Source organism: Mus musculus, chromosome 3 (assembly GCF_000001635.26).
Source record: "Mus musculus strain C57BL/6J chromosome 3, GRCm38.p6 C57BL/6J".
Taxonomy (NCBI): domain Eukaryota; kingdom Metazoa; phylum Chordata; class Mammalia; order Rodentia; family Muridae; genus Mus; species Mus musculus.
In genome coordinates, this window is record NC_000069.6 from 18,341,185 (window position 1) to 18,485,363 (window position 144,179).

The window sequence follows — 144,179 nt, forward strand, 5'->3', positions numbered from 1 at the left end:
TATGGTGCTACTTCCAGCTCCGGTACATACCACAAAATGTGTTTTAACTGTTCTGCAAACAAACTTTCTCCCAATTAATAATTAAACAGAGGAACAGCTTGTAGTGTATGCTTGGAACCAATTTTACTGTATAGAGTAGGAAATGACAAACACATATGAAGATGCCACTGAAGCCGGGTAACATTTAAATATTCAGTTTTTCCTCTGTTACCTTGACTAGAGCAAAGTTGGTTCCCAAGGTAAAAACTAAGTGGTCTGCTGGCATATGGTCGGACGTCCATTTGAGTGCTAAAAGCTGGATACTGTTTTTGTGAAACAGATGTTGTTGAGTGCAGCAATGCACAACTGACTCTAGCTAACAGCTGGGAATCCTTCGTGACCCATATAGCGAGAAATAAACATGGTCCTATGCTTGGCAAAAGTGTAAGAAAGCAAATTTCCATTTGTTAAGAGCTTATCAAAATGAAGAATAAATGTTTTTAGCCATAAACTGATTTTATTCACTAGAGTAATCTTTCCAGCTTATGTGATGGCCTCATAATATTACAGGGTCCCTTTGCCAGATGAAGACTGCAGTCACACTGACATATAGTACAGATGGAAAATAAACATCTGCCTCAATCAGAAGAGAAGACCAAGGACAAGGTTGACGAATATTGTTTGGCACGACTCTCTTTGTGGGGAAGCATATAAATGCTGCAGAACCAAACCACTGGCATCGTCTGGTGTTGTCCTTATGTGGTTACTGACCATGAAGAGAGATGATTACTATGCGCTCTCTGAGGAGAAGTGCTGCAGATGCTCGAGATGCGGTGATTCCAGCTTGCTAGGCTCTGCCATACTCGAGCCACACCATGTGCAGTTCTGAGTGATTCCATTCGATTTTATTTTATTTTTTCATGGTTCAGCTGCATTTATTATCCTCAAAGTTTCCCTTCTTGCAATTGGATGTGACAAACCAGGGGAGAAAAGAAAAAAGAAATGAAGCTAATTTGGAGAGGACAAAAACAACAGCAAGGGCAAGTCCAAGTTAAAGTAAATACCTTCCACTTAGAACCAGCCCCCAACATTTCAATGGTGAAGCATGGCACTTTAGAACATGCCCAACTTCACTCCTGGCACAGCTGAGTGGAGTACATGTTCTGTAAGCAGGACACACACATATACATAGACACACAAACAGACACAGTCACAAACACATACATACATACATACATACATACGTACATACATACATACATATATACATACATACACAGTCACAAACACATACACACAGACATAGTCACAAACACACACACACAAACACATACACACATACGACAGTCTTAGCACTAAGTTCCTTTGTCCCCACTTCAACCAAATGATTCATGTGGCACAAATAATATGACAGATGTAGTTTTTAAAATTCAGCTTTATGGCAAGTATCATTTGGATTGAACCTTCTTCCATTTCTGGTGTCTCTTGTGACCATATGGAGTTTAGATGGCAGTGAATTCCCTTCCACTAACCCAAACCCTTTCTGCACCTGGGCACAATTTTGGATAAGGAAGTAAAGAAAACAGAAAACAAAAGACTCAGGCTTAATATAGAGGACTGTGTAAAGAGAACTCAACTATATTGTGAGCAAAAGAGCATTCATTTCTTTCTTTAAAACAAAGCAGCACAAACAAAACAACAACAACAAAACCCTAACCAAGCTTTGTTAGAGTTTTATAATAGCAGAGATGAGATAGAAAATTCTTGTGTGGATTTGTGAATATGTCTAATCCTGGAAAGGTAAAGAAAGAAAAGGAGTCTGTGTAGATATTTAGATTATCATAATTTAGCTGAAACCACTGGAATCATAATATTTTTGACACTTCAGAGTTTAGAAGGAGTTGAATGATCAGACTTCAGTGCTAACACCAACTTCTTGTCTATCAGGTGCTGTACATTACTCTCTGCGAATTTTGCTGTTCTTACAATCTTTTTTCCCCTACTTCTCCTCCTACCCCTCACATCTGCCTACTCCCACCCTCCATTTGCCTTCTTGCTGCCTCATTCATTAGTCTACCTTCAAATTCTGACCTCAGCCTGAAGATGCTGGGACTAGAAGTGCGCATTGGCACATTTTACAGCAGCTGATATCCGAGAACAGAGAGGATCAATAGTTTAGGTAAACGGAATGAGCTGGTCCAAGAGTTTGTGCACTTAACCAGAATGCTAAAAATAGCTCAGGAAATTCACGCTTGCATGATACCAAGTATCAAGATAATTTGGTTTTGGTTTTTTCATTAACATGTTGGTCACAGATCTCCAAATGGGATCATGATTTATAGATTATTCTATAGTTTAAAAGTCACAATATTACACTGTATGTGTAATTCACTTAAGTAATCCATTATAATTTCTAACTAATGTTTGATATTTTGGTGACTTTGATAATATAAACAATACTGGAAATACTGAAAAAGAATATATCTCAATGGGTGAATATCTGATATGTTGCCATATGGAAGGTCCTTAGATGTGACAGTGGTAGTCAGGAGATATGTAAATGATTTATGACATTAATTCTAAAATTTTGATTTATAGATATTTTCTCCATATTTTTATTTTTAGCTATTCTGTTTTTTTTTCAGGGTTGCTGAAATACATTATATACATAGCAATGATACCATTTTATAGAATGGGATTTTATTATATTTCAATATTACCTGAAAGCATGTCTAGGATCTTTTCTATAGGTACACACCTGTGTCTATGTGTCTGTGTGTCTGAGTGTAGGTGCCCATAGAGGATAAAGGTGTCAAATATCCCTGGAGCTAGGATTATAAAAATTTATAGCCACATGATATGAATACTACCTGATTCTAGTTCTCTGGAAGAATAATATGTTCTTCAACACTGAGCCATCTTGACAATCACTTAACATGCTATCATCCTCATCCTATCATCATCATCATTTTGAGATAGCGTCTCATCTTATAGCCCAGGCAAGTAGGCTAGCCTGGAGCTTGCTATCTAGATCAAGACAATCTTGAACCATTTTTTTTCTTTTTTTATTAGATATTTTCTTTATTTACATTTCAAATGTTATCACCTTTCCTAGTTCCCCCCCCCCCCCGCCCAAAAATCCACTATCCCCTCCCCCTGCCCTGCTCCCCAACCCACCCACTCCCTTTCCTGGTCCTGGAATTCCCCTATATAGGGACATAGAGCCTTCACAGGACCAAGGACCTCTCCTCCCATTAATAACCCACTAGGCCATCCTCAGCTACAAATATAGCTAGAGCCACAAGTTCCACTATGTGTTTTCTTTGATTGGTGGTATAGTTCCAAGGAACTCTGGGGGTACTGGTTAGTTCATATTGATGTTCCTTCTATGGGGCTTCAGTCCCCTTCAGCTCCCTGTGTATTTCTCTGGCTCCTTCATTGGGGACCTTGTGCTCTGTCCAATGGATGACTGTGAGCATCCACTTCTGTATTTGCCAGGCAGTGGCAGAGTCTCTCAGGAGACAGCTATATCAGGCTCCTGTCAGTAGGCTCTTGTTGGCATCTGCCTAGTGTCTGGGCTTGGTGGTTGTTTAGGGGGTGGATCCTCAAGTGGGGCAGTATCTGGATGGTCATTCCTTCAGCGTCTGCTCTGAATTTTATCTCTGTAAGTCGTTCCATGGATATTTTGTTCCCCATTCTAAGAAGGATCAAAGTATCCACACTTTGGTCTTCATTCTTCTTGAGATTCATGTGTTGTGCAAATTGTATCTTAGGTATTCGAAATTTCTGGGCTAACATCCACATATCAGTGAGTGCATATCATTTGTGTTCTTTTGTAATTGTGTTACCTCACTCAGGATGATATCCTCCAGATACATCAATTGGCCTAAGATTTTCATAAATTCATTGTTTTTAATAGCTGAGTCATACTCCATTGTGTAAATGTACCACATTTTCTGTATCCATTCCTCTGTTGAGGGACATCTGGGTTCTTTCCAGCTTCTGGCTATTATAAATAAGGCTGCTATGAACATAGTGGAGCATGTGTTCTTGTGACAAGTTGGAACATCTTCTGGGTATATGCCCAGGAGAGGTATTACTGGATCTTCTGGTAGTACTATGTCCAGTTCTCTGAGCAACCACCAGACTGATTTCCAGAGTGGTTGTACAAGCTTGCAATTCCACCAAGAATGAAGGAGTGTTTTTCTTTCTCCACATCCTTGCCAGCATCTGCAGTCAACTGAGTTTTTTATTTTAGCCATTCTGACTGGATTGAGGTGGAATCTCAGTGTTGTTTTGATGTGCATTTCCCTGATGATTAAGGATGTTGAACATTTTTTCAGGTGCTTCTCAGTCATTCAGTATTCCTCAGTTGAGAATTCATTGTTTAGCTCTGTACCCCATTTTTAATAGGGCTATTTGAATTTCTGGAGTCCAGCTTCTTGAGTCCTTTGTACATATTAGATATTAGTTCCCTATCAGATTTACGATTGATAAAAATTCTTTCCCAATTTGTTGGTGGCCTTTTTGTCTTATTGAGAGTATGTTTTGACTTACAAAAGCTTTGCAATTTTATGAGGTACCAATTGTCGATTCACAATCTTACAACACAAGCCATGGCTATTCTGTTCAGGAATTTTTCCTCTGTGCCCATATTTCCGAGGCTTTTCCCCATTTTCTCCTCTATAAGTTTCAGAGTCTCTGGTTTTATGTGGAGTTCTCTGATCGACTTAGACTTGAGCTTTGTACAGGAAGAATGGATCAATTCACAATCTTCTACATGATAAGCGCCATTTGTACCAGTACCATTTGTTGAAAACGCTGTCTTTTTTCCACTGGATGGTTTTAGCTCCCTTGTCAAAGATGGAATAAACATAGGTGTGTGGAATCATTTCTGGGTCTTCAATTCAATTCCATTGATCCAGCTGTCTGTCGCTGTACCATGCAGTTATCACAATTGCTCTGTAGTACAACTTGAGGTCAGGAATTGTTGATTCCACCAGAGGTCCTTGTATTGTTGAGAATAGTTTTTGCTATCCTAGGTTATTTGTTATTCCAGATGAATTTGGAAATTGCCTTTTCTAACTCACTGAAGAATTGAGTTGGAATTTTGATGGGGATTGCATTGAATCTGTAGAATGCTTTTGGCAAGATGGCCATTTTTACTATATTAATCCTACCAATCCATGAGCATGGGGCATCTTTCTGTCTTCTGAGATCTTCTTCGATTTCTTTCTTAAAAGACTCGAAGTTTTTATCATATAGATCTTTAACTTCCTTGGTTAGAGTCAAATCTCAGGTATTTTATATTATTTCTGACTATTGTGAAGGGTGCTGTTTCCCTAATTTCTTTCTCTGCCTGTTTATCCTTTGTGTAAAGAAAGGCCATTGATTTGTTTGAATTAAATTATATCCAGCTACTCAGGTTTAGGAGTTCTCTGGTGGAATTTTTAGGGTCACTTATATATAATATCATATCATCTGCAAATAGTGATATTTTTATGTCTTCTTTTCAAATTTGTATCCTTTTGATATCCTTTTGTTGTCTAATTGCTCTGCCTAGGATTTCAAGTACTATATTCAATGGGTAGGAAGAAAGTGGGCAGCCTCTTCTAGTCACTGATTTTAGTGGGATTGCATCAAGTTTCTCTCCATTTAGTTTTATGTTGGCTAGTAGTTTGCAGTAAATTGCTTTTATTATGTTTATGTATGAGCCTTGAATTCCTGATCTTTCCAAGACTATCATGAATGTGTGTTGGATTTGTCAAATGTTTTTTTTAGCACTTAACAAGATGATCCTGTGGTTCTTGTCTTTGAGTTTGTTTATATAGTGGATTACATTCATGGATTTCCATATATTAAACCATCCCTGCATCCCTGGGATGAAGCTTACATGATCATGATGAATTATCATTTTGATGTGTTCTTGGATCTGTTTTCAAGAATTTTATTGAGTATTTTTGCATTGACACTATAAAGGAAATTGATCTGAAGTTCTCTTTCTTTGTTGGGTCTTTGTGTGGTTTAGGTATCAGAATAATTGTGTTTTCATAGAATGAATTGGGGAGAGTTCCTTCTACTTCTATTTTGTGGAATAGTTTGAGGATTATTGGAATTAGGTCTTCTCTGAAGGTCTCATAGAATTCTGTACTGAACCCATCTGGTCCTGGGCTTTTTTTGGTTGGGAAACTATTAAATGACTGCTTCTGTTCCTTTAGGAGATATGGGGCTATTCAGATCATTAACCTGATCCTGATTTAACTTTGGTACCTGGTATCTGTCTAGAAAGTTGTCCATTTCATCCAGGTTTTCCAGTTTTGTTTAGCATTGCCTTTTGTAGTAGGCTCTGATGATGTTTTGGATTTCCTCACGTTCTATTGTCCTGTCTCCCTTTTCATTCCTGATTTTCTTAATTAAGATACTGTCCCTGTGCCCTCTAGTTAGTCTGGCTTGTTGATTTTCTCAAAGAACCAGCTCCTGGTTTGGTTGATTCTTTGAATAGTTCTTTTTGTTTCCACTTGGTTGAATTAAGCCCTGAGTTTGATTATTTCCTGCTGTTTACTCCTCTTGGGGGAATTTGCTTCCTTTAGTTCTAGAGCTTTCAGGTGTACTGTCAAGCTGCTAGTGTGTGCTCTCTCTAGTTTCTTTTTGGCAGCACTCAGAGCTATGAGTTTTCTTCTTAGGACTGCTTTCATTGTATCCCATAAGTTTGGGTATTTTGTGGCTTCATATTCATTAATCTTTAAAAAGTCTTTAATTTATTTCTTCCTTGACCAAGGTATCATTGAGTAGAGTGTTGTTCAGCTTCCACGTGAATGTTAGCTATCATTTATGTTGTTTTTGAAAATCAACCTTAATCCGTGGAGATCTGATAGGATGCATTGGATAGTTTCAATATTTTTGTATCTGTTGAGGCCTGTTTTGTGTCCAATTATATGGTCAATTTTGAAGAAGGTACCATGAGGTACAGAGAAGCAGGTTATATCCTTTTGTTTTAGAATAAAATGTTCTGTAGGACCAGAGGACAGGTGTCAGCCTGGCTCGGGAGGCGGCCTCAGCCTCAGGAGCAGCGGGCGCCATCTTGGTTCCTGGACTCCCTGGAACTTAGGAATTTAGTCTGCACAGGTGAGAGTCTGCACCACAGAAGCTGACAGCTTCTGGGAACTGCCAAAGCAACACAGCTGCTGAGAAAGGCCCTGTTTTGGGCCTTCTTCTTTGACCAGGAGGAATTCTAAAAACAAGATATCTGCTCACCTTCCCTGTAAGAGAGCTTGCCAGCAGAGAGTGCTCTGAGCACTGAAACTCAGAGGAGAGAATCTGTCTCCCAGGTCTGCTAATAGACGGTAACAGAATCACCAGAAGAACAATCTCTAAACAGAGTCAACTATAACTACTAACTCCAGAGATTACCAGATGGCGAAAAGTAAACGTAGGAATCCTACTAACAGGAACCAAGACCACTCACCATCATCAGAACCCAGCACTCCCACTTCGCCCAGTCCAGGGCACCCCAACACACCCGAAAACCTAGACCTAGATTTAAAAGCATATCTCATGATGATGGTAGAGGACATCAAGGACTTTAATAAATCACTTAAAGAAATACAGGAGAACACTGCTAAAGAGTTACAAGTCCTTAAAGAAAAACAGGAAAACACAATCAAACAGGTAGAAGTCCTTACAGAAAAAGAGGAAAAAACTTACAAACAGGTGATGGAAATGAACAAAACAATACTAGACCTAAAAAGGGAAGTAGACACAATAAAGAAAACTCAAAGTGAGGAAACACTGGAGATAGAAACCCTAGGAAAGAAATCTGGAACCATAGATTTGAGCATCAGCAACAGAATACAAGAGATGGAAGAGAGAATCTCAGGTGCAGAAGATTCCATAGAGAACATCGGCACAACAATCAAAGAAAATGGAAAATGCAAAAAGATCCTAACTCAAAATATCCAGGAAATCCAGGACACAATGAGAAGACCAAACCTACGGATAATAGGAGTGGATGAGAATGAAGATTTTCAACTCAAAGGACCAGCAAACATCTTCAACAAAATTATTGAAGAAAACTTCCCAAATCTAAAGAAAGAGATGCCTATGAACATACAAGAAGCCTACAGAACTCCAAATAGACTGGACCAGAAAAGAAATTCCTCCTGACACATAATAATCAGAACAACAAATGCACTAAATAAAGATAGAATACTAAAAGCAGTAAGGGAAAAAGGTCAAGTAACATATAAAGGCAAGCCTATCAGAATTACACCAGATTTTTCACCAGAGACTATGAAAGCCAGAAGAGCCTGGACAGATGTTATACAGACACTAAGAGAACACAAATTCCAGCCCAGGCTACTATACCCAGCCAAACTCTCAATTACCATAGATGGAGAAACCAAAGTATTCCACGACAAAACCAAATTCACACATTATCTCTCCACAAATCCAGCCCTTCAAATGATAATAGCAGAAAAAAACCAATACAAGAATGGGAACAACGCCCTAGAAAAAACAAGAAGGTAATTCCTCAACACCTAAAAGAAGACAGCCACAAGAACAGAATGCCAACTTTAACAAGAAAAATAACAGGAAGCAACAATTACTTTTCCTTAATATCTCTTAACATCAATGGTCTCAACTCCCCAATAAAAAGACATAGACTAACAAACTGGCTACACAAATAAGACCCAACATTTTGCTACTTACAGGAGACACATCTCAGAGAAAAAGATAGACACTACCTCAGAATAAAAGGCTGGAAAACAATTTTCCAAGCAAATGGTATGAAGAAACAAGCTGGAGTAGCCATCCTAATATCTGATAAGATTGACTTCCAACTCAAAGTCATCAAAAAAGACAAGGAGGGGCACTTCGTTCTCATCAAAGGTAAAATCCTCCAAGAGGAACTCTCAATTCTAAATATCTATGCTCCAAATACAAGGGCAGCCACATTCATTAAAGAAACTTTAGTAAAGCTCAAAGCACACATTGCACCTCACACAATAATAGTGGGAGACTTCAACACACCACTTTCACCAATGGACAGATCATGGAAACAGAAACTAAACAGGGACACACTGAAACTAACAGAAGTGATGAAACAAATGGATCTGACAGATATCTACAGAACATTTTATCCTAAAACAAAAGGATATACCTTCTTCTCAGCACCTCATGGTACCTTCTCCAAAATTGACCACATAATAGGTCAAAAACAGGCCTCAACAGATGCAAAAATATTGAAATTGTCCCATGTATCCTATCAGATCACCATGCACAAAGGCTGATCTTCAATAACAAAAAAAATAACAGAAAGCCAACACTCACGTGGAAACTGAACAACACTCTTCTCAATGATACCTTGGTCAAGGAAGGAATAAAGAAAGAAATTAAAGACTTTTTAGAGTTTAATGAAAATGAAGCCACAACATACCCAAACCTTTGGGACACAATGAATGCATTTCTAAGAGGGAAACTCATAGCTCTGAGTGCCTCCAAGAAGAAACGGGAGACAGCACATACTAGCAGCTTGACAACACATCTAAAAGCTCTAGAAAAAAAGGAAGCAAATTCACCCCAGAGGAGTAGACGGCAGGAAATAATCAAACTCAGGGGTGAAATCAACCAAGTGGAAACAAGAAGAACTATTCAAAGAATTAACCAAACGAGGAGTTGGTTCTGTGAGAAAATCAACAAGATAGATAAACCCTTACCTAGACTCACTAGAGGGCACAGAGACAAAATCCTAATTAACAAAATCAGAACTGAAAAGGGAGACATAACACCAGATCCTGAAGAAATCCAAATCACCATCAGATCCTTCTACAAAAGGCTATACTCAACAAAACTGGAAAACCTGGACGAAATGGACAAATTTCTGGACAGATACCAGGTACCAAAGTTGAATCAGGATCAAGTTGACCTTCTAAACAGTCCCATATCCCCTAAAGAAATAGAAGCAGTTATAAATAGTCTCCCAGCCAAAAAGAGCCCAGGACCAGACGGGTTTAGTGCACAGTTCTATCAGACCTTCAAAGAAGATCTAATTCCAGTTCTGCACAAACATTTTCACAAGATAGAAGTAGAAGGTACTCTACCCAACTCATTTTATGAAGCCACTATTACTCTGATACCTAAACCACAGAAAGATCCAACAAAAATAGAGAACTTCAGACCAATTTCTCTTATGAATATCGATGCAAAAATCCTCAATAAAATTCTCGCTAACCGAATCCAAGAACACATTAAAGCAATCATCCATCCTGACCAAGTAGGTTTTATTCCAGGGATGCAGGGATGGTTTAATATACGAAAATCCATTAATGTAATCCATGATATAAACAAACTCAAAGACAAAAAACACATGATCATCTCATTAGATGCAGAAAAAGCATTTGACAAGATCCAACACCCATTCATGATAAAAGTTCTGGAAAGATCAGGAATTCAAGGCCCATACCTAAACGTGATAAAAGCAATCTACAGCAAACCAGTAGCCAACATCAAAGTAAATGGAGAGAAGCTGGAAGCAATCACACTTAAATCAGGGACTAGACAAGGCTGCCCACTTTCTCCCTACCTTTTCAACATAGTACTTGAAGTATTAGCCAGAGCAATTCGACAACAAAAGGAGATCAAGGGGATACAAATTGGAAAGGAGGAAGTCAAAATATCACTTTTTGCAGATGATATGATAGTATATATAAGTGACCCTAAAAATTCCACCAGAGAACTCCTAAACCTGATAAACAGCTTCGGTGAAGTAGCTGGATATAAAATTAACTCAAACAAGTCAATGGCCTTTCTCTACACAAAGAATAAACAGGCTGAGAAAGAAATTAGGGAAACAACACCCTTCTCAATAGTCACAAATAATATAAAATATCTCGGCGTAACTCTAACTAAGGAAGTGTAGATCTGTATGATAAAAACTTCAAGTCTCTGAAGAAAGAAATTAAAGAAGATCTCAGAAGATGGAAAGATCTCCCATGCTCATGGCAGGATCAACATTGTAAAAATGGCTATCTTGCCAAAAGCAATCTACAGATTCAATGCAATCCCCATCAAAATTCCAACTCAATTCTTCAATGAATTAGAAGGAGCAATTTGCAAATTCATCTGGAATAACAAAAAACCTAGGATAGCAAAAATTCTTCTCAAGGATAAAAAACCTCTGGTGGAATCACCATGCCTGACCTAAAGCTTTACTACAGAGCAATTGTGGTAAAAACTGCATGGTACTGGTATAGAGACAGACAAGTAGACCAATGGAATAGAATTGAAGACCCAGCAATGAACCCACACACCTATGGTCACTTGATCTTCGACAAGGGAGCTAAAACCATCCAGTGGAAGAAAGACAGCATTTTCAACAATTGGTGCTGGCACAACTGGTTGTTATCATGTAGAAGAATGCGAATCGATCCATACTTATCTCCTTGTACTAAGGTCAAATCTAAGTGGATCAAGGAACTTCACTTAAAACCAGAGACACTGAAACTTATAGAGGAGAAAGTGGGGAAAAGCCTTGAAGATATGGGCACAGGGGAAAAATTCCTGAACAGAACAGCAATGGCTTGTGCTGTAAGATTGAGAATTGACAAATGGGACCTAATGAAACTCCAAAGTTTCTGTAAGGCAAAAGACACTGGTCAATAAGACAAAAAGACCACCAACAGATTGGGAAAGGATCTTTACCTATCCTAAATCAGATAGGGGACTAATATCCAACATATATAAAGAACTCAAGAAGGTGGACTTCAGAAAATCAAATAACCCCATTAAAAAATTGGGCTCAGACCTGAACAAAGAATTCTCACCTGAGGTATAACGAATGGCAGAGAAGCACCTGAAAAAATGTTCAACATCCTTAATCATCAGGGAAATGCAAATCAAAACAACCCTGAGATTCCACCTCACACCAGTCAGAATGGCTAAGATCAAAAATTCAGGTGACAGCAGATGCTGGCGAGGATGTGGAGAAAGAGGAACACTCCTCCATTGTTGGTGGGATTGCAGGCTTGTACAACCACTCTGGAAATCCGTCTGGCGGTTCCTCAGAAAATTGGACACAGTACTACCGGAGGATCCAGCAATACCTCTCCTGGGCATATATCCAGAAGATGCCCCAACTGGTAAGAAGGACACATGCTCTACTATGTTCATAGCAGCCTTATTTATAATAGCCAGAAGCTGGAAAGAACCCAGATGCCCCTCAACAGAGGAATGGATACAGAAAATGTGGTACATCTACACAATGGAGTACTACTCAGCTATTAAAAAGAATGAATTTATGAAATTCCTAGCCAAATGGATGGACCTGGAGGGCATCATCCTGAGTGAGGTAACACATTCACAAAGGAACTCACACAATATGTACTCACTGATAAGTGGATATTATCCCCAAACCTAGGATACCCAAGATATAAGATACAATTTCCTAAACACATGAAACTCAAGAAAAATGAAGACTGAAGTGTGGACACTATGCCCCTCCTTAGAAGTGGGAACAAAACACCCTTGGAAGGAGTTACAGAGACAAAGTTTGGAGCTGAGATGAAAGGATGGACCATGTAGAGACTGCCATATCCAGGGATCCACCCCATAATCAGCATCCAAACGCTGACACCATTGCATACACTAGCAAGATTTTATCGAAAGGACCCAGATGTAGCTGTCTCTTGTGAGACTGTGCCGGGGCCTAGCAAACACAGAAGTGGATGCTCACAGTCAGCTAATGGATGGATCACAGGGCTCCCAATGGAGGAGCTAGAGAAAGTACCCAAGGAGCTAAAGGGATCTGCAACCCTATAGGTGGATCAACATTATGAACTAACCAGTACCCCGGAGCTCTTGACTCTAGCTGCATATATATCAAAAGATGGCCTAGTTGGCCATCACTGGAAAGAGAGGCCCATTGGACACGCAAACTTTATATGCCCCAGTACAGGGGAACGCCAGGGCCAAAAAGGGGGAGTGGGCGGGTAGGGGAGTGGGGGTGGGTGGGTATGGGGGACTTTGGTATAGCATTGGAAATGTAAATGAGCTAAATACCTAATAAAAAATGGAAAAAAAAAAGAAAAGGCAATCTGCAAATTCATCTGGAATAACAAAAAACCTAGAATAGCAAAAACTCTTCTCAATGATAAAGGAACCTCTGGTGGAATCACCATGCATGGCCTCAAGCTGTACTGCAGAGCAATTCTGATTAAAAAAAAAACAAAAACAAAAAAAACAAAAAACAAAAAACTTCATGGTACTGGTATAGCAACAGACAAGTATACCAATGGAATAGAATTGAAGACCCAGTAATGAACCCATACACCTATGGTCACTTGATCTTTGACAAGGGAGCTCAAACCATCCAGTGTTAAAAAGTCAGCATTTTCAACAAATGGTGCTGGCACAACTGGCGGTTATCATGTAGAAGAATGTGAATTGATCCATGCCTATCTCCTTGTTCTAAGGTCAAATGTAAGTGGATTAAGGAACTCTACATAAAACCAGAGACACTGAAACTTATAGAAGAGAAAGTGCGGAAAAGCCTCGAAGACATGGACACAGGGGAAAAATTCCTGAATAGAACAGCAATGGCTTGTGCTATAAGATCGACAAATGGGACCTCATAAAAGTACAAAGCTTCTGTAAGGCAAAAGACATCATCAATAAGACAAAAAGCCCACCAACAGATTGAAAAAGGATCTTTACCTATCCTAAATCAGATAGGGGACTAATATCCAATATATACAAAAAGCTCAAGAAGCTGGACCCCAGATAATCAAATAACCCCATTAAAAAATTGGGCTCAGAGCTAAACAAAGGATTCTCACCTGAGGAATACCGAATGGCTGAGAAGCACCTGAAAAAATGTTCAGCGTCCTCAATCATCAGGGAAATGCAAATCAAAGCAACCCTGAGATTCCACCTCACACCAGTCAGAATGGCTAAGATCAAAAACTCAGGTGACAACAGATGCTGGCAAGGATGTGGAGAAAGAGGAACACTCCTCCATTGTTGGTGGGATTGCAAGCTTGTACAACCACTCTGGAAATCAGTCTGGTGGTTCCTCAGAAAATTGGACATAGTACTACCAGAGGATCCAGCAATACCTCTCCTGGGCATATATCCAGAAGATGTTCCAACTGGTAAGAAGGACACATGCTCCACTATGTTCATAGCAGCCTTATTTATAATAGCCAGAAGCTGGAAAGAACCCAGATGTCCCTCAACAGAAGAATGGATACAGAAAATGTGGTACATTTGCACAATGGAATGGTACACAGGTATTAAAAAGAATGAATGTATGAAATCCCTAGGGAAATGGATGGACCTGGAGGGCATCATCCTGAGTGAGGTAACCCAATCACAAAAGAACTCACATGATATGTACTCACTGATAAGTGGATATTAGCCCAGAAACTTAGAATACCCAAGATACAAGATACAATCTGTAAAACACATGAAACTCAAGAAGAACAAAGACCAAAATGTGGACACGTTGCCCCTTCTTAGAATTGGGAACAAAACACCCATGGAAGGAATTACAGAGACAAAGTTTTGAGCTGAGATGACCATCTAGAGACTGCCATACCTGGGCATCCATCCCATAATCAGCCTCCAAAATCTGACACCATTGCATATGCCAGCAAGATTTTGTTGAAAGGACCCAGATATGGCTGTCTCTTGTGAGACTATGCCAGGGTCTAGCAAACACAGAAGTGGATGCTCACAGTCAGCTATTGGATGGGTCACACGGCCCCCAATGGAAGAGCTAGAGAAAGTACACAAGGAGCTAAAGGGCTCTGCAACCCTATAGGTGGAACAACAATATGAACTAACCAGTACCCCTACACGCCCCCAGAGCTCGTGTTTCTAGCTGCATATGTATCAGAAAATGGCCTAGTTGGCCATCATTGGAAAGAGAGGCCCATCAGTCTTGCAAACTTTATATGCCTCAGTACAGCTGAACGCCAGGGCCAAGAAGTGTGTGTGTGTGTGGGGGGGGGGGGGGGGAGATGAGTGGGGGGGAGGGTATGTGGGAACTTTTGGTATAGCATTGGAAATGTAATGAAGAAAATACCTAATTAAATTAAAAATGTAAAAAAAAAAATACGTGATTTCTTGCAAATGATCTTTGCTGTACCTATTAAGTTCTTCATGAGATTTCTGACCTTGAGCCTCTTTATATGCTATATTGCACTTAATGCTTTGTTTATATTGATAGTTCTTTGTATATCGGCAGGGAAGCCAACTTGATTGTGGTCAATATCTTCTCTATTTTGAATTTAGTTCATAAGAATTTTATTGATGCTTTTAAAATGCCTGTTCATTGGAAAAATACTCTATAATTTTATTTAGAGTTGTGCCTTTATCTTATTTTCAATCATGGTAATATTGATATTGTAAAATGAGCATGATAGCTTACGTTTCAATTTTATGGGGTAGTTTGAGCAGCATTAATATTAGATCTTAACGAGCTGATGGAAATCAGTTGTGAATATATTAGGTCTGAACTTCATCTAAATAGCTTTAATTTCATTTACTGTAGACCAATTAAATTTGTTTACATTCTTTTTATTTAATTTTGGTAGAATATTCATGTCTAGAAATGTATCTATATCATAGATATTTAAAATTGTCAAAATCTACATTTTCTTTTTTTTTCAATTTTTATTAGATTTTTCTTCATTTACATTTCAAATGAAATCCCAAAAGTCCCCTATACCCTCCCCCAGCCCTGCTCCCCTACCCACTCCCACTTCTTGGCCCTGGTGTTCTGCCATGGCCCGGGCCTAATCAGTCCCCCTCAACCCGTGGGAATCAGTGTTTCAGACAGATGGACATAGAGTTGGCGGGAATTGACAGAACAAATGTCAAATCAAGCATCAAACTTTTTATACAGTAGAAAATAGGGATGTTGGGTGATACACTGGCAAGGTACAAAGAGGTTACTGTATTCTTACACAAAACAGAGGAATGCAAACACGGAAGGAGTGGGAGGAACCAACTGGGGTAAAACTCTATGTTATCAACTGGGATCAAAAACAGCTCCACCTAAGGTCCACTTAATCTTAGAAGCCAGGGGCAAGGGCTTCCTGCCCTTGCCATAGTTCCTACTCTAGTCTATTGTATAGTCCACCTTCCCCCTAGGCCATCGTAAATACTTGTGTATGGGTGTAACTCAGCTACCTATAGTTCTAAGTATCTACTCTGGTTCCTCTTTAGGTCACAAACTTCCTTCTTCCTAGATAATGGTAAATTTCAGTGTAGGGCAGTGACTTAGCTATCCATGCCCAAGGTCGGATCAAGGACTGCCTAGAATCTAACTTAGCTATATGTCAAAATATCAATCCTTAGGAGCACTTGTAGTAAAGCAATATTAAGGGAAAGCACACAGATCCGTTTACCAACTAAAGCAAGGACATTGGAACATTCTTTATACAGGATGCCACGATTCCAGGAGACTAAGTTTCCGTGAACTTTTCGCCTCGGGACAGTGCCTAGGTTTTGGGGGGGCGGGGAGGGAGGGCTGTCGCCTTGTCACTACTGGAGTGGATGTAGCAGTGTTCCCCTGTACTGGGGCATATAAAGTTTGCAAGACCAAGGGACCTTTCTTCCCACTGATGGCTGACAGCAATACTGGGATGGCTGAGTGGTTAAGGCATTTGGCTTAAGATCCAATGGGCAGAGATGCCTGTGTGGGTTCTAACTTCACTCCCAATATCAGCGGCTGTACTGCTTGTCTGACTATGAAATCTACATTTTAAATGCATGCCTTAATGATCCTTAAATTCACTGGGATCTAGTGTAATGTTTCCCTTTTTACCTATAACTATATTAATTTTGTTGCTCTCTTTTTTTTTCTTATTTTGACCAAATGTTTGTCAATATTGTTTCTCTTTAAAACAATCACCTATTTGTTTCATGATTCATTATAATGTTTTTACTTCATTATTTTATTAATTTTAACCTCAATACATTTTCATCTACTGATTAATGCTAGGCTTATTATTGCTAGTGTAGACCTTAAGGTATAATATTTATTTTGAGAGTTTTCTATGTTAAACCTCAGGAATTGATGACTGTAAGTCTCCCTCCTACACCTACTCTATCAAAATGCTACAAACATTCTGGTAGTCTGCATTTGCATATCCAATCAATTATAGGATTTTGTTTTTTAGTCTCCATCTGAATTTTTTAGTGCCCTACCTATTATTCAACAATGTATAGTTAAATCTTTATATGTTTCTATATTTTTTGTACTTTTTCTTACTTTTTTTTATATTTTTGTTCCATTATTATCAGGTAGAATACATGGTACTTAAAATTTGTAAAGGCTTTTCTTGTGTCCTCAGATATAATCTATTTTAGAATAGCAGCAAGGATTCTTATCAGTTGAGCCATCACTCCAGCCCTTCTTTATGGCTGTTTTGACTTTTCACTTAAGACTAAAGCATTAAGTTTTCTACAAGTGATTTTGAAAGGATACCCATCAAAAGGTATTGCCTTTTTTCTTAATTTTTTCCTTGTATTTGAAGTGATGTTCTTTTCAGTTTTTGACACACTACAAAGATGCTAGAAGCCTTGTCTTCATTTTGAATGTTACTTTTTCTGGGTATAGAATTCTTGTTTAAAAAAAAAACAGCTCACTAGTTTTTAAAATATATCTATTAATTGTCTGCAGCTATTGAAGTTTTATCATATAAATTCTGTTTCCTTCTTTTGTTACCTTGTAAATAATATGTCTTCTTCCCTCTACCCAAGAGGTCTCTGCCAGATTTTTTTTCATTATTGCTTTTATTTTATAATTTTAATAGGTATTTTGAGATAGTTTTGTCACTATTCATTTTTACCAGACCTTTATTAATGTAAAGATTCATAAAATTAATAATTTTTACGAAGTTAAGAAAATTTGAAACTAGCCGGGTGTGGTGGCGCACGCCTTTAGTCCCAGCACTTGGGAGGCAGAGGCAGGCGGATTTCTGAGTTCGAGGCCAACCTGGTCTACAGAGTGAGTTCCAGGACAGCCAGGGCTACACAGAGAAACCCTGTCTCGAAAAACCAAAAACCAAAAAAAAAAAAAAAAAAGAAAATTTGAAACTTATTTTTTATTCTTTCCCTTTTTCTCTTTTCCTTCTAAGGTTCTTTTAGCTACTGAGGTTCTCACAACTGTCTAGAATTTTCCATAGTTTTCTAACATTTAGTTTTGCTGTTGTTCACTTTATTCAATACTAGTTTCCTCTGATTCTTATTTTGAAATAGTTCTGTGTATATGGTGACTAGCTCCTCAGTCAATTTTTCTGTAACATCAGCTGTTCATCTGACTGAATTTTAAGTTTCACATTACCAGGATCATGATTTCTTCTCATTCTTAAAGCATAAGAAGTTTGTTTCTAATTTAATGTTATTTGAGAGTACAAAGATAATTCTCTCCATTTGCCATTTGTATCTCCTTACATTGCTTTTATGTGCCTCCTGGCTTGAGGTATGATTTTCCTGCAGTTTTGTTAAATAGAGTTTCATTTTCCAATACTAATAGTTATACATTATAATTTTTATTGCTTAAAATATTATCTATCTTTATTGGAATAGGACATATTATTTGAAATTCATTTTTTAGGTTGGTTTGTTTGTTTGGTTGGTTGGTTGGTTTTTCGAGACAGAGTTTCTCTGTATAACCCTGGCTGTCCTGGAACTCACTTTGTAGACCAGGCTGGCCTCGAACTCAGAAATCCGCCTGCCTCTGCCTCCCAAATGCTTGGATTAAAGGTGTGCGCCACCAACGCCTGGCTAGGTTCAATGAACTTCAATAATGTGAAGCCTATGTTCATATTTAGAGCCCAGTTTTCATACCCTTCCTATTTGGTTAGCTTTACATTTGCAGGTCTTTCTACTATAGCTTTGTAAAACATGAAATCTTTCCTCCTCTGTATGAATGGGAAAGGTTGTTGTAATTATTTTCTTTCTTTCTAGTTGCCATGACTTCTGGTATTTTCCTCCTTCCACATATCTGCCGATGAGTCCTTTGTCACATGCTCAGGTGAAATCATCTGCAGGCTTCAGCAGCTAGCTTAGTAGGGTTATTTCTGTCACCATAAGCTCTGGCTACTTTGGCCTTTCCGAAGTCCTAACTGCCATTATGCCTAGCCAAGCCTCCTGGATTGTGTTTACCCTTCCACCGAGATATAGGAACTTATGAAATGTTAGTTTGAGCAACTGGAGGTTTCTATCACTCAGGGGTCACTGTTTTAGTTCCTGGTGGCAAAGATTTAAATTTTATGTTTCATATATTTTGTCTACTTTTGTAATTACCTAAGTAATGAAAGATAGACTTTACCTTTGATTCTCTATCTCAGCCCAGGGTGTATTGATGCTGCACTGAGTTCAGAAACTTGGATTACTCTAAACATCTGCCCTTTCTACTCTGGTTTCTGAGATGCCAGGGGACGGCTAGAGGAAGTCACATAAATGTGAGCAATGGTGACACTATATTTTTATGGTCCTCAATTTCAGCTGCCTTCTCAGCTCCACTTCCCATTATAGCTATTTCAAATGTTTGCCAAACGCCTCAAGTCTCCGATTCCAACTCTAGAATCCTTCTCTAAGCAAATTAACCTTTTTATATGTTCCAGGGGAGATTAGGGCATCAGGATAGAAATCCCTAAACTCTAGCATCAGTATGAATAGAAACACATATCTTAGCAAGTCTGTCCGGTGTGCTCAGGGAAAATATCCTTCATCTCTTTCTGTGATGGTGATAATAGATTGCCTCATTTCTCTTTTTTCTATATTTGGCTGCCATTGAACTATTAATTTTTCTGATAATATGATTGTTGCAAACAAAGCTTTATGAAAGAGTGAGATCCATTCCTCATATACATAAAATTAATAGCTTAATTTTACAGGCAGCTACTGATGATACAGGCCACTATGCAGACAATTGCTATCTGAATAGCTAATTCCTTATTTAACCCCAGCCAAGGCTAGTTTTGCTCAAAATCCTCCAGTGACCCCCTTTTGTTCAAAAAAAGAGCCCAAATCTTAGAAGGGCATTGAAGGCCAGCATAGCCTGGCCCTTCACCATCTCTCATGTCTAATAACTCCTGGTAAACATACACTCTTTGGCATTTTCATGTCCCTTATAAAAAACATGTGTGTGGCTTGTCCCTCTTCCATGGAGTCACCTTTCCCTGGTGCCTTTCTGGCTTGTTTCTGACTTTGTTTAGATTCTTTTCAAATTCTAACTTATCAAGCCTTCCTTAACTGATTCTATATAAAGCACTAATATTCTGATTCCACCTAGCCTTCCCTAGCAATATTTTATTCTATAGTCTTGATATTAAATATTATATTTCTAGTATATAATATTTTGTTTCTTTTATTTTTTATTTTATTTTATTTTATTTTATTTTATTTTATTTTATTTTATTTTATTTTATTTTTTGCTCTACACTAGACTGGAAGTTCCATGAAGAGAAGTTTTGAAGGTTTGGTTCACTGCTCCTTTATAGAGCTGGAAAACAGCTCCCACCAACACAGTATTCATAAAACATAAATTGAATAAAGGATTTGAGTCCTTCTTTAGGTTATGTGCTCTGGTTTCCAAGCACATAGACTTTTGTGTCTGAACTTGTTTCCAGTTGTTCTGATAATAGTTCTACTGGAAAACCTATCTTCCCCAAACTCTAGGATTCCGATTTCAAGGCCTGGTTTTGAGTCTATCTTAACTGCTTTTTTGAAGTAGTCACATTATGGGTTTTCCCTGACATGGGTTTTGGTGAGACAGTTCTGATACATCGTACTGTCTTTAAGTTCCCACATATAAGGAAGCTGAAATTGATACCCTCCCATTCCCAGGAAATTGCTCATCTAGGACACAGACAGCTTTGCTCCTAGGAAATAACAATTTTAAGTGAATCATAGAATCTCCATATTTCCTAAGAGAAGCACTTAAGTAACCTTATAAGTAGAAGAACATTTTTTTTAATTAATAAAAAGGAACTATTGCCTGTTACACTCAACCTTTCAATATGCATGAACAAATTGTAATTTGTTCACTATTCTTTACATGGCCTACATTTCCCCCTAGTTATTGTGTTGTATTGAGGACTGGGAAAGGGTTCCTGGGTGGCCTGGAAAGGTGAAGCATATGCGCGGTACTTCTTTTAGACAGGATCCCATTGAGTCATCCCAGCACGTTTACCAGTTGTCCATCTTGCACTGAGTAGATGGCTGTCCAGGCAGAGCCCACCAGGCCCAACTGTGCCTTGCCTGCAGGACGCACTAACTGGAGAGAAACGGTTTCTTGCATCACAGCAGGAAGGTTTGGCTTATTCTCCTGTATATTTGTGAACCTGCCCTTTTACTTTCTTTTTTTTTTTTTTTTTTTTTTTTTTTTTTTTTTTTTTTGGTTTTTCGAGACAGGGTTTCTCTGTATAGCCCTGGCTGTCCTGGAACTCACTTTGTAGACCAGGCTGGCCTCGAACTCAGAGATCCACCTGCCTCTGCCTCCCGAGTGCTGGGATTAAAGGCGTGCGCCACCACGCCCGGCTGCCCTTTTACTTTCAAATTCAAACACTGATTTTAATTTACACGTCTTTTGACATCACTACAGGGAGCATCCTTGTACAAGTAGTATTAAATTGCTATTTACTAAAGAAAGAATTAAAATTAGGATTTCTTAACCAAAACCCCTAGTTATTCAAAACTCATTGTTATTTCCAAACTATCGCCAATAACCTGTTCTAGTTTATATGCATATCAGTTATGAAATGGGTTCATAATTTTCCCTATATTCACAAGCATTGTGGATTTTCTTTATTTCCTACCCCCCTTGCTTACTTTGAAGACAGTCCTCCTACCCCAGTCTCCCAAAGGGAAGGAGTAGGGGTAAGAGATCTGGTCCACTGTGTTTGGCTTTGTGTACTTTTTTATTTTCTACTTGATCTAATATTGAAAATTGTGGTATGTTTCTTAGATTGATAGTAACAATTCACAGCTTTGAAAGAGTGTTTTTAATATAAATATCTTTAGAAATCACTTCATTATATTGATTTACATTATCCATATGTAATTCTCCAATTAAATTCTCTTTGATTATTCTCTCATCTTTCTGACATACTGATTCACTTCTTACTATATGATTCCTCTCAAAAACACTTTCTAGAGGTAATCAAGCCAGTTATTCAAGCCTTATTATTTTATTTCAAAATTCATAACAGTTTTATGTTATCACTGTGGCTTTGTTGAGTTCTTATTGCATATCTATTTTATTAGTAGTAGTGTATATACATGCCTGTGGTATGGAGTATGAGTATAAGTAAGAGGACACCTTTGTGACTTGGTTCTCTCCTTCCACTTTTATCTAGGTTTTAAGAATTAAACTCAGATGATCAGGATTGTGTACTGGAGATTTACAAGTCATCTCACTGGCTATCTATCTGTCTGTCTATCTATCTATCTATCTATCTATCTATCTATCTATCTATCTATCTATCTATCGTATGTATGTATATATATATGTATATACTGGTAGTAGATTTTTAATATTTTTATTTTTGAGAATTTTATGTATTGTTACAATGTGTTTTGATCAAATCTAATCCCCATTCCTTCCCCCTCTAACTCCATCCCAGCCTCCTCTATTTTTCAATTCCAACTTTATGTGCTTTAAAAAAAACAAACAAACTGAATTCACTTAATGCTGCCAATTTAGACATGGGCATAGGACCATCTACTGGAGCATGTGTAGCCTCTCAGGATGCATTTCTGAAGAAAGCTGATTCTCCTCTAGCAGTTATCAGTTGCCAATAGTGCCTCAGCTATGGGTAAGATTACATGAGCCTCTTTCCCATACATGATGGAATTTTATCTGGCTTGATTCTATGCATGTTTTATGTATGCAGTCAATAGTCACTGTGAGTTTGTGTGTGCAATGACTCCATCATATCCAGCAATACTGTTTGGCTACTGACAACAAAGTCCTCTTATTCTCATTCAATCCCTTTTAAGGAAGCAATCCACAAGGCTTGGGAGAGAGAGGGTTTAATATAGGTCTCCTGATCTGGGATGATCATTTTACTGTCTGTTATTTTGTGTACATTGACCAGTTATGGGCATCTCTGTTTATTGCATCTACTGCAAATAGAAGTTCCTCTGATGAAGGATGAGAAGAAAATTAGTCTAGAGGTATAACAGTAAGTCATTACTGTTGGCAATGTTGTGTGCTGGGGTTGGTGGCACACAACATTAATTCTAGCAGTCCTGAAGTAGAGGCAAGCAGAACTTTGTGATTTTGAGGCTAGCCTGGTCTACATTGTGAGTTCCAGGACAACCAGGGCTATGTAGAGAAACACTGTTTCAAAGCAAACAAACAAATGAAAAACCCTAACTAAACCAAAGCCCTAGTCTCGTTGTCTGTGCTTGATCCAGATTTCTAAAGGGAACACATACAAATGGTAAGGTTAACATAATGCTGAAGGGCTATGAGTATTTTATTTTTGTATTTTACTGATTCCTTTCTACCATATCAGTGTGTCTCAAATGGAAGGATGGGAGATTTAAGAGTCATACTTTCTCATATCTTTATGGTTATACCTCCAGACTGAAACACATTCCTGCAATGTCTTCCCTTTATGATGAATATTAATCTAGAGAATTAATGCTTTAAGATTATAAGTCCTTGAGAACAGTCCTTAAGTGTTATGAGAACTTGATCAAATGGAAGGAAAAAGTCATCAACATTTGACATAGATCATCTTAATTCTAAGCCATAGGACACTAATTTTTTTCACAGAAATTTTGAAAATTTTATGATAAGTTTATATTTCAATTGGAAGAAAATCTTAAAACTTAAGATGTGTATGGTTATAGTTCTTTGTAATTTTGTTTTGTAGAGCAATCATATAAATTGGCATTGTTATCTTGTATATTTGTCTAGTTTATTATTGGCATGCAAAATCATTCACCTTACATTGTAGAAACAATCAAAATTTGTCTAAGAATTCTAAGCTACCAGGTGGAATGTATTGTCAAGACTAAAAGCTTGGAGTGTGGCTTTATGGAAGAGCACATATCTAGCATATATAATGCCTGAAGTTCAATTTTCACAAAAGCCCTAACAGCTGAATATTAAAGTAGAACCAGATTATGTTTTCAGCACAGATAGCAAATTTTTTATTGCCTGCAAAATTCATGATGTTCTTATATTGAATAGCTGAGTAATATTCCAATGTGTAAATGAAGGAGAGGGGAAGAGAGGTGGAAAGGGGGCAGGATCTGGTATGAGGGGAGACAGGAGAGAGATCCAGAAGACCAAGAAAAAGAATGGAAATATGCACCTTCCAGAGGTGGGGTTTGGGGGAGAACCTCTAGAAAGTCCTAGAGGTCTATGATGGGGGAGGCTTCCAGGATTCAATGTGGGTGACCTTAGGTGAAATGCCCAACAGTCGAATATGGATTCTAAAGAGACCACCTCCAGTAGTTAAAGAGGACTCCAAACCCACCTACAAAACTTTGATTCAAATTTGATCCTGTCTAAAAGAAATTCAGGGACAAAACTGGAGCAGAGTCTGAAGGAATGGCCAACCAGTGACTGGACCATTTTGAGAACTATTCCATGGACTGACACCTATCCTTTAAAATATTACTGATGGTATGTTGTGCTTTCAGAAAAAAGCATGCCATGGCTGTCCTCTGAGAGGGTCTACTAGCATCTGACCGAGACAGATTCAGATACTAATAGCCAATCATTGAACAGAGAGAGGGTAGCGACCCCTATCAAAGAGTTAGGGGAAGGATTGAAGGAACAGAAGGGGGTGGCAATGCCATAGGAAGACCAACAGTGTCAACTAACCTGGACTCCTGGGAGCTCCCAATGACTGAGCCACCAACCAATGATCATACACAGCCTGGTCTAAGGGCCCAGGCACATACATAGCAGAGGGTTGCCTTGTATGGCCTCAATAGAAGATGCACCTAGTCCTGTAGAGAGATGATGCCCAAGGGTGTAGGGGATACCAGGGTGGAGTACCCTCTCAGATTCAAAGGAGAGGTGGCAATGTGGGGAAGAACTGCGTGAGGAAGGACCAGGAGGAGGTACAATATTTCCGATGTAAAGAAATAAAATAAAATAAAGAAAAAGAAAAGAAAATTACAGTAGCTTGGGTAACTTAGCAAACGATTAGAAATCTCTAGATTTGTAGATGACAACAAGGGAGTGTGCTTGTGCTAATGTGAAGAAACTTGAAAGTCACTTGAAATGTGTTCTTGAATAGCATCAGGGTCCCTGGAATCTTCTCTCTTCATGTTTCAGCCATGGTGTGAGTGGTTTGACTCCACCATATGGTCCTTAGAAGCCTAAAAGCAAAAGGTTCCCCTGCATCAAAAAAGCATGTTTTTATGTATGTGATTTATTAGGTAGTTTCTACAGAAACAGCTGACTAACAAACAAACCATTTTCATGACCTCGTTAACCTTAAAATGTAGTTCTGAATTCTGATAACTTTATCAGTGTTGAGGATTACTACTATTAAATGGCCAACCACATAGGTGATAAAGGAACTGGGAAGAACTGAGCATGGAAAGAACAATGTCTGTCTCCCAACAAAACCCAGCTCTCCACACACATGTATAGCCACGAAGCGATTCAAGTGTTTTTAATCATATAGGCCTTGTCTGTCTTCAACAATGAGCATTTCTGTTTAACAACACTGTTCATACAATGGCACATGGGGTAAATATGAGTGAAAATATAATTTTGTTTATCGAGAGTTTGTCTGTATAGCTGTGGCTGTCCTGGTACTCACTCTGTAGACCAGGCTGACCTCAAACTCAAAGATTCACCTGCCTCTGCCTCCTGAGTGCTAGGATTAAAGGCGTGTGCCATCACTGCCTGGCTAAAGAATTTTCTATCCAATTCTTTCTTAAATTTCAAAAGTGTATTTGTTCACTGACATGATTTGTAATAATTCTTAATTATTTTGAAATAAAAATGACTAAGGTGAACAAAGTATGAAAACAAGTATGAGACTCGGTAGATAACTCAATAAAGTGCTTTCTAAGCAAACACGAGGAGCTGTGTTCAATCTCAAGCACCCACAAAAACAGCTGGATAGTGCAGTATGGTATTATATCTGAGTACTGGGGTGTGGCCACAGGAGGTCCACAGAGTTCAACAGGAAGGCAGCCTAGCCTAATCACTAAGCCAGTGAAATGTCCCGTTTTAGTTTAGTTTTTTTTTGTTTGTTTTTTGTTTTTTGTTTTTTGTTTTTTTGCTTACCCTAGCTACTGTAGGTTTTTTTTTTTAATTTTTTTTTATTAGGTATTTTCCTCGTTTACATTTTCAATGCTATCCCAAAGGTCCCCCATATCCACCCCCACCAATCCCCTACCCACCCACTACCCCTTTTTGGCCCTGGCGTTCCCCTGTACTGGGGCATCTAAAGTTGGCAAGTCCAATGGTCCTCTCTTTGCAGTGATGGCCGACTAGGCCATCTTTTGATGCATATGCAGCTAGAGACAAGAGCTCCAGGGTACTGGTTAGTTCATATTGTTGTTCCACCTATAGGGTTGCAGTTCCCTTTAGCTCCTTGGGTAATATCTCTAGCTCCTGCATTGGGGGCCGTGTGACCCATCCAATAGCTGACTGTGAGCATCCACTTCTGTATTTGCTAGGCCCCGGCATAGTCTCACAAGAGAGAGCTATATCTGGGTCCTTTCAGCAAAATTTTGCTAGTGTGTGCAATGGTGTCAGCGTTTGGAAGCTGATTATGGGATGGATCCCTGCATATGGCAATCACTAGATGGTCCATCTTTTTGTCACAGGTCCAAATTTTGTCTCTGTAACTCCTTCCATGGGTGTTTTGTTCCCATTTCTAGGAAGGGGTAAAGTGTCCACACTTTGGTCTTCCTTCTTCTTGAATTTCATGCGTTTAGCAAGTTGTATCTTATATCTTGGGTATCCTAAGTTTCTGGGCTAATATCCACTTATCAGTGAGTACATATTGTGTAAGTTCCTTTGTGATTGGGTTACCTCACTCAGGATGATGCCCTCCAGGTCCATCCATTTGCCTAGGAATTTCATAAATTCATTTTTTTAATAGCTGAGTAGTATTCCATTGTGTAAATGTACCACATTTTCTGTATCCATTCCTCTGTTGAGGGGCATCTGGGTTCTTTCCAGCTTCTGGCTATTATAAATAAGGCTGTTATGAACATAGTGGAGCATGCGTCCTTCTTACCGGTTGGGACATCTTCTGGATATATTGGTTTTGTTATTTTTAAATTGGATGGCTGCTGAGATTTTCTTCTTGACTCCACATGGACACACAAACGCATACACATGTACATATATACAGACATTACACAAAGAGAGAGAAAAACCACATATACCTGCACACATATAGGACCTTGCTTGAGAATCAAACACGTATTTGTAGCCCAACAAAACAAATAAGTAGTTATATGAATAAAGAAAGTGAAATGTTCCTTGAAGTACAGACAACAGTCAATTGATGTTTTTCTGCGGTATTATTGTTATCAATTATTCTCTTTTAAGCTGGAAACTATATTTTCTTATTTACTAATTAAAGGAGTAATTTTTTTCTTTCAAACATATTATAAAATTCTAAGATTTCCTGGATTTGATGCCTTCTTATTCCACTACAACACTCTCATTTGGTTACACAGGTTTGAAAGTCTTAGAGCTTCCCAGTATACCCTTGGGCAGCTGTATCTGACTTTGTCAGAAGTTTGAATAAGATTTTAATTCACAAGAAATAACATACAAGGAATGTTCTAGTGAAGCTCTGGTTCCCTAAACCTTCTTTAAATTGTCCTTTTTGTGGTCAAACTCCAAACTTCTGAACTTGAGGATATGTGTTCACACAACCCAGTGTTGGTCTCTTCCTTATTACATTTTAAAAATTATATGCTGGTATAATTAGTAATTCAGATCTGACTTCCTCTTTGAGGGCACGAGTCAGATCTTTCCTTTTTTCCCCATTAATCTAGTCTAGTACACAGCATCTAGCAGGTTTATTGAAAATAATTATCTAATGAGTAAATGCATAGCTATTATTTCTTGTACCACACGTTAAATGTGAAGGGAAAAGGTCTGTTCTAAATCTAAGGATTTTACTAGGTGCTTCTCAGTCCTAGGGAAGATACTGAAAGGGACTGCAGGTTTTCCTTTACTAGCTTCCATTCATTTCAATGATCAGTCCGCTCATCCATTGAATAGCACATCGAGATAGAGGAGTAGGGAATGAAAAACAAGAAGTTGTCTTTGTGAAACAATTTTTTTTCAAGTTCCTTTCTGTTGTCTCAATGAGGCTTCTTACCCAGTATAAACGTTTCTATCTTGCTACCCATTCAAGACCTAGACAGCTAGTCTTCTCTGCATGTCTCACCCTTTGCTGCATGGCTTCTCCTCTCTCCTGGTTAGAGCAGGCCTGTCGTGAGCAAGCCTCACTCTTCACACACATTGTAGGACTTGTGACTTAGAGTACAAAACCTGGAATAAGTACTTTTTCTGTAGACTTTTTTAGGAGTTCCTCAGACTTTGCTTCTGCTTGTTTATTCTATGCTACCTTCATACTGTACCTCAGGCTACTGGCAAGCATCAGCATCACTTTAAAAGTAATTTAGGAAATAAGTGTTCTTTCTCTAGGGTGCAAATAAAAGGAAAAGCTGTGGTAAATAGCTAATACAAGCAAAAGGTGCCTTGGGGAAACCCTAAGAGTCATTTCTTTCAAACCAGCAATAACTTCTGGTACTACTGGTCCTGAGGCAGCAGCCGTCAACATTGTTTAAAAAGGCTCCCTCTTGGTGTTCTCATTAATTAACTGCACTGTTTGTTGATTCTAGATTGATTCAGTTTGTTCTCTGGAGAGAATTTGTGGAAGCTCAGTAATGCTTGATGCAGAATTTCATCTCAGGCCCTAAATTCCCAGGATGAAGGTTTACTGGGACATATAGAAGACGAAGTGAAAACAAGAATTTGTTAGATAAAAATGGTAATCAAAATATTTTAAATTCAGATGTAATTTTTGAAGATTTTCCCTATAGAGCTAAAAAATTACCTGAAGCAAAGTTTGACTGACAGGCGGGCTTAACAAACACAACAAGACAAATGGTATGCAAAGCAGATAGGGAAGTATTTGTTGCTAATGACTTGAGAAAGCATTTTAATTAAGTTGTTTGCCAATTAATGCCTCACTTCTAACATTCCATAAATATTTAAACATTTCCTAAACTTACTTTCTTACAGAAACACTTGCAAATGTTACTGTGGACCTTCTTTGGGAATCTCACAAGGCAATAAGTAAATACATAAATAAATAAATAATTTTTTAAAAATGTACCATTTGTAAGAATCTATGTGCTAATCTCATCATGGGAGCCATTTAACTTTGAAGTGTCCAATATTCCTAAATACTTCTTTCATCCCATTCTACAAAGTGTGAATAATGATAGGTTGTTTGCTATTCTGAGCCCATCATAGAAATGGAAGATTTGGGGGCACAGAAAATAATATATTTAAATACAACTTATTAGAGCCAAGAAAACAATTTCGGTTGATGAACTAAAGTCTACCAAATGACTACTGTTAATAATTGAGTCATCCCACTTAGAAATCTCCAAATTGCTACCTCCCTAACTCCCGAGAAACATAGCACATCATATGAGTCTGATCATCTTCACTGGACCAGATTTGAATTTAACTTCCAGGATAGCTATCATTAACTCCAAATTAACAAATAGCCCCTCTCTTCTCCTGCTAATTCTTTCTTGGAATGAGCATCCTTATGGTTATTGTTTATTTTTCATAGTTTTCATGAAATGAAGGATGGGGACGGATCATGATTAGAATTCAGCCAGACTACTAAGGAGACTTGTCCCTTCATCAGTGCATGGCATTTTCTTGTATGACACAGTGACCATATCATCCATCACCAAGCTGAGCGGCCTGAACTTCCTGGCACAGAAGCCATCAGCTCATCTGCTACCTGACCTGCTGTGCAGTTGGTAGGTGGCAGCAGAGAAGGAATTCACATATCCTGAGTCATTTATATGGAAAATCAGAGGGGAGGGAAAGAAGACACAAGGGAGGTTTTCTGATAATGAAATGTTTGCTCCTTCAGAGACTATGGGAGCAAGTAGGGCTGGCAGTGCAAGATGGGTAGGAGGCATTACTGAGCACCCATGAGGAAACCCACATCTGTGCATGCTTGAGCACCCTCCAGAGACCCTTAACAAGTGTCTCCAGCCACTCCACCCTGTGAACAGATCACTGTCCCAATATCGGGAAAGCCAAATCATTTGTGTTCTGATGGGAGCATTGAACAGAAATAACAAATTAACTGTTACTGCAGGAACTTGCTATGCCATGACCTGACTTGATTCAGTGAGTTCTGAAAGCATGGTAACTTTTGCTTTTATGTAGATGACATCTACATAAAACATTGTAAAGACTGCCTCAAAGAGATCATCATTTGCAGAGAGATTTCCAATGTGAAGACACTTTGATTTTCAGAAAACATTATTTTATGGTATAAGAAAGGAGTAAGAAGGCCACTTTACCATGGTCTTGATTCCTGCAAATTGTCCATGTTCTCTGTTGGTGATCATGAAAGTCACTGGAGTCATATGCATGCCCAAACATCCTGTATTTACATGAAATGAGTTAGATGGCATTGTTTCCTAGGTCCATTCTGGTTTACCTTATAGTTTTAAATCCTTAAGTCATTTGGGGCTTATGATTTAACTGGTGATTAACAAATAAATCCCTATACGATAGTTAATTTTATAAACTTATATGTTGATTTTCCTGGACTATGGGATGCTCATATACCTGCATAAGCATCATTTCTGTGAGATAGTGTCTATGGAGGTAATTAACAATTGAATTGTTAGAGTGGTGTTTTTTGTGCACTGTGTGAAGACGTGTCTCTGTCCTTCCTTGTGTGCCTAAGGCACCTTCTGATTGGTTAAAATAAAATGCCTATAAAAAAAGGCAGAATAGTAACATAGGACCTCCTGCAGAGAGAGGAACTCTGGAAAAGAGTCAGGTGCAGGAGATTTGCCAGTAGAACTGGAAGGAAGTCAGACACATGAATCTGAGGAGAGCTAACCACCCGTGTGGCAGACATAGAATAGTATAAACACAATAATATAAGTTAAGAGCTAGTTGGAGAGCAAGCCTAGCTTAAGGCTTAGCAATAAATACATGTGCAAGTCTTTGTGTCCTTATTCAAGAGCTGGAATGGGCTTAGAAAAGCACTAATGTTGAATCTATAAACAAAACAAAACAAAACAGTCAAGATAATCCTCTTGTTCCAATGTAGATGAGCACCTCGATTCTTTTGGGGCTTGGATAGGACCAAAATGAGAAAGATATAGATTTCTATCTGGGTTTGACTGTTTTAATGGAGGCTTCAGTCTCCTACCATCAACACTCCTGGCTCTCAGACCTCTACATCTATACTAGTTTTGGCATCAGAACACAATTATGGTTCTCAAACCTTCACATCCTACCACCATTTTGTGTTAAGAGTTTGTGGGACCTCTCACCTTTTTAAATTTTTTAAAAAGTTTTATTTCATGTGCATTCATGTTTTGACTGCACCAGCACCTCTGGAACTGGGCAGTTGTGAGCTGCCATGTGGGTAACAGGAATTAACCCAAAAGAGCAGTCAGTGCTCTTAACCTCTAAGTCATCTTTCCAGCCTAGGACCTCTCATCTTTTATAATCACATAGCATTAATATAATTATTAAAATATTTATATATTACCAGAATAGCATTAAAATTTTTTTCTCTTGTTCGTTATGTTTCTCTGCAGATCACTGGTTAACCCAGCCTATACAGAGCACATTAAACATTCACAAAGCAGTTGGAGAAAGATGGCTAACATGAGATGGTCCACATTTTTTTCCTTGGCTGTGAGCCTTGCCTTCTTGTTATAACCTGGACAAAATCAGACCACATGCAAATGTTTTCAGATGTTGCCCGGCTATGCAAGACTCTGACCCTTTAGTATGGTGGTTCTCATCCTTCTCACGTTGCGGCCCTTTGATACAATTCTTCCTGTTATGGTGACCCACAATCATAAAATTATTTTTATTGCTACTTCATAACTGCAACTTTGCTGTTATGAATTATAATGTAAATATCTGTGTTTTCTGATAGTCTCAGGTGACCCACGAGTTGAGAACCATTGCTTTACGTTATCTTCCTTAGAGTGTACCTGAAGGCACTTTTCTCACCCTAGCCCTGGAAAGGATCCTGAGTTGAGAGGCTCAGGTAGCTGAAACTTGAAATGCAAACAATTAGAAGTGAGGAATACAGAGAAAGAGATCCAGATATCCCCAGCCTTCTGGAGTCTGTTGCAGAACAACACCAAGCTCATACAAGTGGAACTCCACGTGATTGGCAAATGACCACAAGTATAGCAAAGAGCATGATTTACAAAGCTTTTATAATAGAAGCCAGAGAGGAGCCCAGATAGATGCCAGGGACTAAGGTTGATCACAGAGGACCATAACAAACAAAAGCTCAAGAAAATTAAGGTGTCCTTGAAATCATTTGATTTTCATGTGATAGCCTGACAGATCTGAGTTTCTGAAAATTTCACTGTGATTTCTCACTCCCCCCCCCACCATTCCAGTTTTTAGACCAGCTTTAGTTTATAACAAGTAAGCTAAAAAATATATTTATTATAGATTTCATGATTTTAAATTTTGTTGCATCCTAGTCTCTGGAACCTAGTCTCTGATCCAATTTCTGTAACAAATTCCAGCCTGCATAGAAGGCTGGGATGGGGGGGGGTGCAGTTATCATAATTTATTATTTTTTTAGTAGTCTCTTTTGAAAACTGCCTTGGGAAAAAGTTGTTGTATGGGCTCTTCAAACCCATATCAATTCACGGTACCCCTATAATGTTAGATGTTTAGATTTTTCTTTTGATGATTTTTTTTTATGTAGACAAATCAAGCTTGCAATAAATATAGGTTCTGATTGTCATAGTTTCTTGATGAACCATCATGTCGGGGCTCAGTAAATAACACCTCAAAATATAGCACTTTGGCATGTGGGTATGTTAATCTTTGTTTTAATTGGCATGTGACATTTGTGCACATTTATGCAGTGCAGCATTTTTTTCAATGCATGTAGGTTATGTGTGATAACAAATTGATGCCTTCTAGGGTTGCAGGAATGAGTTCATTTTCTCCACCAATTAAAGAATTAAAGGGCAGGAAAGAAATCTTAGTAGAAATTTTAGTTCCCTGTGTCTGAATTCTACAGCAATGAGAAGCCTCGAAAACTAGCTGGAAGGAACCCACATTGAAACACATTTAGAGTGCTATGTTGCTTACTATTGTCCTCTGTTTCTTTAGGGCAATAAGAGGAAATTGTTGAGAAAAGAGCATGTTCTCCAAGCCAGCATGCTAACTATCATATTACCATATGTTTATCAATTATTAGAGCCATACCAGGCTACCACTTGTATTTTCAGAAGGAGTACTATTGTGTTACCCAGGGTCCTTTTAGACTCCTGCCTCAGTACTCTCAATGCTAGAACTATGGGCAGATGTCACCAAACCCAGTATTACCATCACTTAAAGATGCACTGACATTTAGAGACACATATTCCAAACAAACTCACCATTACTAGTCCATTTGGCCAGTGATGCCAGGGCTTTCCTTTCTTGTCTGGTAGAATGTGCAACTTAATATCTGTCCATATTTCTTTTTAGGGTGAACTAGATTATTTTCTTGAGAATGGTTTATTCTGAGAGAACAGGACCAATGCGGAGAGGAGACCAACATTTTTAAAAAAGAAGACAAATATTTGGTCTCTGTTGGGCCCAACTTCAGAGACCAGGAAAAGCTCAGACTCAATTGGGAGAAACAGATTTCCTGGGAGCAATGGGGTTGTCATATCCAACAGGATGGGCTTTGCCATACCTTTGTGGTAGCCTAGCTTTGGATACAGGTGTCAGAATGAGAAGGGCCACCTTCTTGCTCTTGTTCTTTCCTTGTCCTTTGTTCTTGTTCTTCTGGGTGTTTTTTTTTTTTTTTTTTTTTTTTTTGGGACAGGGTTTCTCTGTAGCCCTGGCTGTCCTGGAACTCACTTTGTAGACCAGGCTGGCCTTGAACTCAGAAATCCGCCTGCCTATGCCCTCCAAGTGCTGGAATTAAAGGTGTGCACCACCACACCCGGCTCCCCTCTCCTTCTGGATGTTCCTGTTCACGTTCATGTTCTTGTTTGTGTTCGTGTTCGTGTCATACTCGTGTTCATGTTCATGACCTTGTCCTTGTCCTTTGTTCTTGTTCTTCTGGTTGTTCATGTTCATGTTTGTGTTTGTGTTCATATTCTTGTTCTCATTCACATTCTACTTGCTCTTGTTTGTGCTCTTGTTCTTGTTCTTCTGGTTCTCCTTGTTCTCGCTCTTATGTGGGTTTGTTTAATTACATACTTTACTTATTTTTTGTGGATTCATACATCTACGTATATTTCAATCCAAAACTTCCAAAATGTGATTTTTACATTCTTTTCAACTCAAGCCCCTTCTGCCCTAACCATATGGCTCTTCATAAATTAGTGTGATATTCAGCAACTCACAATGTTTCTAAGCTTTAATTTCATACTACTTTTGAAGACTTCATCGAAAAGGCAATGAATACAAAGGGGGATTCTATGTAGTAAGTATAGCAGGCAGAACCCTAAAGCCCAGAACTTGTGAATCCTTGTGAAGGAGACTAGTTAAAGGGAGTAGAGTTATCCAGGCAAACCGAGTGACTAAATAGTAACTAAGTTTCATAAGTGATAAAGGAGAGAAGAAATGTCAGAGGTGGAGCTCAGCACCAACCCTACTGTTGGACATGCTTTCTGTAGAGTCCTGAGGACAGGAGGGAATCTGAGCTTCAGACCCATTAAAAACAAAACAAAACAAAACAAAAAACAAACAAACAAACAAAAAACCCCACAGACATCACGGTATGCCCCTGTAATTTCAACTGTTAGGATGACAGTGTGAATCACCACACCGTATTTACACGCATGAAAATTATATATACCATGGACACACAAGAAAGAAAAGCAGAGACTATTGTAACAGTGGATGAAGTACCATAAACAATAACGCAGGTCAGAAAAAGCAAAAGGTAAGTTCTGTGCTGGATCCTCCAAGAAGTCTGATCACTTCTGAAACTTACACTTTCAGGCCAATGAGGACAATTCTGAAATAGAACTGTAAACTGATAAATGTGTGTTGTTTTAAGCCACTAAGTTTGTGGTTACTTGTCTCAATAATAAAAGAAGTAAGAATTAGGAATTGCCCCTAATTAAGAGAGACAGAAGTCACTGCATAGAAATTTTGGTGTTTACTGTGAGTTCCTGTTTCAGGGAGAGACTCCAGGAACAGGCTCATTTGCATGGCTTCCCAAAGCCAACCTCTGCCAGCGTGTCTTCCAGAACATTGCTGCTTTTCTCTGTTGGCCGGAAGACACCCTCACACTCAGCAGTTTCCCTGAAAACTGACATCACCTTCATATTGTTCAGACCTGTTAGAACTCACCCCACTGAAATTTTCCATGCTGAGCCAGCATTAGCCACCAAACACCTGAGAACCAATTACAAGGAATGATTCTAGGGACTTGCAATCTCCCGGATGCATGGGGTGTTTGTGCTTGTAGGAGCGTGTTTGGAATTGTTAGTCACAGAACTGTGTTCCCAAAGTTGGCTTAGCTATGTGTCTCAGCAGTCATAAGAGATCAGTGACAGTAGCAACATTGTTGTTTCTTAGAGTGCTTGGTAAAAACGTTTGTTGTGCCCACTGTGTTGGAGTCCTAGAGCTCTTTGGCCTGGAAACCTTAAGCTCTTCAATGTCACCAAGGACATTTTAATTTATTTTAGCGATTTTAACATAATTATACCATTTCTCTTTTCCTTTTCCATTTTCCACCCCCTCCTCCCACTTATTGATGTCTTTCACATTTATGGCTTCTTTTATCATTAGTTGTTAATATATAGTTAATTAATATATATAATAATCACACACACACATATGTATATATTTTCAGGGCTAACCATTCAGTGTTGGATAACCAAATGGTATGCTCTTCCCTTGGGAAGATTATTTCTCCCACTGACTTTTGATGGCACTTTTGTCTCAAAAGAAGTGGAAATATACAGTCTGCGATACTATGAATATTATGAGAACTAGATTCAGGTATTGTTAGCCAACTGAGGACCAGCTGCAGGAGCCTTACATACATCATTACATAGTACAAAAGCACCGAGTGTTTGAGATGTTATTGTACCAAATGCCTCCTTTCTCCTGGAGTGATGAAAAGACAGAATGCTTGTGATCTCAAACCCTTAAGATCCAGTGGTAGCAAAAGAGCTAAAGAGTAGATTCTCCAATGTAGAGAACAAATTGAAGCCAAGCCTGTGATGAGTTGTGGCACTTGGGTTCTTTGGCAGCTACTCAGTGACCTTACATTGGTAAGCAGCTTATCAGATTGAAAATGATAAACTTTTTAGTCAAGGGAGGAAAGCTATCAGTTCTTCTCTGTGTGACCAAGTAGATGTGACTGGGTTGTTACAGATAACAAAGCAGGCCAGGCAGTGGTGGCACATGCCTTTATCCCAGCACCTGGGAGGCAGAGGCAGGCAGATTTCTGAATTCGAGGTCAGCCTGGTCTACAAAGTGAGTTCCAGGACAGCCAGAGCTACACAGAGAAACCCTGTCTTGAAAAAAACGAAAAAAATAAAAATAAAAATAAAAACATAAAGCAACTTTTCAGGAATCCTAAGCGTTCTAAGAATCATGGAGGACACAGACTTGTGGTGGAGAGACGAGATTGTATGTCACACTCATGCAAAGCAGTCAGTACTCATGAGACATCATAATATTTCATCTATTGAAAATTATAAGAGAGGAATATACTGACTTAACTGAAAAGAATAAATACAGAAATTAACTCCTGGCACATCCTTTGTTCCAGGCTGCTATACTCTGTATTACAATCACCTCTATTGAATGGCTTCTGAAAGAAATTCTTGCATAATGACATTTTAGTCATTACTGTAATGTCAACAAACAAGGCAGATTAATGCTCCCAGTCCCAAGCTGTCTTGCACTCTGCTTATTAGGATTGTAGTCAGATCTTCATTAGAATGAATGGCATCTGATTCCATAAGGCGGTCACAACAGAGGCACCTTCTTGCTATGGTGTCACCCTGTAGATGACAATGTAGGCCATTATGAATGACACTCCACAACTCGTTACTTCCTGCCTCAAATTGTAGTTAATCTTTCATCCAAACTGTACACATGTGCAGCTTTAAGTGGCCTATCACAGCAAGACCCAGCAAAGCTGCAAGCACATGGAGACTGACAGAAGGTAAATTGCTTGTCAGGAGGTCTGTATTTCAATTCACAGCATATTCCAAACACGTCGCGGTGAATGCATGCCACAACAGCTGCTTTCATTGCTAACTATTTTTGATGTAAATGTCAATAAAGCCCCAGGCCCTTTCATATTTTTGGCCAAGAATGTCCATCTTTCCCTATGCAGGCTGGCAGGTGGAGCTCCATTTATCTACTCTTAGGAGCATGTCCTATAATAAGGATTGTCTCTGGAGGCCGTTTAGAGTGATTGAGAGTAGTGATTGGGACAACAGGCTGCTGAATTTCATTGCTGGAGTGGGTTGACAGGTGACTGCTTTTATGCACTCTTGTCGGCTAGACATGAAATAAAACACACTCTCCCATCCAGGCCACAGGCTATTGCCTCCAGGTAGAAGATCTCCACCTATAGTTCACTTCATTCATAGGGAAAAATATACTCATGATTATTAAACAAACTTAAATTCCACAGCAGGTCTAGAGATGATTTTTTTCTATTTCTATTTTTTTCTCAGATTCTGAATCAGAGAATTAAGCAAAACAATTTGAAAGGGATGTGTAAACCGTGCAGACTTTCTTCTTTCCCCTGCAATTGTCTCTTTCAGTATACCAGATGTTTGTACCACATAATAAGCTCACATTTACCTACTGTTCTGAGGAAGATGAGTGCTGCTTAAATTTTTACACCTGAAAGCCAGCAGGCAAATTAAAACTCAACTGAAGGGCAACCCTTTGGATACATTTACATTCAGATATGTTATTGTTACAGACGTGGCCAAGGTTTCTGTTGAGCACATAATAAAGCCCCAGATATTTTTAAAGAAATAATAGTTTACTATAATTACTGCTATTATTACTATGCCTCTAGAAGTAATCCCTGTTATGTTAACAAATAACCTAAGGGACTGAAGAGATGACTCAGTGGTTAAGAGCACTGGCTGCTCTTTTTTTCTTTTTCACATAAAAGGAAATTGATATTTAACTTACTCAACTTGTAACAAAATTTTAGGACACAATAAACATGATTTTGAGTGTAAAAGCTTTATTACATGTGACATCAAAAGCATAAGACACAGAAGAAAAATAAATTATATTTCATCATAAATGTTGTAGTTTGTACTTTAAAGGATATCACATAAGATATAAAAAAAGATATTTTATATTATTTGTGACTATTGAGAAGGGTGTTGTTTCCCTAATTTCTTTCTCAGCCTGTTTATTCTTTGTATAGAGAAAGGCCATTGACTTGTTTGAGTTTATTTTATATCCAGCTACTTCACCGAAGCTGTTTATCAGGTTTAGGAGTTCTCTGGTAGAATTTTTAGGGTCACTTATATATACTATCATATCATCTGCAAAAAGTGATATTTTGACTTCCTCTTTTCCAATTTGTATCCCCTTGATCTCCTTTTGTTGTCGAATTGCTCTGGCTAATACTTCAAGTACTATGTTGAAAAGGTAGGGAGAAAGTGGGCAGCCTTGTCTAGTCCCTGATTTTAGTGGGATTGCTTCCAGCTTCTCTCCATTTACTTTGATGTTGGCTACTGGTTTGCTGTAGATTGCTTTTATCATGTTTAGGTATGGGCCTTGAATTCCTGATCTTTCCAAAACTTTTATCATGAATGGGTGTTGGATCTTGTCAAATGCTTTTTCTGCATCTAACGAGATGATCATGTGGTTTTTGTCTTTGAGTTTGTTTATATAATGGATTACATTGATGGATTTTCGTATATTAAACCATCCCTGCATCCCTGGAATAAAACCTACTTGGTCAGGATGGATGATTGCTTTAATGTGTTCTTGGATTCGGTTAGCGAGAATTTTATTGAGGATTTTTGCATCGATATTCATAAGAGAAATTGGTCTGAAGTTCTCTATCTTTGTTGGATCTTTCTGTGGTTTAGGTATCAGAGTAATAGTGGCTTCATAAAATGAGTTGGGTAGAGTACCTTCTACTTCTATTTTGTGAAATAGTTTGTGCAGAATTGGAATTAGATCTTCTTTGAAGGTCTGATAGAACTCTGCACTAAACCCATCTGGTCCTGGGCTTTTTTTGGTTGGGAGACTATTAATAACTGCTTCTATTTCTTTAGGTGATATGGGACTGTTTAGATGGTCAACTTGATCCTGATTCAACTTTGGTACCTGGTATCTGTCCAGAAATTTGTCCATTTCGTCCAGGTTTTCCAGTTTTGTTGAGTATAGCCTTTTGTAGAAGGATCTGATGGTGTTTTGGATTTCTTCAGGATATCTTGGCGTGACTCTAACTAAGGAGGTAAAAGATCTGTATGATAAAAACTTCAAATCTCTGAAGAAAGAAATTAAAGAAGATCTCAGAAGATGGAAAGATCTCCCATGCTCATGGATTGGCAGGATCAACATTGTAAAAATGGCTATCTTGCCAAAAGCAATCTACAGATTCAATGCAATCCCCATCAAAATTCCAACTCAATTCTTCAACGAATTGGAAGGAGCAATTTGCAAATTTGTCTGGAATAACAAAAAACCTAGGATAGCAAAAAGTCTTCTCAAGGATAAAAGAACTTCTGGCGGAATCACCATGCCAGACCTAAAGCTTTACTACAGAGCAATTGTGATAAAAACTGCATGGTACTGGTATAGAGACAGACAAGTAGACCAATGGAATAGAATTGAAGATCCAGAAATGAACCCACACACCTATGGTCACTTGATCTTCGACAAGGGAGCTAAAACCATCCAGTGGAAGAAAGACAGCATTTTCAACAATTGGCGCTGGCACAACTGGTTGTTATCGTGTAGAAGAATGCGAATCGATCCATACTTATCTCCTTGTACTAAGGTCAAATCTAAGTGGATCAAGGAACTTCACATAAAACCAGAGACACTGAAACTTATAGAGGAGAAAGTGGGGAAAAGCCTTGAAGATATGGGCACAGGGGAAAAATTCCTGAACAGAACAGCAATGGCTTTTGCTGTAAGATCGAGAATCGACAAATGGGACCTAATGAAACTCCAAAGTTTCTGCAAGGCAAAAGACACCGTCAATAAGACAAAAAGACCACCAACAGATTGGGAAAGGATCTTTACCTATCCTAAATCAGATAGGGGACTAATATCCAACATATATAAAGAATTCAAGAAGGTGGACTTCAGAAAATCAAATAACCCCATTAAAAAATGGGGCTCAGAACTGAACAAAGAATTCTCACCTGAGGAATACCGAATGGCAGAGAAGCACTTGAAAAAATGTTCAACATCCTTAATCATCAGGGAAATGCAAATCAAAACAACCCTGAGATTCCACCTCACACCAGTCAGAATGGCTAAGATCAAAAATTCAGGTGACAGCAGATGCTGGCGAGGATGTGGAGAAAGAGGAACACTCCTCCATTGTTGGTGGGAGTGCAGGCTTGTACAACCACTCTGGAAATCAGTCTGGCGGTTCCTCAGAAAACTGGACATAGTACTACCGGAGGATCCAGCAATACCTCTCCTGGGCATATATCCAGAAGATGCCCCAACTGGTAAGAAGGACACATGCTCCACTATGTTCATAGCAGCCTTATTTATAATAGCCAGAAGCTGGAAAGAACCTAGATGCCCCTCAACAGAGGAATGGATACAGAAAATGTGGTACATCTACACAATGGAGTACTACTCAGCTATTAAAAAGAATGAATTTATGAAATTCCTAGCCAAATGGATGGACCTGGAGGGCATCATCCTGAGTGAGGTAACACATTCACAAAGAAACTCACACAATATGTATTCACTGATAAGTGGATATTAGCCCCAAACCTAGGATACCCAAGATATAAGATATAATTTGCTAAACACATGAAACTCAAGGAGAATGAAGACTGAAGTGTGGACACTATGCCCCTCCTTAGATTTGGGAACAAAACACCCATGGAAGGAGTTACAGAGACGGAGTTTGGAGCTGAGATGAAAGGATGGACCATGTAGAGACTGCCATAGCCAGGGATCCACCCCATAATCAGCATCCAAACGCTGACACCATTGCATACACTAGCAAGATTTTATTGAAAGGACCCAGATGTAGCTGTCTCTTGTGAGATTATGCCGGGGCCTAGCAAACACAGAAGTGGATGCTCACAGTCAGCTATTGGATGGATCACAGGGCTCCCAATGGAGGAGCTAGAGAAAGTACCCAAGGAGCTAAAGGGAACTGCAACCCTATAGGTGGAACAACATTATGAACTAACCAGTACCCGGAGCTCTTGTCTCTAGCTGCATATGTATCAAAAGATGGCCTAGTCGGCCATCACTGAAAAGAGAGGCCCATTGGACACGCAAACTGTATATGCCCCAGTACAGGGGAATACCAGGGCCAAAAAGGGGGAGTGGGTGGGCAGGGGAGTGGGGGTGGGTGGATATGGGGGACTTTTGGTATAGCATTGGAAATGTAAATGAGCTAAATACCTAATAAAAAATGGAAAAAAAAAAAAAAAAGAAGAGAAAGAAGAGGTTCTGTAAATCTGGTCAGTGAGACTTTCTTTGTGGTAGCAAATCATCCCTCTTCGCATCACACTAACTGTGAAAGACGGTGAAAAAATGAGCATCATTCTCGTGAATGCATCTGATTATGTTATGTTGTAAATGGTGTATCTAAGCTGCTTACCATGTAGAACAAGTGCCTATTTTCCATTCTCCTATGATTTATAAATGTTTATTGTTTAAAAAAAAAAAGATATAAAAAAAGGATTCACCACATGGAAGATATTTACAAAGTACATGTTTCATACTCTACATTATGTTTCATTTGTCTGTCTATCTACCTAAGAACACCTTTTTACCCCCTTCCATTGACAATAGACTCTTTTTTATACAATATATATTGGTTAAAGTTTCCTGTCCTTCTACTCTCCCCAGTTCCTCCCTAACTCCTCTCCCATCCAGATCCACTCTTTTACTGTCTCTCACTAGGAAAGAACAAGATTCTAAGACATAACAGCAGACAAGATAAAATTTAAGATGAAGAAAAAAAACTTCACATTGAAGTTGAACAAGGAAAACCAACCGAAGGAAAAAGCCTAAGAGAAGCTACAAGAATCATGACCCACTCGTCCACATACTCAGGAATCCCATAAGGACAGGAAACTGGAAGCCATAATATATATGTAGTGATAACTCATTTTATTGATCTTAGCCATACTCACAGGTATAAGATGGAATCTCAAAGTAGATTTGATTTGCATTTCCCTGATGGCTAAGGGAGCTGCACATTTCTTTTAACTGTTTTTCAGACATTTGAGATTCCTATATTGAGAATTCAGTTCATATCTGTGTCCTATTTTTAAGTTGGATTATTTATTGATTGGTTTTGATATCTAATATTTGGATATTAATCTTGTAATGGATGTGAAGTTGGTATTCTGTAGGCTGCCCTTTTGTCCCACGGACAGCCTTTGCCTAACAGAAGCAGTTCAGTTTCATGAGGGTCCATTTATTAATTGATGATTTTAATGCCTATACTATTAGTGCTCTGTTCAGAAAATCTTCCCTGTGCCAAGAGTTTAGGGCTATTTTCCAATTTTCTTCTATCAGGTTTAGTGTATCTGGTTTTGTGTTGAATTCTTTCATCTAGCTGGAGTTGAGTTTTATGCATTGTAACAAATACGGATCTATTTGCACTCTTCTACATGCAAACATCTAGTTTGAACAGCACAGTTTGTTGAAAATGCTGTACTTTTTCCAGTTCATATTTCTGGCTTTTTTTTATTATAAATTAGGTGTCCAAAACTATGTATTTATGTCTTTAGTTTGTCTGATTTTATGCCAATACTGTGCTTTTTATATTACTATATTCTTGTAGTACAAATTTTAATCAGAAGTAGTGATACCTCTAATAGTTCTTTCATTGTTCAGGATTGTTTTTGCAATTCTGGGTTACTTGTTTTTCCATATGAAGATAATAATTGTCCTTTCCAGGAAAACCCCTCGGCTATAATTCTGTGGTCCCTTGAGGGATTTCTAGGAGTATTATGGCAGAGTGGGCCCCTCATGGGGTTGCACCAGGCCCACTCTGATTTACTTAAGGTTACCTCAAAGTTTGACATTGCCTTCCTACTTGCCCTTAAGGTGAGAGGCTTAGCAAGGAGTACTTATAACCGGGAACTAGACAAAATAATTCTACCATTCTCCTGATGATATTCTCAATCATTAAGGGCAAATACTATCAGCTTGCTTGCTTGCTTGCTTGCTTGCTTGCTTCCTTCCTTCCTTCCTTCCTTCCTTCCTTCCTTCCTTCCTTCCTTCCTTCCTTCCTCCCTCCCTCCCTCCCTCCCTCCCTCCCTCCCTCCATCCCTCCCTCCCTTCCTCCCTCTCTCTCTCTTTTTTTCTTTCTCTCTTTGACTTTATTGGATATTTTCTTTATTTACATTTCAAATGTTATCCCCTTTCCTGGTTTTCCCTCCGAAAACCCCCTCTCCCTATAGTGTCACCCCTCCCCCTGCTCAGTAACCTACCCATTACCATTTCCTTGCCCTGGCATTCCCCTACACTGGGGTATAGAGCTTTCACAAGACCAAGGGCTTCTTCTTCCATTGATGTCTGCCTAGGCTATCCTCAGCTACATATGCAGCTGGAGCCATGAGTCCCACCATGTGTACACTTTGGTTAGCGATTTAGTCCCTGGGAGCTCTGGGGGTGCTGGTTACTTCATATTATTCCTCCTATGTGGCTGCAAACACCTTCAACTTCTTGGGTAAATTCTCTGCCTCCTCCATTGGGGATCCTGTGCCCAGTCGTATAATTGGCTGAGAGCATCCAACTCTGTATTTGTCAGGGACTAGTGGAACCTCTCAGAAGAAAGCTATATCAGGCTCCTGTCAGCAAGCTCTTGTTGGCATCAATAAGTGCCTGAGTTTTGGCCGGGCGGTGGTGGCGCATGCCTTTAATCCCAGCACTTGGGAGGCAGAGGCAGGCAGATTTCTGAGTTCGAGGCCAGTCTGGTCTACAAAGTAAGTTCCAGGACAGGCAGGGCTATACAGAGAAACCCTGTCTCAAAAAAACATTAAAACAAAAACAAACAAACGAACAAAAATAGTGTCTGGGTTTGTTGATTGTACATGGAATGGATCCCCAGGTGGGACAGTCTCTGGGTGGTCATTCCTTCAGTCTCTGCTCCACACTTTGTCTCTATATCTCCTTCCATGGGTATTTTGTTCCCCCTTCTAAGAAGGAACAAAGTATCCACACTTTGGTTTTCCTTCTTCTTGAGCTTCATGTGTTTTGCAAATTGCATCTTGGGTATTCAGAACTTTCCGGATAATATACTCTTATAAGTGAGTGCATATCATGTGTGTTCTTTTATGACTAGGTTACCTCCTCAGAATAATATTTTCTAGTTCCATTCATTTGCCTACGACTTTCATAAATTCATTGTTTTTTATTGCTGCGTAGTACTCCATTGTGTAAATGTGCCACATTTTCTGTATCCATTCCTCTGTTGAGGGACATCTGGGTTCTTTCCAGATTTTGGCTATTATAAATTAGGCTGCTTTGAACATAGCAGAGCTTGTGTCCTTATTACATGTTGGAGCATCTTCTGGGTATATTCCCAGGAATGGTATTGCTGGGTACTCAGGTAGTACTATATCCAATTTTCTGAGGAACCACCAAACTGATTTCCAGAGTGGTTGTACCAGCTTGCAATCCCACCAGCAATGGAGGAGTGTTCCTCATTCTCCACATCCTCACCCACATCTGCTGTCACCTGAGTATGTGATCTTAGCCATTCTGACTGGTGTGAGGTAGAATCTCAGGGTTATTTTGATTTGCATTTCACTTTTGACTAAGGATGGTGAACATTTCTTTAGGTGTGTCTTAGCCATTTGGTATTCCTCAGTTGAGAATTCTTTGTTTAGATAAGTATCCCATTTCTTAACAGTGTTATTTGGTTTTCTGAAGTTTAACATCTTGAGTTCTTTATATATATTGAATATTAACCCTCTATCAGATGTAGGGTTGGTAAAGATCTTTTCCAAATCTGTTGGTTGCCATTTTGTCCTATTGACAGTGTCCTTTGCCTTACAGAAGCTTTGCAATTTTATGAGGTTCCATTTGTTAATTCTTGATCTTACAGTATAAGTCATTGGTGTTCTGGTCAGGGATTTTTCCCCTCTGCCCATGTGCTTGAAGTGCTTCCTCACTTTCTTTTCTATTAGTTTCAGTGTATCTGGTTTTATGTGGAGGTCCTTGAGGCACTTTGACTTCAGCTTTGTACAAGGAGATAAGAATGGATTTATTTACATTCTTCTACATGCTAACCACCAGTTGAACCAGCACCATATGTTAAAAATGCTGTCTTTTTTTCCAATTGATGGTTTTATATCCTTGGTCAATGACCAAGTGACCACAGGTATGTGGCTTTATTTCTGAATCTTCAATTCTATTCCATTGATTTATCTGTCTTTCACTGTGCCAATACCATGAAGTTTGGGTCACAATTCCTCTGTAGTACAGCTTCTTTAATTTCTTTCTTCAGAGACTTGAAGTTCTTGTCATAGAGATCTTTTACTTGTTTAGTTAGAGTCACACCAAAGTATATATTGAATCAGTAGGAAGAGAGTGGTTAGGCTTATCTAGTCCCTGATTTTGAAACTGATTGCTTCAAGTTTCCCTCCATTTACAGGTTTGCTGTGTATTGCTTTTGCTGTGTTTAGGTATGGGCCTGAATTCATGATCTTTCCAAGACTTTTATCATGAAAGGGGTACTGAATTTTGTTAAATGCTTTCTCAACATCTAATGAGATGATCATGGTTTTTTTTTTCCTTTAAGATTGTTTATATAATAGATTACATTGATAGATTTCCTAATATTGAACCATCCCAGCATCCCTGGGAGGAAGCCTACTTGATTGTGGTGACTGAACTTTTTGATGTGTTCTTGGATTCAGTTTGCCAGAATTTTTTGAGTATTTTTTCATTAATATTCATAAGACACATTGGTCTGAAGTTCTCTCTCTTTGTTGGGTCTTGTTGTGATTTAGATATCAGCATAACTGTGGCTTCATAGGATGAATTGGGAAGTGTTCCTTCTGGTACTCTTTGGTAGAACCTCCAGAATGATTTCCACAGTGGTTTTTCCAGCTTGCAATCCCATCAACAATGGAGGAGTATTCCTCTTTTTCCACATCTCCACCAGCATCTCCTGTCACCTGAGTTTTGATCTTAGCTATTCTAACTGGTATGAGGTGGCATCTCAGAGTCCTTTTGATTTGCATTTCCCTGATGATTAAGGATGTTGAACATTTCTTTAGGTACTTCTTGGCGAATTGATATTCCTCAGTTGAGAATTCTCTATTCAGCTCTGTACCCCAATTTTAATTTTAATTTTAATTTTAATTTGTTCATTGCCATTTTGTCCTATTGACAGTGTCTTTTGTCTTACAATTTGATTTGCAATTTTATGTGGTCTCATTTGTTGATTATTGATCTTAGAGCATAAGCTATTGGTGTTCTGTTCAAGGAATTTTCCCCTGTGCCCCTGTGTTGCAGGATCTTCCTGACTTTCTCTTCTATTAGTTTCACTGTATCTGATTTTATGTGGAGGTCCTTGATCCACTTGGAATTGAGCTTTGTACAAGGAGATTAGAATGGATCAATTTGTATTCTTCTAAATGCTGAACACCAGTTGAACCAGCAACATTGGCTGAAAATGGTGTCTTTTTTCCATTGAATTGCTTTAGCTCCTTTGACAATGATCAAGTACCATAGATGTATGGGTTTATTTCTGGGTCTTCAATTCTGTTCCACTGATTTACCTGCCTGTCTTTGTATGAAAACTATGCAGTTTTTGTCACAATTGCTCTGTAGTACATCTTGAGGACAGGAATACTGATACACCAGAAATTCTTTCATTGTTGAGAATAGTTTTCACTATCCTCAGTTTTTGTTATTCTGAATGAATTTGCAAATTGCTTTCTGCCTCTATGAAGAATTTTTTGGGAATTTTTATGGGGATTGCATTGAATCTGTAGATTGCTTTCAGCAAGATGGGAATTTTCACTGTTTTAATCATGCTAATCCATGAACATCTATCATCTGAAGTCTTCTTCAATCTCTTTCTTCAGAGACTTGAAGTTCTTGTCATACAGACCTTTCATTTACTTAGATAGAGTCACACCAAGATATTTTATGTAATTTGTGGCTATTACAAAAGGTTTTGTTTCCCTAATTTCTTTCTCAGACTTTTTACCCTTTGAGTTAGGAAAGCTAGTGCTTTGTTTGATGTGGTGAGATGTGTGCTTTGAACTTTAGTAAAGTCTCTTTTATGAATGTGGGTGCCCTTGCATTTGGAACATAGATGTTCAGAATTTAGAGTTCATTTTGGTAGATTTTTTCTTTTGATAAGTATGAAGAATTCTTCCTTATTATTATTTTTTTGATGAATTTTGGTTGAAAGTCTATTTTATTAGATATTGGAATGTCGATCCCAGCTTGTTTCTTGTGACAATTTGATTTAAGAATTGTTTTCTAGCATTTTATTCTGAGGTAGTATCTGTCATTGTCACTATGGTGTGTGTCCTGTAAGCAGCAAAATGCTGGGTCCTGTTTATGTATCCAGTCTGTTAGTGTATTTCTTTTTGTTGCAAAATTGAGTCCACTGATTTTAAGAGATATTAAGGAACAGTGATTGTTGCTTCCTGTTATTTTCTTGTTAGAGTTAGAATTAGGTTTTTGTTGCTAATTTCCTTTGGGTTTGTTGAAAGAAGATTACTTTCTTGATTTTTCAATAGTGTAGTTTCCCTTCTTGTATAGGAGTTTTCCACCTATTATCCTTTGTAGGGCTGAATTTGTGGAAAGAAATTGTTTAAATTTGGTTTTGTCATTGAATATCTTGGTTTCTCCACCCATGGTAAGTAAGAGTTTTCCTGGTTATAGTAGGCTGGGTTGACATTTGTATTTATTTATTAGATATTTTCTTCATTTACATTTCAAATGCTATCCCCATTCCTAGTTTCCTCTGTGAAATTCCCTTATACTCTCCCCTCCCCCACTCCCCACTTCCGGCTCCCCAACTCACCCACTCCTACTTCCTAAGCCTGGCTTTACCCTGTACTGGGGCATATAATCTTCTCAAGATCAAGGGCGTCTCCTCCCATTGATGGCCATCTAGACCATCCTCTGATACATATGGAACTAGGAACATAAGCTCTGGGAAGTACTGGTTGGTTCATATTGTTGTCCCTCCTATAGGGATGTAGACCCTTTAGCTCCTTGGGTACTTTTGCTAGCTCCTTCATTGGGGGACCTGTGTTGCTTCCAAAAGATGACTGTGAGCATCCACTTCTGTATTTGCCAGGCACTGGCATGGCCTAACAAGAGATAGCTATATCAGGATCCTTGCTGACATATGAAATAGTGTCTGCATTTGGTGGCTGATTATGGGATGGATCCCCAGGTGGGGCAGTCTCTGGATGTTCCTTCCTTCCATTTCAGCTCTGAACTAAGACTCTGTAATTCCTAAAGGAACTGAGTATCCACTTTGCTTTTCCTTCTTCTTGAGTTTCACGTGTTTTGCAAATGGTATCTTGGATATTCTAAGTTTCTGGGCTAATATCCACTTATCAGTGACTGTATATTTAGTGACTTCTTTTGAGACTGGGTTACCTCACTCAAGAGGATATCCCCCAGATGCATCCAATTCCCCAAGACTTTCATAAATTCATTGTATTTAATAGCTGAGTAGTACTCCATTGTGTAAATGTGCCATATTTTCTGTATCCATTCCTCTGGTGAAGGATATCTGGGTTCTTTCCAGTTTCTGGCTATTATAAATAAGGCTGCTATGAACATACTGGAGCATATGTCCTTATTACATGTGGGAACATCTTCTGGATATAAGCCCAGGAGAGGTATTGCTGGATCTTCCAGTAGTACTATGTTCAATTTTCTGAGGAACCACCAGACTGATTTCCAGAGTGGTTGTACCAGCTTGAAATCCCACCAGCAATGGAGGAGTGTTCCTTTTTCTCCACATCCTCACCAGCATCTGCTGTCACCTGAATTTTTGATCTTAGCCATTCTGACTGGTATGAGGTGGAATCTCAGTGTTGTTTTGATTTGCATTTCCCTGATGATTAAGGATGTTGAACATTTTTTCAGGTGCTTCTCTGGCATTCGGTATTCCTCAGGTGAGAATTCTTTGTTCAGTTCTGAGCCCCATTTTTTAATGGGGTTATTTGATTTTCTGAAGTCCACCTTCTTGAGTTCTTTATATATGTTGGATATTAGTCCCCTATCTGATTTAGGATAGGTAAAGATCCTTTCCCAATCTGTTGGTGGCCTTTTTGTCTTATTGACAGTGTCTTTTGCCTTGCAGAAACTTTGGAGTTTCATTAGGTCCCATTTGTCAATTCTCAATCTTACAGCACAACCATTGCTGTTCTGTTCAGGAATTTTTCCCCTGTGCCCATATCTTCAAGGCTTTTCCCCACTTTCTCCTCTATAAGTTTCAGTGTCTCTGGTTTTATGTGAAGTTCCTTGATCCACTTAGATTTGACCTTAGTACAAGGAGATAAGTATGGATCTGTTCGCATTCTTCTACATGATAACAACCAGTTGTGCCAGCACCAATTGTTGAAAATGCTGTCTTTCTTCCACTGGATGGTTTTAGCTCCCTTGTCAAAGATCAAGTGACCTTAGGTGTGTGGGTTCATTTCTGGGTCTTCAATTCTGTTCCATTGGTCTACTTGTCTGTCTCTATACCAGTACCATGCAGTTTTTATCACAATTGCTCTGTAGTAAAGCTTTAGGTCAGGCATGGTGATTCCACCAGAGGTTCTTTTATCCATGAGAAGAGTTTTTGCTATCCTCGGATTTTTGTTATTCCAGACGAATTTGCAAATTTCTCCTTCTAATTCGTTGAAGAATTGAGTTGGAATTTTGATGGGGATTGCATTGAATCTGTAGATTGCTTTTGGCAAGATAGCCATTTTTACAATGTTGATCCTGCCAACCCATGAGCGTGGGAGATCTTTCCATCTTCTGAGATCTTCTTTAATTTCTTTCTTCAGAGACTTGAAGTTTTTATCATACAGATCTTTCACTTCCTTAGTTAGAGTCACGCGGAGATATTTTATATTATTTGTGACTATTGAGAAGGGTGTTGTTTCACTAATTTCTTTCTCAGCCTGTTTATTCTTTGTGTAGAGAAAGGTCATTGACTTGTTTGAGTTAATTTTACATCCAGCTACTTCACCGAAGCTGTTTATCAGGTTTAGGAGTTCTCTGGTGGAATTTTTAGGGTCATTTATATATACTACCATATCATCTGCAAAAAGTGATATTTTGACTTTCTCTTTTCCAATTTGTATCCCCTTGATCTCCTTTTGTTGTCGAATTGCTCTGGCTAATACTTCAAGTACTATGTTGAAAAGGTAGGGAGAAAGTGGGCAGCCTTGTCTAGTCCCTGATTTTAGTGGGATTGCTTCCAGCTTCAATCCATTTAATTTGATGTTGGCTACTGGTTTGCTGTAGATTGCTTTTATCATGTTTAGGTATGGGCCTTGAATTCCTGATCTTTCCAAGACTTTTATCATGAATGGGTGTTGGATCTTGTCAAATGCTTTTTCTGCATCTAACGAGATGATCATGTGGTTTTTGTCTTTGAGTTTGTTTATATAATGGATTACATTGATGGATTTCCGTATATTAAACCATCCCTGCATCCCTGGAATAAAACCTACTTGGTCAGGATGGATGATTGCTTTAATGTGTTCTTGGATTCGGTTAGCGAGAATTTTATTGAATATTTTTGCATCTGTATTCATAAGGGAAATTGGTCTGAAGTTCTCTATCTTTGTTGGATCTTTCTGTGGTTTAGGTATCAGAGTAATCGTGGCTTCATAGAATGAGTTGGGTAGAGTACCTTCTACTTCTATTTTGTGAAATAGTTTGTGCAGAACTGGAATTAGATCTTCTTTGAAGGTCTGATAGAACTCTGCACTAAACCCGTCTGGTCCTGGGCTGTTTTTGGCTGGGAGACTATTAATAACTGCTTCTATTTCTTTAGGGGATATGGGACTGTTTAGATGGTCAAGTTGATCCTGATTCAACTTTGGTACCTGGTATCTGTCCAGAAATTTGTCCATTTCATCCAGGTTTTCCAGTTTTGTTGAGTATAGCCTTTTGTAGAAGGATCTGATGGTGTTTTGGATTTCTTCAGGATCTGTTGTTATGTCTCCCTTTTCATTTCTGATTTTGTTAATTAGGATTTTGTCCCTGTGCCCTCTAGTGAGTCTAGCTAAGGGTTTATCTATCTTGTTGATTTTCTCAAAGAACAAACTCCTCGATTGGTTAATTCTTTGAATAATTCTTCTTGTTTCCACTTGGTTGATTTCACCCCTGAGTTTGATTATTTCCTGCCTTCTACTCCTCTTGGGTGAATTTGCTTCCTTTTTTTCTAGAGCTTTTAGATGTGTTGTCAAGCTGCTAGTATGTGCTCTCTCCCGTTTCTTCTTGGAGGCACTCAGAGCTATGAGTTTCCCTCTTAGAAATGCTTTCATTGTGTCCCATAGGTTTGGGTAAGTTGTGGCTTCATTTTCATTAAACTCTAAAAAGTCTTTAATTTCTTTCTTTATTCCTTCCTTGACCAAGGTATCATTGAGAAGAGTGTTGTTCAGTTTCCACGTGAATGTTGGCTTTCCATTATTTATGTTGTTATTGAAGATCAGTCTTAGGCCATGGTGGTCTGATAGGATACATGGAACAATTTCAATATTTTTGTATCTGTTGAGGCCTGTTTTGTGACCAATTATATGGTCAATTTTGGAGAAGGTTCCGTGAGGTGCTGAGAAGAAGGTATATCCTTTTGTTTTAGGATAAAATGTTCTGTAGATATCTGTCAGGTCCATTTGTTTCATAACTTCTGTTAGTTTCACTGTGTCCCTGTTTAGTTTCTGTTTCCACGATCTGTCCATTGATGAAAGTGGTGTGTTGAAGTCTCCCACTATTATTGTGTGAGGTGCAATGTGTGCTTTGAGCTTTACTAAAGTGTCTTTAATGAATGTGGCTGCCCTTGCATTTGGAGCGTAGATATTTAGAATTGAGAGTTCCTCTTGGAGGATTTTACCTTTGATGAGTATAAAGTGTCCCTCCTTGTCTTTTTTGATAACTTTGGGTTGGAAGTCGATTTTGTCTGAATTTAGAATGGCTACTCCAGCTTGTTTCTTCATACCATTTGCTTGGAAATTTTTTTTCCAGCCTTTCACTCTGAGGAAGTGTCTGTCTTTTTCCCTGAAATGGGTTTCCTGTAAGCAGCAGAATGTTGGGTCCTGTTTGTGTAGCCAGTCTGTTAGTCAATGTCTTTTTATTGGGGAATTGAGTCCATTGATATTAAGAGATATTAAGGAAAAGTAATTGTTGCTTCCTTTTATTTTTGTTGTTAGAGTTGGCATTCTGTTCTTGTGGCTGTCTTCTTTTTGGTTTGTTGAGGGCTTACTTTCTTGGTTGTTCTAGGGCGTGATTTCTGTCCTTGTATTGCTTCTTTTCTGTTATTATCCTTTAAAGGGCTGGATTCGTGGAAAGATAATGTGTGAATTTGGTTTTGTCGTGGAATACTTTGGTTTCTCCATCTATGGTAATTGAGAGTTTGGCTGGGTATAGTAGCCTGGGCTGGCATTTGCATTCTCTTAGTGTCTGTATAACATCTGTCCAGGCTCTTCTGGCTTTCATAGTCTCTGGTGAAATGTCTGGTGTAATTCTGTTAGGCCTTCCTTTATATGTTACTTGACCTTTCTCCCTTACTGCTTTTAATATTCTATCTTTATTTAGTGCATTTGTTGTTCTGATTATTATGTGTCGGGTGGAATTTCTTTTCTGGTCCAGTCTATTTGGAGTTATGTAGGCTTCTTGTATGACCATGGGCATTTCTTTCTTTATGTTTGGGAAGTTTTCTTCTATTATTTTGTTGAAGATATTAGCTGGCCCTTTAAGTTGAAAATCTTCATTCTCATCAATTCCTATTATCCGTAGGTTTGGTCTTCTCATTGTGTCCTGGATTTCCTTGATGTTTTGAGTTAGGATCCCTTTGCATTTTGTATTTTCTTTGACTGTTGTGTCGATGTTTTCTATGGAATCTTCTGCACCTGAGATTCTCTCTTCCATTTCTTGTATTCTGTTGCTGATGCTCGCATCTATGGTTCCAGATCTCTTTCCTAGGGTTTCTATCTCCAGCGTTGCCTCGCTTTGGGTTTTCTTTATTGTGTCTACTTCCCCTTTTAGTTCTAGTATGGTTTTGTTCATTTCCATCACCTGTTTGGATGTGTTTTCCTGTTTTTCTTTAAGGACTTCTACCTGTTTGGTTGTGTTTTCCTGCTTTTCTTTAAGGGCCTGTGCTCTCCTGTAATTCTTTAAGTGACTTATGAAAGTCCTTCTTGATGTCCTCTATCATCATCATTAGAAATGTTTTTAAATCTGGGTCTAGATTTTCGGTTGTGTTGGGGTGCCCAGGACTAGGTGGGGTGGGAGTGCTGCGTTCTGATGATGGTGAGTGGTCTTGATTTCTGTTAGTAGGATTCTTACATTTGCCTTTCACCATCTGGTAATCTCTGAAGCTCGCTGTTATAGTTGTCACTGTTAAGAGCTTGTTCTTCAGGTGACTCTGTTAGCCTCTATAAGCAGACCTGGCAGGGTAGCTCTCTCCTTAGTTTCAGTGGGCAGAGTATTCTCTGCAGGCAAGCTCTCTTCTTGCAGGGAAGATACCCAGATATTTGGTGTTCGAACCGGCCTCCTGGCAGAAGTTGTGTTCCACTCGCCTGAGGTCTTACGATCCCGTGTGGAATCCTGTGTGGGCCCTAGTGGGTGTCAGGCGACTCCGCTGGCAAGGTACCCCAGTGCTTGAGCGAAGTGGGAGGGACTTGTGCCCCAGGTCAGGCCCGGGTAGTCTGCTTCCCTATTTACCACAGTCTCAGGTTCCGTGCGATTGGATTGGGGTAGGCGCTGTGTTCCACTCACCAGAGGTCTTAGGATCCTGTGGGGAATCCTGTGTGGGCCCTTGCAGGTGTTGGGCGAGTCCGCTGGCAAGGTACCCTGGGGCTCGAGTGGAGCGGAAGGGGCTTGTGCCCCAGGTCAGGCCCAGGTAGTCTAAACAGTGAATTCTTAACAGAGAAAACTTGAATGGTCTAGAAGTACTTAATGTTCGAAGTTCTTGGATATCAGGTGTGATGGTTTGTATATCCTTGGGCCAGGATGTGGCACCATTTGAAGGTGTGGCTTTGTTGGAATAGGTATGACCTGGTTGGAATGGGTGTGTCACTGTGGGTGTGGGTATAAGATCCTCACTCTAGTTGCCTGGAAGTCAGCTTCCACTAACAGCCTTTGGATGAAGACATAGAAATCCCAGCTCTTCCTGCGCCATGCCTGCCTGGATACTGCCATGCTCCCACCTTGATGATAATGAACTGAACCTCTGAACCCGAAAACCAGCCCCAATTAAATGTTGTTTTTTATAAGACTTGCCTTGGTCATGGTGTCTGTTCACAGCAGTAAAACCCTAATACATCAGGCAAACGCAAATCAAAACTATGAGGTTCCATCTTACACCCATCAGAATGGCTAAGATCAAAAACTCAAGAGATAGCACATGCTGGTGATATGGAACAAGGGGGAACACTCTTCGATTACTGGTGGAAGTAAAAACTTGTACAACTACTTTGGAAATCAATTTGGCATTTTTATTTTTCAGAAAACTGGCAATAATTCTACCTCAAGACCTAGCTATACTAATATATAAATATCCAAAAGATGCTCCAATATCTCAAAAAGTCACTTGCTCAACTATGTTCATAGCAGCTTTATTCAATATTGCTTTGACTATTTTGAGTTATTTGTGCTTCTATTTTAATTTAATGGTTATTTTGCCTAGTTCTCTGGATAATGTCATTGGTATTTTGCTAAAAATAGCACTAAGCATATCAACTGCTTTGGAAAGACTTAATAGTTATTCAATACTAAATCTCCAAATGAAGATACAGTGTTCACCTGCATGTATGTATAATATGAACATGCATGCCAGGTACTTGCAGAGGCCAGAAAAGGACATGAAGTCACCTGTAACTAAGGTTAGATATTTCTGAGGTGAAATGAGGGTAGAAGAACCAAATCTTGGCTTTTTGAAAAAGCATCAAGTATCTACAACTTTACTACTGATTTTTTTTTTTATCATTTCTAACCCTCTTTTCATTTGGGTGTTTAGGTTTTTCTATGTGTAGATAAAGGAGAACATAACTTCCTCACTTCCTGTTTGTTTGCCTACATATTTTTTCTTTTCTGTAACCGTTCGTCCTAAAATTTCAAGTACTATATTGAGTGGGAATGAATGTCTTTGCCTTGCTCCCTAGTTTTGCCCTGCAATGTGCTGTTGACTGTGGGATTCAATTTATAGCTTTATAAACTTTGGGTTTGATACTGCTATGTCTAATGTACAGTTTTTACCTTAAAAGAATACTGAATGTTGCTGAATTTTTTTATTGCATTTACTGAAATAGTTATGTAAATTTGAACCTTCATTCTTTTGATGAACTGCACTGCATGCTTGCATTCCATCTTTGATCTTGGTGAATGATGCTTTAGGTGTTCTACAGAATTGATTTAGCCAAATCATCTTCACAGTTTTTGTATCAGTGGTCATGAGAAATATTGCTTTATAGTTTTGTTTTTAATTTTTTTTTCTTAACTGGTTTGTACAAGTGGGGTATCATTGTCATCATTTGGAAGAATTTCTTCCCCTTTAGCCAGTTGAAATGGTCTAACATAAATTAGGTTTCATTTTTGGGTTTTTTGTGTTTTTTTTAGGGTTTGATAAATGCCTACACTTGGCAGCCACAGCACCAACAGCAATAATGGAGTAGTACTGGGATTGCTGTGTTGGATGCATACTGACCACAGCATGTGCCCGGCGGTGGGGGAGCAGATGCTGAGTGGGTAGAGAATAAATGCAAGGGTCCCCATGGAGCAGCTGTCAAGCATCACTAGAGATGGGAGATAAGGTCATCTTCACCATCTGAGCACACATGTTCTGGCCTGACCCTAATACCAAGAACTTTGTGCCTAGAGAAAGGATGAGGTCGCTGATTCCCATGCTATGACATTTGAGGAACAGCTGATAGAAATCAGAGCGGATGTAGCAAAGGTGGTCATGAATAGCACAATCACACCAAATCGCTAACACATCAAAAGAAAGGAAAAAAAACTGCAGGCCTACAGCAGAACACGGCTGTAGAACAGAGCTCTGCTTGGAAGTCTCCTCTGAGCAGCAGCTGGAATGCTGCACACTGCAGAGAAATTTGAAGAGGTAAAAGTCAGAGAAAAGTAGACTAAGTCACAGGTAAATGAAAACCTCCAGCACTGTCACCTCCCCCCCCCCAAAAAAAAGATGTGTATGAAATTCCATCCAATACTCTGACATCCAGATTTATAGGATAGATAAAGAAAGGGCCTCATGTCTAGATCCATCCAACTCATCTCAAGCCTTAGTACATTTTTTTTGACACACAGGTTTATCTATATGAAATGTGCAAGAATGTGCTATAGACCCTGTGGGAGGGAAATGCCTGACTGGCCACAGTGAAGTTGGCAAACCCTGTGGGGCAGTAGAAGAGACAGCACTCCTACTACTGAGTTAAAGTGAAGGACTCAAAAAAGAGAAAGAGAGCAAGGATAGTGAAACGAGATAAACAAGAATGAAATGCCTGGAAAATTGAGGGGCTACCATTGGAGCTTCAATAAATGAGACATAATGCAAATATCTCTGAAAACAAAATGAAACCATACCTCAGCGAGAGGAGATGATAAAACCCTGAAAGACAAAATGCATGTCTAAGGGCAAGCATTAAGGAAAATAGTATTCCACTGTGTAAATGAAACAGATTTCTGAATCCATTCTTCTGTTGTGGGACATCTGGGTTGTTTCCAACTTCGGGTTATCACAAATAAGGCCACTGTGAACACAGTGGAACACGTGCCCTTGTGGCATGGTGGGCCATCTTTTGGGTGTATGACTAAGAATGGCATAGCTGGGTTTCATATAGTTCCAGTTTTCTGAGGAGCCTATAGATTGATTTCCAGAGTGGTTCCACTACTTTGCAATCCCACCAGTATTGGAAGAATGCTCCTCTTTTTCCATAGCCTTGCCAATGGATGTTGTCACCTGAGTTTTTAATCTTAGCTGTTCTGATTGGTGTTAGGTGGAATCTCAGGGTAATTTTGATTTGTATTTTCCTGATCACTAAGGACTTTGAACATTACTTAAAGTGCTTCCCAGTCATTCGAGATTTCTCTGTTGTAAATTGGGTTGTTTGGGTTTTTGGTAGTTAATTTCTTGAGTTATTTGTTTTGGATATTAGCACTCTATCAGATGTGGTATTAGTGAAGTTTGTTTGTTTGTTTGTTTGTTTGTTTCCCAATCTGTAAGTTGCTGATTTGTTCTATCGACTATGTCCTTTGCTGCCTTACAGAAGGTTTTCAGTTTCATGAGGTCCCATTGATCAATTATTGGTCTTAGAGCCTGAGCCATTGGAATTCTATGCAGAAAAATTTCCCCTGTGCCAATGAGTACGTTTTTATTGAAAAGCACTTCAAGTATATTATGGTCTATCAACTTGAGCAATTTAAGCAATGGATGGAATAACTGTATCCATAAACATTCATTTGTTTTTTTTTTAATCATCTGTGGAGACTTACTGGTAAAAGGAAAAGGAAATGTACTTGTATGTATTCATAAGTCCCTCTACTCTCATAGTTTGCATGTCAATATTCTTTTTCTTGGCTTTGGATTCTGAGCAGATGCTTATACTATGGGAACAGAAAACAGCGAGAGTACCAGGCATAGAGACTTATGTAAAGTAAGTACTTCATAAACATTTGCTCAGTTGAGTGTTTAGATAAAAGTAGTAAACTTAAACTCAGCAGTGCATATATATATATATATATATATATATATATATATATATATATATATCAGTGGTTCTTAAACTTCCTAGTGCTAATACCCATTAATAGAGTTCCTCATGTTGTGGTGACTTCCAACCATAAAATTATTTGCATTGTTATGCCATAACTGTAACTTTGGTAGTTATGAATTGTAACATCAATATATGTTTTTTGATGGTCTTAAGTAACCCTCTCAAAGGGTCATGACCCACAGATTGAATACCATTGCTCTAGAGACCCTAACTAATACATCAGTTTCCCCTCTCATCTCTCCACTACTGACCATGTAGCCTACCTTGTTCTTTCTCTCTAATTCATGGCCTTCTCCTTTCTGCACATATACACATACACACACACACACATAAATCCAACCTCCTCAGTGCATATAATGTTACTTGTGTATGATTTCAGGGTTGACCACTTGGTATAGGATAACCAACTATAGAGCTCTTCCTTGTGGAAGATGATTTCTTCCAGCCTAAACATTCTTATTTGTCTAGAGCTGGGGCCCCATGAGATTGCTCTCTTCTATATTAATATGTCTATTTGTGTCATTCTTGTTCAGATCTCATTTAGATAGTTATGTTATTGAAACTTCAAGTGTGAACCTTCTTGAAATCTATAGGAGATGCAATCTTATAGCAAACTTGTTTTTGATATGGCTCTTACAATTTTTCAGTCCCTTCTTCTGTGTGGTCCTTGAGTCTTAGATGTGATGTTTATGAAGATGTATCAGTTGGGGATGGGCACCACACAATCATTTGTTCTCAGAATTTTGGTTGGTTATGGTTTTCAGTAATGATCTCTGTTACAAAGAGAAGTTTCCATGATGGTGGTTGAGGGCTACACTTACCTAGGCCTATAGTGATAAGTTTTTAGAGAATAGTTGTAAATTTGGCTGGTGATTGTAGGTTGTAATCAAGATCCATGCTATTACTACCCCTAGGTTATAGGATACTTGCCAATACCAGGCATGATTTTCATCTTATTGAGCTGTCCTTAAGATCAATTAGAGAGTTGTTGGTTACTGCCAAGATATGTGTGCCATTGTTGCACCCTTATGATTATCAAACCGTGCTGGTCATTGTTTTGGTTCATAGGTATCAAGGCTGGGTAAGACTCTTAGTTGCTTCCCTCTTTGGAAGCTTACATGCTATCTTCATGGCTTTTAAGTTAGATGCATCTCAGGTGCTACAAGTCTTGTCCTGAAGTGAGTAATATCTTTAGAAATAGGGACTTAAAGCTTTGGGAAACAACTAAGGGCAACAGCAATAATTAATAATGCTTTGGGATCTTTTGAACAACCCTAACCAACAACTTCAAGGGGGCATCTTGAGCCTGATAGTAGATTTTTTTGTTGTTGTTAGATAGTTTCTTCATTTGGGAAGAAGCATTGTTAGCTAAGGTAGAAAGTTTTTATTAAAATTGTGTGTGTATACATAAATTTATATGTATTATATATTATTTTGTGTAATAGATAATATGATTCTATATAATTTTTAGACATCATCATTATTTTACCCTTCTCCTCTGTCATAATTAAAACATCCTCACATTTCCCACATTTTCCTCTTCAAATCAATTATACCTTGCTATTCTATTTATGACTTCTCCCCCACACACACAAGTTCACCATGTTTCCCTTTTATTCTCTTGGTTTCTAAGGTCACACCAGGTTGCACACTCAAATCTGAAGATTGGAGGTAGATGTCACATATAAGTGAGAATATGCAACATTTGTCTTTCTGGGTCTGATTTGCCTCATAAAATATTATCTTTTCCAGTATCTCCATTTGCCTAAGCATTTTACTATTTCATTTTTCTTTAGAGCTGAATAGTGTTCCACAAAATATATTTGGTTTAAGTGAACTATTCCATTCAGAAAGAAAAATAGGAAAGAGCATTCAGCACCTTTGAGACATACTTAAGTGTGCAGCACTTACACTACTGGCATACATGAAAAGCAAGAAGAGGAAGGTCAACTGTATTTTAAGATAATGGCCAAGCCTTTTTCATAGGGCCTTTGGAGGACATTTAACATGTTGAGGTTTTGTCTTTTACTGTTTGTTTTAATGCTAAGTGTGGGACCCCCAAGATCTAGAGTCTGCAAGTAGCCCCTGTGATCCTGTCCCCAAGTTAGTTCTTATTGGTAGACAAAGATGCTAACTAAAAAGATAGTAAGGCAGAAGAGACATACGGGTTTAGGTTTCAGGGGAATTGGGGGGATATGAGGACCATGAGAAAGAGAGGAGGGAAGAGGAGGAAAGAGAAGCTACCATAAGTTAAGAGTCAAGAGACTGTGGCCCCAAAGGCTGCCCATTTGGAGCTAAGAGTAGCCCAAATGAAACATAGTAAGTAATAACTTAGGGTTATCGATGGGAAAATAGATTCTAACAGAGTGGAGGGTAGGCAGCTGAACAGTTCTTGTGCTGTTTAAGGCTTTTTGTAAACATAAAGGTTGTGAGTATGTCTGTAATTTAGGAACTCAATGAATATGGTGGGCTACAAACCCTGGGCCAGGATTTTAAAAAATTACTACAACACATAGATGTACAAGTCATAACAACAGCATATCAAAAAGATCATATACTATGATAAATTTGGTCCTGTTAAAGGAATGAAAGGATAGTTCAACATATTCAAGCCTATATTGTATGAGTCGAATGAAGGATAGATATTATAATTTCAGTAGATATAGAAGCATATTTAGTAAAATTTGACATCTAATAATAATAACCTTGATCAATTCACACAAAAGAATAATTTCTAAGCATATAAAAGTATATGTTTGTGTATATGATGGGTCCATCAACTCATTACACTGGAAAAATATAAAGGCATTTTTCTAAGAATTCTGTCCATCCTCATTGGACACATTGATCATAGTATTAGATCTTTTATCCTGAAAGGTAACATAATCTACTGAAATAAAAGACATGAAAGTAAGAGTAGGGAAAGACAAGATATCCTGTTTTGGATGTAATGTAATTCTAAAGAAGTAAACCAACTCTATAAGGACAATCACAAAATACAGGTTAAAGACATTGACAATGACTGCAAAGGACAGGAAAATCTCATGTTCAGCTTAAAAATTAACAATGCTCAGTTTCATACTATATAGCACAATGAATTCAGTACAATCACTATGAAAATATAATTGTTATTCTTCAGAAGCAAAATCCACAATTCTATATGAATACAAAAAATACCTTTAAAATCTAAAGTAGTTATAGGCAAAATATTCAAATGTGGAAACACCATCTAGTTTTAAGACATTGTAACTGAACCTACAAAATTTGGCAATAAAAGCAGATTGAACAAAAGAACAGAATTAGGACCCAATAAATAAATTCACATATTTACAGTGAACTGATTTTTGACAAAGAAAGAAAAACATATGTTTAGTAAAATACAGCCTTTTCAACAAATAATGCTGTAAAAACTAGGCATAGATATGGAAAGAGATCACACCTACTCTTGCTCTGATAAGTACTAATGTAATTTTGATTTATTATATTTTATTATTTTTATAGGATTGAAAAGACAAAATCAGAAGGATTGAGGTTGCTGAGGAGACAAATATTGAAGACCTAGGATCAATCACCAGGAACAGAAGTGGGTATACATGTACACTCATACACAACACATGCACATAAAATAAAAGTTAAAAGACAGCATCATAAAAATAATTAGAAATTTATTTCAATGGTGTTATAGCATAAAGACAATTCTGTTCATCAATAAATTACAAAGATGTTATAAAGGAACAGATTTATATTGATTTAATGTATAATTTGTATATAATTAAAATATATTGAAGCTCTAAATTTTCCTATGTAAACCCCACTGTGACTTATGTAATTACCACTGGAACTTCAAATATAATATTTATGGAATATTATACATGCCAAAAGAAATGTGAGGAGAAAATGGATCACTTAAAAATGTGTCCAAAAAAACTCAAAGACATGGAAGTGGGAAACAAGGAACTCAAAAACTTAAACAAAGAAAACAGCACTTTTTATGTAACATCAGGAGTAAGTCATACAAGTCTGTTGTACCTCTTTTCAGCTTCTGTGAAGTTATATGAAACTCATAGATGGTGCAAGTAAAGGAAAATTCAAGCTGTAAGGAAAACACTGTCTTTGTTTGGTGGTTACCTGTGAAAGATGGCAAGAAAACCATCAGCAATAAAATGAATCAGCATAAAAAGTGATTATAGTAAGGCTTCAAGATTCACAATGAATATCTAAAAGTCAATTGCCTCCTTGTATTCTAGCAACAACCCAGTTAGGATTTGTAGCATAAAAATTGTCATGTTATCATTTTTGAAAAATGAAATGCTTATATGTACATATAGCAAAACACAAATAACTAAGATGAAGAAGGCAACAAAAACTGAATGTTTTATAATCTTGGATAGGAATATTCAATGCTATCAATGCACGAGTTTTGCTAACTTAATTTATAGTTTCATTGAACTCTCAATAAAAGCCTACCAATTTATCTTGGGAATAAAACAAAAGAATAGTAAAGCTTATAGGAAGAGTGTAAAAACTCAGAATATTGGGCATAGTGTTTTAAACGAATGAAAGCAGAGAACTGACTTAAAGTATGGAAATCCAAACAGAAGAGTATTATGATTGCTATGATATAAAAGCCAGGAATAGATGCATAAAAACTGACCACAACTGAGAAAATTTAATGCAGTACCACAAAAACTAATAAGTGCTATTAGAATAACTAGATAGGGATAGACAGATTAAAAATATATAGTTGCAAAATTAAACTTTAAAAGATTAATTAAAAATTAAATGGTACTTCCTCGTAGACATTCAAGTTTTAATTTATTTCTAATTAAAAAAAACAAAAAACAAAAAAACAGGAGTGAGCAGACTGCAGAAGTGACAGAGCTTCTGGGACAGATTCCATTTCAGGATCCAGACATCCCCACACCTTCCCTGCCAGAGGAGAGGTGTATGCCTGGGAGGGCTCTGACTGCTGGAGCAGGTAAGGAAGCCATCTTGTGTCCCGGGTCCCTCAGAGACCAGTCTGCGCATGTGAGAGTGCAGACTGCAGAAGCATCACAGCTTCTGGGACAAGCAGAAGCTATACAGCTTCTGGGACAGGCCCTGTTTTGGGCTTCAGAAATCCGGGCACCTTCCCTGCCAAAGGAGAGGTGTCTGCCTGTGAGGACTCTGACTGCTGAAGCACATGAGGGAGACATCTTGTCTCTCAGGTCACTCAGAGACCAGACTGTGCAGGTAAGCTTGTGGACTGCAGAGGGTGAGCAAGCAGACTGGAGAAGCAACACAGGTTCTGGGACAGACACCATTTCAGGATCCAGACATCCAGGCACCTTCCTCACCAGAGGAGAGGTGTCTGCATGGGAGGGCTCTGACTGCCTGAGCTGCTTAGAGAGCCATCTTGTATCTTGGGTCCCTCAGAGACCAGTCTGAGCAGGTGAGAGTGCCTCACTGCAGAGGCAACACATCTTCTGGGACAGGCCCAGTTTCTGGCCTTCATCTTCAATCAGGAGGCAGGTCTAAACACCAGAACTCTGTGCACCTTTCCTCCAAATGAGAGCTTGCCTGCAGAGAGTATTCTGACCACTAAGACTCAGGAGAGAGCTGGACTCCCAGAACTGCTGACAGAGGCCAACAGAATCACAGGAGGAACAAGTTCCAGCCAAAGACAACTATAACAACTAATACCAGAGATTACCAGATGGCAAAAGGCAAACATAAAAATCTTACTACCAGAAACCAAGACCACTCACCTTCATCAGAACCCAGCACTCCCACCTCAGTCAGTCCTGGATACCCCAAAACACCTGAAAAGCAGTCTCAGAATGAAAATCATATCTCCTGATGCAGGTAGAGGACTTTAAGAAGAGCATTAATAATTCACTTAAAGAAATACAGGAGAACACTGCTAAATAGGTAGAAGTCCTTAAAGAATTTCAGGAAAACACTGCTGAACAGGTAGAAGTCCTTAAAGTGGAAACACAAAAATCCCTTAAAGAATTACAGGAAAACACAACCAAACAGGTGATACAATTGAACAAAACCATCCAAGACCTAAAAAGAAAAGTAGAAAAAATAAAGAAAATTCATAGTGAGACAATTCTGGAGATAGAAACCCTAGGAAAGAAATCAAGAACCATAGATGCGAGCATCAGCAACTAAATACAAGAGATGGAAGAGAGAATCTCAGGTGCAGAAGTTTCCATAGAGAACATGGGCACAATAATCAAAGAAAAATGCAAAATGCAAAAAGATCCTAACTCAAAATATCCAGGAAATCCAGGACAAAAAGAGAAGTCCAAACCTACAGAAAATAGGAATAGATGAGAATGAAGATTTTCAACTTAAAATCAGCCAGCAAATATCTTCAACAAAATTATAGAAGAAAACTTCCCAAACCTAAAGAAAGAGATGCCCATGAATATACAATAAGCCTACAGAACTCCAAATAGACTAGACCAGAAAAGAAATTCCTCCCAACACATAATAATCAGAACAACAAATGCACTAAATAAAGATAGAATATTAAAAGAAGTAAGGGAAAAAGAGCAAGTAAAATATAAAGGCAGGCCTATTAGAATTACACCAGACTTCCCACCTAGACTATGAAAGCCAGAAGATCCTGGACATATGTTATACAGACACAAATGCCAACCCAAGCTACTATACCCAGCAAAACTCTCAATTACCATATATGGAGAAATCAAAGTATTCCATGATAAAACCAAATTCACACAATATCTTTCCATGAATACAGCCCTTCAAAGGATATTAAAGGGAAAACACCAACACAAGGACAGAAAATACAGCCTAGAAAAAGCAAGAAAGTAATCCTTCAACAAACCTAAAAGATGACAGCCTCAAGAACAGAATCCCAACTTTAAAAACAACAACAACAAACAACAACAAAATAAAAACAGGAAATAAAAATTACTTTTCTTTAATTTCTCTTAACATCAATGGACTCAATTCCCCCAATAAAAAGACATAGACTAATGGACTGGGTACACAAACAGGACCCAACATTTTGCTGCTTGCATGAATACAACCTCAGGGACAGGCTCAAAAACAATTTTCCAAGCAAATGGTCTGAAGAAACAAGCTGGAGTAGCCATTCTAATATCAAATAAAATTGACTTCCAACAAAAAGTTATCAAAAACCACAAGGAGGGGCACTTCATACTCATCAAAGGTAAAATCTACCAAGATGAACTCTCAATTCTGAATATCTACACTCCAAATGTAAGGGCAGCCACATTCATTAAAGAAACTTTAGTAAAGCTCAAAGCACACATTGCACCTCACACAATAATAGTGGGAGACTTCAATACTCCACTCTCACCAATGGATAGATCTTGGAAACAGAAACAAACAGAGACACATAGACACTAACAGAAGTTTTTGAAACAAATGGATTTAATAGATATCTACAGTACATTTTATCATAATAAAAAAAAAAGATATACCTTCTCCTCAGCACCACATGGTACGCGTCCAAAATTGACCATATAATTGGTCACAAAAAAGGCCTCCACAGATACATAAATATTTAAATTATCCCATGCATCCTAACAGATCACCATGGACTAATGCTGATCTTCAATAACAGCATAAATAATAGAAAGCCAACATTCACGTGGAAACTGAACAACACTCTACTTCCTTGGTCAAGGATGAAATAAAGAAATTAAAGACTTTCTAGAGTTTAATGAAAATGGAGCCGCAACATACCCAAACTTATGGGATACAATGAAGGCAGTCCAAAGAGGAAAACTCATAGTCCTGAGTGCCACCAAAAAGAAACTAGAAAGAGCATACACTAGCAACCTGACAACACACCTAGAAACTCTAGAACTAAAGGAAGCAAATTCACCCAAGAGGAGTAGACAGCAGGAAATAATCAAACTCAGGGCTGAATTCAACCAAGTGGAAACAAAAAGAACTATTCAAAGAATCAAACAAACCAGGAGCTGGTTCTTTGAGAAAATCAACAAGATAGATAAACACTTAGCCAGAATATCTAGAAGGCACAGGGACAGTATTCTAATTAAGAAAATCAGAAATGAAAAAGGAGACATAACAACAGATCCTGAGGAAATCCAAAACATCATCAGCTCCTACTACAAAAGGCTATACTAAACAAAGCTGGAAAACTTGGATGAAATGGAGAACTTCCTAGACAGATACCAGGTAACAAAGTTAAATCAGTATAAGATTAACAATCTAAACAGTCCCATTTCCCCTAAAGAAATAGAAGCAGTCATCAATAGTATCCCAACCAAAAAAAAAAAAAAAAAAAAAAAAAAAAAAAAAAAAAAAAAAAAAAAAAAAAAAAACAGGACCAGATGGGTTTAGTGCAGAGTTCTATTGGACCTTCAAAAAAGACCTAATTCCAACTCTCCTGAAATTGTTTCACAAAATAGAAACAGAAGGTACTCTACCCAATTTATTTTATGAAGCCACAATTACTCTGATACCTAAACAACACAAAGATCCAACAAAGAAAGAGAACTTCAGAACAATTTCCCTTATGAATATCGATGCAAAAATATTTAACAAAACCCTTCCAAACTTAATCCAAGAACACATCAAACAATCATCCATCATGACCAAGTAGGCTTCATCCCAGGGATGCAGAGATGGTTTAATATACAAAAATCCGAACAACGTAATACGCTTTATAAACAAACTCAAAGACAAAAACCACATGATCATCTCCTTAGATGCTGAGAAAGCATTTGACAAAACCCAACACCCCTTCATGATAAAAGTCTTGGAAAGATCAAGAATTCAAGGCCCATACCTAAACATAATAAAAGCAATATACAGCAAACCAGTAGCCAACATCAAACTAAATGGAGAGAAATTCAAAGCAATCCCACTAGAACCAGGCACTAGATAAGGATGCCCACTCTCTCCCTACCTATTCAACATTGTACTTGAAGTCCTAGCCAGAGTGATTTGACAACAAAAGGAGATCAAGGGGATAAATATTGGAAGGGAAGAAATCAAAACATCACTATTTGCAGATGATATGATAGTATATATAAGTGACCCTAGAAGTTCCACCAGAGAACTCCTAAACCTGATAAATGGCTTCAGTGCAGTAGCTGGATATAAAACTAACTCAAACAAATCAATGGTTTTCCTCTACACAAAGGTTAAACGGGCTGAGAAAGAAGTTAGGGAAACAACAACCTTCACAATAGTCACAGATAATAAAAAATACCTTGGTGTGACTCTAACTAAGGAAGTGAAAGATCTCGAACAAGTCTTTATCTACACGAAGGATAAACAATCTGAGAAAGAAATTAGGGAAACAACACCCTTCTCAATAGTCACAAATGACTCTAACTGAGGAAGTGAATGATCTGCAGGATAAGAACTTCAAGTATCTGAAGAAAGAAATTGAAGAAGATCTCAGAAGATGGAAAAATCTCCCATGCTCATGGATTGACAGGATTAAAATAGTAAAAATGGCTATCTTGCCATTCAAAGCAATCCCCATCAAAATTCCAACTCAATTCTTCACTGAGTTAGAAAGGGCAATATGCAAATTCATCTGGATAATAAAAAACCTAGGATAGCAAAACCTATTCTCAACAATAAAAGAACTTCCATGGGAAACACCATGCCTGAGGTCAAGCTGTACTACAGAGGAATCGTGATAAAAACTGCATGGAACTGGTGGTACAGCTACAGACAGGTAGATCAATGGAATAGAAGTGAAGTCCCAGAAATGAATCCACACACCTATGGTCACTTGATCTTTGACAAGGGAGATAAAACCACCCAGTGGAAAAATGACTGAATTTTCAACAAATGGGCTGGCACAACTGGCAGTTATCATGTAGAAGAATGTGAATTGATCCATTTTCATCTCCTTGTACAAAGCTCAAATCTAAGTGGATCAAAGACCTGCACATAAAACCAGAGACTCTGAAACTTATAGAGGAGAAAGTGGGGGAAAACCTCAAAGATATGGGCACAGGGGAAATATTCCTAAACAGAACATCAATGGCTTGTGCTGTAAGATCAAAAATTGACAAATAGGACCTCATAAAATTGCAAAACTTCTGTAAGGCAAAACATACTGTCAATAGGACAAAAAGGCCACCAACAGATTGGGAAAGGATTTTTACCAATCCTAAATCTGATAGGGGACTAATATCCAATATATACAAAGAGCTCAAGAAGTTGGATTCCAGAAATTCAAATAACCCCATTAAAAATGGGGAACACAACAAAGATAGAGAACTTCAGACCAGTTTCCCTTATGAATACCAATGCAAAAATACTCAATAAAATTCTCGATATCTGAATCTAAGAACAAATAAAAACAATCATCCATCCTGACCAAGTAGGTTTCATTCCAGGGATGCAGGGATGGCTTAAAATATGGAAATCCATCGACATAATCCACTATATGAACAAACTCAAAGTCAAAAACCACATGATCATCTTCTTAGATGCTGAGAAAGCATTTGACAAAATCCAACACCTCTTCATGTTAAAAGTCTTGGAAAGATCAGGAATTCAAGGCCCATACCTAAACATGATAAAAGCAATCTACAGCAAACCAGTAGTCAACATTAAAGTAAATGGTGAGAAGCTGGAAACAATCCCACTAAAATCAAGGACTATACAAGGCTGCCCACTTTCTCCCTACCTATTCAATGTAGTTCTTGAAGTCCTAGCCAGAGCAATTCGACAACAAAAGATAATCAAGGAGATACAAATTGGAAGGGAAGAAATCAAAACATCACTATTTGCAGATGACATGATAGTATATATAACTGACCCTAAAAGTTTCACCAGAGAACCCCTAAACCTGATAAACAGCTTCAGTGAAATAGCTGGATATAAAATTAACTCAAACAAGTCAATGGCCTTTCTCTACACAAAAGATAAAGAGGCTGAGAAAGAAATTAGTGAAACAGCACCCTTCACAATAGTCACAAATAATACAAAATACCTTGGTGTGACTCTAACTAAGGAAGTGAAAGATCTATAGGATAAGAACTTCAAGTCTCTGAAGAAAGAATTCAAAGAAGATCTCAGAAGATGGAAAGATGTCCCATGCTCATGGATTGGCAGGATCAACATAGTAAAAATGTCTATCTCGCCAAAAGCAATCTACAGATACAATGCAATCCCCATCAAAATTCCAACTCAATTCTTCAATGAATTATAAAGGCTACTTTGCAAATTCATCTGGAACAACAAAAAACCTAGGATAGCAAAAACTCTTCTCAATGATAAAAGAACCTCTGGTGGACTCACCATGCATGATCTCAAGCTGTACTACAGAGCTATTTTGATAAAACAAACAAACAAACAAACAAACAAACAAACCACCACCACCACCAACAACAACAACAAAAAAAAACAAACCATGGTACTGGTAGAGCAACAGACAAGTAGACCAATGGAATACCTGAAGACCCAGTAATGAACCCATACACCTATGGTCACTTGATCTTTGACAAGGGAGCTAAAACCATCCAGTGGAAAAAAGACAGCATTTTCAACAAATGGTGCTGGCACAACTGGCAGTTATCATGTAGAAGAAAGCGAATTGATCCATTCCTATCTCCTTGTACTAAGGTCAGATCTAAGTGGATCAAGGAACTCCACATAAAACCAGAGACAGTGAAACTTATAGAGGAGAAAGTGGGGAAAAGCCTTGAGGACATAGGCACAGGGGAAAAATTCCTGAATAGAACAGCAATGGCTTGTGCTGTAAGATTGAGAATCGACAAATGGAACCTCATAAAATTTCAAAGCTTCTATAAGGCAAAAGAAACTTTCAATAAGACAAAAAGGCCACCAAAAGATTGAGAAAGTATCTCTACCAATCCTAAATCAGAGAGGGGACTAATATCCAATATATATAAACAATTTAAGAAGGTGGACTTCAGAAAATCAAATAACCCCATTAAAAAATGGGTCTCAGAGCTAAACAAAAACTCTCACCTGAGGAATACCGAATGGCTGAGAAGCACCTGAAAAAAATGTTCAACATCCTTAAACATCAGGGAAATGCACATCAAAACAACCCTGAGATTCCATCCCACACCAGTCAGAATGGCTAAGATCAAATATTCAGGTGACAGCAGATGCTGGCAAGGATGTGGAGAAAGAGGAACACTCCTCCATTGCTGGTGGAATTGCAATCTTGTACAACCACTCTGGAAGTCAGTCTGGAGGTTCCTCAGAAAATTGGACATAATACTACCGGAAGTTCCAGCAATACCTCTTCTGATATTGAAGATCTTCCAACTGGTAATAAGGACACATGCCTATGCTATGCACACTATGTTCATAGCAGCCATATTTATAATATCCAGAAGCTGGAAAGAACCCAGATGCCCCTCAACAGAGGAATGGATACAGAAAATGTGGTACATTTACACAATGGAGTACTATTTAGCTATTAAAAACAATGAATTTATAAAATTCTTGGGCAAATGGATAGATCTGGAGGATATCATCCTGAGTAAGGTAACCCAATCACAAAAGAAGTCACTAAATATGCAGTCACTGATAAGTGGTTATTAGCCCAGAAACTTATAATATCCAAGATACAATTTGCAAAACACAAGAAAAATCAAGAAGAAGGAAGGCCAATGTGTGGATACTTCATTCCTCCTTAAAATACCCATGGAAGGAGTTAAAAAAAAGTTGGAGCTAAGAGGAAAGAATGGACCACCCAGAGACTACCCTACCTGGGGATCCATTCCATAATTAGCCACCAAACTCAGACACTATTGCATATGCTAGCGAGATTTTGCTGAAAGGACCCTGATATAGCTATCTCATGTGAGATTCTGCCAGTGCCTGGCAAATACAGAAGTGGATGCTCACAGTCATCTATAGGATGAAACACAGGTTCCCCAATGGAGGAGCTAGAGATAGTACCCAAGGAGCTGAAGGGGTCTGCAATCCTATATGTGGAACAACAATATGAACTAACCAGTACCCCCAGAGCTCATGTCTCTAGCTGCATATGTAGCAGAAGATGACCTAGTTGGCCATCATTGAAAAGAGGCGTGTAGGTCTTGTAAAATTTATATGCCCCAGTACAGAGGATGCCAGGGCCAAGAATTGGGAGTAGGTGGGTAGGGGAGCAAGGCTTGGGGAGGGTATAGGGAACTTTCGGGATAGCATTTGAAATTTAAATAAAGAAAATATCTAATAAAAAATACAATGGTGATTTCTCAAGCAAAAATAATGAGACAGGAAAAGTAACAGTAGGAGAAAATAAACATAAACTTGCCAGGAACGGGTCAAAATCCAGATAACATCTAATCATAGGGTGTCCTGCCCCAAGAGATACATCAACAACAGAAGTTGTGAACCTAAAGTTTAAGGAACATTGAGGAAGAGCGAGAAGAAAAGTTGTCAAAGCCAGAGAATTAGGATGTCTGCTGTCCAATTGGGTCTCCTAGAAGTGACAAGGAAACTTCAACCATGAAACTTCAATTATATGGCTGCCTAAACAATAATAGCACCAATAGACATATTAACAAGTAAGGGGAATCCTAAGGTTCCTGCCAATAGACAAAGAACAAAGAAAACTAAGGGACAAATACAGATAAAAAGAGCCCTGATCAGAGCTAAACAAAGAATTCTCAACTGAGGAATATCTAATGGCCAAGAAGCACCTAAAGAAGTGTTCAACATCCTTAGTCATCAGGGAAATGCACATCAAAACAACCTTGAGATTCTACCTCACATCAGTCAGAATGACTAAGACCAAAAACTCAGGTGGCAGCACATGCTGGCAAGGATGTAGAGAAAGAGGAAGACTCCTCCATTGTTGGTGGGATTGCAAACTGGTACAACCACTCTGGAAATCAATCTGGAGGTTCCTCAGACACTGGACATAGCACTACCGAAGGACCCAGCTATACCACTCCTGAGATTATACCCAAAAGATGCTCCAACATATAAGGACACATAATCCACTATGTTCATAGCAGCCTTATTTATAATAGCCAGGAGCTGGAAAGAACCCAAATGTCCTTCACCAGAGGAATGGATACAGAAAATGTGGTACATTTACACAATGGAGTATACTCAGCTATTAAAAACAATGAATTCATTAAATTCTTAGGCAAATGGATGGAACTAGAAAATATCACACTGAGTGAGATAACCCAAACACAAAAGAACATATGCACTCACTGATAAGTGGATATTAGCCCAAAAGCTGGGAAAACCTAAGACAATTCACAGACCACATGAAGCTCAAGAAGAAGGAAGGCCAAAGTGTGAATGCTTAGGTCCTTCTTATTAGGGGAAACCATATATTCACGGGAGGAAATATGGAGACAAAGTGTGGAGCAGAGACTGAGGAAAGGCCATCCAGAGGCTGCCCTACCTGGTGATCCATCCCATATATAATCACTAAACCCAGACACTATTGTAGATACCAAGAAGTGCTTGCTGACAGGAATCTGATATAGCTGACTCCTGAGAGGCTCTGCCAGAGCTTGACAAATATAAAGATGGATGCTCACAGCCAACCATTGGAGTGATTGTACCCCAAGCACAGGATCCTCAATGGAGGAGTTAGAGAAAGGACTGAAGGAGTTGAAGGAGTTTGCATCCCCATAGGAAGAACAACAATATCAACCAACCTAACCCTCCCCCAACCTGCAGAGCTCTCAGTAACTAAACCATCAACTAATGAGTACACATGGAGTGAGCCATGGCTCCAACAGGGTATGTATCAGAGGTTGGCCTTGTAGGGCATCAATGGGAGGAAAGGACCTTGGTTCTGTGAACGGCCCAGTGTAGGGGAATACCAGGTTGTGGAGATGGGATCAGGTAGGTGAGTGGGAGGGCACCCTCATAGAAACAGGGGGAGGAGGGTGAGATAGAGGTTTTGCAGGGGGGAAACTGGAAAGGGGATAACATTTGAAATGTAAATAAATAAAATATCCAATAAAAAAAGAGAACTAGTCTTACCCATTGGAGATCCCCCTTGGTAATCAAATACCATGTGGGCATACTGAAATCATGTACATGTACATTGTACACAGCAGATTAATCTATATATTTGTATGCATGTATGTGTGTGTGTGTGTTTTTATGGGGTATGAGGAAGAGAGAGAGAGAGAGAAAGAGAGAGAGAGAGGGAGAGAGAGAGAGTGAAAGAGAGAAAGAGAAAGAGAGAGAGAGAGAACAATTAAGAGAAATCCAAGAACTTGAGTGGGAATGGGGTTGTTGAGGGCTGGACACCAGAAGAGCTAGAAGAAGGATAGGGAACCAAAGGACATAAAATAATTGTATTTTAATAAAAGATATTAGTTAAAAAATAAACCCAGAAGTGGTCCAAATAAGGAAATACAGTAAACTTATATAGAAATAAGAAATTATATAGAAAAGTACAAGTTATATATAGTACAATTAAAATATATATATTTAAAAAGGAATAATAAAAGGTTTGAAAACACTAGTGGTTTTAACAATAGACATGAATGTTGATGAGAAAATCAAAATATAAGGGATGTATAAAAACAGAATAAATTATTTATATAGTCATAGGCTTAGGAGGAAAGAATTGTAGCTTTTACATAGATAATTTCTGAAAATTTTTCAAAATTTATAAATGATGTCAATCTTCACTGAACACTGACTTTAAAACCAAAATATTCATAAAATAATGCCATAAGATTAGTGAGGTATGACACTCATAATGTAAGAACAACAAGGTTCTCTTTATTAGTAATAATGCATCAAACACTAATGAAAAGGCACACATAGGATGAATTTATAAAGCAAAATCAAGGCTGAGAAGATTTCCCAGTGGATAATGCACTTACTGTACAAGCATCGACTGAGTTGGAGCCCCTACAACATGTGTATTAGCAGGATGGACATGAAGCCTTTTTGTAACCTCAGTCTGTGGAAAAAAAAGAGGCAAATGGTCACTGCGCAATCTGGCTAGCAAGGCTAGTTTTTCCTGAAAACTCGTGAGATTGTCTGAGAGACACCGCCCCCCACTGTGATAAATTGGAAGAATGCTTGAGCATGATTTGCGGCATCACCTTCGATCTCCTCATGTGTGCACATACACAGATGCACATGTTTACTGCCACATGCATCCACATAAGCACAGCACATCATGTAAAAATAAAGGAAGAAAATAAAGATCTAATTGTATCCTGTCTATGTGAAACAGACTATAAAGTTAAAAGTTGAAATGATAAAGTGCTTCTTGCAAGAATAATAAACCAGGTGAACAAAAAAATGGCTGAATTATAGATGTTAGTTTAAAATATTAAAATAAAATGAAGGATTCTTAGCATGTAAAAAGGATCAGGTCATTGGTAACAATTATATGTAACAATTATACAGCATTAAACATTAGAGCTCTTACATACATGAAGCATACACTAATCAAATGGAAATGAGAACTAGGCAGTTCTACTGATTTCAACACCCATCTTTTAATAAAGGATAGAACAGTCTGAGATCACTAGGAAAAATATATACCAATATTTTTATAACTTAACACTACATACCAATTGGAATTAATAGACTATACAGGAAACCACACAAAGTCAGATTATTTTCCTATTGAAGTACACATTGAATATTTCATGTTATACTGTTAGGAAGCCTGGCTCAAATCATGAAAACTGGTTCTTATCCAAATAGATGAAAGTAAGTATAAATGCAAGCATATATTTTTCACAGCCAACTTTTAATAAGGGTTCAACTTCTCCTCTAGCACACAACCTAGCAGAGGTAGTAGAAAAAGAGGGTTATTAGGATATGGGGAAAGTGGACCTGGTCAGCAGGTGTTTGGGGTGAGCTTGATCTTCCTTGGCAGCAGTTCAATCCCTTAGCAAACACCAAATATGATTCAACAGACCAGTCCTCAAGGCAGACCAGACCCCTGACACGAACCAGCAGCCACGGTCCAGTCTTTTCAGCAAGCAGACACCAGACAGCTGTAGTTCAATCCTAAGAATCTAGGCTCAGTAAGGCCTCCGAGGTAGTAAGCTGCAGCAGGAACCTCCGCAGAAGTTCTTGAGCAAGTTTCTCTCAATGGCAATGTTACAACAAGTTGAGCTCAACCACGCTATGTAAGGTGAACCCATACATGAATGTTTTTAGTGAAGAATAGTGAGGCAGTGCAAACCAAACCAATGATCAGTGTTCATCTCCCACTGTCTCTGGGGTCATATTTATACTCCTTCCTCCCAGGTCCTTTCACATGCCTGTTATATCCAAACTTCTTTCACCTGTTTCTGCTTCAGGAAAACAGTCTTTCACATATTTGCTTTTAAAAGACATTCTTTCACCTGTGTACCCCAGCAAACCATCACTTGACATAACTTTCCAAAGTTTCCACTTCATATAAGTAATAAAATTACTACAAATAGGTATAAATTAAACAATATGCTTTAAAAAAATATTGGTTACAGAGTAATCATGAAGGAGATTAGAAAATATCTTAACACAAAAGTGAAAATATACCAACATTTATGGAATATGCTGGAAGAAGTAATAATGAGGAGATCTATAAATTCAGATGTTTATATATATGTTACAGAAAAGGATAATATTAATTTCTTAATCTTCATGTACTTTAAAGACCCTGGTAAAATAAAACAACTAAATCTATTTCTATCATAAGAAAGTAAGTAGTAGAGGTCAGAAATGAGACCAAGAATAGAAAGAAATATAGAGGAAAATCAACACCAGGCATAGTTACTCAAAAAGGCAAACAAAATGAGGACAGAGAAATGCCTCAACATTTAAAAGAACTGGCTGATTTTCCACAGGACCTGGGCTCAATTTCCAGCACCAATATGGCAGCTCATCACTGTCTGTTAACTCCATTTCTAGGATATCTGACACCCTCACACAGACATACATGCGGATAAAACACATGAAGTAAAAATAAATATTTTTAAAAGGTAAGCAAAATGTGCAAAAACTTTAGCTAGGTTAAGAAAAAAAGAGAGAAGGCAAACCTTAAATTAAAGAGTCATTGTTGCTGCTTTTATTGGGGGTTAGGGGAAGATACATGAATTCCTTCACACTAGAGCCCTCCCTGGAGTGCTGGAGAGATAGCATGTTAGAGACCTCCAACATCTTCATGAATCTGAAACAAATCACCTGGTTTGCTCGTAGAAAGAGAGAAGTCAGTGGAAAGCCAAAGGACAGTAGTGGTCAACAGCAGAGTCAGACCAGATGAAATCCTGAGATACCAAACTTTCGATTTGTAAAGAATGAACAAAACCATAAAGTGCTCAGCAATGTAAAACAAAAAGGAGGCGGCTCCTCATTTGGAGTTTCCTGGAAAAAAGAAAAACATGAGAAGGATTCCCAAGCCTGCTGGTAGACACTTAGCAAAACCAAAGATTTGACCAGAGACTTCGTCCAGTGTAGCAAGGAGACACCAGAGAAGAGACCCATTATGCTGCTACAATCAAGTAATGGGTTCAGCAAACAAAACACCTAGGGAAAAAAATACAACTGAGATTCTCAGGTTGGAAGGCCAGAGACTGTACTTTTTATCTCTAAATCCAAAGTTCTCATGCCTCTGTGGAATAAGCCATTAGGAACAGGCAAGGGTGCAGTTTCATGTCAGCAAATATTTTAGGAACAAGTATAACTGGACACAGCAGAATAAATTAGTAGAACTACCTTTTTCACAGCTTCCAGACCCTATCAAAGTCCCTGATTTCAAATTATACTGCAAAGCTACAGTAATGAAACAGTATAGTATTGGCACACACACACACACACACACACACACACACACACACACGCAAGGGATAGTATACACAACCAAAATAAATTGTATCACCATGTGACATTTAACAAAACTATGATAAAATCCATATGTTAGAGAAACAGCAACATTTTTAACAAATGGTGCTTAGAAAACTGGACATCAACATATAGAATAAAATAGATTGCTCTTTCTCACGTCACACAAATTAACTTGAAATGGATTAAATACTTCAATAAGATTAAAAACTCTAACATTTCTAGGAAAACAAATAAAAATATTTTTAGATATAACCATGTGCAAGTAGTTGCTAGATATGACTTCAGTGTCTAGGGGAAAAATATCAGAAACTGATGCAAAGAATTGTATATTTGAAAGTTCTACACAGCAAAGAAAACAAGAGATTGAAGAGACAAAATATACAATGGAGCAAAGAAAACAGGAGGCTTAGGAGATGACATATATAATGGGACAAAGAAAACAAGAGAGTGATGAGGCAATAAATACAATGGGACTTTAGCTTTGCCTGCTATTCATTTGACAATAATTCAAAACTATTTAATACATAATTTCTAGGATGTTCTCCTTAATATTTTTGGACCATAGTTGACCACAAATGACTGCAGCCACCAAAAGAAAAACTATGTAAAGGGATATTTTTGTTAATCTTTACATTGCTCTGAAAAAATAACTGATTTAAACTACATAATGGGATGCAGAGTTACTTTATGTCATGGCTTAAGTGCCATCAACGCTTTTGTTTCTGGACCACAGTGAAGCAGAGCATCATGGCAGTGAGAACACCTTATCACATCACAGTTTACTTATGAGGGACTACAGCAGGAATCATGGAGGAAGGGCTGGGAAAGAGAAAAAGGGAGGGAGAAAACAAGGGTCAGCTAAGACTTTTCAAGATGCAACCCCAAATAACATACTTCCGCTAGCTAAGTCCCATCTATTAGAAGTTCCAGAAGATTTAAAATGGGATATCAACCTTTGAATTACCCCACAATACATGAATCATAGGGAGGATATTTTATATTTAATCCCAAATAAGGGGAGACCACTAAATACCAAAGACTTGAGGGAGAAAAGAAAAAGAACTCAGAGAAACAAAAACACAGCCATTTTAAGATTTTACTGTAAAAGGCTGGGGCACAGGAGGGACAGTGTTCTGTTTTTTTTAAGAGTGCAAGGTAGAAGTAATAGCATGCCTAAATTCATGGCATGCTTCAGGTAAACAGAGAACTCTTAAAATAGGAGTTTCCGGAAGCTACCAAGATATACCAAGAGGAAGAAAGCATACTTAAAAGCTTCAGCTGGACTGAAAAATCTAAAGAGCTATTCAACAGCAAGTCTGGTGGCTAAACTATAAATCAAAAGATTACCAAAAACCTTGCAGAGCTCACAAGATAAAATCCCACTTCCTACATCCAAAGAAATGAAGTTAGTTTGCTTGTCTTTACTATGGCACAAGAGCTAAGAAAATAAGATCAGCCTAGGTGCTAAGCAAGAAATGAATGGATGAGAATAATGTGTTATGTGTACACTGTGAAGTCAGCCACAAAGAATTTAATCCTCTGGTTTGCAGCAAAATTGGTGAAACTGACAATATGTACATTAACTGAAATAAGCCAAGCAGAAAGGCAAATGGCAGATGGTCTTCTTCATATACAGAAAGGGGGAAAATACACTGGAAAGCATGTTTTACCACTCCAATTGTTGGCATGAACCTAGGAGAATATGACCTAAAAATGAGGTGAATTAAAGTCTCATGGAATAGTCCACTTTATTCAGAGCATCAGGCAAGTTATACTCTGAGAGTTAAAAAGAGTCACCTGAGTAAAGTGTCTAATCACAAGGACAAGCCACACACCTTTAAAAGATGTTTTCCAGAAGCATTTGAACAACTGAAGTAAACCCACTCCTATCTGCTATACCTGGGAGTATCACAAAACACATTCCAAGAGCAAGTCTGTGTTTTGAAGAAATTGAGATCACAAGACCCTTGTTTCCTTGGAGTTTTCTCACAAACACTCAGCAGTGTCACACAACACTACTCTTGGACATTTTCTGACTAAAGTAGTCTCATGATTATTGGGGATTTTAAAGCATATTGGAGTTCACGAGAAAGGGGTTATTGCATGTGCTTATTGCATTCTGCATAAATGTAGATAACATGATGTCTCACTTAACATGTGTAACTGATAGGCTAATCAAAAGTAATATTAAAATCAAATGAATTGTACCTTTGGGGGAATCTGTATATCTTGAATTGGTGTGGTACTGTTTCCATGAGACTCTACTTCATTTTAACTTATTATTCTTTGTCCCTCAATTAAAAAAAAACAAACTTTTTTATGTTGTCCTTTCTCTATGAAATGCAACTATACCTCCTTTTGCAGACCTTACAAAGCCTTCCATTTAGCTTCTCATTTCTAATATTTTGCTAATTAATAATGAACAAAGCTTCACAAACAGAGTGGCTAGACTGTGAATATGTGTCAATGCCAGAGTTAGAGTCCAGAAGTCTAAAATTAAGATAGTGCCTGAATTGTTACCAGGATCTATCTCAGGCATTGCTTCTATCCCTGGCAGCACTTGGCTTATAGTAACATAACTCCAATTGTCATATGGCACTTTCCCTGTATACTAGTCTGATGTTACTCTCTTTAAAAAGGGAAAGTCCATTAGATTAAAAGTCTATCCAACTGATACTGTATTAATTCAATAAGACCAAGACCTTACTTTTCATCATTAAGTGGGAAGACACAAGTCTACCCATAATGCCAGCAGCAGCCTTAACTATTCAGATACGTGGTTAGAATTTTAAATTCTCATTGAGAATATAAGCCATTCTATCTTGTGAGGAACTATAGAGTATTTTCTCTGTATTAGATTTCTGCTAGAGTTGTGTTGGATTTGTTTTTTTCTGAGGGTTTTTTTTTCCCCAAGATGTGTGAAAAATGTAATTTCTTACAGTCCTACTTCCTATCAGGTAATAACAATGCATTGAGGGTAGTTTATCTAATTTTCTTAATCTGTAAAACTTCAATATGTGTTTTAAAAAAATCAGGTTGGAGAGCCTGCAGTTCTGAGAATGAGGTGTCTCTATTGAAATGTGTATTAACATACAAATTCCTCATGATTTTTAATTTGCTTTAGAAAATATTGATTCATTTCCTCCTAATTCAGTTAATTAAGCATTTGAGATTTTGTTGCTTTTTGATTGGGTTTTTGATTTGGGGTGTTTTGTTTTGTTTTGTTTTGTTTTCTCTACAAGATGGAGCAGTTAGGCATTTGGTATGTGGATTCTAGTCAGTAGAGATGACTCAAGCAACCTAGTTAGCCTTGCTTTGAGTTTGTATTTGGTTTCTAATGTTTTTTTTGTTGTTGTTTTTTTGTTTTTGTTTTATCTATTGAAAACCCAAGTATCTTTTCCCATGATAATTTATTTCACCCCACCATCCATTTTGATATGATGGCATATTCCCAGAAAAACAGTGTGTAGACACTGTGGCCAAGACTACAAGTTTTTTAACTTTGGAGAATCCTAAAATGGGTCTCTTCTAGTTTATCTAACTGTTTAGTCTGAGCTGAATACTGGACTACCTCAGTTGTGGGGATATTGGAGATCATATTCATTTTCCTTGTGGCTCTTTTCAGTGCCTGGAAGAGACTTTCTTTTGGACCACCAGACTCTAACACCTCTTCTGGAATTGATTCCAACCGATGATGAGCTACATCTGGCCTGTGAAATGAAAATAGCAAAGCCTTTGATTGAGTCCAAGTTAAGTGGATCTACATCATCTGCTCAGTCAACTTTTGCCAAGATAGATGATGCTGTGTCAGTGTTCTGCAATTTCAGAGGTGGATTTCCCCTCTTTAAAAACAAAGTCTTTCCTTTATATAAGCGGGGGATGGGGGGAGGGCACTGTATGTGAAATGCATTTGGCTCCTTTGTATATTTGGAAACAAAACCACTAAAATAACCTTAGCTGAGCTGAGCCTTTTTTCCCCTTTTGTTGGATCCTAGCCATCCTAGTTCTTATCGGGTAGCACAAGGGGCACTGGCTAAGGAAGCTTTGCAGATGTGAGTCAGTTCTGTTCATCTTACTATCTAAAGGGCTGACACAGGAAGGATGCTGTGAGACATGAGAAAGTCAGTAAATTCCAGGAACTGCCAGTGTTCCTCTCACCTAAAACTGGAAAATACTCACCCCAGAAGGAACGAAGGAACACAAATGGTCACAGTAAACATAGGAAGAAGGGTGAAAATCTTACTTTTTTTTTTTTTTTTTTTTTTTTTTACAATTTCAGCCTCTTTCCTACATATAAGAACCATAAACGTAGACTAGGAAATGGGCTAAAAGTGGATGTTTTCAAAGCTTGGGAAACCACCTCGCCATGGGAGGCTAGAGCCTACAGAGGAACCTGCAGCTGGCATCACAATGTTTAAAGAACATTACAGCTTATTGGTTCTATGTGAGAAGAGACAAGATTTCTAGTGTGTTGTTTCTTTGCTTGGTTTTCATTGATATTGTTTTTGTGATGTTGAGGAATGGATCCAAGTCCTTTTTAGTAGAGTCAAGTACCTCATCACAGAGGTCCATCTTTTGAACCAGGCTGAAGGTGTTAATATTAAATTTTCCAGTTGGCTAGACTGTCTGTCATGTCCTAGATCAGTGACTCTCAACCTTCTTAATATTATGACTCTTTAATACAGTTCCTCATATTGTGGCAATGCCCAAAATCATAAAATCATTTTGTTCCTACTTTGTAACTATAATTATGCTATTGCTATGAACTGTAATGGAGGTATCTGTGTTTTCCAATGATCTTAGGCAAGCCCTATGAAAGGGCTGTTTGACCTTTCAAAGGGGTGGGTCACAACCCACGAGTTAAAAACCACTACCTTATATTCTCTGGACTCATGATGCAATAAGGTCATAGTTACATTAATTTTCAAGTGTATTATAGTAACTATAAATCCTCCATTTCTGGAATAATCTGTGATACTTATATATCAACGACTAGTGTCAAGGTATTGCTAAGGATTTTACTTACTACGGTAAAGAATCTTACACAGCTCTTTCATAGGCTCTGTTGATGTCTTTCCTTATACATTGTCAATTAATTTTACCATTACTTGAGCCAACCTTTAGAACACTAACTGTCACAAGAACATTTAAGTCTAAATGGCTCCTCTGTGTCTCAGTTGATGATTTAACTCATGTCCCTGTCCTTAGCCCCTCACTGTACTACAAGGAATCCACAACAGATGTAGAAGATCTGAGAAGTCCGTGGGATGAGCAGCAAGATGTACCAGTTAATGAGCCACGGACTGACTTTAAACAAGCCTTAGGAATCAGAAAGAAAGCTTTAAATCATGTAAATTTCATATACAAAAATTCATTCATAAATTGTATATCTATTTTAAAATTAATGAGTAGTTTTAAAATGGAATTGTCATGAAGACTATAATTTCAATGCAGAAAATACATTCTCAGTAGGAGGGTAAATTTGGCATGTTCTTAGAACTCAAATAAAGTACTCAAAGAATGTAAAGTAAGAAAAAAAAATCACCTGGAAATTCAGTATACCGCTCTCATGCCAATCATGGTTTTAGAGTTAAAGAAAGAAAATAACATGATCAAAGTCCATATAATTAAACAGTTAATATTAGTGAAAAGGAACATACCAAAGTCTGTCCAACTGAGGCTTTAGGACTTAAAAAAAAATAGCCTCTAGGGAATGACACTGTGAAAACAGCATGCCTGGTTTGGGGATGAGGAGGCAATGTGATTCTTATTAAACAACTAAATCATGGTAACCACAGACTTATCCTAAGCCCAAGGTAAAAGGAAATGGAGTCTTAGTAAGGAACAGTTTACGATGTAATTTAGGTCTGTAAATATAACAGCAAATATATGAGTATAAGAGAATCCAGGAAATATTCTGTGCATTTGTTACAAATATTATAAGGAGGTACCTTCTAGCTTACCTAAATGTAAGTTAATATAAATGATTAAAATGAGAAAATGTTGCCAAAAAAAGGGGAATGAAAGAACAATTAAACAGATTGTATGAATTATTATAAATAAACATTAACATTAAAGGTAAACATGTACTAAAAAGATATAGCATGAAGCAGGAACATGCTCATTGTACTGAAATGAACCTTTCTCCTTTATCCCCCAATTGTCTTAGTTCTAACTAACATAACGGGAAGTTGATTAATATATGTGTGTGTTACCTGTATTGACTATAAAATGCATGGAACAATAGAGATAAAACGCTTATCACAGAATCATAAAGGTCTGAGTTCAAATCTCCAGAAGCAACATAAAACCACATTTTTAAAAATGGCTGTGATTTGTGCATATAACACGGAACTGAAGGGGCAGAAGCAGATGTATTCCCTGAGCTCATTGGCCAGCATAAGCATTGAGCTCCAGGATCAATGAGAAACCCTGTATCAAAACTTAGATTGAGAAGGACAAAGACATCAACTTCTGGGGCATGCAGCACATACACACACACACACACACTCACACACACACACACACACTTTAAACCTTTAAATACTTGGAGGTAGATAAATAAATATGAAAATAATCTCTCTTAAAATCCAAGAAAATGGATATTCTCAGACATAGATGTATACTTTAAAATATCAAAAGTTACTCTGTCTTAAGTTACACTGAGTTTTTTTTACAATTCATAACAGTGTGGCATAGCCAAGATATTGACAAGTTTTTAAAACATACATAATCAATCACTCATGTCTAAAAAATTATTAGACATAGTAAAATATGGATCAGAACAGAAATAGAAGGAAGGCAGAAACACTAAAACAAGAGGTCTTAAAACTATGTAACATAATATGAAATAGAAGTATATGTTCCTACTATTATAAAATGTTAAAAATCTATAAAACAAAAATTATAAATTGGTTAAAATATATACTAGTTATTTAAAAAGCAGCCTTCAAATTTGATTATTTAATTATCAATAATAATTCTTAATTCTCATTTTATATGATACAAAAAGAGTTAGATCATAGAATGAATAGCCAGATTATAACAAGAGCTTAGTAAAGATTAGTATTTTTCATCTTTTTAACATCTTTTAATTGCTGTGCTTGGAAATATTTGCTTATTATTAAATTATTCATATTAAAGCTGGAGGATTTTATTTTTTCCTTATTTCATACATTTCAGTCATTGTTTTAGTATTTGTAACCCTATCATGATTTTCTTGCCTCAGCATCCGGACAGCCCTACTGAGATTACAACGTCCAAGCCTAGTCTAGTGAGAGCATGGTTGATTACTACGAGTGTCATACATTTTCTGATTTCTCCTATAAAAAAACATGAAAACAAGGAATCATAGCTAATGAATGCCTTATAATCCCATTTGAATTGTGTATACAAGCATAGTATTGGTGAAGACTAAAAAAGTGCAACCCGGGTGCTATTATTCATGAAGCAGAGTGGCCTAGTATACTGGCTTTCTGCTCTGCTCCTGGAAGCCTCAGTTTTTAAAAAAATTATACCTCTGAGATAATTAGAAGATATTTGAAAAAAATTAAAAACAGAAAGTGTTGCCATAAAACTATAAACAACTTGCATAATCACCAAATGCAAACAACAAAACACCAGACCCGTACATCAAAGTAGAAAACACTTCCCTCGACAGAGTTATGAGAAAACTGAAGAATTGAGCCTTTTGAGAATCTGTATCCTACTTTCAAATATGAGCTGACAAAGCTTCAGTACAGGCCCGTGGCATAGTATTGCCTCACTATTAAGAAAACAATCAGCAGAACTAATCAATCATGGATAAAAACTATGGGTAAAATAAACATTTTCTGTTATAAATCAGTTATCTCAGTAATAATTATCAAAAATAGGCTGTTACAATTGTGGATTTCCTATTTTGGTGGTTTGAATGAGATAGCTCCATATATTCTCGTGTACTTGAATGGTTGGCCCCCAGTTAGTAGAACTGTTTGGGAAAGATTGGGGGGGGGGTGCTTTTATTGGAGGAGGTGTATCCCTGGGGTTAGACTTTGAAGTTTCAAAAACCCAGGCCATTTCTGATTATATCTCTCTACCTCATGGTTATTGTCACAGGATATAAACTCTCTGCTACTACTCTAGCACCATGCCTGCTGCCATGCCCCCTGCCATGATGGTCATAGGCTCCAACTCTTTAAAACTCTAAGACTTGAGCAAACTCTTTCTTGATACCTTGGTCATGGTGTCTTACCACAACAACTGAAAAGCGACTAAGACACCTATAGTAAATATAAAATGTGTGGTACACCAGAGAGATTGACAGCCTGCGTAGCTCCCCCACAGCAAAGACAAAGTAGCCGACACTGACAGGAGTCAGCATCTGTGCTTTCAATCACCCTCTCTCACCCTATTCATAACACCATTCCTTTATGCTGAAGAAATAATACAGTTCATTTTCCTTAAACTACCAGTAACATTCCTGGCAAATTTAGATCAAAAAAGCACACCAATGCCAAGCACAAATGGATGCAAGATCTGCAGTTGGGGCATAACATTGGGAAGTGACTCTGCATATTGCTGTAGAGTTTCTGGATATTTTCATTTTAAGCATATTTAATATATTCAAATTTTTCTCAGTGAGGTGTAGTAGTACTCACTCCTAGTCACACGCATTCATGTGACTGAGGCTGAGGCATCACCAATGTAAGGTTAGCCAACTCATGACACAATTAAAATTAGTCCATGCTACATAAGGAGGGTTGGTGTCTAAAACAGTAGAAAAAGGAAGGACCTCATTGAGCCTAGTTTCATTCGTGGTGGAAAATTCACAAGTAAATGTAAATTCTGATCTTCAAAATCTTCTACCAATAAAAATTGTGTGAATGACACTGAAGGGTGAAATGTAAGGAGGACATCTTAGCTTCTACACCTAAGGACTTCTTGCCCAAGAAATGCAGCAATGGCAGAAAGGATAAGAGGAGGAGAAGAAGAGTGTTTTCGTGTTCCTTAGTGCTTCTCTTTTTCCTCCAAAATGAAATTTTCAGTGCTTCAAACAAAGAGATCTCAGACATAATATTTACTAATACATTTTTTTAGCTGAATCCATGATCCAAACTATTTTTCATATACTTACACATCATGTACATATTCATATTCTATATGCACATGCTATATATGCAGTTTTCTGTTTTGCAATTCATGTTAATAAGCAGTTGTTTTTATTATTTGTGCTTTACTGAAAATATTTGATCACAGTTTAAAGACTTTTTTTGTTTTTCTGTCTGCATTTTGAGTTTAATTAATGAATATATACAAATGATATTAAATCTTAAGTATGAGAAAACTGAGACTATTAAGATTTCAAGAAAGGCATAATAATGCAGAAAAAGCACAAGCAAGAGCTAAAAATGATGCTAAATGTGCAGATTGGTGTGTTGATTTGGAAATTTCTCCATGGTATTTATCTGTAAAGACAGAGTCTCTAAAAATCCTTTATAATTCCTTCAACAGATTATTGTTTTGCTCTACAATTTCTTAATATACTTTTTAGATTGAGTATTTATCTACATGACACCAAGCATACAGATGAAAAGCAAAACATTCAGTCAATCATTCCGCTGTTTGTTAATATCTATTTGGCATCAGTTATAAGAGAATAATTAAAAATCATTAGCTGGAATTTCCATTTTTATTTATATATTTGGCAATACGGAGGTATAGTCATCATTACAAGAAAAGCTTGGTCTTAGTAATTGCTTTTCTTTTACTTGATACTTTTTATTTTATAAACAAAAGCATTTTGTTCTGATGTGTTTATTCTTCTTGATTGTTAAATTACAAGCTTCATTTCCCTTTGATGATAGAGCTCCGATCTCAATTTTTCCATCAACATTTTAATTTTTCTTTGTCTCATTTCAGTTTTCCTAGATAGAAGACATTTGAACATATTTTTTCTTTATGGCTACTACTTCCCTGTTCATTTTTGCTTATACAAAATGTGTTTAAAATATTCATTATAAAATGACTAAAAATTACATTTCACTCAAGGTTAAAAGATATTAGAAAAACAGAGAAATAAATAACGCATGTGTCTAAGATGGATGTGAAGATGACATATCAAGTTACTAAGAAGAGAAGGTGAAGGCAAAACCTGACTTGAGGTGAGGGATTAGCGAATAGTCCCTGGAGAAAACAACAAAAGCAAAGAATATCAGTCTGTCTTGGGCATGGGTCCTCAGGCTGTTGTTTGTGTTCCAGACCACAACAAAGAGCTCTAGCAGCCTGTCCAGTACATGTGTCCTTACTGCAGAAGACTGATCTACATCTCCAGCCTTCTCTGCTTAAGCATGCCTTCTGTCTAGGTCAGAGAGAACACTTTTCTAGACTCTTACTTTCCTAAGGAATTGCTTGCAAACATTCATGACACTCAAGTATTGATATTTTCTTTCTGGTGATTTAATTCAACACAAGGACAATATTGAAAGAACTACTATCTATCATATACCAAACATTCCCTTATGACAGACAAGCTGATCAATTTTCTATTTGATGTCCTATTCAGTTTGTACAATGAGCTTATGAGAAATTGGCACTGCTTCATAGTAGGAAAAAAGATAAGGTTCTGAGAGATTCGGCAATTGGACTACATTCACTAGCCAGATCCTGGTAAATGGCAAAGCTGATACACAACACCTATGTGTCTACATAAAATTCTTCCATGTGACAGAACCTTCTGTTTACACCAAGGACTCTGCTCCAGAGCTTAAAGGCCAGGTAAGGTCTGTGTTTCACAATACACCTGATGAAGCTTGTAGAAGTAGAACAAATATGTTGACTGCAGAGCTATTGATTTTTCTACACTATGGAAGATAAGAGGGACCCACAGTCATTAAGTGGAGTTTCCCAGGGTAAGTAATGAAAAAGTGATAACATAGACATCACTCCTCTTTTTGAAAAAAGTGATGGTAGCTGCTCCATGTGAAGCTCTCTTCAGCACAACATTCTCGGGAAGAAATAGAGTTTGAAGACTAATTTGGTTTCTGAGGTTCAGCTTCCATAGAATGACATAATACCATATCTTTGGAGTTATTTGGCTTAAAAATTAGACATGTCTGGATTTTCTGGCACTGGCAAGCTTTTTTGGGAGGTGGGGGATGTTGCTTGGTGATACAGTGGTATCTACTAAAATAGGCTAGTAGATTCCTGGGCAGATCATTACGCAGAGGTGCCTCACAATGGAGCTCAAGAGAAAAACAGGAGAATGGCTCAGTGGCCTTCCTAGGGCTGGAAATAGCAAGCCATCCTTTGCAGATATTTGTAAAAATTTGAGTCATTATTATAACTCATGTATTTCCCCCAGTTTTCACCATAAATGTAGTTCTTTGGGAGAGTAAAACACTTAAGACTACCAAACTTGTAAGTATCCAAGAAAGAACTATTTCTTTTAAGTAAAGGTAATTTAGTTGACTTTAAGGTTTTTCACTGAAACACAGAAGAAAAAAATCTCTGGATTGACAATATATATATATATATATATATATATATATATATATATATATATATATATATTCTGTTAATGTTGCTAAACTGTTGATCTTGGTTTTACACTTTCAGTCAATTATATTAACTTTGTTCACTTCTAACATCTAGATATGTCATAATATGCTTCAATCATCTTTGCATCTCCAGGACCACAAAGCATGAGCTCTATAAACTACCATTGAATTATATTATATGCCTGCAATACAACTAGCCCTATTGTAAAAATTTCACAAGACCCTAAAATGTCTATTTTCAAGTCTTACATTATCTACCTTGATCCTTAACGTATTCATCAGAAAAAATTTCACATCTTCAGTTTCCAAATGAAGATTGAATCTGGCAAGCAGTGACTTGACAAATGATTGATCGGTGGTTGATTGGATAAATGACTAAATGATTGACTCTAGAGTAGAATCTGTTAACTCTACTTCTGAGGTCCTATAATTCCTACTGACTGTACAATGCTCAAATTAAACTATATAGAAATTTCAGGTGCCCTGCATTCAGTTATATGTGATTGTAGAACTACCTGGAAATGTTATTTTCCTTGGGTCTCTAAGGTACTACACTATTTCACTATTTCTTCTCAATATACAGTTAAGAAGGATCAAGAAATAGACTTATTGGCCCTGGAGAGATGGCTTATGGGTAAAGGGTACCTGCTACTCTTTCAGAGGACTGTGATTCTGTTTGCAGTACCTACATGGCAGGTCATGATCTCCTGTAACACCAATTCCAGGAGATCTGATACATACATCTTGTCTCCATGGGCACTGTACACACATGGTGCATATACACACATGCAGGCAAGCATTTATATGTATAAAAAATTACAAATTTTATTTATTTATTTTAAAAAAGAGGTATTTATTCTAAGTATTGAGTACACTGTCACTGTCTTCAGACACACCAGAAGAAAGCACCAGATCCTGTTACAGATGGTTGTGAGTCACAATGTGGTTGCTGGGAACTGAACTCAGGACCTTTGTAAGAATAGTGAGTGCTCCTAACCACTGAGATATCTCTCCAGCCCCTACACTTGTTTTAAAAAGAAGAGAAATAGGTGTCTTAAATCCACATGGCAGTGGAAATAGACGTACCTTCAGAGACCCTACCACAGACCATGAAAGATCAGACAGTTCTAGTATATATGCTATAGTTTTTCCCTATACATGCAGACCTCTGATAATAAAAGTACTAATACAATAAAAATTTAGTAAAGAAAAACAAAACAATTGTAACAGTATAAAATTATTTAAAACTTGGGGATTATTTCTTTCTAGAATTCTCTAACATTTAAATACCTCCATTGACTGTAGAAACAGGAATCACAGATTTGGGGATGGCACTGTATATTTTACCAAAATGGGCTATGTATTAAGACCCCATTTCGAGCAGCAGCGGTCGCCATCTTGGTCCCAGGACTCAGCAGAACTTAGGAAATTAGTCTGAACAGGTTAGAGGGTGCGCCAGAGAACCGGACAGCTTCTGGGACGGGCAGAAGCACAGAGCTGCTGAGGCAGCACCCTTGGCGGGCCGCAGACAGCCGGCCACCATCTGGACCAGAGGACAGGTGTCCGCCTGGCTTGGGAGGCGGCCTCAGCCTCAGCAGCAGCGGTCGCCATCTTGGTTCCGGGACTCAGCAGAACTTAGGAAATTAGTCTGCACAGGTGAGAGTCTGCACCACAGAAGCTGACAGCTTCTGGGAACTGCCAAAGCAACACAGCTTCTGAGAGAGGCCCTGTTTTGGGCCTTCTTCTTCGACCAGGAGGAGGTCCAAAAACAAGATATCTGCGCACCTTCCCTGTAAGAGTGCTTGCCAGCAGAGAGTGCTCTGAGCACTGAAACTCAGAGGAGAGAATCTGTCTCCCAGGTCTGCTGAGAGACGGTAACAGAATCACCAGAAGAACAATCTCTAAACAGAGTCAACTATAACTACTAACTCCAGAGATTACCAGATGGCGAAAGGTAAACGTAGGAATCCTACTAACAGGAACCAAGACCACTCACCATCATCAGAACCCAGCACTCCCACTTCGCCCAGTCCAGGGCACCCCAACACACCCGAAAACCTAGACCTAGATTTAAAAGCATATCTCATGATGATGGTAGAGGACATCAAGAAGGACTTTAATAAATCACTTAAAGAAATACAGGAGAACACTGCTAAAGAGTTACAAGTCCTTAAAGAAAAACAGGAAAACACAATCAAACACGTAGAAGTCCTTACAGAAAAAGGAAAAAACATACAAACAGGTGATGGAAATGAACAAAACCATACTAGACCTAAAAAGGGAAGTAGAAACAATAAAGAAAACTCAAAGTGAGGCAACACTGGAGATAGAAACCCTAGGAAAGAAATCTGGAACCATAGATTTGAGCATCAGCAACAGAATACAAGAGATGGAAGAGAGAATCTCAGGTGCAGAAGAGTCCATAGAGAACATCGGCACAACAATCAAAGAAAATGGAAAATGCAAAAAGATCCTAACTCAAAATATCCAGGAAATCCAGGACACAATGAGAAGACCAAACCTACAGATAATAGGAGTGGATGAGAATGAAGATTTTCAACTCAAAGCACCAGCAAACATCTTCAACAAAATTATTGAAGAAAACTTCCCAAATATAAAGAAAGAGATACCTATGAACATACAAGAAGCCTACATAACTCCAAATAGACTGGACCAGAAAAGAAATTCGTCCCGACACATAATAATCAGAACAACAAATGCACTAAATAAAGATAAAATACTAAAAGCAGTAAGGGAAAAAGGTCAAGTAACATACAAAGGCAAGCCTATCAGAATTACACCAGATTTTTCACCAGAGACTATGAAAGCCAGAAGAGCCTGGACAGATGTTATACAGACACTAAGAGAACACAAATTCCAGCCCAGGCTACTATACCCAGCCAAACTCTCAATTACCATAGATGGAGAAACCAAAGTATTCCACGACAAAACCAAATTCACACATTATCTCTCCACGAATCCAGCCCTTCAAAGGTTAATAACAGAAAAAAACCAATACAAGAACGGGAACAATGCCCTAGAAAAAACAAGAAGGTAATCCCTCAACAAACCTAAAAGAAGACAGCCACAAGAACAGAATGCCAACTTTAACAACAAAAATAACAGGAAGCAACAATTACTTTTCCTTAATATCTCTTAACATCAATGGTCTCAACTCCCCAATAAAAAGACATAGACTAACAAACTGGCTACACAAACAAGACCCAACATTTTGCTGTTTACAGGAGACACATCTCAGAGAAAAAGATAGACACTACCTCAGAATGAAAGGCTGGAAAACAATTTTCCAAGCAAATGGTATGAAGAAACAAGCTGGAGTAGCCATCCTAATATCTGATAAGATTGACTTCCAACCCAAAGTCATCAAAAAAGACAAGGAGGGGCACTTCGTTCTCATCAAAGGTAAAATCCTCCAAGAGGAACTCTCAATTCTGAATATCTATGCTCCAAATACAAGGGCAACCACATTCATTAAAGAAACTTTAGTAAAGCTCAAAGCACACATTGCACCTCACACAATAATAGTGGGAGACTTCAACACACCACTTTCACCAATGGACAGATCATGGAAACAGAAACTAAACAGGGACACACTGAAACTAACAGAAGTGATGAAACAAATGGATCTGACAGATATCTACAGAACATTTTATCCTAAAACAAAAGGATATACCTTTTTCTCAGCACCTCATGGTACCTTCTCCAAAATTGACCACATAATAGGTCACAAAACAGGCCTCAACAGATTCAAAAATATTGAAATTGTCCCATGTATCCTATCAGATCACCATGCACTAAGGCTGATCTTCAATAACAAAAAAAATAACAGAAAGCCAACACTCACGTGGAAACTGAACAACACTCTTCTCAATGATACCTTGGTCAAGGAAGGAATAAAGAAAGAAATTAAAGACTTTTTAGAGTTTAATGAAAATGAAGCCACAACGTACCCAAACCTTTGGGACACAATGAAAGCATTTCTAAGAGGGAAACTCATAGCTCTGAGTGCCTCCATGAAGAAACGGGAGAGAGCACATACTAGCAGCTTGACAACACATCTAAAAGCTCTAGAAAAAAAGGAAGAAATTTCACCCAAGAGGAGTAGACGGCAGGAAATAATCAAACTCAGGGGTGAAATCAACCAAGTGGAAACAAGAAGAACTATTCAAAGAATTAACCAAACGAGGAGTTGGTTCTTTGAGAAAATCAACAAGATAGATAAACCCTTAGCTAGACTCACTAGAGGGCACAGGGACAAAATCCTAATTAACAAAATCAGAACTGAAAAGGGAGACATAACAACAGATCCTGAAGAAATCCAAAACACCATCAGATCCTTCTACAAAAGGCTATACTCAACAAAACTGGAAAACCTGGACGAAATGGACAAATTTCTGGACAGATACCAGGTACCAAAGTTGAATCAGGATCAAGTTGACCTTCTAAACAGTCCCATATCCCCTAAAGAAATAGAAGCAGTTATAAATAGTCTCCCAGCCAAAAAAAGCCCAGGACCAGACGGGTTTAGTGCAGAGTTCTATCAGACCTTCAAAGAAGATCTAATTCCAGTTCTGCACAAACTTTTTCACAAGATAGAAGTAGAAAGTACTCTACCCAACTCATTTTATGAAGCCACTATTACTCTGATACCTAAACCACAGAAAGATCCAACAAAGATAGAGAACTTCAGACGAATTTCTCTTATGAATATCGATGCAAAAATCCTCAATAAAATTCTCGCTAACCGAATCCAAGAACACATTAAAGCAATCATCCATCCTGACCAAGTAGGTTTTATTCCAGGGATGCAGGGATGGTTTAATATACGAAAAGCCATCAATGTAATCCACTATATAAACAAACTCAAAGACAAAAACCACATGATCATCTCGTTAGATGCAGAAAAAGCATTTGACAAGATCCAACACCCATTCATGATAAAAGTTCTGGAAAGATCAGGAATTCAAGGCCCATACCTAAACATGATAAAAGCAATCTACAGCAAACCAGGAGCCAACATCAAAGTAAATGGAGAGAAGCTGGAAGCAATCCCACTAAAATCAGGGACTAGACAAGGCTGCCCACTTTCTCCCTACCTTTTCAACATAGTACTTGAAGTATTAGCCAGAGCTATTCGACAACAAAAGGAGATCAAGGGGATACAAATTGGAAAGGAGCAAGTCAAAATATCACTTTTTGCAGATGATATGATAGTATATATAAGTGACCCTAAAAATTCCACCAGAGAACTCCTAAACCTGATAAACAGCTTCGGTGAAGTAGCTGGATATAAAATTAACTCAAACAAGTCAATGGCCTTTCTCTACACAAAGAATAAATAGGCTGAGAAAGAAATTAGGGAAACAACACCCTTCTCAATAGTCACAAATAATATAAAATATCTCGGCGTGACTCTAACTAAGGAAGTGAAAGATCTGTATGATAAAAACTTCAAGTCTCTGAAGAAAGAAATTAAAGAAGATCTCAGAAGATGGAAAGATCTCCCATGCTCATGGATTGGCAGGATCAACATTGTAAAAATGGCTATCTTGCCAAAAGCAAACTACAGATTCAATGCAATCCCCATCAAAATTCCAACTCAATTCTTCAACGAATTAGAAGGAGCAATTTGCAAATTCATCTGGAATAACAAAAAACCTAGGATAGCAAAAACTCTTCTCAAGGATAAAAGAACCTCTGGTGGAATCACCATGCCAGACCTAAAGCTTTACTACAGAGCAATTGTGGTAAAAACTGCATGGTACTGGTATAGAGACAGACAAGTAGACCAATGGAATAGAATTGAAGATCCAGAAATGAACCCACACACCTATGGTCACTTGATCTTCGACAAGGGAGCTAAAACCATCCAGTGGAAGAAAGACAGCATTTTCAACAATTGGTGCTGGCACAACTGGTTGTTATCATGTAGAAGAATGCGAATCGATCCATACTTATCTCCTTGTACTAAGGTCAAATCTAAATGGATCAAAGAACTTCACATAAAACCAGAGACACTGAAACTTATAGAGGAGAAAGTGGGGAAAAGCCTTGAAGATATGGGCACAGGGGAAAAATTCCTGAACAGAACAGCAATGGCTTGTGCTGTAAGATCGAGAATTGACAAATGGGACCTAATGAAACTCCAAAGTTTCTGCAAGGCAAAAGACACCGTCAATAAGACAAAGAGACCACCAACAGATTGGGAAAGGATCTTTACCTATCCTAAATCAGATAGGGGACTAATATCCAACATATATAAAGAACTCAAGAAGGTGGACTTCAGAAAATCAAATAACCCCATTAAAAAATGGGGCTCAGAACTGAACAAAGAATTCTCACCTGAGGAATACCGAATGGCAGAGAAGCACCTGAAAAAATGTTCAACATCCTTGTTCATCAGGGAAATGCAAATCAAAACAACCCTGAGATTCCACCTCACACCAGTCAGAATGTCTAAGATCAAAAATTCAGGTGACAGCAGATGCTGGCGAGGATGTGGAGAAAGAGGAACACTCCTCCATTGTTGGTGGGATTGCAGGCTTGTACAACCACTCTGGAAATCCGTCTGGCGGTTCCTCAGAAAATTGGACATAGTACTACCGGAGGATCCAGCAATACCTCTCCTGGGCATATATCCAGAAGATGCCCCAACTGGTAAGAAGGACATATGCTCCACTATGTTCATAGCAGCCTTATTTATAATAGCCAGAAGCTGGAAAGAACCCAGATGCCCCTCAACAGAGGAATGGATACAGAAAATGTGGTACATCTACACAATGGAGTACTACTCAGCTATTAAAAAGAATGAATTTATGAAATTCCTAGCCAAATGGATGGACCTGGACGGCATCATCCTGAGTGAGGTAACACATTCACAAAGGAACTCACACAATATGTACTCACTGATAAGTGGATATTAGCCCAAAACCTAGGATACCCAACATATAAGATACAATTTCCTAAACACATGAAACTCAAGAAGAATGAAGACTGAAGTGTGGACACTGTGCCCCTCCTTAGAAGTGGGAACAAAACACCCTTGGAACGAGTTACAGAGACAAAGTTTGGAGCTGAGATGAAAGGATGGACCATGTAGAGACTGCCATATCCAGGGATCCACCCCATAATCAGCATCCAAACGCTGACACCATTGCATACACTAGCAAGATTTTATTGAAAGGACCCAGATGTAGCTGTCTCTTGTGAGACTATGCCGGGGCCTAGCAAACACAGAAGTGGATGCCCACAGTCAGCCAATGGATGGATCTCAGGGCTCCCAATGGAGGAGCTAGAGAAAGTACCCAAGGAGCTAAAGGGATCTGCAACCCTATAGGTGGATCAACATTATGAACTAACCAGTACCCCGGAGCTCTTGACTCTAGCTGCATATGTATCAAAGGATGGCCTAGTCGGCCATCACTGGAAAGAGAGGCCCATTGGACACACAAACTTTATATGCCCCAGAACAGGGGAACGCCAGGGCCAAAAAGGGGGAGTGGGCGGGTAGGGGAGAGGGGGTGGGTGGGTATGGGGGACTTTTGGTATAGCATTGGAAATGTAAATGAGCTAAATACCTAATAAAAAATGGAAAGAAAAAAAAAAGACCCCATTTCACTAAACAAACAAGGAAGGGAACAGGGACAAACTGATGAAGGGAAAATATCCAAGACAAAGAGTCTTAGGTGTGTTCTGGGGTGACTGTAGTCTGAGCACAGATTCTTCCCAGCTACTGAACTACGTGTACAGTGCTCACAGGGAAGTACCTTCCTGAAGGGTCTCGCCGTGCTGCTATTTCGAGTCACATTAAATTCAACATCTCCACATCTCAGTTGTATGAACTGCATGGATTTAAGTTGGCAGGTACCGCCCTCACTCACCCTCCATCTCTGTGGGATCCTTAGTTCTTAGTATTGTTAAGGACTAAGATGCCTCCACTGTCTTCCTTGTGACTTCTTTTTGACTCATATGCCTTCTATAACATTCATTCTGACACTCTACCTTCTGTTTTTACCTTATTCTTATATTTCTTGGTAATCAAATACCCCCCAAAAAGGCTACAGTGTTCCAAATTTATCATCACCTTGAGTTTTTAGGATAAAGCTGATTGATGTCCAAGAAAAGACGTCTCAAAAAATTTTCAATTTGTAATTTAGAACTCCAAATTAACATAATAAACATTGAGCCCTTTCAGATGTTCTAGTTCTAATCTATTATGAGCTAGTGTAGGGCTCTGCTGAGCAGTTTCTGATAAAAGACTGTGTGTTTATGTATTCCTACATTCAAAAGAATCTAAGACTTCTCCTGACGTGCTAAGGTTTTGAAATATATGTGATTAAATTCTTTCAAATCAGGATTGACTCTATTGGAAGAACAATTTAAAAGAGGAACACACACACACACACAGAGAGAGAGAGAGAGAGAAAGAGAGAGAGAGAGAGAGAGAGAGAGAGAGAGAGAGAGAGAGAGAAACAGAGAGACAGAGAAGGAGGAAAGGAAGGGGAAGGGAAGAGAGAGGGGAAGAGGGAGGGGGGGATATAGGGAGAGAAGAGAGTCAGTTTGTAAGATACTTGGCAGTTAGATTCTTCTGGGACTTAGTTCTGTTGCTGCTAATCCTCTGACCATTAAAACAAACACTGATCTTCGAAGGGACAAATGGGATTTGTAGCTCAGCTTCATAATCTCTCTCCCCTAAAAATGGGCCATTGATTATATAATTTTATATGTAATGTATATATATTTTTGTAAAACACAAGAAAGCATCTATAAAGAGAGAGTACTGCATAGTCAAATTGTATAGGGCTTCTCTCTAGTCTCCACCCTACTTCTTGTTCATAAACAAGTAGTCTGGCTATTTTAACTTTGCAAGCAACTGGCTGATGTTCTTCCTTAGCAGTCATACTAGCTGTGTGTGGCATGAGGCAAAGCTTTCCAAATCAGCCCGCTGTAAACAGAGAGGTGGTAAATACTGCATTTGATTATTTTCTCTGTAATTTGCTGTTCATAGAGATGTTTTGCATATGTTGATTAAATATGTACTTTCTGCTGCCTAGGGAGTCAGAGTCCTTCACAGCAGACCAGTGTAATCTGGTCCCAGGAGGCTGCGGCACTCCAGAGGGGCACAGTCACATGGACTACCTGCTTCTGCTTGTCTTAGCAACAATGATCGCCATATGTGAAGCTGCGGGAAAACAGATGCTGTTTTTCCATTTGTGAAATCAAGTTGTTGGAAAGTAGTCAGGTTTCCAACGCACAAGAGCTCATCTAATCAACCTACAGAGACAGTGTGAGCTTTCTCAGAAATATTTGACAACATTCCCTAGCACTGGTGACTAGAATTACATATGAAATTACAAAGTGATCATCCTTTCCTCAACATTTGTGTACATAAATCTCTTTGTATGGCTAGAAATGGAGTCCATAATTTTCTCAAACAAAAGCAGTATATAGCACAGTTGCTAGTTACATAAAGAGATTCAGATCATGGTCTGAATGTAGGGTCTCTTTACTCCAGCATTAAATGCTATTCTGTTAATCATCAGGTCTCTCTTTCCTTGAGACAAATGAAGTAACACTAAAGACTCATTAATAAAGATAATTTCTTTTTTTATCAAATCAGAAGCATTATTTCACCAAGAGCACAAGCCTTAATATTCTAGAATCCATTCCCCCTTAACCCATATTGCAAGGAGTCACCATACCATGTGTATAGCAAACATTTAACTCTAGCTGCTTGCAAAGCTCTTTTACAAACTATGATATATTTCTCAGAGTCAGTATCCACAACAAAGAATATTTTGAAATTAGGCTGTCTAGAGTGACTATAATGTCTTCAGTGGTAAGGAAATTCCATATGCCCATTACAAAATGTTCAAGCAGTGCAGCCTTGATCAACTGTGGCTAAAACCTTACCTTTATAATGGATTCAGAAAATGTGGTACATTTACACAATAGAGTACTACTCAGCTATTAAAAACAATGATTTCATGAAATTCTTAGCAAATGGATGGATCTAGAGGATATCATCCTGAGAGAGTTATCCCAATCACAAAAGAACACACATGATATGCACTCACTGATGAGTGGATATTAGCCCAGAAACTTAGAAAACCCAAGATACAGTTTGCACAACACATGAAGCTCAAGAAGAAGGAAGACCAAGAGGTGGATACTTTGTTGCTTCTTAGAATGGGGAACAAAATACCCATGGAAGGAGTTAGAGACAAAGTTTGGAGCCAAGACTGAAGAAAGGACCATCCAGAGACTGCCCCACGTGGCGATCCATCCCATAAACAACCACCAAACCTAAACACTATTGCATATGCAAGCAAGATTTTGCTGACTGGACCCTGATATAGCTATCTCTTGAGAGGCTATGCCAGTGCCTGACAAATACAGAAGTGAATGCTCATAGTCATCTATTGGATGGAACACAGGGCCCCTAATCAAGGAGCTAGAGAAAGTACCCAAGAAGTTAAAGGGGTCTGCAACCCTATAGGAGGAACAACAATATGAACTAACCAGTACCCCCCCCCCCAGAGATATGTCTCTAGTTGCATATGTAGCAGAGGATGGCCTAGTTGGCCATCAATGGGAGGAGAGGCCCTTGGTCTTGGGAAGATCATATGCCCCAGTACAGGGGAATGCCAGGGCCAGGAAGTGGGAGTGGGTGCGTTGCAGACCAGGGTAGGGGGAGTGTATAGGGGACTTTCGGAGAGGAAACTAGAAAAGGGGATAGCATTTGAAATGTAAATGAAGAAAATATCTAATAAAAATTAACATAAAAACATTTTTAAAAACCCTTTCCTTTAATGACCACAATTTGATAATGTATAGAAAGAAAAGTAGACAAAAACTGAATATGAGAACGGCTATTGTGGCAACCAAGAAACTTTGATGCTACTCCTATTTTTAGCATTACTTCCTAATTTTACTATTATCTGGATTTTAATTCATTTTATAAAAATGTGAATGATATGGTACATCAAACAGATATAAGAAATCAGCAAGCTCCTGGTAGTGGTGGCACAAGTCTTTAATTCTAGCACTTGGCAGGCAGAGCCTCCAGATCTCTAAGAGGTTGAAGCCAGTCAGAGAGAGAGAGACAGAGAGAGAGACAGAGACAGAGACAGAGACAGAGAGACAGAAAGAGACAGAGTGAGAGAGAGACAGAGACAGAGAGACAGAAAGAGACAGAGAGAGACAGAGACAGAGAGAGAGACAGAGAGAGATAGAGATGCATACACATAGAGAGACATACAGAGACAGGCAGAGAGAGAGAGAGAGAGAGAGAGAGAGAGAGAGAGAGAGAGAGAGAGAGAGATCCACGACAGACAAGATTACACTTAGAGACAATGTCTGAATAAAACAAAGAAAATTCATCAAGTTTTAATAACTAAAAATATCTATAGAACCCCAGGATGTTAGTAAGTTCTGTAGTTCTGTTTGAGTCATGTCTGATAACTGGACATTCTGGTATATTGATAGAAATTTACCTAAATCAACCAAGAATGTGTGCCACCATGAGAAATAATGGAAGATACCTGCATAGAAATCATTGCATATACAAAAAAAAAAGTGGTATTTGTTCAGAAGACAAAGACATTACACCTACTCATAGTCCTGCAATTTTGTTACCAAGTGTGATGGGCTTTGAGACATGGAGATCACATAGGATCCCAGTGATGGTTCCCTAGGACAGAAGAAAGATACATGGCACAAGCATTACTTGAAGACTTAAGGCATCCATAAAAGTAAATAAGCCTCAGTTAATTTGACAAGAAATTTGGTGGGGAAAATAAAGAAGAGACAGGGAAAAGTGAAATACAAATCGCAAAGGGTACTGAGCTGTGCTCTTTTTTGAGCTCAAAAGAGGCTCTGAGCATGAGCCTTTCATGGCTCATACACAGATTTCAGTGTGAGAACCTAGCAGTGTGTCTGGCTGGCAACTGCAGGCTTGCAGTATGCTGCATATTTTGATCCCACTAGAGGAGAGAACATACTTGCATATTACAAAGAGAAATGGACAATAATAAAACATCTCAGACCATAAGGACAGACCAGAAATCTGAAGTGGTTATAAATAAATACCACAGTATAATTAGGACTGGAGTGGTTACAATGACTGTCATAGAACTTTATTATAGACATTATTTTCACACTATTAACAGCTATAAAAACTCAATGAAACATCAACTTCTGTGGTAGAAAGAGATAAAAGAACTTGAAGAAATGAAAGTCACATTGGAATAAGACTAACCTGAGACCCAACTCCATACCCAGGATGCTTTCTGCTTTTTGCATTTTAGAATGCAGAGTTAGAGTTGGGAAATTCAGTTCTTTGTTCCCCTTTCTTTAAGATTTCTAAATACTACTGATGAAAGAGAAAAAAGGTAGAGTGTATGAGGCTATGAGCCCATGAGTATTAAATATTAAAGCATTGGTGAAGTGGCTATTATTAAATTTTTTATTAGGTATTTTCCTCATTTACATTTCCAATGCTATCCCAAAAATTCCCACATACCCCCCCCACTCTCCTACCCACCCACTCCCACTTCTTGACCCTGGCTTTCTCCTATACTGAGGCATATAAAGTTTGCATGACCAATAGGCCTCTATTTCCACTGATGGCCAGCAATGCCATCTTCTGATACATATGCAGCTAGAGACACGAGCTCCGGGGGTTACTGGTTAGTTCATAATATTGATCCACCTATAGGGTTGCAGATCTTTTAGCTCCTTGGATACTTTCTCTAACTCCTCCATTGGGGGCCCTGTGTTCCATCCAATAGCTGACTGTGAGCATCCACTTCTGTGTTTGCTAGGCCCCGGCATAGTCTCACAAGAGACAGCTATATCAGGGTCCTTTCAGGAAAATCATGCTTCTGTATGCAATGGTGTCAGCATTTGGAGGCTGATTATGTGATGGATCCCCAGATGTGGTAGTCTCTAGATGGTCCATTCTTTTGTCTCAGCTCCAAACTTTGTCTCTGTAATTCCTTCCATGGGTGTTTTGTTCCCAATTCTAAGAAGGGGCAAAGTGTCTACACTTTGGTCTTCATTCTTCTTGAGTTTCATGTGTTTCACAAATTGTATCTTATATCTTCGGTATTCTAAGTTTCTGGGCTAATATCCACTTATCAGTGAGTACATATCATTTGAGTTCTTTTGTGACCACTCAGGATGATGCCCTCCAGGTCCAACCATTTGCCTAGGAATTTCATAAATTCATTCTTTTTAATAGCTGAGTAGTACTCCATTGTGTAAATGTACCACATTTTCTGTATCCATTCTTCTGTTGAGGGACATCTGGGTTCTTTCCAGCTTCTGGCTATTATAAATAAGGCTTCTATGAACATAGTGGAGCATGTGTCTTTCTTACCAGTTGGAACAACTTCTGGATATATGCCCAGGAAAGGTATTGCTGGATTCTCTGGTAGTACTATGTCCAATTTCCTGAGGAAGCACCAGACTGATTTCCAGAGTGGTTGTACAAGCTTGCAATCCCACCAACAATGGAGGAGTGTTCCTCTTTCTCCACATCCTCGCCAGCATTTGCGTCACCTGAATTTTTTATCTTAGCCATTATGACTGGTGTGAGATGGAATCTCAGGGTTGCTTTGATTTACATTTCCCTGATGATTGAAGACACTGAACATTTTTTCAGTTGCTTCTCAGCCATTCAGTATTCCTCAGATGATAATCCTTTGTTTAGCTTTGAGCCCCATTTTTAATGGAGTTATTTGATTTTCTGTAGTCCACCTCCTTGAGTTCTTTATATATATTGGATATTAGTAACGTATCTGATTTAGGATAAGTAAAGATCCTTTCCCAATCTGTTGGTGATCTTTTTGTCTTATTGACAGTGTCTTTTGCCTTACAGAAACTTTGCAGTTTTATGAGGTCCCATTTGTCAATTCTTGATCTTACAGCACAAGCCATTGCTGTTCTATACAGGAATTTTTCCCCTGTGCCCATATCTTCAAGGCTTTTCCCCACTTTCTCCTTTCAATGTCTCTGCTTTTATATGGAGTTTCTTAATCCACTTAGATTTTACCTTAGTACAAGGAGATAGGAATGGATAAATTCACATTCTTCTACATGATAACCACCAGTTGTGCCAGCACCATTTGTTGAAAATGCTGTCTTTTTTCCACTGGATGGTTTTAGCTCTCTTGTCAAAGATCAAGTGATCATAGGTGTGTGGGTTCATTTCTGGGCCTTCAATTCTATTCAATTGGTCTAGTTGACTGTTGCTATACCAGTACCATGCAGTTTTTATCACAATTGCTCTGTAGTACAGCTTTAGGTCAGGCATGGTGATTCCGCCAGAAGTTCTTTTATCCTTGAGAAGAGTTTTTACTATCCTAGGTTTTTTGTTATTCCAGATGAATTTGCAGATTGCTCTTTCTAATTCGTTGAAGAATTTAGTTGGAATTTTGAAGGGGATTACATTGAATCTGTAGATTGCTTTTGGCAAGAGAGCCATTTTTACTATATTGGCCCTGCCAATCCATGAGCATGGGAGATCCTTCCATCTTCTAAGATTTTCTTAATTTCTTTCTTCAGAGACTTGATGTTCTTCTCATACAGATCTTTCACTCCCTTAGTTAGAGTCATGCCAAGGTATTTTATATTATTTTTGACTTTGACTTATTCCTTTCCAATTTGTATCCCCTTGATCTCCTTTTGTTGTCAATTTGCTCTGTCTAGGACTTCAAGTACAATGTTGAATGGGTAGGGAGAAAGTGGGCAGCCTTGTCTAGTCCCTGATTTTAGTGGGATTGCTTCCAGCTTCTCACCATTTACTTTGATGTTGGCTACTGGTTTGCTGTAGATTGCTTTTATCATGTTTAGGTATGGGCCTTGAATTCCTGATCTTTCCAAGACTTTTATGATGAATGGGTGTTGGATATTGTCAAATGCATTCTCCAAGTCTAAGGAGATGATCATGTGGTTTTTGACTTTGGGTTTGTTTACATAATGGATTACATTGATGGATTTCTATATTAAACCATCCCTGCATCCCTGGAATAAAACCTACTTGGTCAGGATGGATGACAGTTTTAATGTGTTCTTGGATTCGGTCAGCAAGTATTTTACTGAGTATTTTTGCATTGATATTCACAAGGGAAATTGGTTTGAAGTTCTATATCTTTGTTGGATTTTTCTCTGGTTTAGGTATCAGAGTAATTGTGGCTTCATAGAATGAATTGGGTAGAGTACCTTCTGCTTCTATTTTCTGGAATAGTTTGTGAAGAACTGGAATTAGATCTTCTTTGAAGGTCTGATAGAACTCTGCACTAAACCCATCTGGTCCTGGGCTTATTTTTGGTTGGGAGACTATTAATGACTGCTTCTATTACTTTAGGGGATATGGGACTGTTTAAATCATTAACTTGACCGTGATTTAACTTTGATACCTGGTATCTGTCTAGAAATTTGTCCATTTCATCCAGGTTTTCCAGTTTTGTTGAATATAGCCTTTTGTAGAAGGATCTGATGGTGTTTTGGATTTCTTCAGGATCTGTTGTTATGTCTCCCTTTTCATTTCTGATTTTGTTAATTGGGATGCTGTGCCTGTGCCCTCTAGTGAGTTTGGCTAAGGGTTTATCTACCTTGTTGATTTTCTCAAAGTACCAGCTCCTCGTTTGGTTGATTCTTTCAATAGTTCTTCTTGTTTCCCCTTGGTTGATTTCACCCCTGAGTTTGATTATTTCCTGCAGTCTCCTCCTCTTGGGTGAATTTGCTTCCTTTTGTTCTGGAGCTTTTAGGTGTGTTGTCAAGCTGCTAGTGTGTGCTCTCTCTAGTTTCTTTTTGGAGGCACTCAGAGCTATGAGTTTCCCTCTTAGAAATGCTTTCACTGTATCCTATAAGTTTGGGTATGTTGTGTGTTCATTTTCATTAAACTCTAAAAGTCTTTAATTTCATTCTTTATTCCTTCCTTGACCAAGGTATCATTGAGAAGACTGTTGTTCATTTTCCATGTGAATGTTGGCTTTCTATTATTTACGTTGTTATTGAAGATCAGCCTTAGTCCATGGTGATCTGATAGGATGCATGGAACAATTTCAATATTTTTGTATCTGTTGAGGCCTGTTTTGTGATCAATTATATGGTCAATTTTGGAGAAGGTACCACGTGGTGCTGAGAAGAAGGTATACCCATTTGTTTTAGGATAAAATGTTCTGTAGATATCTGTTAAATCCATTTGTTTCATAACTTCTGTTAGTTTCACTGTGTCCCTGTTTAGTTTCTGTTTACACAATATGTCCATTGATGAAAGTGCTGTGTTGAAGTCTCCCACTATTATTGTGTGAGGTGCAATGTGTGCTTTGAGCTTTACTAAAGTTTCTTTAATGAATGTGGCTGCCCTTGCATTTGAAGCATAGATATTCAGAATTGAGAGTTCATCTTGGAGGATTTTACCTTTGATGAATATGAAGTGTCCCTCCTTGTCTTTTTTGATAACTTTGGGTTGGAAGTCGATTTTATTCATTAGAATGGCTACTCCAGCTTGTTCCTTCAGGCCATTTGCTTGGAAAATTGTTTTCCAGCCTTTCACTCTGAGATAGTGTCTGTCTTTTTCCCTGAGATGGGTTTCCTGTAAGCAGCAGAATGTTGGGTCCTGTTTGTGTAGCCAGTCTGTTAGTCTATGTCTTTTTATTGGGGTATTGAGTTCACTGATATTAAGAGATATTAAGGAAAAGTAATTGTTGCTTCCTATTATTTTTGTTGTTAGAGTTGGCATTCTGTTCTTGTGGCTGCCTTCTTTTTGATTTGTTGAAGGATTACTTTTGCTTTTTCTACGGCGTGATTTCCATCCTTGTATTGGTTTTTTTTCTGTTATTATCCTTTGAAGGGCTGGATTTGTGGAAAGATAATGTGTGAATTTGGTTTTGTCGTGGAATACTTTGGTTTCTCCATCTATGGTAATTGAGAGTTTGGCCAGGTATAGTAGCCTGGGCTGGCATTTGTGTTCTCTTAGTGTCTGTATAACATCTGTCCAGGATCTTCTGGCTTTCATAATCTCTGGTGAAAAGTATGGTGTAATTCTGATAGGCCTGCCTTTATATGTTACTTGAACTTTTTCCCTTACTGCTTTTAATATTCTATCTTTATTTAGTGCATGTGTTGTTCTGATTTTTACGGGTCGGGAGGAATTTCTTTCTGGTCCAGTCTATTTGCAGTTCTGTAGGCTTCTTGTATGTTCATGGGCATCTCTTTTTTTAGGTTTGGGATGTTTTCTTCTATTATTTTGTTGAAGATGTTTGCTGTCCCTTTAAGTTGAAAATCTTCATTCTCATCTACTCCTATTATCCGTAGGTTCGGTCTTTTCATTGTTTCCTGGATTTCCTGGATGTTTTGAGTTAGGATCTTTTTTGCATTTTGCATTTTCTTTCATTTTTGTGCCGATGTTCTCTATGGAATCTTCTGTACCTGAGATTCTCTCTTCCATCTCTTGTATTCTGTAGCTGATGCTCGCATCTATGGTTCCAGATTTCTTTCCTAGGATTTCTATCTCCATCGTTGCCTCACTTTGGGCTTTCTTTATTGTGTTTACTTCCCTTTTTAGGTCTAGTATGGTTTTGTTCATTTCCATCACCTGTTTGGATGTGTTTTCCTGTTTTTCTTTAAGGATTTCTACCTGTTTGGTTGTGTTTTCGTGTTTTTCTTTAAGGACTTGTAACTCTTTAGCAGTGTTCTGCTTTATTTCTTTAAGTGAGTTATTAAAATCCTTCTTGATGTCCTCTTCCATCATTATGAGATATGCTTTTAAATCTGGGTCTAGCTTTTCGGGTGTGTTGGGGTGCCCAGGACTGGGTGAGGTGGGAGTGCTGGCTTCTGATGATGGTGAGCGGTTTCTGTTAGTAAGATTCTTATGTTTGCCTTTCACCATCTGGTAATCTCTGGAGTTAGTTGTTATAGTTGTCTCTGGTTAGAGCTTGTTCCTCTGGTGATTATATTAGCCTCTATCAGCAGACCTGGGAGACTAGCTCTCTCCTGAGTTTCAGTAGTCAAAGCACTCTCTGCAGGCAAGCTCTCTTCTTTCAGGGAAGGTGCCCAGATATCTGGCATTCAAACCTGCCTCCTAGCAGAAGTTGTGTTCCACTCACCAGAGGTCCTAAGATCGCTTGGAGACACCTCTAGGGACCTTGGGGGTGTCCGATGACTCTGCGCCCAAGGTGACCCGGTGGTGGCGCTGATCGGAAGGGACTTGTGACCCTGGTCAGGCCAGGTTTTCTGCTTCCCTAATTAGTGCTGTCTCAAGTCCCGATCGATTGGATTGCAACAGAAGTTGTGTTCCACTCACCAGAGGTCCTAAGATCCCATGGAGAGTCCTCTGGGGACCTTGGGGGTGCCCACCGACTCAGTGCCCAATGACCCGGTTCTGGCACCGACTGGAAGGGATTGTGGCTAACTTTTTTAACTAGGAATGAATTTTATTATTTCCATGAATTGAACTAAATACATACCACATTCAGATCAAAAGGAAAACGGAGTGGCAGATAACAAACAGAACCGCTTCTCCTTCTAATAAACAACCTGTTAGCAGCCCCCTATATCTTTACACAGATAGTCTATGAAAACACTAACATTATAAAAAAGAATTTTTATTAGATATTTTCTTTATTTACATTTCAAATGCTATCCCGAAAGTTTCCTATATCTCCCTTACCTGCCCTGCTCCCCTATAATGACCAGGAGTACTAAAAAAGAGTGTGACTAAAGTCTACCTTGAGGAGTTTGAGTACATAACAGATACAATTACTTTAAGCTACTTGGTAATTCTAAGAAATGTTGCCTCTTAGCTTTATTTAGCCCATGTTGATTTAGGCCTTCAAGATTCCTCACTAATTCATGGACAGACATCATTAAATGGAGGCTGTAAGCTCCTACAAAGTTTCTGAACATAATTACATGTCAATGTAGACCTGTAGAAGATTCATATAAGAGCTATGATTATTTATATCCTTGACATGCACATCCTTGGACATGTCACACATAGTAAGTGTCTTGCCCGAGCTAGTATCTCGCCGGCAAGAATTCACTCGGACAACTGGATCCTTCTACTGCAAAGCTTTTATTGCTTTAACATAAGGAAGACCCCGAACCCGGAAAATGGTGCTGCTTATATAGCCCGCAGCATGACGTTTTAGCACCTGATGTGGAGTGACAGCACCTGATTAGTTGCTCGCCCATCACCCCATTACTATGCCCAGAGATGGGCAGTGACTGGGCGTGAATTTACTCTTGCACTTGTGCATAAGGCTTGTTTACTAGTTAGGCACAGTGGAAGCCAGCACCATCTTATAATGGCGATTGCTCACAGCACGGCTCTCCACATAAGTGAATATATTTTATCTATAAAATTAGAGAAAACATTTTTAAACCTTCGGTTTTTATCAAACAATGCTTGAATGATTTTGGAAGATATAGCATTTTTTCCCTTGTGCCCATATCTTCAAGGCTCTTCGCCACTTTCTCCTCTATAAGTTTCACTGTCTCTGGTTTTTAGTGGGGTTCCTTGATCCACTTAGACTTGAGCTTTGTACAAGGAGATAAGAATGAATCAATTCACTTTTTTCTACATGCTAACTGCCAATTGACCCAGCACCATTTGTTGAAGATGCTGTCTTCTTTCCATTGGATGGTTTTAGCTCCTTTGTCAAAGATCAAGTAACCATAGGTGTGTGGGTTCATTTCTAGGTCTTCAATTCTATTTCATTGATCTACCTATCTGTCGCTTTACCAGTACCATGCAGTTTTAATCACAATTGCTCTGTAGTACAGCTTGAGGCCAGGCATGGTGATTCCACCAGAGGCTCTTTTATTGTTGAGAAGAGTTTTTGCTCTCTTAGGTTTTTTGTTATTCCAGATGAATTTGCAAATTGCCCTTTCTAATTCAGTGTAGAATTGTGTTGGAATTTTGATGGGGATTGCATTGAATCTGTAGATTGCTTTTGGCAAGATAGCCATTTTGACTATATTAATCCTGCCAATCCATGAGCATGGGAGAGCTTTCCATCTTCTGAGATATTCTTTGATGTCTTTCTTCAGAGATTTGAAGTTCTTATCATACAGATCTTTCACTTCCTTAGTTAGAGTCACACTAAGGTATTTTGTATTATCTCTGACTGTTGTGAAGGGTGTTGTTTCCCTAATTTCTTTCTCAGCCTGTTTATCCTTTGTGTAAAGAAAGGCCACTGATTTGTTTGAGCTAATTTTATATCTAGATACTGCACTGAAGCTGTTTATCAGGTTTAGGAGTTCCCTAGTGGAATTTTTAGGGTCACTTATTATAGGTGTCTTATCTAAAGCATGAGTTTCTTGATTTGACCCACATCCACTACTGAGAAACTAATAAATATTTTGGCCACCATATTAAGGATAATGTATAATTTATTCTTAATTTCAATAACATGGCTTTTCTCTTCTGTTTTCTCAATGTACCATGGTTCAAGTTATTCAAGAGACAGCTCTCATCTGTGAAGGTAAGGGAACCTCAGAAAACTGCAATGGCAGCAATGTGAGGTCAGACTTATATAAAGAATGCTGTGCCAGACAGCAAAGAGCAAGGGAACAGACTGTGCATTGTTCTTCCTATCCATGGCTCATACCGCATCACTGGCCATTTAATATCTGTTGGTGTTCTTCTGAATGATGGGTTTCTGATAATGTGAAACCCTCTCAAAAAAATAGCAGAAATACACAGCAGGAAGTCTTCAATTCAGCCGCAGAGGACTTTGGCTAGTTTAAGGATGTTAGAAAATAAAATACAAGAGCTATCCATGCAGAGCACCCATGCTTATCCATATGGTATTCATGGCATGAAGGGAAGCACTGGCTCCTTCTAGACCACCTTCACAGTTTGTTTAGCTCCTCTGAATTATGAACTATTTTAACTTTTAACAATCATCATAATCATTGTAGGAGCAAAAAGGCTTACAATGATTTTTAGCTATTGCTGGCAAATGGAAATTATTTCATGTACCATATGGCTGCTAGTAGAGGTTAGATATTTAAAAGTTATTTTATGAGCTAGTCTTGTATATCCTTCTATGTACTAATTTCCTTCATTCAAACAGATATTAGATAGCCATTGATGTGAGTCAAAACTACATAGTCATATCCACCTGGGATTTACAGTCTAGCAGATTTGCTTGTTAGTGTTGAAGTTCTACCAAGTCAGTGTGACCTCTTACCTTTACAAGAAAGTGGAGCAGAAAAGTTCACCTGTGATGTTCACTTGAGGCCAATCTCCCTACTTTGTAATGTATATGGTTCAGTGTGGAATAGCACACATACCACAGTAGTGAGCATATGTATACATGGAAAACTCATAAGGAACTTCCTTGGGGCTCTCATTACAACTTAAGATTTCAAAGCATCTAATGAAGACTGGGAATTTTTACCTTTATGCCTTTATAGAATTGCAATAAGCCATATATGACATCCAATCTTACTGTTGCCCATCATATGAAATGTTCCAAACTTATTGAGTACCTAAAATTACCTGACTTTCTTAGTGTTTTGCTTTGTAGTATACTGTCTGTGATGGTTTAAAAATAAATGATGCTAATATGCTCAGAAAGTTGAGCAGTTAAAATGCCTGGTTGATGGCACTCTTGGGGTCATGAAAACTTTTAGGTCATAGAAACTCAATAGAGAAAATACATCACTGGGACAGGGCTATGAGACTGCAGCCTCAATTCACTCCCAGTTCATTTCCTCTGTCTTGTATTTGTGGTTGGAAATGAATTCTGTACCCCTACTTCTATCTTGCGCGCGCTCGACTGGCCAGGAAGAACGACGCTGCAACAGGATCCTTCTGCACACGTTTATTGGGAGAGCTTGATTGTAGAGGCGAAAAGACTTCGAGCCCAGAACTGGTGCTGCTTTTATAGGCCTAGGAGGGGCGTGTCTCACACCCGGATTGGTTATGCACTAAGCCTCATTTGCATGTTCCTCATCTGATTGGCTACTCTCTCTCAGTACCTTACAGAACCTCATTATCATACCTCATTTGCATGTCTCACATCTGATTGGTTATACTCTCAGTACCTTACAGAACCTCATTATCATGCCTGGGCCAGGCAGTGTCTTTGCAAAAAACTTTACTGCATATGTACACATTGGTTGTTTGTCCAATCTTATGCGTGGTGGCCAGCAGTAGTCAGTGCCACTCTGCAACGGCACATGTGGCTTCCCACACTTCTAGGCTTCCCCACCATGTCTGTCTCCCTACCTGTAACTGTAGGCCACATTAACCTCTTTCTTCTGAGTCATTTTTGGTCATAGAATTTTATCACAGCAATAAAACGTAGCTAGTGTAAAAGTTGTTTCCAGAACTGGAATTGCTGCTGTGAAAAATCCCACTGCTGTGTTGTGCTTTGGAGGAATGTAGAAGACTTTGGAACTTTGGCTAGAAAAGTAGTTGAATGCTGCAATCAAAACTTAATGAGTCATTCCCATAGGAGCCTGGAAGACAGTGTTACTGAAAGGAGTGCAGATTGTGGAGCCCTGAATCATATGGTTCCAGAAAGAACCAAGAGATTAAAAGCAGCTGGCCAGAAGTCATTCCTGGATGCTTCATTTACGAAAACTGGCTGTCATTTATATGACAGGAAATTTGAAGCTAGAGTTGGCTCTTCCTGGGTCTCTACCTCTCATAATTCTCAGTCTTTGCTTCCTCACTTCAATCCAGAGTGATCAAAGGACAGATTGTCAAAGAGGTCTTTCCTTGCTTTCTCTAGACATGCAGCTCCCTATAGATTCCAGGCTGTTTACTGTTGTTTTATAGGATAACTTTATAGAACTTAAAATGTTTGACATTATGGAGTAAACTGCTCCTGTTTCTCTCACTGGAATAGAACTCCATAGGGGCAGGAATTTTTATAGGATTCACTTTTGCCAAGAAGAGAGATTGTATTTCACAAGTATTTATTGGATGAATGTGCGTGTTCTAAATTCACAAAAGTTATTAACTTTGGTTAACAAAGGACTTGTTGTGCTTGGTATGGAAGAGCGCTAAGTAGAAATTGAAGAAATATTCTGCTTACCAATGTTGAGGTCCTGCACTTTTCTTGGTAGGCATTTTCAACACATGTTTTGAGGTCTTTTTTGAATGCAGAGTACAGACATAACTAACTGCCTGGCCTGGTGTCACACACTTTAATCTAAGCAGTTAGGAGACAGAGGCAGGAGGATCTCTGTGAGTCCAAGGCCAGCATGGTCAACATAGTGAGTTTTAGAACAACAAGGGCTATGAAGAGAGACACTGTCTCAAAAATCAACAACAAAAATAAATTTAAAAAAACAATAAACATTCAGCAAAGATTAGAATTTAAGTAAATTTCAAACAACTCTCTATAAAAGTTAATCTCAGTCATCACAATCTAAGGCAAAATTGTAACTTTTATAAATTTGAAGCCTCTGTAATGGACTTTGTATGGTATAAGGAATGGCCTGTACAGATTTATGAGTACATACCCCAATTGCACCAGCCCACCCTCTACTACCCCATGGTTTTGACACAATCTGTAGTCATGCATCATAATTGAAAGTGAGTATTTTTACGATAGAAACTGTACCTGGCAAATAAAGAAGCAGGTTTGTTCTCAGTTTAATTAAGTGAGTCTGGGCAGCCTTTTTGCAATATGGAGATTAACTGTCAGATTTATGTTAATATGATCTCAGAGAATGAAATGTCTATAAAAAGTTCCTCCCCTCACCCCTCACTTGAGCATTCACATTGTCTGGCTGCAGTTCCCTAAAGCTGGTAGTACCTTATGAAACCAGCAGCAGGTCAGTTCTGCAGAAGCAAGGCATGTAACACATTAGACTTATTAAAGACATTCAGACAAATAAGTTGAAATCATAGCTATTGTACAGAGGGAAAACTGTCACAATGGTCGACTTTGCCGCATCTCAGCAGAATCATTCAATGCCAAGCTCTCCTTTATCTGATTAACAGAGGATTACACAGCTCTTCTGAACACCCTCCCCATAATACAAAGAGCCTTTCATTCCTCTAAATACCCCCCTTTTTTGCATGTGAAAAAAGTGCCACCCATTTTTTTTTTAATTTTGTGATTTAAGAAAAAAATGTAGTTTAAATCATGAATCCTGTTGTGGGGACTGAGTTAATTAAAAACATGATGTATACATACAGCTGATCCTACTCACCCTAATGAAGAACATTAATTCTAGAGCATGTGTGGCTGTAGTCACATTGCTACAAATTACTGGACTCTTTCCTTTATCCGTTTCCAAGAAAGTCTCCCCCTGTTAGTTAGGAAAAAAGAAAAATATGACGCCTTAGTTCTAGGCAGCATAAATTACACACATCAATCAGAGGAAGCTTAAATTAAAATACACATTTGGCAAACAAATATGAATATGTTGATCTCATCTGTGAATAAAAATGATTTACTGGCTGTGTTGACCCCCCGCTGCTCAACATGAAGGTCACTGTGAGCAGCTTCTTTCTCATTGAGAAATGTTTTCGTATCTTTTAAAGATCCAATTTTATATATGCCCTAATGCTCAATCTAGTGATTCATATGTAGAGAGATTGATTTATCTTATAAAAAAATTACAGGCTCGTTTATATTTATGTAATCCAGAACAGATAGCTAAATTAAAATGTTGAAAAAAAAAACACTAGTAGTTTATAGTTCCTGGACTGAAGATTCTCCAATGTGTTTATGATTTTTCTAATCTAGCAGAACACTATTTGTGAAATGGAATGGTACACCTTTCCGATATTGAGTAATCATAAATCAGTCTATTCTTATCACCTACAGCATGCATGATAGGGGCTGGGGCCCCTGGGAGGTACCCATTACAGGCCAAAGCTTAAGGAGAGATGATCCTGGGTCTCAGTGTAGCTTGCCATTTCTCACAAATACCTGTAGGTGAAACAGGCAGGTTCATCACTACCTTGCAGAAGCAAGGCATGTAACACATTAGACTTATTAAAGACATTCAGACAAATAAGTTGAAATCATAGCTATTGTACAGAGGGAAAACTGTCACAATGGTCGACTTTGCCGCATCTCAGCAGAATCATTCAATGCCAAGCTCTCCTTTATCTGATTAACAGAGGATTACACAGCTCTTCTGAACATCCTCCCCATAATACAAAGAGCCTTTCATTCCTCTAAATACCCCCCTTTTTTGCATGTGAAAAAAGTGAAAAAAGGTAGTGATCAACCTGAACCAAAGCATATTTTATGTTATAACATTAATTTTGAATATGCATGTCATATTTTCTTCCGGAGGCTTCATCATTATAACCATGATGCAGTATCTTGATACCTGCTCTTATTAGTTAGGCTCAATCTCAATACTGCACATCCTCATGAGTATACAAAAGGACAAATGACTAAACTAATTTAAAAGTGTGGACTACACATACACCTTGCAAGTTAAAGATGAACAGTCACCAAAGAAACCTGATAAATTATAAATGTTTAGGTCTCCTTCAACCAAAGTCAAACTTAGTGGTTTTGAAATGGGAAATGGGTCTTCATTCTTGGGGCAATTCCAATGGTCTTCAGAACAAACTTCGAGAAAGACTGTTGGGAGGACAGGATGGTAAAATGAAAACCAAACATTATACAACTCATTGGGTTTTAGCAGTTTTAAAATTTTATTTGAAGAGATTAAATCCATGGCTGGGATGGCCATTTTGCACTATTTAGTAAACAGCAAAAAGAAGAATTATAAAGAGCCCCTCTAGAACAGTAGTTTTATACTAGAGAATTTCTTTTTTCTTTTGTTGTTTAAGTAGGAAACCAGCAGAACTAAGAATTATCAGAAAAACAAATCACCTAGAGCAAAGCACTTACAAAACAACCCATATTTTAAAAACACATTTCAGTTGTTGTGTCTATTTTCATTTTTATTACATAAACTGATTGTTAATTTGCGATATATGGTTGTTATGCATCACGCACCAACAGATTATGGATCTTTCCATTGCCGAGTACAAAGAAATAACCACGGAAAGTTCTAGAAACAAGGAAAAACTGAAGTGGGATGAAAGGGTGATCACAATTTTTCATTTTTTGTAGGGTGGAGAAACAATGACTTTATCTCTTCTCTGTAAGAAACAATTAAGAAACTAGTAAACTTTTAGAAAAGATAGCTTAAGGGTGTTTAAGGAGTTCTGTCCTCATAAGGAAAAGGGACTGAGTCAGTTCATCAGGGCCCACGTTGACTGTTAAGATGGCCAAAATGAATGGACTAGTTGTGCAGCATTCTGTTCATCTGGCTCAGATAGGCACTGCCAAAAGGAATTTGGGTGTAATTCTGCTCTGTGCTAATTAGAATTGGTCAAATTATCCTCTGATGAATTTCCTCCCATAGATAAAATTTGAGAGAATATACAACAACAAAGTAATTATCAGGGGTGCCAATTATCCCTAGGGGCACCAGAGCTGGATCCAAGGATGTAGAACATGGTCTCAACTTCTTAGACAATTTCCTCCCCAACTAATGCAACCCCATTAAAAGTTCTCTTTTAGTGGGCACACAACCAATAGTGCATATGCTGATAGCATTTTCACATACAAATCTGATAGTTAGACACGCCATTACCCAATTTACACATGCAAATGCTGTAATTGTGTGTACTGGGGGTTCCTGGAAACCTGGCACACACCCAAAATGGAGGCCTTTTCAAAGCATGGCCAACCCACTAAATTCCTTTTCCACAGCAACTCAGCTCACTGTCTCACCTCTGCCTCTATTATACTCCATTCTGTGGTAGTCTGGAAGAAGGGAGATGTGTTTTGTAGATGTCCCTCAACTTTTTCTATTTGATTTGGACATGTTTTCAGGATATTTTGGTTTGGTTTGGTTTGGTTTTTGTTGTTGTTGTTGTTATTTTGTTTTGTTTTTTTCTTCAACTTATTGGCAAGGTTCTATCCCCTTTGTAGGGATTTGCCTTTTCATTTCTCTGTTTAAAAATAATCAACTCTAATTAGGAAAATTCTTGTAAGTTATTTTCATCTAGAACTTGAAATGCTGTTGTAGTGATTTCTTCTTTTAAGTGAGATTACTATTCACAGCTGTGTGCACATGAGTTTACAACACGATGGACTTGATTATTTTAATTTGAGGAGCGGCTGCAGAAGCACCTATAAACTATTTCCTGTCTCTTTATGTATTTCATATATTTGGGTTACTAGAGTATTCAGGCAGCACAGGAAGACAAAGGAATGAAGAACTACAAACTGTACTGAGTATACTTACTTTGCCAATATTTTTAAGATGGGGGATATTTAGATTAACCAAAAGCAGTTGAAACTAGCAATACAGGAGATTTTCCCAGAAAGTAAAGACAAATTATTTTGAAAGGAAGAGTTGTAAATGAAAATCATAACTCCAATTTGTCCCTCATTAGAAGACAAAAGTGCATCTTAGAAATAAAATAATATAATATAATATAATATAATATAGAAAAATCAAACAAATCAGAATAGGCTAAAACAAATAGAAAAAAAAAAAGAGCCAAAGAAAAAGCATGAGAACATACAGATGCGTAGACACACATGTTCACATATGCGGGAATCTCATAAAAACACAAAATTAACAGCCATTATTTATACAAAAATGACCTGGAAATTAAGCAAACACACACACACACACACACACACACACACACACACACACAAACAAACAAAACACAAAATTCCCCAACTCAACATTATGAGACAAAGAATCTGCAAAGATGCTTTTGAGTTCATTTGTACTGTTTATCTATTGCTGAGGATGGGCCTACCCTTAAGAGTGGTTTGTTTCTCCTAGTGACACTCCCTTGGAGAAAATTAACTTTTTGTTTGAAAGGAGTTATCATTTTAAGCTACTTCTGAGTTAGAGGTGAGTCCACTTCTCCTTTCAGCTCTAGGACCTATTCAGGCCCAGGACATGCTGCCAAGTCTGTGAATTCATATATGTGCAGTCCTGCTGTGTTTAAAAGCCCTGTTTCTTTGGTGTCCTCCATTCCCTCTGGCTCTAACACTTTCTGACTTCTCTTCCTCATAGTTACATGAGCCATGGGGGAGAATTTTCATGGCAGCATCTCATTTAGGACTGAGTGTTCCAAGGTCTCTCATTCTCTGCATAATGTCTGGCTGTGGGTCTTTGTATTTGTTCCCATCTCCTGCAGTAGGATGTTTCTCTGATGACTGAGCAAGGCACTTTTTAGGAGTCAATTGAGCTGTGTTCCTTTAACAGAACAGTAGTGGTTGGTTGGTTTTCCCCTCAGTCCCTGCCTTACCTAGTCACAGGATCTTTGCCATCCAAGCAGTGTTAGGTATGGCTTGCATCTCGTAGAGTGGGCCTTAAATCAATTCAGATCTTTTTATGTTACACCTACAAGTTTTGTGCCACTATTTCACCAGCATAATTACAGGTATGATACCATTATAGATCTAAGGGTTTGTAGCTGGGTTGGTGTTTATCTTTTTTCTTTGGTATCATGACAAATAACTTCCAGTACTATGAATGTTAGGCGGTAAGGATGAAGGCTCTGGTGGACAGCAGTTTGACTTCTCCTTGATCAAAAGAGATCTCCTTGTGTAAGTATTGTCTTCAGTAATAGAAGTCTCACTGTCAATTTGTAGGGAACAACTAATAGCCTTGCCAATAGCCAGGGTTGTTTGGTGCTTCCTCTTTGGCCAACTTGATTAAATATAGCCTATTCCTTGTACTAGAATCCTCATTTAGTGATAAGATATGTCCAGTTAGGGCTCTGTCTCCATTGGTATTTGGTAATTTTACTTAGATCAACTTCATATATATAGTTGTCCCTCTGTGTTTTCCCTCTTCCATTTATCTCCCTGTTTGGCCCTCCCATTCCAGCACCCCTACCACCCCCACACATATACTTCATCCATTCATAACTATCTATTCTATTTCTTCTTCTGAAGGAGATCCTTTCATCTCCCTAATTCCTTATTTTATACCTAACTTCTGTGGTTATGCCTATGTGGTTATAGACTGTAGTTTGCTTATCAATAACTTAGCAACTTTTCTTTGAACTCCGTCTTTCACCACAGCTCTTGAAAGAGAACAGTTATCCCTTGGAATGTACTGTGTGACAGGAACATAGAGACAAGTGTGAAAAGATCAATTCTATATTAGATGAAAAGAACTTGGGGAGATTCCAGGTTGCTCAGTGTGGAGAATGTCCAGAGAAGAGCAGAAGTGCTCCGCACTTTCTCTCATGCACTGACCTATGTATCTCTCCCATCTGGCCATTCACATATACTTTGTTAAATTATTTATAATAAAATGATGAATACAAGTAAAGTGATTCCCTGACTTTGTGAGCCATCCCAGTGCCTTATTAGGATCAAGAGAGAGATTGTGAGAATTCTGACTTTTATATCACTGCCAAGTCTTTGGCCACAATCTGCAACTAGTGACTGGCCTGTCGTTTTCTGTTTTGTGCTGCTATAATGGAGTTCCTCAGACTGGTTAATTTATCAAGAACACACATTTATTTCCCATAGGTTTAGAATTTTGGAAGCTCCGTGTAAAGGAGCCCACATCTGCCAAGGGCCATTTGTCAGAGATCAGGGCAGAAAGAGCAAAGGTGAATTACAAAGGGTGCCCAACATTTTCCTTTTCTGTGGTAATGGCAAGAATCAATTCATAAAGGCTACTCCTCAAAGTCTAATCATTTCTGTCTAAGCTCTTCCTTCCAACATTACCACATGAGGACGAAGTTCCCCATGCATGAATCCTGAGAACACATTAGAACCCAGCACCATCTGAAGCAAAAGCACTCAAGTCTAAAGGAATAAGCTATGGAATCTAATACGAGTTGTAGGCAACTAGCTTTAGAATTTAATTCCATTATAGGACAACTAGCTGGTGTTAGAGAATGACTTAGTGTTGGGACAATATCAGCACATTTGTTTTCAGAAGTTCCCTGCATTGATTGTGGAATGTATGTAGAAATTAGTTAATTGTTGAGGTTTTTGTTTCTGGTTATTGATACTTATTACTATAAGTAATAATAATATCAATAAATGTATATATTTATCCACTGCCATGTATCCAAAGATCAAAGACACTCTTTATTTTAATTTGGCATTTTTGTTTTTTCAAGAATGAATGCATACTCTGTGGAAACATGGGGCATATCATAATCCTAGTTCTGACTACTTTGATCAGTTGCTGGTTTTCTTGTAGTGCCTTTAGAACCTCTTTAAGCATCAAGTCTTTGTGGATTTGACCATAAGTAGAATTCTGATTGACTATTTAAAGCTCTGCTAAAGACTCTATCATCATATGTAGTAGTCAAGACAAGGAAAATTTCATCATTTTGGAAATTTGTAATTTTTTCAATGTGTATTGGTATGGAATTATGACTTTAATAGCCTTTAGCTTTTGTCTTAATCTTCCATTCTCCCATAATGGCCTTCTCTGAAATTGACAGTCTATACTCTTGTTTAATTGGAGAATGTTGGGCCATTGCTGACTCATAGCAAAGACTAATATTGCCAACCCAGATTTTAGCTGAGAGAGCCTGTTTTGTGTTTTCTGAACTTTGCCTTTGACGAAGGAAAGACAAAGATCTGGTCATGGATCATTGTTTTAGAACATTTATATTTACTTTATGGTAAAAATTTAGCCATTCAAGAGGATGTCAACAAACCTATTCTGTTATTGGAAAAGGTTAACCTGGCCTGTTTCTTTTGCTGTAGTATGGTTGAGTTATTATATATAAGAGTTATGTAGTAACTTTTAAAACTCTGGATCAAGTATAACAGCAAAATAAACACCAGAGAAATGATTGTTTGTCTTTGTCACAAGTCTTGAAGCTAGGGATCTATATTATGTAACCTAAGCAATATAGTTTTATAAAAAATCCCAGCATCTGTGTTGGCTCTTTACTATCATTGGCTGTTTTCTCTGCATAATGTTATAGTTGTAGGTCAAGGGAAGAATTTATATGGAGTGTGCCAACTCTTTAGCTATCTAAAAAGAAAGCTGGCCACTACAACACAATGTCATGTTATGTTCATATCAACTCTTGGTATTTCATTGAAAATTATTGGACTTCCACAGATAGAGTTGTACCAGCTGCAGTAACTACTAGAATCAGAGGCAAGTTTCACACAATTTCCAACTGTGTTAGGCTTACTCTGAGACATTATGAATGACCATTATAATCTACAATCATTTCAGAGCTTCTATGTAAAACATACTTTTCAAAGTGACACAAGACCTTTAAATAGACGAAAGTGCCTAGTTAAGAGAATACTAACATATGTTAATAACCACCTGCGGCAACAGCAGATATTTCATCATGTCCTTGTTCTAGATCCTGGGGAAAGAGCTACTTATTTACATAGTCATGGCTTACACGGAATCCTGAGACCTGGCTGACATTCTTTGATGGAATAGAGTCTGAAAGCCAGGAAGAACTGGTCTGTGTTTTTGGTTGGCAACAACCAATGCTCTGAATTCTGCTGACGTATCTAGGCTGATATATATATATATATATATATATATATATATATATATATATATATCCTCTGTTTTTTCCTTCCATCAAAGCCTAGGTCAGTTTTCTTTGGTGTCATTTTCTGAAAAAAAAAAAAAAAACCTTTTAAGTTTTGGATTTTAGGGAGCTATTACAGAAATACAGCTAATTCTTTTTAGGGCAAAGTATAGATACTGTATGGATACCTTACATTAGTTAGTAATATCAACTTGAAATAGGGTGGGATATAACATAAGTGGTAATTTTTAAAAGCAGGTTATTCACTGAGTTATATAGCTTATACATCCCCATAAATTGATCTTAATAATTCCAAGCTTGATAGTACAACTTTAGATATCAGAAACTTTGATACTATTTCTCAAACCACAACTTGAAAAACAAATTATCCATTTTAATTTTCTTGCATATTCATATCATTGTAAGTGATGTCATGGAATGTATCATTTATTATCCTAAGGTAGTCATCTCCTCAGAACAAAGAAAGGTTACTTTCTCTCATGCATATTATTTAAGAAGATAAATGTGAACATATAGAATATTAACAAAACGTTTGCCTATTTTGTTAAGCCTTTGGCAATTTAAGGAAGAAGAAAAATAAAAACCCACGCTCAGCCACCTAATGTTGGCATCTATTTCTTATTTTGAAACTATGTCCAAAGAGTATTTGTGAACTTAATCATTTGTCCAAAATTTTAAATGTAAGCATCTGGATTTTATCATTTTTGGTTAGCTTGTTTGAAATTTATAACATGCTGTGTTTCATAAAGCCAAGTTTCACAACCGCCTTCATGTGATCACCCATTTTGTTGAGTATGATCTCTACAGATGTGATTTATAACAAGTTATGAAGCAGTGGTGTCTTATTTGACTCACAAGACTGGACAAGGATATTCTTGAATTATGAGAAGCTAATGTACAGACGTTCTTCTTACAGTTTAAAGCTTTTGAATGACTACAAAGCATTTCTTTTATATTATAACTAAAAATTTTCCTTCTTATCTTATGAGCCACAGAAATAAAGGCTGTCATATGAATATGCTTTTCATTATCACCAAAGAAAGTCACAGCTTCATAACACATTTTCACTTTCTTTTGAACATTTCAAGTTATTTATTTGGATTAAATACTGTTGAGTGAACATTTAATTAAATAGTTATCTTAATTAGTCTTTTATTCACCTCCCCAAGAAAGAAATAGAAAACAAATTGGAATTTGTCAACTTCATAAAAATAGAAAAATATTTCTGTAAAATTAACTGTGTGAAATGATTTTATAGAAAAACTCAAGGGATTATCAACACCATAAACTTCACAGATTTTTTTGCATTTATGGAAATGTGGATGCAATTGTGTATACATATGTACGTACTTATATATGTTGTACATATGTGTGTGTGCACATGCCTCTGGAGGCCAGAGGTCAACTTCAGGATTTTCCTCAACAACTGTACACCTTATTTTTTCATGAAGGATCTCTAACTGAATCCGGATCCTGTGGATCCACACAGACTAGATGGCCAGCCATCTGTTGCCAGGAATCTCTCAAAGGTTTAGAAAAAGCAAGCAAAATAGTGGTAATCCATAGCATGATCTATGAAGAGTGGCTGATTTGAAAATCTGAAGTTCTTAGGCCCTGGCTCCTGGTTGAAGGAGAGACTGACTTTGTAGCTATGCATCTTACCTTCTCTCTATAGAGAAATTCTTCTGTTACACAAACACCCCCAATGCTAAATAAGCACTCAGACCTCAGGAACAAGTGTTCAAACTCTGGGCAGTAAATTTACCAGGGAGTAATATGAATCTGATTGGGTAATAACAACGACATCCAAAAGTCCCAATGGGCCTCATTCCAAAGAAAAATAAACACAATAAACTCAGTATTTAAAGCCTTCAAGCAAATTTCAGAAGGGGATTTATTATGAGTTCATAATTAAGAGACTCATAAGAACTGTTCATGATGATAAGGCACAGGGTCCTAGATACACATGGTTTCAAAAACCGAGTTGAGAGTCGTCCTCACCTCAAAGAAGCCACAAAACCTGCTACCGTCTCATTTTCATTGAGATTTCAAAATATTAATTCAGAAAAATCAATATTCAGGTGTTTGTTGTTCTCCAGAGCTGAATATGTTTTATCTCAAACAAAAGTCATTTAATTTTCCTGGCTATGTTCCCTAATTTCTCCTCCTGGGCTATATGAACTGTGACCTTTGCCTTCCTTTGCCATTGACCTTCAGACACTCAGTCAGATATTTTTCCCAACTTATTCCTCTATTTTTTCTTTGTATTTTTTCACTTTGTTTTATTATTTTTTTTCCCATTTTACACATTACAACAATAAAGTGATACTAAAAATTGCTTGATATTTTATAGAATTTTAATATAATGCATTAATAGTGTTAGTAGAGTAAAGATAAATAATATAAACATGTACAATCAACACTGTGAAATTTAAGTTAGGATTTTAGGCATTAGCAAGGTAAACTGAACTCAGACTCAATAGACTTTAAATACATACAAAAAATGAATAGCAGTTCTGAAAACTTCTTTATAAAGAAGTGTAAAGAACATGAGCTGTCGTGTCTCTAGCTGCATATGTAGCAGAAGATGGCCTAGTCATCCATCATTGAGAAGAGAGGCCCCTTGGTCATGCAAACTTTATATGCCCCAGTACAGGGGAACACCAGGGCCAAGAAGTGGGAGTGGGTGGGTAGGGGAGCAGGGTGGGGGGAGGGTATAGGGGACTTTTGGGATAGCATTTGAAATATAAATGAAGAAAATACCTAAAAAAAATAAAAAGAAAAAATAATGCTCTATCAAGAAATGTTTCTGTAGAGCATTTGGATAAAAAATGGCCTCCCTCTAAGTTGTTTTAAAAGCTACTTTCTCAAATTTAAAAAAAAAAAAGTCAAATCATTTCTATTCTCTGATACTGGTTAACAATGCAATGGAAATTTTAGACTGGCCAAATAGACAACTGTTCTGTAGAAAATGAATTCAGACTCCTCCTTGTCAGAGAAAAGATAAAGAAATTAAAGGTGGAAAGATAAACTGAATCCAGTGGAGTTATACAGAAATTAGATAATCAAATAAATTTGTATTTGTGTTAAACTATACAGATTTTAGATAGATGATAGATAGATAGATAGATAGATAGATAGATAGATAGATAACATGAGCTCCAGACATATATGAAATGATATTACTGGGTATAAAATTTTAGATGTGGCCTATGAAATAAAATGGCTCCAAAAATAGAAAAAAAAAACAAAAACAAACAAACAAACAAACAAAAAAACCATCAGTCCATCCAGATCTACAAACTGGAGAACACACACACACACACACACACACACACACACACACACACACAGAGTGGATGAATAATATTGTGGCTGCAGTCTAAAGTTCTTTTTTTTTTCTGGAGACTTGCATGCAAATCATCACAGCCTTGCTCTACAGGCTCAACAAGACACAGGCATCTTTCTTAGCAGTTAATGCAGTGGTTCCTATGTAGTGGACAGTCATCTATCAGCTGCTGATTGGTTGACTTGGGTTTCTATTGAACAGACAGATGAAAGTTATGAAATATCAAAGCATGTCCTCCTTTCTCTTTAAGAGCACTTGCCAGGAATTGTTTATATCTTGCAAGACAACTTTGGAGTTTTCATGTCTATCTATCCCTATGGAATACTAACTGAAAGTTAATTAAACAAGTGGGATACTGCCAGCCGTACAACTTGTGTGACAAAGAGAAATGGTTTTGTTCACTGAGCTCTAGCACAGAGGAGCAACCACACACTCACAACTTTTAGGCAACAGCAATGACTTGGCAGTCTCCACTCATCCTAATTCTTTTGTGTGAGTGTGTGTGTGTGTGTGTGTGTGTGTGTGTGTGTGTGTGTGTGTGTGTTATACACTCAGTACTTGGATGTGAGTTTTCACTGTAGAAGGAAAAGCACAAATTTCATCTACTGTTCCAAATTCCAAAAGCAGTTTTTCTTCAAAGATTTTAACTGGTCCATTTTTACTTTAACAAATGCATCAAGGAAAACTGAAGCTAGCAGAAAAAAAGAAAATGAATTGTATTCTTAAAAATATATTTACAGTGGGACTCATGCTGATGTAGCTGCTTAGAGCTGATTGAGTAAGACTGACAGTTATCTTTCTTGATATGGAGGTGCCATTTAGATAGACACTGTATAGGGCTCATCCCAATGGAGCAAGTTTGAGATGTAACTGAGAAAAAGCGGCCACAGACAATAGGCAGAGCAAGCTCAGTCATAGCTTAGCATATCACTTAATGCATCAGCAAGGTCAGAGTAAAGTGTGTAACTTACAGGTGAGAATCCGTGACAGGCAGTCACCATCCAAAGTCACCTGCACAGGACAGTGCCCAACTGCTTGGTGATGTTCAACGACTACACTGAACAGAAGGGAGCCTATCCACAGGAGCCAAAGCTACAGCTCTGGGATCTCTGGGAGAGCAGATTGACAGAGCTGAGAGTGAGAAGATCATTCAGTGTCTGCATATACTACTACCCCAAGAAAAAGTGGGGTCATTTTAACCGACTAGAGAATATCCCAAGGGGTTCTTGAAACTATGCAAAACTGAACATTCTCATGCATAGAGAAAGGCTTGTAGTGAGATAGGAACTTGAATCATATATTTGTACACTACCTATTTCAAAAGATTCCATGGAGAAGTTGGGATTTGGGACAGTGCTTCTTCCAGATGTCACAGGTTATCAAACAAAAACCCAAGTGCAGGTGTAGAATATACTCTTTTTGAGTTATTACTCATGGGAATCTCAGAGACCAAGAGAACAACACTAGAGCTTGAAGGTAGGCCCCTTTTACTGACAGCTATGCACCATTTTGGTAAGAGGACATGGAAAAGTTGAGCTGGTAAAACCTAGTTGCTTCCTCCTGCTAGGTAGTTTTTATGGTCCCAAAAGGTGCCTGTAGGATGCTTTATGGTCCCAAAAGAAGCCAGCAGTTATTCTCAGCTATGAAACATGCAAGCTACAATAATGCCAAGCTGGTAAGATATGCCCATTGGATCAATGGTGGCATATCTTCCATAGTAAAAACCAATCACTTTCCAATTAGATTTAAGGCCTAGTCTGCAGAAGGAAACTCATGCCTTAGTGATATAAACTTGATCAATAATCCAAGGTTGGGGAGGTCACAGGTAGAAGAAGAAAGTGAAATAGTATCGTGTTGTGGATTGGTTCTAATGCTATTTGTGTTAATTTGGCTCCCAAAATTACAATGGAATCTGTACATCTGCCTGTAAGACACTGAGGGTCCCTGCCTCCCAGTTGGCTTAGATTGTTAAATAACATTGCTGTAGTAGGTCAGTGGTTGGGTAGGGAGACAGAGGCAGGACTTTTGTGTTCCCAGGCAAGGAACATAGGAGGAGGAAGAGAATCACCATTGCCAGGAAAGGAAGAAGGGACAGGATTGAGAGCTGTGGAAGACAGAGCATATAATCATGTAAGAGCTGGGGAAGTTGAGCTCCAGCTCCCCTACCCCATTGGGTCTGGGGTAGCAGAGATGGAATAGAGATTTTAGTAAGTAATAATTGGGGAGTATCGGGCAGGAGGCATTAGTCAAGTGAAAGCTTGAGAGTGGCTGAGCCACTAAGCTGCTTACGGTATATTATGTGTAAGGTTACCTGTGTGTGCCTTTCATTTGAGAATCCAGAGCATTGGGCAGGCAGTGAGTACATGCTGCTGACTGGGAGATTAGAGCAGATTTACCAACTACCACTACAGTATTGTTTCAGTAAATAAATATAGTATCAGAATGCTTCCTAAGTACTTATCTTATACTTACTATACATTAATGCAGTTCTTTGCAATTATTAGAGAAACTTTTCTTTACTGTTGTGGTTGGGGCGGTGAGACATACAACCGGTCAGTGCACGGAGTCCAAGAGAGACATCTGTACCATACACTTCTCCAAAAGTTCAAGGAACATTGTATAAGATGGGGTAGAAGGACTCTAAGAGCCAAAGACTGGGAGCACCTGCTGTGAAATAGTGACTTCTGTGCATGACATGCCCTGTGCCCTCAAGAACTCAGAGCAGCAATGACTGCCTGGCCAAACCTGCACAAGATCAAGTCAGTTAACACACAAGCAAGAGTAGTGGTGGTGGGGTGATCCCGGAAGCCTGACCTTTGGCTGAAGAGCCGCTGTGTGTGATATGAGTTTCTACAAGAATTGTATTCAAGGTTGTGGTCCTGAGCAAGTTGTCCATGCCCCAGTGAATGGCCCTCCATCAGAGCACATTCCACATAAGCTGGAATCCATGAGTTATTTCAAAAATTAAAATAAGAGGACAGGAAGTTGGGCAGAGGATCAGGAAGACTGAGACCTTTGAGGAAATGTGTGGAGCATGGTTATACACATCAAAATGCATTTTATATGTGCATGGAGTTCTCAAGAAAAATAAAAAAAAATTGTGTTAAAAGCTAAAGTTTCTCTTTTTTACTGTCCTTATTTGATGTTTCTGGATGTGGATGTTGCATTGATTTTTTTTTCCATTTTATCCTAATAGTTTAACAATCAAATGAGGGTCTGAATAATATATTAAAAGGATAATATGACAACTAAACTGTAGACATCTATTCAGTAAACTAGGTTAAGTTGATAAAGTCCTTATTTGTACTTATTTTCCTAAAAAGGCATTATATTTTGGTTTCAAAATGCAAAATGCTGCCTTTGAGACAGAATGGAGATAGACTTTAAAAGCTAAATGAAATGAATAGTCTTGCAAAAGCAAAGAAGGAATTTTTCACGAGTCCCTGGGAACTAGCAAAAGTGCGTTAGAACTGTTGTTTTCAATAATAAGCTTTATTACTCAGTTAAAATACTCCATACGAGAAGTCTTCTATGCCTTTCGTGTCTCTGTAAGGAAAATTAAAACAGAACATACAGCACTGGGGCCAATTTGTTTCCAAGTAAGTCAATTATTAATACAGTATTTAGTATTTAATGAACTCAGCCTATGTATGTGAAATGCTGCAAAGCGATCTTCATACCAGCTGAGAACAGGTGTGGATACAAGCTTTGCCCGTATGTTTACCAGCTGATTAGTACCCATTAAAATTATAATAATCTAATAAAAATGACTTTATATCCAGCGAAAGCAGAAGCACCCCTGTGGGTTAGGAAATGATTTTTATCTCCCTTGTCAGGCCAGAGAAAGTGCAAAAGCCACAAGGACCTAAGGCACCCTGAGTAGTTCAAGTTTCTAGACCCAGACTTTCTCCAACAATCACTATCTCCAAAAGGGAGACATGCCCCATAATGTCACAATGGCTTTCTTCTTTTCATAACATTTTCTATGGCAAGAGGAGCTGGCATCAGAGCCTTAGTAAATAATTGATACTACTTTGCCTGCCTTGAAAACTACACAAAGCTGGCGGTGCCTTAGGGACCACTGCATGCTGTGGGGACTTCAAGGGGCTCTGAATGATTGCCAAGTTCTATGTGAGTTTTCTCTGACCAAGAATCATGTTCCTCTTACTTAGCAAAAGTCCCTTAGAGGAAATGTAGATCAAAGGCTGCATACAGGTGACTCAGTTACTAATGCATTTGCCTTTTGAGTGACCTCTACTTTCCAAGGCTAGGTTTACTACCCAATGGGGCATACATTATTAATTTAATTGACTTCCTTCCAAAGAACTGATGGGATCACAATAGAAAGAAGAAAGTTGGGGAGTAGGACTATAGTTTTATTAATTTTACTAGTAACGGATTCCCTATGGGCATTTGAACTATAGGGAGAAGGCATGGAAAGAAAACCAGGAGGGTTTCAAGAACAGACAGGTTTTGTGGAAACTGAAGGAGAAGTAGCAGTTCTCATCTTTGTGCCCTGCAGTACTGAGACTACATAAGGGAGGTCACCAGTATTACTCCCTTGCACCATTATTTGATGGGCATAGGAGGTGATACAGGAAACACACAAATGACGAAATGAGAATGTCACCTCCTGCTCCAAGAAGCAATGCAAGGCCCTCAGGCACTATAAGCCAGTCTCTCTAAAAGGATCCTCCTTTGCTTAGCTCCCCCATACATTGTTTATTTATTGACTTGTGCTAAATCTCTAAGTCTAGGCTAGCAGAGAAGCATTGGCATTTATTCTATGAAGGAAGTCATTGACTGGTGGGTTCTAACATTTCATTGAAACCTTTTGTTTCAGCTTACAGACTTGAAAAGAGATAAATCAGGAACCAAAAAAGTAAAAAAGTAAAAATCCCAGACTGTGTGTGGCATGGTTGCTTTTGGAAATGCACAGCCCAGAACATGTGACTTCTTGTGCTTGACTGTTCATAGTTCTTTATATTTGGTCCAGAGAACATGATAACACTGAATTAAGAATTCTCAGACATAACTTAAAAGTCCCATTGATCCCAGAGCATCAGGCAAAGCTGGAGGAGGGGCAAAACTAAGGGGATGATTACAGCACACTGCCAGTTCAAATCTTAAATGTCTAATGCTGCCTATTTTGGTCTTCACCTTTACTGGATAAAAAGTAAATTTACAAGCCAGAAGTGATGCATAATGTCTTTAAATCTAAGCTCTAGGGAGTCAGAGGCAAACAGAACTCTGAACTTGAAGCTAGTCTGGTTACATAGTGAGTTCTGGGCCAGTTAGGGTTATATAATGAGAACCATTTCAAAACAAACAAGCAAGCAAACAAAAGTAAATAAATATAAAATTACAATTCTCTAGTAAGAATCCCCCCATAATGATTTTAAACAGATTTATTTTTTATTAAGGAAACCTGAAATCAGTATTAAGATTTAGTATAGGGACGTTGAGTTTAGGTAATGTAAATTTTTTTTTTTAAGTAAGCAAGTTTGTTTATTTTTTGATAACCAGTGTTGTATGGACAATATATTAAAAGAAATAAAAGGCTTTTATAAATTATACCTGATGTGTTAGATTGATGGCTCTCCAACTGTGTGAGAAGCCACAGGAGAGCTGGGCACAGGAAAAACCCTCCCTGATCATCAGACCTCTTCTGGGAACCAAGGGGACCACAAGGTTCTGTACTTCAGTTCTGTGTATTGAATAGGTATGTCACTGAAGGACAGAGCTCATCATTTGATATTGGCTCTTTACAAAAGGCAATCCACCACAGGCTATGCCATAGTTGATTCCTAGTCATGTACTAACACTGTGAATCTGTTTTGGGAGCGAAGCCATGAAATCACTCCAAGGCTGATGGCATGCTTCTTATCAGAGTCATCGCCCACTGTGAAAATTCTCTACTCCCATTGCAGTCACCATGCAGACTCTATATTGCTAACATAGGAAGTCTTTGTGCTATGAAGTTGCCTTGTCTGTTTCTTTGGACGTTGGCATTTCTACTCACTTTTTAAATCTTTTTATTTCTTTAATACTGATTGGTATCTCTTGTAGTTTCAAGGAAGCACCTATTTTACATCCCGAGGCAGCAGCCAATCTTAGAAGAATGATGGAACATCTATAATAGATTTTATTCATGATAATTTAACTCTTGGACTTTTGGAAAGTTCTGTGGTAGACAAAACACAATAATTATAATTTGTAGTACCATACTTTTATATAATTTAGCTCCAATAAGTGATAGAAGATAGGTTCCAGATGCCCCAGAAACCAAAATTAATTGAAAAAAAGCATGGCTATAGGAGAAAGCCTCACCTTGGATGGGAAGGCAACTAGAGCTGCCATTGGGATTAGGAGAAGATAGATTCTAGTTAAGTCTTTTTCCTCATGAGTCAGCATGTTATCACAACCCAGTGAAATTTAGCAGTCAGCTACACCCTCTACCTAAATCCAGGCCAAAAATCCAAAGTGGACAGTGTGGGATTTCCAGGAGAATTTTTTCAAGAGGATGGGAAGTATGGTTTATATCAGATACCCAATAGTAAGACATTTTAAGATGTTCCTGACCATGTGTGTCAGCCATGATGTGATATTCCTTGCTAGCTCTCCCATCAGAGACTTTCCATCTATTCTTTCATTACATGGTTCACAGACTCCTGATAGATTTCTGTTGTGGATAGGCCTGGTGCCATTTGTATTTTGATGCTAATTCCACTCTCCTGGGAGGGGTTGAGGACATGGAGTGAGTCACATACTCAGGTGACTTCTTGTGAACCAATCAATCCCCTAGTGAATAAAGGAGTCAATCACTGGGCAAGTAGGAGGGACTTCTGGGTTGGATAGGGGAAGAAAGGAGGAGATGAAAGAGATAGAGAGAGAGCTTTTGGACTGGGACAAGCGTCTTCCGGCTTTTGGCGAGTCCTAGTAGATTTGCCATGGGAGAAATTAGATTTAATATGGCTTACAAGATTAGGATTACATGTTGCGTCCAGAGATTGAGTTACCAATGTTTCAGAACTAAGTTTGTGTGGTGTTTTTCTTTTCATGGAAACCCGGCTGGTTTCTAGAGAGAAAGGTACAGTGGCAACATGTGGGTTTGCCTGATGGCCACAAAGGCCATGGGGATATTGAAGCATGGAGCTGTCATGGTAATGGCATGCCACTGGGAACCTAGTGAGCTGGGTGGAGAGATTTTGGATCTGAGTCAGAGTCTCCACGAGATAAAAACAGGTCGGCCATTGCCCACCAGTGCATGGCCAGCCAGGCTGCTGGGACATAGAGTTGCTGGGACAAGCACTGGAAGTGCCAGATCTTTTAAAATATTTTCCACAATAGATTTCCATTTCCTCCAGTTATGCAGTTGCCAAGACTAAGTCTCCATAGAAGGAAATGGTGGGTCATAAACAAAGAACACAAAACAGTTTTCATTTCACTACAATAAAACTCTAAGGAGGGAGAGGACATGATTTCTATATTTATCCCACAGTGGGGTATATTATTCTCATAGTCTATAGACCAAGGATCAGAGTTGACAAGACTTCAACTTCCATTTCCATAAATAGGTAAAATAGATTGCGAAATCATATGACTCTGGACTCTAGAAGGTGTCAAGTGCTTCCATGTACTTAACAGCCAAGAGATTATTACCCAAATCGGGTGTCTGGGAATTATAGTCCTAATCACAAAGGAGGTCATAAATTTGTACCGCAGTGAATTTAGACATCTTAATTTGATTTAGCTATCATATTTCCAAAAAAACCAGTGTTTTGAAAATGTAAATAATCAGAAAATCAAGAATTTGATTAAGAAAGAAAAAGAGTCCTCACACAGTATTTTTGTGCAACTTTCTCGTTATGCTGGACTCATTCTGTCAGCAGAAGCTCTCTGTAAAATAGAGGAGAAAAAAAATCTTAACAATAACACACACGTGCTCTGAAAGAGATGAAGCAGAAGATTAAGCAGGAAACACAGATATTTTATTGCCCTAAGGCATTACTCATTTTCCTGACACATTATGTTTTTAATTAAAATTGCATGTGAGTTAATTAAAATGTTCATTCAGGCACCTTTTTTTTTTTTTTTCCAATTCTACTTACATGGCCTTGTTTCTTCTTTACTTTTATGCTAAAACTCAGTTCCATTTTAATCCTACTTCTTTTACTGGCTACAAATTTAGCAGATAGTTTATATATTAATCTAGCTTTTAAGAAAACTAACTTGAAAAAAAAACTAATTCTTAATGACCGCAGAAAGAGGATGATGCTGGTGTTTCTGATGCTTAAACCAAAGCTTATGAAACTGGCATGAAGAAAAAGTGTTTACTTAAAAATAATTGTTAAGGTCATATGATTCTTGTCATGGACATGTTTACTCACCCAAATTCCATTATTCTGGGAAGCATTACTGCTTAAAGCAACTTGATTATGTAACATCATCTTTTTGTGATTAAACTGATTGATTAAGCTATTAGCAAAAACTTATCTAGTTCCAGTTGAAAGTGGCTGAGTGCAACCCTGTGACAATAACTCTTGAAATGCTGGTATAGAAACACAGAGAACCTGGTTACTGGGGAGGTTGGTGCTGGATTGTGAGTGAAGCAGGCTGGGTGAGAGGCTCAAGTACTTCATTTGCCAACAGAGGCAGTTGTCGAAGAAAAAAGAAGTATCATATGTGAGCATCCCTAATTGAACTTAATGGGTTATCAAAAAAGACTACAGGGAATTGGGTAGGACCATATTAGAGGAAAATTATGGGAGTTAGAGGTAGAAAATGAGAGATAACATATAAACATATTTCATTGTATGGATGTATGAAATTCTCAAAAGTAGAGAAAAAGAGATTTAGGCAAGAAGAAGCAAGCTCTGGTGGGTCACATGTGTCCTATGGGACAGTTAATGAAGAGCTTCTAGCTACAGCTAAGTGTTATCCATGAGTTTCAAGTCCTTACTATGCCTCAGAAATAGCCAGTTCTTTTTCAGTTACCTAAAATAAAATTTGAATAATTTTAAGTAATAAGCTGTCAGTAAACCGTCATGCTTCCAAAATCTCATGCAGTAAGAGACTGTGAAACCACTAGGAGAAAATATAACAGAGACCCTTCAAGAGACAGGTGGTAGGCAATGAATCTTTCTAACACTACCTCAAAAGAGAATGCAACAAGGCAAAAAGAGATAAATGAGATTATATCAAGTTAAGTGAACCCTTTAGAAATGTATTTTATCCTCTGTGATCAGGATAATGATGAGAGGAGTCCCTATGGGGAGTAGGGCAGCTCTGTTATGGACTGCTGTGGTTTGTGGTTACATCTCACCCTTTGTCTGAACTAATGTAAAAGATGTTTAAATACCATTGTGTTGATTAGTTTGATGTCAACTTGACATGGGCTAGAGTCTTTAGGAAGAAGATCTATAAATTGAGAAAACACTGCCATAAGATTGGCCTATAGACAAATCTATTGGGCATTTCCTGATTAAAGGTTGTTGTGAGATGGCTCATCCAACAGTGTGTGGTGCTGGGTTGTATAAGAAAGCAGGATGATCAAGCCACATAGAACAACCCAGTAGCAATCCTTCTTCTAGGGCATCTACTTCAGTTCTTGCCTCCAGGTTCCTGCCTGGCTTGAGTTCCTCTCCTGACTTCCTTCATCATTGGACTGTTTACCTGGAAGTATTAGATGAAAATAACAATTTTCTTCTCACATTGCTTTTGGTCATGTCTTTATTAAATCTATAGAAAGCTCGTGGATGGCAATCTTTCATTCATTCTTTAAAATGAAAAGACCCAGAAAATGGATGAAAATATCTGCAAGCTAGTGATGCAACATAACATGGCAGGATTAATCAAAATATTTAAGGAACTCAAAAGCCTCAATAGCAAAAATTAGCAATTGTATTTCATGTTGTAATAATGATCTGAAAAAAGCATTTCTTGAAAGAAGACATGCCAATGACTAACACATACATAAAAATGGTCAATATCATTAATCATCAAGGAAATCCAAATGTAATCATCAAAATGAGACATCATGTCATCCCAGTGATAATAACAACGGTAATAATGGCAAATGTCAGTGAGATGAGATGAGGGAGTCCTGGCCCACTGTTGGTAGAATGTAAATTCCTCTCATCATTATGGAGAACAATGTTCCTCAGAAAATGGCAAATAGAACTAACCATGATAGGATCTTGCCAACCCACAACTGGAAAAACATCCAAGGAAATGAAATAATTATATAAAGGGGATAGCAGCCTTCTCCAATGTTTATTATGGCACCATTAAAAAAAGAGTCAAAATGTGGAATCACCTGAGGTTGTTTGATATACAGATTTTGGCATATATGTATAATGACCAATATTAACCCAAAAATGTAACCCTTCTCTTGAGGTGGCACGAATAGAACTATAAAGTGAAATAAGCCAGTCATGAGTGTCTCCCCTTTTGTTTCTTCAGGCTAACTCAATACATTCTTCAGCATGGTATCATGATTCTTCTCCCAAATCACTGGGCTCCTCAGTGACCAGATTATCCCAGTATCAAGAATGATGGAACTTCTTGAGCCCAGATTTTAAAAGTTTTAGGTATTTTGCTATAGAAACATACAAAGGAAAAAAAATCCCAACATTAATATAAATTTGACAATGCAGAAGCCACCAAATATAGGTCTCCTGCATATGACTCTTGACATAAAAAAACTTGGCTAGTGAAGAAAAAGCTGTGTTGAGGAGACTGAAAGAGAATTCTGGAAAGCAGCCAGAAAGAAACTGTGACCTTGAACAGCATGAAGAGTCCAAACAGCAACTGAAGCCTCAACCCAGTTCTCAGAAGTGATGAAGGACTCCATGCTTCTCAGGAGGTAAAGATGATTGGAAAAACACTGTCATAGCAGAATACTTTCAATTATGACTGTATGAGAATTCCATAGTCTCATGGGTTTTAAATCTGACTGAAAGAACAGGCTGTTCCTAGAGAAGCAGAGAAGCTACTCTTAAACCAGACTACTAGAAGATACTCTGAATACTACTAAAGGAGAAAAAGAAACACACAGCTATAAACACTGCAATCTACAGTGATGGCCTGCCTCCATATATCCTGGTACAGTAGTAACAAAAAAGCTGCAGATATAACCAACCACTGCTCACTGCTCAATTGGATTTAAGGCCCATGAGATGGAGCCCAGGTCTGACACTGCTTGGGTAGTCAATAGTCTAAAACTAGATAGACACATTCCTACAGGAAAACCAAATGACATTACTCAGCTAAAGCAATGTAGCAGTAAAATGACTCCTAATGTCATTTGGCTATACTCATAGACAAGCATCTTGTGCAACCATCTACTTCCTTCAGTAGTAGATGGGAAAAAAATACAAAGACTCACAACTGGACCAACTAGACAATGTTCAGAGCAACTATAAACATTCAGTCCTAAATGTGATGTCTTCATCAAGTCCCTCCTCTAAGGACTTTGGGAAGTCTGCAGTAGAGGAAGTATAGATATTCTAAGAGCCTGAGGTGAGGGATGACACCAAGAAAGCAGTGTCTACCAGACACAATAGGGATGACACACATGTGAACCCACAGAGATGGTGGCAGCATCAAGGGCCTGCACAAGTCCAAGCCAGAGAGAATTCTAGCAACAATAGGGTGAAATAGACATGAGTCCCTATTCCTAACCAAGAAAGTATCTCCAATTGGCAACTACTCACAAAGAAGAAATTAGTTTCTCCTACTGTTTGACTGGGCAAGCAAACCATACTTAAGGGAAAGCCTATGTCACAATAAAACAAATAAAAAGGTTGATTGATTGATTGAATGATTGATTGATTGAGGCTCATAATGCTTTGTCCTCCCCACCCCCAGCTTATCTATCTTTGTATTTTGTTTTCTTATTGATTATGATTTCTACATGAGACAGAGAAATGGGGCAGTGTGTGTGTGTGTGTGTGTGTGTCTGTGTCTCTGTGTCTGTGTCTGTGTGTCTGTGTGTCTCTGTGTGTATCTGCATATGTGTCCATGTTTGTGTATAGATGCATGTTTCTTGCTCTCTTTCATTTATTTGGTTTGTTTCATTTTTTTTATTCTTGTTTATTTTTTATTGGCCTATTTGCTTCCTAAAAAGAGGATAAAAGTCATGAGGCTGGAAGGAAAGAGAACTAAAAGATCTGTGGAAAGACCAGAGATAGAAAACTATGATCAGACTATATTGTATAAAAGTAATTTCAATTTAAAATGAAAAATTGTTTGTTTTTGTAATTAGATATTTTCTTCATTTACATTTCAAAGGCTAGCCCTAAAGTCACCTATACTCTCCTCCTTTCCTGCTCCCCAACTTACCCATTCCTGCTTCCTGGCCCTGGCATTCCCCTGTACTGGGGCATAAAATCTTTGCAAGACCAAGGGCCTCTCTTCCCAATGATGGCCAACTATTACAAAAACAAAAAAATCTGATTGGAAGGGCAGGTTGGCCTAAGAGTAACTTCTCTGCTCCAAAGGAGTTCATATTAGACTTCTCCCAATCCTGAGAGTCAAGCTCCTACCACAGCCACTGTAGACACCACTCTGTCTGAAGGATCAGCATCAGGCTCACTGTGGTGAAGGACAGTCACTTCAATATTCAGCAGCTTCAGAACAGCAGGACTACTACTGCAACCTTGCCATTACACCTGCCTTTCCTTCATGGCAGCTGGAGAACGCCTCTTTCCTTGCTTCACAATATGAAGCTGGAAGAACTTATAGCTCCTCCTAGGCCTGTACATGCCCCGTGGCTGTGACAAGTTTCAGCTGCTTCTCACAATTACAGAAACATGGCTGTCATCATCTAAACCCTGGCATCCTCTACATCAACCTACATAAACTCTCAAAGCTTTCCTCCCCAGTCTGTACCCTTGATAACATAGCTCTTTGTCTCCTAAGCCCCAGAATCACCCAAGCATAACCCAGCAATGCCTCTAAAACTGTGGCCTCTCAAGCAGTTGGTCTCTGAGACCACGGAGTCCCATCTATGACTTGTGACACCAGGACCTCCATAACTGCAGGTTGTAAGCCACAAGCCTCAAGCTACTACATCCCTCCCATAGATCCTAAAGATCTTCATGTCCTTCACATTAGCCCTATGAGTTTGAATATCACCTGTACAGACACACTAGAAACCTAGAGATAGTCATCTTTGTGGCTCACAGCCTTGTAAACACAGCTCCTTGTGCCCTAAACTCTCCTATTGCTGTATTCATTCCTTTTGGATCTGGAGAAGGCAGTCAGAGACAGAGAAAAATGTTTATTCATGCTGCAAGCAACAGGACAAGTATGGGATCTACAAAGATTTATTTTCCATCCAAAAACCTTGAGTTGATACTCACTGATACCTCAGTCCCCACTATCATTTGAGATCATGCTATGAGACCTGGGAAGGGATCTGATCTTGTGGTTTAGGAGCTATGACTACTGTTTCTACAGGTCCAAGCACACCCTGCCAGAATTCATCCTGAAGAACCTAAGAAGCAAGGAGCAACTCTTCCCATCCTGTGACACACTACTGTGGTTGGTGACATCTCAATAAATTCTGTCATTTACAATTAACCCATGGGACCTGGGGACAGTTCTTTTCATATTCCATGCTACCAAGACTGCAGTATCTGCTGGTACAATCTACACGGACATTAAATCTCAGTCCCCAGAAGCTGAATACATGCAAGTTTGGAAGCTTACATGTGCCCAAACCAGGACAGGGTAAAGGGGGAGGGGTCAGAGACCCCATAACGATGCCCAGGGTTTCAGAGTCTGGAGACAAGCACCAGGGTAAACATCTAACTTTTATTATTCAGTACAATAACATATACAACTTTTCAGTCAGTAAGGGTGCAGTAACATGATCATAGCCATGTAGGAATATAGGAAACATTCAAAGGAACATGGTTCCTCCAGAAGATCAAAATAACTCTCCATACATGATCCTAAGTTATAGGAAATATACCACGTGTTTCAAAATAGTGATCCTGAGAAAATCAGTGAAGTGCAAGGTCAGACATGTAGACCATGAACAACAAAAGTGATAAAATAGATCCGTGTATAAATGAGAAATCCACCAAATAAAAAGAAGTTACGTTTCTGAAAAGTTAACCAATAAGAAATATTGAGACTAAAAACATCAGTTAACTAAATAAACTTTAGACCATGAAGGAAATCTTAAAAATACAAAAGAACCAATATAATTTGTTGTGTTTTACCAGACCAGAGTAGAATGAAACCAGAAAATTATATAATCAATGAGAATAATATTGAAAAATATACAGAGATTACAGAAATTTCATAGTTACTTTTACGTTCTTCAGTAACAAATGAACAATTAAAAAACAGAAGGGGATGGGGAGGAGATTTAAAATCTCTAAAAATAATTGTGTTAGCATTCCATTGCTATAACATAAACCCTGGGGGAAAAAACAATCTGAAAAAGACAATGTTTGTTTTGTTGTTTCTTGCCTATGGCAAGGCCACATCACAGCAAGGATACAAGCTGTGTACCACCTAGCAGCAAGGAAGCAGCAAGCTAGGCAAGTGTAGGGTTAGAGGAGTATGTAGATTCTAAGGGCTCATCCATCAGTTAGTGCCACCTGCCAAGCTTTTGTCTAATAGTCAATTCATTCATTGATGAAGTCAGAGCCCTCATAATCTGTTTACTTTTGAATACCTTTAGCAAACAGCTTTAGAGGAACATTTTAGACAAAACCCAAAATGCCACAGGAGTAAGAGGGAAGTTCATTGTGATAAGAGATAATCTAAGAATTTGAATTCAGCATAAAAGAAAAGTGGCCAAGAAGTGTTCAGGGAGGTATGGAGGGAGGAGGAAGCACAAGGACAGAAAATGAGCACAATGTTCAGTTCTCAGGAATGAAGTCATGCTGTGCAGTTCAGTACTGTGGTGCGAAACTACTGTGGTCTGACACTTGTGACATAAGCCAAAATAAACATGTTCTCCTTCAAGTTGTTTTCCCACAAACTATTTCTCAGCAATGGAATGCTAACAACAAGAGTTCTCAAAGACTAGATAGAAAGTTTCTAAAGATCCAGAGATGAGTCACGTAAAGGTTCACAAACTTACAAAACAATAAAACAAAGATGTAAATACTGACTCCCCCAACCTGTGACTAAATATGGCGTACACGTCTCCTGTTTTCAAGCTATTGCAATATAAAAATGTGGAATTCCGTGACAATAAAATAAAACATATCCACACATTCCTCAACAGCCTAGATAGAATTTTTTTAAAATTATAAAAAATTAGTTAGTAAAACACTATCTACTAAACCTCAAAAACGTAGGGTCTGAAACTCCATGAGTGATGATAGGTGAGAGTGAATATGGATTTTTCCAACATGTTCCAGATCCTCCATACAGGGCATGGGGTGTCTCTTTGGTATTTTTATGTTCTTCTTTCTCCTACTTCTAAGGTTTGAGTTCCCCAGTAATGATCAGTACATCTGAGAAAGCAGTGTCGCAGTAGCTGCCTGTCTGAAGACTGTTCCCTTTTCTCTGTCACCCAGATAAGGCTTACTGCACCCTTCTTGCGATATGAAATTTCTAAAATGCCAGGTGGTTAGGTGTGGTATCTGCTGAGTTTTGATTCTGTTCGATGGCTGCACACTTCCCAAGATCCACAATCTGTTAAGCCACCACGATCAGAGTTTCCTTTTAAGCTTAAATCCCACAGTTTATCATTATAACCAAATCCTTTATGACCTAACCATACAGAGTTAAGACAGAAACTACATCACTATGTATCTATGACCTGCACATGGAAGGATAAAACTGAAAGAAAACTTATAAGCTCCCTGGCCTCACTCTCTGTTTATGATCATGAACTTTAGGTTCATTGGATGATGTCTGGCCATCAGTTTTCTTACTGAGAGATATGGAACTTGCTGGAATTTACTAGACTACCATTGGCTATTCCTCCCCCCCCCATCCCCCCCCCCACACACACTTTGGATCCAACGCCTATCAGGCTTTAGCTGTGACCAACTGCACTTAAACTCTTCTCACTAAGTTCAAACTCAGGATTCAGTTGTATTACCCATAAACTTGACTCCCAGCAACTAGCAGAGACAAGAAATTCTTCGTGGCACTGCAAATTCATCACTGCCTTCCAGAATATCATTCTTTCTTGTTTTCACCCCTCCCTTGCTTATCTTTCTCAGACTCTTGTTTCTTCTTCACATCACTGTCCTCTTATAGCAGAAGCTCTATTTCTTTGTCTTCACTTGAATCCATCATCAGTCTCAGCCTGGTGACACTGCTGAATCGCAGTGCTTTGTACATAATTTCTTGGATAACTTCCAAAAGTATATCCCCACTTAAGACATTTCAGAAATATGAAGTCATTTGCCTACCTGAGTTCTCCATGTGGATGTTCATTTGGAAGCTAAAATTTCAGTGTAAAACTCAACTCCGGTCTCCCTTACTAAACTGCCTTATCCACAACATTCTCTATCATCTTTCCTGTTTCTCAGCCTAGAATCTTGGTGATCTTTAGCATTCCTTTTTGTCTCTCTTTCACGATTGCAATCACTATTTTGTAAGGTTCCATGAGCTTTACATTTTCTGCATATTTATACATAATCTGAGGACTTTATGCTACTTCTCCTGTCACGATTACTATCAAGTGACCTGGCTCCTGTTACTGTCTATTACAACAGTAGCAGCTATGGCAGGTCTTTCTAAACAGCAGAAATCAAAGTCAATAAAGTGGTTGACAACGCTTTAAAAACTTTTTCAGTCCTAGTAGTAACAAGATGGTTTCTTCCCTGCTTCTCTAGAACTCAAAGAACATCCTCTTCTCCTTCAGCCCTTTGCTTAAAGATTCACATAGCTAGTTACCAAATTTAATGTATTGTCTGACCATCATACTCATTGTCTATGTTGATTCCTGTTTAATACCACACTCTCTCATATCCTGATTCCTCTCAATCTGCTCACTTTTGATTTATATAGATGTTATTATCTGATACCATACATTGTAATTTAATTTTATCATTTATTCATTATACATCATTCTACTGTTTGTCTCCCACATGTGTACATACTTTCCAAAATGTAAAGATTTTCTGTATTTTGAACTAACATCTCCAAGCATCTAGAACAGTATGTTGAAAGGATGAACAAATGATTCTAGGCTGAGAAGGCAGATCAAAGATCAGATAGGTAAGCAGCCATGTCTTGAATTGCATTGATGAACATAAGAGAGGAAGCTAAAAATCTGAAGAGTGGGAATAGTGAATATGCCAAATTAAGGCTGTGACCAGATCAAGGCAAGAATGTACACAGCTGGATAAATAAAACGAGAGAAAGAACAGCTGCTTGAGAATTAGAAGGTCAGATCTACCAGAGCTTACATATTTGTTCTGACTAAGTAAAATGGCGAACTCTTGAACTCTAAGTGTGTTCAATAAAGGCACAAAGTCCAAGTCTTCCAAGAAAACCAAGAATGACACTGAAATAGAGACTACACAGGAACTAGCCTAAACCAAGCTTGAAAAGCAGCCTAAAAACAGCAATCTACAAGCCATGCCCTGGGAGCAAATCCTAGCTCCCTTAAAAAGAACAGGAAGAAGCCGGGCAGTGGTGGCACATACCTTTAATCTCAGCACTTGGGAGGCAGAGGCAGGCAGATTTCTGAGTTCGAGGCCAGCCTGGTCTACAAAGTGAGTTCCAGTACAGCCAGGACTATACAGAGAAATCCTGTCTCAAAAAAAGAAAGAACGAAAAGAAAAGAAAAGAAAAATAAAAGGAACTGGAAAGGTCTAAACAACAGGTAGACAGCAGCTTGGTTCTTCTTTGCTTCCATGTGCATTTTAGAGTTGTGTTTGTTTGTTTTGTTTTGTTTTGTTTTTAAGTTCCTGTGAAAATGTTCTGGAGTCCTGATAGGGCTTTTGTGTGTTACACAGAATCGTAATAGAGCTGTTGTATCTGGCAGTAATCTGGAATGATGGCATCTAAGCTTTGAAGTAGGCTTTTGTCAGTGATTGTTATCTGAGATTTTTATGCGGTTATTTCTTTGAAGATTTCTCCCAGCCCTTGAATATCTTAAACCAGAGACATGTTGGCAGACCAGGAAGTCTCCCATGGGTGAAAATTGCTTTAGTGATAGTTATTTCAAGATAGCCCCTAGGTCAGACAGGATGTTTTGATAGGCAGAAATAAGGCAGACTTACTAAAGGTACCTTTTGTGTAACAATAACAAGAGCTTCAAGGAGGCTGTAATACTCCCACAGAGACACTTTCCCTGCTGCTAAGAAGTCTGGACTCATCCTTTTGTGGCTCTCTTTCTTCCATCAGTTGTCCCGCAACACCAACATTTGTGGAATCATCATAGAATGTGACTCAAGTAGATATTTTCACAGTATTAATTCTCTTCATGTGAGATGTGTTTTCATTTACTATGTTTTCTTTTGTTTCTTCCATCCACATTCAACAGTTTCAGTGTACATTTGCAATTAGTTTGTAGCACTTCTTAACTGTGGAGAAATGTTTCTACACTCTTTCCCTTTCTCTCTTTAGAAAACAAACTGGCAAACAAACAAAAAACAGAAAACAAAAAAAAAGGAAAGAAAAAAAAAACCACAAGAAACACACTTAGCAACATTCATAAAGAAACACAAAATCAGAAAACATGATATATAAGCAAAAGATCAGTAAGACAAAAAAATAAAGCACCTAGCATATCAATATGAGACAAAATGTCTGAAAATATCCTTGAGTTTGTTTTGTGTTGGCCATTCAGTGCTTGGGCATGGGGCCTACCACTAAATGTGGTTTGTTTGCCCAGTAAAACTCCATTTGAGACAGCTAATTTTTCCTATGCAAGTGGTTGTCAATTGGAGATAGTATTGTGTTTTATAAAAAGAAAAGACAGCAGGAATATGTTTGGTGGAGGCCTGGTATGGTATAGAGGAAGAAGAAGAGGGTGTCTCTGCAGGCCCATGCTGAGACATCCTTTCCCCTTGAACCATATGGATATAGTATGGAAATAGAGTTTATTTAGGCATGGTGAGGAGAGTTGAGGAGGTAGTGGAGACAGAGAGAGAGAGAAAAGAGAGAGAGAAGGAGAGAGAGAGAGAGAGAGAGAAGGTAGAAGAGGCCAGCCATAAACATGTGGAGAGAAGGAGGAGGGGTATGAGAAGAGAAAGGACAGAAGGAGAAGAGGGTGAGAGAGCAAGAAAAGAACAAGAGAGAGAGGTTGGGACAAGCAGCACCTTTGATAGTGAGTTGGGCATACATGGCTGTTGCCAGGTAACTATGGGGCAGAGTCAAGGAGAAATGCTAACAAATAGGCCTTTGAATAGGGATTTGTCTACTTTGTGTCCAATTCTCCCTATTAGCATTGGGATATCATCCTACTTGGACCTATGCAGGCTGCCACAGTATCTATGAATTCATATGTACATCATCCCTGTATGTCCTGTCACAGGCTCTGAAATTCAAGTAAATTTAACACTTTGAATTTGTGGTGTGGTTTAAAAAAAAAACATTTAGTTCTAATAGTTCTTACATAAAAAAATGTAAAGTATTTTTCTAAACATATAATTTTAATTTGCAAACAGGAAGTGTTAGGTTTTGTAAAATGGTGGTATAATACAGCATAATGCAGCGGTGGCAGTGGCCTGAACAACTTGGCAGGGCCAGCAAAGGTGTTCTCCTGAATAATCATATTATATGACAGACCTAGTATAAAGTTTACTGAGCAAATGAGGAGAGTAGGGACCTGGAAATGGGCAGAAATGGAAAAAGGGCAGACAGAGAAGGACAGAAAGAGAGATGAGAGAGAGAGAGAGAGAGAGAGAGAGAGAGAGAGAGAGAGAGAGAGAGAGAGAGAGAGAGAGATTTAAGCCATTGCTAGGTCACTGTTGCTAGATTCCTGGAAGGAGCCTAGTGAGACTGTCTGTAAGCCAATGAAAAGGGCTTTACCATTTCCTCTTTTATGAGAATGTCTTTCCTGTCATGTTTTTTGTCTCATTACTATTGGATGAATCATTCTTCCTGCTTCCAAACTACAGTAATCAAAACAGCATAGTATAAGCATGAAGTTAGATGCAAAGGCCAATGGAACAGAACAGAAAACACAGGAAAAAAAATCTTAAGAATATATGCTAAACTCATTTTCATCAAGGTCTCCAAGAAAACATGATGGGGAAAATCTAATGTACAGTGTTAGAAAACTTGGGTATCTATAAGCAACAGAATTAAACCAGACTTTGCATTCTATCATATCTGAGCACCAGCTTAATATACATTAAAGACCTGAATCTTAGACTTGAAGCCATTAGTTCCTAAGAGAAACAGTCAGGGAAAAAGCCTTTCACATTAGCATTGGCAACTTTTTTTTTTTTTTTTATTTTCAATGTGTCACACAAAAAACTGAGGCAACAGAATAAAAACTAAGCAAATGGGATTACATCCAACTGAGAAGCTCTTCACAGAAAAGGAAACAGGTGACAGAGCAGCCCGGGGAGACCAGAGGAAAATATTAACCAACAATATATCCGGAGAAGGGGTA

At 38.2% G+C, this 144,179-nt stretch overlaps 2 long non-coding RNA genes across 2 annotated transcripts; both read right to left on the reverse strand.

The window, feature by feature from the left end:
* Positions 1–476: 476 nt before the first annotated feature.
* Positions 477–120,160, reverse strand: Gm30667 (predicted gene, 30667). The gene is made up of 6 exons (NR_166207.1): positions 120,033–120,160; positions 112,914–113,012; positions 74,199–74,278; positions 62,401–62,499; positions 30,565–30,647; positions 477–937 (listed from the first exon to the last, which is right to left on the reverse strand). It is a non-coding gene; the product is annotated as a predicted gene, 30667 (long non-coding RNA).
* Positions 120,161–127,100: 6,940 nt separating this feature from the next.
* 4930433B08Rik (RIKEN cDNA 4930433B08 gene) lies at positions 127,101–139,293 on the reverse strand. Its single transcript, NR_040544.1, has 4 exons — positions 138,936–139,293; positions 131,464–131,521; positions 129,645–129,806; positions 127,101–127,168 (listed from the first exon to the last, which is right to left on the reverse strand). It is a non-coding gene; the product is annotated as an RIKEN cDNA 4930433B08 gene (long non-coding RNA).
* Between the last annotated feature and the right edge of the window lie 4,886 nt (positions 139,294–144,179).